The sequence below is a fragment of the Elephas maximus genome, chromosome 7, assembly GCF_024166365.1.
Source record: "Elephas maximus indicus isolate mEleMax1 chromosome 7, mEleMax1 primary haplotype, whole genome shotgun sequence".
NCBI classification, from domain to species: domain Eukaryota; kingdom Metazoa; phylum Chordata; class Mammalia; order Proboscidea; family Elephantidae; genus Elephas; species Elephas maximus.
In genome coordinates this window covers 136,256,978-136,388,296 of record NC_064825.1, presented here as the reverse complement: position 1 = coordinate 136,388,296, position 131,319 = coordinate 136,256,978, and the positions used below count along the sequence as shown (strand labels likewise).

At 48.0% G+C, this 131,319-nt stretch overlaps 2 protein-coding genes and 1 long non-coding RNA gene across 20 annotated transcripts; 1 reads left to right on the top strand and 2 right to left on the bottom strand.

Annotated features, from left to right (window-relative positions):
- Window positions 1-26,715: 26,715 nt before the first annotated feature.
- DUSP8 (dual specificity phosphatase 8) lies at window positions 26,716-48,275 on the bottom strand. Of its 3 annotated transcripts, none has more exons than XM_049892876.1 (7): window positions 48,244-48,275; window positions 41,049-41,382; window positions 39,095-39,233; window positions 31,695-31,861; window positions 30,957-31,116; window positions 30,556-30,679; window positions 26,716-30,260 (listed from the first exon to the last, which is right to left on the bottom strand). In XM_049892876.1, exons 2-7 carry the CDS (start codon window positions 41,277-41,279, stop codon window positions 29,219-29,221), a joined length of 1,863 nt encoding a protein of 620 aa, XP_049748833.1. In that variant the 5' UTR covers window positions 41,280-41,382; window positions 48,244-48,275; the 3' UTR covers window positions 26,716-29,218. The 3 variants fall into 3 exon arrangements, with proteins under 3 accessions (XP_049748833.1, XP_049748831.1, XP_049748832.1); XM_049892874.1 differs by lacking the exon at window positions 48,244-48,275 and adding an exon at window positions 47,425-47,576; XM_049892875.1 differs by lacking the exon at window positions 48,244-48,275 and having other exon boundaries at window positions 41,049-46,726.
- LOC126081205 (mucin-22-like) lies at window positions 31,990-39,084 on the bottom strand. 15 transcript variants are annotated; one of them, XM_049892892.1, is made up of 4 exons: window positions 36,831-39,084; window positions 36,741-36,776; window positions 36,615-36,650; window positions 31,990-36,524 (listed from the first exon to the last, which is right to left on the bottom strand). In XM_049892892.1, the coding sequence occupies exons 1-4, from the start codon at window positions 37,152-37,154 to the stop codon at window positions 35,961-35,963; spliced, it is 960 nt and encodes a 319-aa protein (XP_049748849.1). In that variant the 5' UTR covers window positions 37,155-39,084; the 3' UTR covers window positions 31,990-35,960. The 15 variants fall into 15 exon arrangements, with proteins under 15 accessions (XP_049748849.1, XP_049748859.1, XP_049748844.1 ...); XM_049892902.1 differs by having other exon boundaries at window positions 36,615-36,776; XM_049892887.1 differs by having other exon boundaries at window positions 31,990-36,506; window positions 36,615-36,776.
- Window positions 48,276-49,465: 1,190 nt separating the features above from the next.
- LOC126081211 (uncharacterized) lies at window positions 49,466-120,428 on the top strand. Of its 2 annotated transcripts, none has more exons than XR_007518319.1 (3): window positions 49,466-49,526; window positions 119,774-119,933; window positions 120,016-120,428. It is a non-coding gene; the product is annotated as an uncharacterized LOC126081211 (long non-coding RNA). The 2 variants fall into 2 exon arrangements; XR_007518318.1 differs by having other exon boundaries at window positions 49,479-49,586.
- The last annotated feature ends 10,891 nt before the right edge of the window (window positions 120,429-131,319 follow it).

The window sequence follows — 131,319 nt, the reverse complement described above, 5'->3', positions numbered from 1 at the left end:
CCTAGTGCCCGGTCTACACTAAGCTCCAGGGTCTCTGTTCGCACCCTCGGCCTCTCCTAGCCCTCCCCCATCTCTCCCCTCGAGTCTTCGGTCTCCTCTGCACCCCGGGGTCTCCCTTCGCACCCCTGGTTTTCCCTAGAGCCTCGGTTTTCTCCTCACACACACACCCCCGTCTCCCTAGCACCCTGGCTGTCCTCACGCCCTCTGGTCTCCCCTTGCCTCTCCCACCCCCCTCTCCCCCCCACCCAATTCCTTGGTTTCTCCTAGCACCCTGGCTGTCTCCTGGCGCCCTCCCCCCCCCCCCGTCTCCCCTTGCTCCGCCTGGTTTCCCCTAGTGCCCTGTCTCCCCTGCGCTGGGGGATCTACCCTTGCGCCCGGATCTCCCCTCCCCCCGGGTCTCTGCTGGTGCCCCTGGGCCTCCCCTTGTGTCCTCCCTGCGACTTCCGACCCTGTGCGCTGTCTGTCCTGCTGCCACTCTATCTCACAGCCTGGCCCACGGCGGGCACTCACTGGCTACCTGTGAAACAACTGCACTCAGTTCCCCTACCTTAGAAGACGCTGCAAGGAAGGTAGACCTAGAGCGGAGGAGGCTGCACTGCCTGAGCCGCGGAGGCCGTCATCGGTCCCCAGGGTGGGTTGCCTGCCTCGCAGGAGGGTCCCAGCCCGTAGCACACCACCCAGGCGCCTCAGGTTCCTCCTTCAGGAGTGAAGGGCCAGGGGTCCTGCCCAGCCCTGCCCCACCCCAGAGGATGAAGACAGGTACCCAGCTGCCTGGCTCTTACCGGCTTTGTTGCTCTCCTTTCCTGCACTCATCAAAACCGAACTGAGGTGTGTTTGTGTAACTGCCTCTCCCTCTGGACTGTAAGCTCCCTGACACCAGGCCCCTGTCTGTCATCCACACCATTGTCTGCATGCAGAGACTGAGAAATGTGGGCCACCGTTGTCACCAGCTGTCCGTAGACCCAGGCTTCAGGAAAGCAGCAGTGCATACCACTCCCTCCTGTCCAGAGAAATGAACAAGTCCTCCTGTCTTCCCCAGAGAAGGCACATCCTGAGACAGGGCCACCCACCCTCCACCCAGTGTGAGCTCCAGCAGACTGCGAGGGGCGCTATACAGAGGCAAACGGGCCTGGCAGCTGTCAGGGCTGAAAGGAGCCTCAGAGCACAGACAGTTAGGAGACTCTCCCTGGATCCTATAGTATACTGGCCCTGGGTCCAGCTCCTTCACCTCCATTGCTTCCTCCATAACAGGACAGCTCTGCGGCCTGGGGAGGAGAATCCCCTACAGTGCAACGTCACAGGCAGGACATCAGACAGATGACCTCCTCAGGCCGGCTAGACTGCACCAGGGCCAGCTCAGCTCATCCTCAGACAGGGGGAAGCAGCCACTCCTCACACATCCAGGGGAGCCCCCCTGGCCTCATGTGAACTTGTCCCAACCTCCTCCAGGTCCCCTCCTGCCCACCCTGCCTTCTCTGTAGGCCCAGGAGGTTTAAGTACCAGGCAGGGCTCAATGTCGCCACCAACAGAGAGGTTTAAAGTGAAGGAATATATTAATGAGTGTTGGGCAGCCTGCAAATTCCAGGAGAACCAGGCTTCTGAGATCTGCATCCAGTCACGATGCTCTCTGTTCTGAGCCCTCTCCTGTACCTTCCTGCAGTGTGATAGATCACTTTCATGTGGCCTTTCTCACCCTGTACTTGTAACCATGCAAATAAGGTGCTTGTGTCCCGCCAAGAGGATCGAACAGCTTGCTAGTAATGCAAATGAGGTGCATGGTACCCTTGTAGGGATGAGACCACGCAAATAAGGTCTGTGGAACCCTAATGAGATTGGCCACTTTTGCCACCTTGCTAGGCTTAAAATGAGCCACCCCAGAGGCGGACAGGCAGATCTGACTGTCACCAAGAAGAAGAGATGCCAGCGGAGCACATCCTTCGGACTCAGGGTCCGTACCCTGAGAACCTCCCAGACCCAGGAGACAGAGAGAGAGCTGTGACGCTGAAGACGGCAAGAAGCAGCAGCAGAGAAGCAGCAGCAGAGAAGCAGCAGCAGCAGAATCAGGAGACCAGCGAGAGATGGCATAGTGTACTTGCCAGCCCACAGAGTGAGAAATTGAGCGCATTTGGGCAGGAGGTTTGCTGGAGGAGCAGGGTGCCTGTGGGCACATTATCGGTGGAATTAAAGGACTTTGTGACACTTGCCCGAGTAGGGTAGATGCCGAGCTGGCCCGAGAGGCCCGAGGGGCTGATGTCTGAGAGGCCGAGGGCCAGAGAGAGGCCTGCCTGCAGGCATGGCTGACAAGAGGCTGTCCAGATCAAAGAACTGTGTCCTGAACTATAGCTTGTTACTTCCCTAATAAACCTTATAAGTATGGTTTATGAGTTTGTGGCCATTGCAATGAATTATTGAACTCAGCAGAGAAGTAGAGAAAGCTGTGGGAGGGACAGCTGGTGTCAGAATTGATGAAGAGGCTGGTGGGTGGATGTATGTCTGACTTGCACCTCACAGGAATCAGCTTTGGGCTGACGCTGATGGTGATTCTCTTTCCTCCTCGTTAAGTTGGGCGAGGGGCTCAGATGATGCCACCACATCATTTTAGACTTCCTCTGCGGGAGAGGCTGGCATGGGACATGTCCCAACCCCAGCCTCCCTTTGTAGGCACCAGGCCTGCGGCACAGGAGCCATCTTGGGGCCACAATGGCGGAAGTCACTGGCTAAAAACAAGGAGGGAAAAGGCAGGAGGTGTTTGGAATAAGGATAACTGTGCCAGTCCAGGGCTGCCTTCCTCCTGAGTTCTTGAAGCAGGGGGGGATGCAAACCCCTATAGGAATTTCTGCTCCTTACAACTAAAGGCCTTCTTACCCAATACAGGCACTACAGAGCTGGGATGGTGAAGACTCTGCTGTCACTGGGTAGCAGTGCTAACCCTGGACATGCTGCTGCTGGCAAAGGGACGGTTACTACTGCTGCTTCCTGCTGTCACTGGGTACCGGAAGCCAGTACTCTCGAGTGCTACCCCTTGGGATGCTGCCCCTGGAAAAGGGAGGCAGCTGCTGCTGGAATGGATCCTGTGCCATCCTCCCTCCAGCTCAGTCTTGGGTGGGGACTGCTAACCCGGAAGCCTAGGTCACTGCCCACATCCTGGCTGCCTGAAGGGCTGGCAACTTCCAGAGTGACAGGCAGGTCTGGCCTCATATGAAGGAATTCACAGGAAGGAAGTTTAGATGCTGAAAGAGAGGGAAGAATAGAAACTGCCCACTGCAATCCACCATTTTGCAGCTTTACACTAACAAATACCATTCTATGCTTTGTATACAAATGAACCATTCTATATTAACAAACACTCTACCTATACTCAAAAAAAAAAAAAAAAAATTGAGGGACATCTATGTAAACTGACATAACATAGTGCATAAAAACAGTGTTCAACATCCTACTCTGGTGAGTAGAATCTGGGATCTTAAAAGCTTGTGAGCAGCCATCTAAGATACAACTGATTGTCTCTTCCCTTCTGGAGTAAAGGAGCGTGAACAAAACCAAATACTCAAGGGACCAATTAATCCAAAGGGCTAACAGACTATATGCACCACAGCCTACACAACCCCGAGACCAGAAGAACTAGATGGTACCTGGCTACTGCTACTGCCTGCTCTGACTGGGATCATGATAGAGGGGCCCAGACAGAGCGGGAGAAAAATGTAGAACAAAAAATCAAATTAATAAAAAAAAAAAAAGACCAGACTTATGGGCTGATAGAGGCTGGAGGAACTATGGCCCTAAGACATGACTCTGACTTGGAACTGCAGCCATTCCCGGAAACCACCTTCCAACCAAACAATAGACAGGCCTATAAAATAAACAATAACACCCGAAAAGAACATGCTTTATAGAAAGGACAATGACACGAGACCAAAAAGGCAACATTTGCCCAAAAGTACAGATGAGAAGGCAGGAAGCATTAGGAAAATCGGATGAAAGGAAACAGGGACCCCAGGGAGGAACTGCGGAGGGTGTTGACACAGTGTGGGGATTGTAACCTATGTCATGGAATACTTCATATACAATTTCTTCAGTGGGAAACTAATTTGTAAACTTTCACCTAAAACACAATAAAAATATTTAAGAAAAAACAGACAGAACCAAAAAGAAAAATGGTGCTGCCCACCATAACACAACTGCCCCTTCTATACTGGAAACCATGCTCACCTCTCACTAAAAGGGGCCAGCCCCTATACACTAGGTAATAGTATTGTATTGATGTTAATTTCCTGATTTTGATTATTGTGATGTGTTTATGAAGGAGAATATTTTTGTAGTTAGGAAATACACACTGAAGTAGCTAGGGACAAGAGGCCAATCATGTCTGCAACTTATTAAAATGAGGGGTGGGGGGCAGGGAGAGGGGGCAATAAAGAAAATGTGATAAATTTGGGGGGAAAAAAAGGGGGGGGGGCCAGCCCAAGTCTCATCAGCTACTGCCAGTGCTGGGAGATGCCCCTTCCTCCTTTATCGCTGTCGTACTGGTAGTCCTCCCATTCATGAGTCCTGGTGGTGCAGTGGTTAAAACTCAGCTGCTAATCAAAAGGTTGGCTATTTGATCGTCGAACCCCATATAAGACTGATCCAAAAAGAAAATCACCAAGACATATTATCATCAAACTTGCCAAAACCAAAGATAAAGAGAAAGTTTTAAAAGCAGCCAGGGATAAAAGAAAGGTCTCCTGCAAAGGAGAATCGACAAGGATAAGTTCAGACTACTCAGCAGAAACCATGCAGTCAAGAAGGCAATGGGATGACATATACAGAGCACTGAAGGAGAAAGACTGCCAGCCAAGGATCATATATCCAGCAAAACTCTCTCTCAAATATGAAGGTGAAATTAAAACATTTACAGATAAACACAAGCTTAGACAATTTGCAAAAACCAAACCAAAGCTACAAGAAATACTAAAGGAAATTGTTTGGTCAGAAAATCAGTAATATCAGATACCAACACAATACAAGGTCACAGAACAGAACATCCTGATATCAACTCAAATAGGGAAATCACAAAGACAAATTAAGATTAATTTTAAAAAGAAAAAAAATGCTCAAAACAGGGAATTCTTGAAGTCATTATGTAAAAGATCACAATAATCAAAAAGAGGGACTAAATACAGGAGGCATAGAACTGCCTATGGAGAGGAAAACAAGGTGATATAGGACGATACAAGTTAGGTTTTTACCTAGAAAAATAGGGGTAAATATTAAGGTAACCACAAAGAGGTCTAACAATTCCATAACTCAAAATAAAAACCAAGAAAAACATAACAACTCAGCAAACATAAATTCGACTACTATGAAAATGAGGCACACACAATTTACAAAGAAAAACGTCTCAGCACAAAAAAGTAAGGCACAAAGAGGCCGCACAAGAAGGCATCAAAATGACAGCACTAAACACATACTTATCTATAATTACGCTGAATGTAAATGGACTAAATGCATCAATAAAGAGACAGAGAGTCACGGACTGGATAAAGAAACACGATCCGTCTATATGCTGCCTACAAGAGACACACCTTAGACTTAGAGACACAAACTAAAACTCAAAGGATGGAAAAAAATACATCAAGCAAACAACAATCAAAAAAGAGTAGGAGTAGCAATATTAATTTCTGACAAAATAGACTTTAAAGTTAAATCCACCACAAAGGATAAAGAAGGACACCACATAATGATTAAAGGGACAACTGACCAGGAAGATATAACCATATTAAATATTTATGCACCCAATGACAGGGCTGCAAGATACATAAAACAAACTTTAACAGAACTGAAAAGTGAGATAGACACCTCCACAATTATAGTAGGAGACTTCAACACACCACTTTCGGAGGAGGATAGGACTTTCAGTAAGAAGCTCAATAGAAACACGGAACACCTAATTGCTACAATCAACCAACTTGACCTCATAGACTTATACAGAACACTCCACCCAACAGCTGCAAAGTATACTTTTTGTTCTAGTGCACATGGAACATTCTCTAGAATAGATCACATATTAGGTCATAAAACAAACCTTTGCAGAATCCAAAACATCGAAATATTACAAAGCATCTTCTCAGACCACAAGGCCTAAAAGTGGAAATCAATAACAGAAAAATTAGGAAAAAGAAATCAAATACTTGGAAACCAAACAATACCCTGCTCAAAAAAGACTGGGTTATAGAAGACATTAAGGAGGCAATAAAGAAATTCATAGAATGCAATGAGAATGAAAACACTTCCTATCAAAACCTCTGGGACACAACAAAAGCAATGCTCAGAGGTCAATTTATATTGATAGATGCACACACACAAAAAGAAGAAAGAGCCAAAAGCAGAGAACTGTCCCTACAACTTGAACAAATAGAAAGTGAGCAACAAAAGAATCCATCAGGCACCAGAAGAAAACAAATAATAAAAATTAGAGCCAAACTAAACGAATTAGAGAACAGAAAAAGAATTGAAAGAATTAACAAACCCAAAAGCTGGTTCTTTGAAAAAATTAACAAAATTGATAAACCATTGGCCAGACTGACTAAGGAAATACAGGAAAGGAAACAAATAACCCGAATAAGAAACGAGATGGGCCATATCACAACAGACCCAACTGAAATTAAAAGAATCGTATCAGATTATTACGAAAAATTGTACTCTAACAAATTTGCAAACCTGGAAGAAATGGATGAATTCCTAGAAAAACACTACCTACCTAAACTAACACAATCAGAAGTAGAACAAGTAAATAGACCCATAACAAAAGAAGAGATTGAAAAGGTAATCAAAAAACTCCCAACAAAAAAAAACCCTGGCCCAGATGGCTTCACTGCAGAGTTCTACCAAATTTTCAGAGAAGAGTTAACACCACTACTACTAAAGGTATTTCAAAGCATAGAAAATGATGGAATACTACATAACTCATTCTATGAAGCCACCATATTCCTGATACCAAAACCAGGTAAAGACACCACAAAAAAAGAAAATTACAGACCTATATCCCTCATGAACGTAGATGCAAAAATCCTCAACAAAAGTCTAGCCAACAGAATTCAACAACATATCAAAAAAATAATCCACCACGGCCAAGTGGGATTTATACCAGGTATGCAAAAAAGGCTGGTTTAATATTAGGAAAACCATTAATGTAATCTACCATATAAATAAAACAAAAGACAAAAACCACATGATCTTATCAATCGATGCGGAAAAGGCATTTAACAAAGTCCAACACCCATTCATGATAAAAACTCTTACCAAAATAGGAATTGAAGGAAAATTCCTCAGCATAATAAAGGGCATCTATGCAAAGCCAACAGCCAACATCACTCTAGATGGAGAGAGCCTGAAAGCATTTCCCTTGAGAACGGGAACCAGACATGGATGCCCTTTATCATCGCTCTTATTCAACATTGTGCTAGAGGTCCTAGCCAGAGCAATTAGGCTAGACAAGGAAATAAAGGGCATCCGGATTGGCAAGGAGGAAGTAAAATTATCTCTGTTTGCAGATGACATGATCTTATACACAGAAAACCCTAAGGAATCCTCCAGAAAACTACTGAAACTAATAGAAGAGTTCAGCAGAGTATTGGGATACAAGATAAACATACAAAAATCACTTGGATTCCTCTACACCAACAAAAAGAACATCGAAGAGGAAATCACCAAATCAATACCATTCACAGTAGCCACCAAGAAGATAAAATACTTAGAAATAAGTCTTACCAAAGATGTAAAAGACTTATACAAAGAAAACTACGAAGTACTAGTGCAAGAAACTAAAAGGGACCTACGTAAGTGGAAAAACATACCTTGCTCGTGGATAGGAAGACTTAACGTAGTAAAAATGTCTATTCTACCAAAAGCCATCTATACATATAACGCACTTCTGATCCAAATTCCAATGTCATTTTTTAATGTGATGGATAAACAAATCACCAACTTCACATGGAAGGGAAAGAAGCCTTGGATAAGTAAAGCATTACTGAAAAAGAAGAACAAAGTGGGAGGCCTCACTCTACCTGATTTCAGAACCTATTATACAGCCACAGTAGTCAAAACAGCCTGGTACTGGTACAACAACAGGCACATAGACCAATGGAACGGAATTGAGAACCCAGATAAAAATCCATCCACATACGAGCAGCTGACATTTGACAAAGGACCAGTGTCAGTTAATTGGGGAAAAGATAGTCTTTTTAACAAATGGTGCTGGCATAACTGGATATCCGTTTGCAAAAAAATGAAACAGGACCCATACCTCACACTATGCACAAAAACTAACTCCAAGTGGATCAAAGACCTAAACATAAAGACTAAAACGATAAAGATCATGGAAGAAAAAATAGGGACAACCCTAGGAGCCCTAATACAAGGCATAAACAGAATACAAAACTTTACTAAAAATGACGAAGAGAAACCAGGAAACTGGGAGCTCCTAAAAATCAAACACCTATGCTCATCTAAAGACTTCACCAAAAGAGTAAAAAGACCACCTACAGACTGGGAAAGAATTTTCAGCTATGACATCTCCGACCAGCGCCTGATCTCTAAAATCTATACGATTCTGTTAAAACTCAACCACAAAAAGACAAATAACCCAATCAAAAAGTGGGCAAAGGATATGAACACACACACTTCACTAAAGAAGATATTCAGGCAGCTAACAGATACATGAGAAAATGCTCTCGATCATAAGCCATTACAGAAATGCAAATTAAAACTACGATGAGATTCCATCTCACTCCAACAAGGCTGGCATTAATCCAAAAAACACAAAATAATAAATGTTGGAGAGGCTGCGGAGAGATTGGAACTCTTATACACTGCTGGTGGGAATGTAAAATGGTACAACCACTTTGGAAATCTATCTGGCATTTTCTTAAAAAGTTAGAAATAGAACTACCATGCAACCCAGAAATCTCACTCCTCGGAATATACCCTAGAGAAATAAGAGCCTTTACACCAACAGATATATGCATACCCATGTTTATTGCAGCACTGTTTACAATAGCAAAAAGCTGGAAGCAACCAAGGTGTCCATCAATGGATAAATGGTTAAATAAATTATGGTATATTCACACAATGGAATACTATGCATCGATAAAGAACAGTGAGGAATCTGTGAAACATTTCATAACATGGAGGAACCTGGAAGGCATTATGCTGAGTGAAATTAGTCAGATGCAAAAGGACAAATATTGTATAAGACCACTAGTATAAGATCTTGAGAAATAGTATAAACTGAGAAGAACACATTCTTTTGTGGTTACGGGGGGGGGGGGGGGAGGGAGGGTGGGACAGGGTTATTTACTGATTAGTTAGTAGATAAGAACTGCTTTAGGTGAAGGGAAGGACAATACTTAATACAGGGAAGGTCAGCTCAACTGGACTGGACCAAAAGCAAAGAAGTTTCTGGGATAAACTGAATGCTTCGAAGGTCAGCAGAGCAAGGGCTGGGGTTTGGGGACTATGGCTTAAGGGGACTTCTAAGTCAATTGGCAAAATAAATTCTATTATGAAAACATTCTGCATCCCACTTTGAAGTGTGGCGCCTGGGGTCTTAAATGCTAACAAGCAGCCATCTAAGATGCATCAATTGGTCTCAACCCACCTGGATCAGAGGAGAATGAAAAACACCAAGGTCACATGATAACTATGAACCCAAGAGACAGAAAGGGCCACATGAACCCGAGACTTACATCATTCTGAGACCAGAAGAACTAGATGGTGCCCGGCCACAACTGATGACTGCCCTGACAGGGAGCACAACAGAGAACCCCTGAGGGAGCAGGAGATCAGTGGGATGCAGAGCCCAAATTCTCATAAAAAGCCCAGACTTAATGGTCTGACTGAGACTAGAGGAATCCCGGCGGTCATGGTCCCCAAACCTTCTGTTGGCCCAGGACAGGAACCATTCCCGAAGACAACTCATCAGACATGGAAGGGACTGGACAATGGGTAGGAGAGAGATGCTGATGAAGAGTGAGCTACTTGTATCAGGTGGACACTTGAGACTGTGTTGGCATCTCCTGTCTGGAGGGGAGATAGGAGGGTAGAGAGGGTTAGAAACTGGCAAAAATCGTCATGAAAGGAGAGACTGGAAGGAGGGAGCGGGCTGACTCGTGAGGGGGAGAGTAAGTGGGAGTATGTAGTAAGGTGTATATAAGCTTATATGTGACAGACTGACTTGATTTGTAAACTTTCACTTAAAGCACAATAAAAATTATTATTTTTTTTTTAAAAAAAGGTTGGCTATTTGAATCCACCAGCTCTTCCTGTGACACCCATAGGGCAGCTCTAGCCTGTTTTATGAGGTTGCTATGAGTCTACTCGAGAGCAATGGGTTTGTTGGTTCAGTCTGCTTTGGACCAACCATACTTACGACCGTCCCTTTTTTTGTACATCTTAGCAATATGGCTACATACAATGTTGCTACAGATATCAACGTTCTCAGATGTCATGTCTCCAACCCCCAAAGACAAATAAAGATCAGATTTATAAACATACTGATAATAAAAGGCAAAAATAATGAAAACTAAAAAAAAAAAAAAAAGTATGAGGTATTTGCCTTGCATCGGAGCTGACTTACGAAGGAGTAGCCTTTGGAACGGAACACTTCTGAAAGTCAGGCACTACTAACTGTAAAGCTTGTGGGGAAAAATTGTGACCACCTGAGATAGTCAACAAAGAATAGCAAAACTCATTTTATACACAGTGTCTCAGGAGGGAAGACCCTGGTGGCAGAGTGGTTATGAGCTATGGCTGCTAACAAAGAGGTCAGCAGTTCAAATCCGCCAGGTGCTCCTTGAAAACCCTATGGGGCAGTTCTGCTCTGTCCTATAGGGTCTCTATGAGTCTAAATTGACTCGACAGCAAGGGATTGGGTTTTTTTTTCTTTGTTTTGTTTTTTAAATCTCAGGAGTCCCTGGGTAGTGCAAATGCTTAACACGCTTGGCTGTTACCAAAAGGTTGGTGCTTCAAGTCCATCTGGAGATGCCTGGGAAGAAAGGCTTGGGGATCTACTCCCAAAAAATCATCGGTTGAAAACCCTATGGAGGCAGGTCTACCCTGATAACATGGGGTCGCATCATTCGAAACGGACTCAACAGCAGCTGGTTTAGGTTTTTGTTTTAAACTCAGGAGGGAGGAAAAATACAAATATATGCTAGGGTCTTCATTTCTACCACTGGCTATGTGGCCATGGTCCTTGTTTATGACTTTCCTTCTCATTCCATGTTTCATGTTGCCTTTAGCCAGCACCTCACTCAGCAGGTCGCATTTCCGCATCTAGTAAGGTGACCCAACGCATTGATCCTGAGGAGTCTGAGCCCTTGGTAATCCTGCCTGCATTGGGATGCAGCCCCCAGTTTCTATCTATACTCCATCCCGCCCTCAGTTGTTGTTGTTGGTACACGCTGTATTGGATGCAAGCCACATCGCCAAGGAAATTCCACGACAACTGACTGGCTACTCAGAAGATCCCATCATGGAAGGGATTACTTTAGATCAGATCTCTTCATGGAGGTGATCACATCATTACACAAGTGCCAAACTACGTCGCAACTGCCAAACCACTGAGGATCATAGCCCAGCCAAGGTGACACACAGCCTTAACGATCACACCACCCGATATCCATTTTATCTATTTTCTCATTCTTTAGTAATGAAACCCTGGACAATAGGATCATGTAAAACTTTATTACTAGCCTTCCATGTTGGCAGGGTGGGCAATGCGATGGAAGTGGAAGTTGTTGACTAGGGCTGCCAAGAAAGCTTTTTTTGGCCTCCCTCCCCACCACCAACCCTTGCCCGGTCTCCTGCTTCCTGCCTAGAACAGGAAAATAATGGCAGGAGCTCTTGAAGCCATCTTGGACCACAAGGCAACTTTGAGGATACTTCTGATGGCAGAGCAGAGAGACAGGATTCCGGTTCCTGCTGAAACCCTGAGGCCGCTACAGCAGTCTTAAATGTCTTACCCTTGGACTTCTTTTAATTGAGAGAATTTTTTATTAAGTCAGCATTGTTTCCAGTTTCTGTTGTTGTTAGCTGCCAAGTCAGTCCCCAGCTCATGGTGACCCCATGCAGGACAGGAATGAAACACTATCCCGTCCTGCGCCGTCAGGGTGACCAGTAGCAGATCAGCCTGCTCGAATCCATAGAATTTTCATTGGCTGATTTTTGGAAGTAAATCACCAGGCCTTTGTTTCTAATCCGTCTTAGTCTGGAAGCCCTGCTGAAACCTGTTCAGCATCAGAGAAACACACAAGCCTCCCCTGACAGCTAAGTGGTCGTTGTTGAGGTGCATTGCCTGGGAATCGAACCCAGGTGTCCTAAATGGAAGGCGATAATTCTACTCCTGAACCACCACTGCCCACCTCCCAATTTCTGTTGTTGTTGTTGTTGGATGCTAGCAAGTCAATTTCTACTCATAGAGACCCCATGTGACAGAGTAGAACTGCCCCATAGGGTTTTCTTGGCTTTAATCTTATGGAAGCAGATAGCCAGGTCTCTCTCCTGTGGAGTAGCTGGGTGGGTTCAAACCATCAACCTTTTGTTTAGCAACCAAGTGCTTAATTGTTTGCACCACCAGGGCTCCTTCAATTTCTGTTACTTTAAACTAAAAACATTTCCTAATTGATACACCTGTCAAAATGTACATCTTCCTAACGGTAAGGGGCTCCAGGTGTAACAACTTGTTTTTCATTCTGGAGGAGGCGATCTAATGTTCCCTGGCCACCAGACCCCCAAAACTTCACCTGGGTAGCAAGTTCCTAAAATTTTATGGGATATACCCCTTCAGCAACTGTAGGTCTTATTTTGGTGTCTGGAGATTCCCTACTTGCTGGGCTCCGGTGTTTATCAGCATGACATCATCCATACAAGGGAATGGCTTAAGGCCTTGAGGCATGCTGAAACAATCAAATTCTGTGTGGACTAGCTTGCGAGGAGACCAGAAGAGTTGCTATAACCCTAAGGCAAGGTGGTGAAGATCTACTACTAATCCTGCCAACGATGGCACACTGCTTCTGGTGTTCTGTGGGGATGTTTAATCGTCTGTGTCAACTTGGATGGGCCATGAGGCCTAATGGTTTGGTCAAACACTAGTCTAGATGCTGCTGTGAAGGTGTTTTGTAGATGTGATTAGCATCTACAATCAACTGATTCTAAGTAAAGGAGATTACCCCCAATCATGTGGGTGGGCCTCATCCAATCAGTTGAAAGCTTTAGCTTCACCAAAACCAAAAATCCATTGGTTGAGTCGATTCTGACTCATAGCAACCCAGGAGGACAGAGTAGAACTGCTTCATAGGGTTTCCAAGCCTGTAAAACTTTGCAGAAGCAGGCCACCACATCCTTCTCCCATGGAGTGGCTGGTAGGTTCAAACTGCCCACCTTCAGTCAGCAGCCGGTGCTTAACCAATGCGCCACAGGGGCTCTTTTAGTTTTCCAAGGGAGAAGGAATTCGGCCTCAAGGCTGTAACATAGACAGCCTGCCTGAGTGTTCAGCCTGCTGCCTGGCCGACGAATTTTGGACTGGCCAGCCAACACAATTGCGCAAGCCAACTCCTGAAAATCACTCGTCTCTCTCTCTGGAGGAAAGGAGGATGGGAACGGGAGACAGAAAGAGAGACAGAGAACCATGACTACTCCATCTGTTTATTGGGACAGAAGGACAAACTGGTGACCTGATCAGTAGCTGACTTACCACTAAGGGTACCACGTCTGGAAGACGAGCTGCAGTTGGAGTCACCAAGTCTTCACACTTAGAAGAACCCACTGTCATTCACCACACTCCTACGTCTTCTGCACAAACATAGGAGTAAAATTGGAATGCTCCAGGGATCGTCAGCTCAGCATACTGCAGGTCTTTGATGGAGGCATTAATCTCTGTGATACCTTTGGAGAAGGAGTTTTGCTCTGGGTTTGCTATTTGGGCAGGGAGGTCGAACTCCTCCATCCACTTGGCCGATAGGTGTTGAGGGCCCGCCATGAACCAGGTACCTACAAGGTGCTTGGAACAGTACTAAAACAGACAAAAATCAGCCCTCAATGTGGCTTGCAAACTAATGGGAGTAGACAGACAATGAAAAAGAAAACGTATCGTATGTTAGGCAGTCACAAGTACTATGGAGAAAAATAAAGCCACTAAGAGGGATAATGGAGTGAGTTTCCATTTTAAACAATGAAGAAGAAGTAAAATTGTTTTTATTTGCAGACAACATGATCTTCTGCCTAGAAAACCTCAAAGGATCTACAGAAAACCTACCAGAGCCAGTGAGTTTAGCAAGATCATAGGACACAGATCAGTGCACAAAACTCAATTGTTTTTCTTCTCTATACCACCAGTGCATTTCTGCTATATGCTTTCAATTGGAAAGGGAAATTGAAAAGAACACTACTTACAATAGCATCACAAAACATGAAGTATTTAGGGATAAATGTAACAAAATATGTGTAAGGTTAGTATGCTGAGAACTACAAAATATTGAGGAGAGAAATTAAAGAATCTTCACCTTCCAGGTAGAACTGGGCTCGATACCCAGCCAGTACACCTCAAATACAGTCATCACCCATCTGTCTGTGAAACCTTGCGTGTTGCTACGATGCTGAACAGGTTTCAACAAAGCTTCCAGACTAAGACAGACTAGGAAAAAAGGCCTGTTGATCGACTTCCAAAAATCGGCCCCCGAAAACATTACAGATCACACAGGATTGATCCACAACCTATCGTGGGAACGGCACAGGACTGGGCAGTGTTTCACTCCATCATGCAGAAGGTCACAACAGCAACAAGCTTCCCGTGCCCCCAGATCACGTCTGTTGGGGGCAGGAGGGCAGAGAGGTGGGTTTGGAAGCATCTGAGGGGAAGGGGCTTGTGTGTCCCGTCTGCAGAGATGATCTGCCAGTTATAGCGGCCTGGCCCAGGGCCAGTGTCACAGGTCTTCCAATTTTTCAAAACAAGATGAAAGCTCAAGCGTGTATGTATAAGCTCTGACTTGCCCCAGCAGCTGATTGGCCAGGTCTGGCTGCAGCCTTCTCTCAGTACCAGCAATCCCTGGCACAAAGGAGTCCCGGTGGTGCGATGGTTAAGCACTCAGTTGCTAATGGAAAGATCAGTGGTTGGAGCTCACCCAGTGACTCCACAGGAGAAAGACCTGGAAATCTACTCCTTTAAAGATTCCAAAAGCCAAAGCGTTGCCACTGAGGCAATTCTGATTCACAGCGACCCTCTAGAACAGAGTAGAACTGCCCCATAGGGTTTCTGAGACTGTTATCTCTACAGAAGCAGATTGCCACATCTTTCCCCCAAGGAGCAGCTGGTGGATTAGAACTGCTGACCTTTTGGTTAGCAGCCAAGTGTTTAACCACTGGGCCCTCAAGGATTCTTCCCCTAATGATTGTTTTTGTTGTTGTTGTATTCTCTTTGTTAAAGCCATCCACTTGTGGTATTTCTGTTATAGCAGCACTAGATGACTAAAGCGGAATTTGGTACCGGGAGTGGGGTGCTGCTCTAACAGATACCTAAAATATGGAAGTGGTTTTGAAACTGTGAATGGATAGAGAAGTGGCAGAGGAAGAGAACCAGAACGAGCAGCAGCAGAGAACCTGCAGTGGCAGAGAAGCTGCAGCGGCAGAGAACTGGGAGCAGCAGAACCAGGAGACTGGTGCTAGAGCTGACCCACAGAGTGATACAGCTGAGTTCCTGTTCACAGGAGGCTTCCTGGTGGAGTGGATTTCCTCCAGACACTCATTGGTGGAGCTACAGAGCTTTGAAACACATGTCCCAGCAGGGCAGATGTGGGCATGAGGTCTGAGGAACCAAGAGGCCAAGAACCAGGAAGCAGAAGCTGAAGAGACAAGAAACACAAGAAGCTGAGCTGTCTCAGTCTCAGAAAGGTATGGCCAGAGCCTCTGGGGTTTCAAAGGGTGGAATCATGGCCTCTAGCGTCTTTAAGTGTGGAGTTACCACTCAGATGGACTAGGAGAATGGCGCCTAAAGCCGAGGGAAAAGAGTCGCTGTCCCAGTGGGCCTGGAAGGCAGAGCCGAAGCCCAGGGCCAAGGGGCCTCCTCTCAGAATTCAGGGAGTGTGGCCAATACATAGAGTTTGGAGGGCAAGGCCATTGTGTAAATTGGCTCAGAGAACAGAGGATTATTTGCAAAGCCTTGAGGGCTAATGTAATATGTTCTGCTAACTTGCTTGGTGCCTGTTATGCCTTCTTTCCCTCCAATGTCTCCTGTTTGTAATGGAAATGTCTACCTTGTGGCTGTTGCACCATTGTGCTTTGGAAGCAGATAACTTGTATTCTAGATTTCACAGATGAAGAGGAAGTTTTGGATTTTGGACTTGAAGTTGATTTAAGACTTTTGCTGTGATATGATGGGGTGAATATTTTTTACATGTGGCAAGGATATGAATTGGGGGGGCCAAAGGGTGGAACATCATGGGTTGAATTGTGTCCCCCCAAAATATCTGTCAACTAGGCTAGGTCATGATTCCCAGTGTTTTATGATTGTCTGCCATTTCGTCATCTGGTGTAATTTCCCTAGGTGTTGTAAATCCTATCACTACGATGTAATAAAATGGATTAAAACCCGGTACCCAGTGCCGTCGAGTCATTAGCGGCAGTTATATTGATCTACAGGATTCGATAGTGTCTTAAGCCAATCTCTTTTGAGATATAAAAGAGAAAATCGAGCAGTGACACGGGGACCTCATACCACCAGGAAAGCAGTGCCAGTGCTGGGAGGAGAGCATGTCCTTTGGACCTGAAGCTCCTGCACTGAGATTCTCCGAGACCCAGGGAAGACTGATGACAAGGACCTTCCTTCAGAGCCGACAGAGAGAGAAAGTCTTCCTCTGGAGCTGGTGCCCTGAATTTGGACTTGTAGCCTAGCCTTCTGTAAGAGAATAAACCTATCATTGTTCAAGACATCCACTTGTGGTATTTCTGTTACAGCAGCACTAGATGACTAAGACAGCGTCGTCAAGTTGTTTCTGGCTCATAGCGACCCTATATACGACAGAATGAAACACTGCCCAGTCCTGTGCTAGCCTCATGATCATTGCTATGTTTCAACCCATTGTTGCAGCCGCTGTGTCAATTCATCTCAACTGAAGGTCTTCCTCTTTTCTGCTGACCTTCTACTTTACCAAGCATGATGTCCTTCTCTAGCGACTGGTCCCTCCTAATAACATATTCAAAATACATGAGACGAAGTCTTATCATCCTCGATTCCAAAGGAGCGCACTGGCACTCCACTGTATATTCAATATTCTTCGCCAACGCCATAATTCGAAGGTGTCAGGTCTTCTTCAGTCTTCCTTATTCTTTGTCCTTGCCTTGGGTCAGGTGCACCTTAGTCCTCAAAGTGACATCTTTGCTTTCCAACACTTTAAAGAGGTCTTTTGCAGAGGATTTGCCCATTACAAGACATTGTTTGCCCATTCCAAAGAAAGGCGACCCAAAAGAATGTGGAAATTATTGAATAATATCATTAATCTCACCCACAAGTAAAATTTTGCTGAGATAATTCAAAAATGGTGGCAGCAGTATATCAACAGGCAGCTGCCAGAAATTCAAGCCGGATTCAGAACAGGAGGTGAAAGAAGAGACATCATTGCTGATGTCAGATGGATCCTGGCTGAAAGCGGAGACTACCAGGAGGTTTACCAGTGATTTATTTACTATGCAAAGGTATTCAGCTGTGTGGCTCATAACAACTTATGCATAACATTGCAAAGAATGGAAATTCCAGAGCACCTCATTGTGCTCGCGAGGAACCTTTACACAGATCAAGAGGCAGTCGCTGGAACAGAACAAGGGGATACTGAGTGCTTTAAAGTCAGGAAAGGTGTGCGTCAGGGTTGTATTCTTTCACCATACCTATTTAATCTGTATGCTGAGCAAAGAATCCGAGAAGCTGGACTGTATGAAGAAGAGCGGGGCATCAGCATTGGAGAAAGACTCATTAACAACCTGCGTTATGCAGATGACACAACCTTGCTTGCTGAAAGTGAAGAGGACTTGAAGCACTTATTGATGAAGATCAAAGGCTATAGCTGTAAATATTAAAGCCTAGGAAACCCTGTGGGGCAGTCACTTGGGGTCTCTTTGAGTCAAAATCGACTCCATGGTACCTAACAACAACTGCAGAGAGCAGTTTCCTGACCTATGATTCCATGGAGAAGACCGACAGGGAGCTCAATCATGGGCTGGAGGTCACTGAATGGTGTTTTTGAGCCGGAGTTAGTCGCAGCAGGGCGCAAACCCACAGAAGCGCTCGCTGTCCGGGTCGTGGTGGTGCCCGAAGCTCCTCTCTGGCCTCATCCTAGCCCTCCCCCTGGTCTCTGGACACCCATTCCAAACCAGTCAGGCAGGGTGAGCACCGGAAAGGCGGCGGCTGCGCCCCTGATGTCGGCGCCCTCCCCGCAGCCCTAGGCCCCAGGCCTGGCTCCGCACTCCCTGCACCTTCCTGACTTGCGTTCCCGGGCGTTTCCATTCTCCTCCCCCTAGAAGGCAAGAGCCAGTCTTGTTCTGGTCTCCATGAGGGTCCTGCCCACTGCGGTGGAGAGGAGAGAGGGAGAGTGATGGGGAAAGGACCCTCCCTCCCTCATCGTCCTTCACTCGTGGGAGGGGCATCCAGGCAAGGTGTGCTCTGCCCCTACCCCCCAGGTTCCTGCGGTGAAGTGGAGAAGCTGGGCCCCAGGGGACAACCAGCAGCTCTGGAACGTGAGGCAAGTGATGCGGGCTTCCCCAAGTATTACCAGAACCCCGGCGAGCCCTGGTGGCAGTTAAGAGCTATGGCTGCTAACCAAAAGGTCGGCAATTTGAATCCTCCCCTACCCCCTTGGAAACCCTAAGGGGTAGTTCTACCCTGTCCCCTAGGGCCACTATGAGTCAGAATCAACTGGACTGCGACGGGTTTGGTTTTGGTGAGCCCAGGTGCCAACTCCTGGAGAAGCTGTCGAGCTCCACTGTCCACCCCTATGCACACGTATCTCTCATGAATCCTCAGAACAGCCTTGCAAGGTGGGCGCTATCTGCAAACTCAGGCTAGGGTGGTGGGCCACCTGCCAGGGGTGGGACAGGTGAGTGCAGGAGGGCAGAGTCTCTGCCCCCTGAGGGAGAGTTCAGGGCAGGCAGTGGCTCAACCACCTAGACCTTCAGAGAGTGCCCCCTGAGGACAGACCCCACAGGATCACCTGCAGGCCAGACCCTAGACGAAAGAGGTCACTGACACTCTGGGTTTGGAATTGCCCTCTTGGTCCACACCCACCACCCCTCTACAGTGGAGAAACCACCCCTAACGGCCCTTTCTAAGGCACTGACCTGACCCAACCACTCCCATCGCCCCGAGGACAGAGTCCTAGCTGCCCAGATGGTGACCAGCCCTCCTCCTCCCCAGCCTCTGCCCTCCTCTGGGTCCTACTCTGGCCTAGGGTGGATGCCTGGCCAGCCGTTGACTCTGTGTGGCCTTTGCACGTGCCGCTTCTGCTGTCTGGGATGCCTTTCCTCCTGGGCAACTCCTACTCATCCCTCAAGGTCTCTCTCAAATGCCCCTTCCTCCAGGCAGCCTTCCTGCTTGTCCCTTCCTCTGGGCAGCGTGCCCCCTGCACAGGAACCACTGAGCTCACAGTGATGGCAGGCCTCGTGGCTTGTGGTTTATTTTCCACTGCGCTGCAGGCTCCTGGGGGACTGCCTTGTGTGAACCTCCAGTGCCATGAATCTGGCTGGGGGCTAGGTGGGAGCCAAGGGATCCGCATTTTCGGACACTCCTTTGGTGGTCCCGAGCATTCCTGGGCCAGATGGTCCCTAAGAGAATTTCCTAACCCAGCTCACACCTGCTCTGGGCTGTGGAGGCCCTGAAAAGGTCGTCTGGGAGGCCCTCTGCAGAACCCCCCCTCCAGCCTGGGTTCCCAGGGCTGGATACGTGAGTGAGGTGGGGGGAGAGCTCCCTAGTGAACCGGCTGGTGGTCCCAGAGCTCGCGGCCTCCCACCCTCCGCTGGTGCCCTAGCACGGACTCGCAGCGCCTGGCCCTGGCTTGGCAGTTGGGGCCAGAGACAGACCCCCAAAAGGACAGGACAACTGCGCACGACGGTGCAGAAATGCAGGGCCGGGCGGGGGAGGGGGGTCTGAGGTCGGCCCTGCACCGGGGGCGGGCGAGGCCGCTGAGGAGCTGCCGGGCCCAGACAGACAGGGGAGGGCCGCCTTGCAGGAGCGGAAGGGGCCTGAAGGTCGGAGGGGGGCACTTTGCGGGCGATCAGCGCAGGTGGGTGGGGGCAGCGGTGGACTGAGGCTCCGGGCTGGGAAACCGGAAGTTGGTGTCACCTGCCAGCAGGGAGATGCGGTGTGATTTTTGGACGGTATGGTTGGGGTTGAGTCCAGAACGATGGCCAGGATTATAGCTACCGGAGAAGCGGGCGTGGGGTGGGGGGGCAAGGGGCGGTCAAGGAGTCGGGGTGTTGGAACAGGGATCAGCCAACTTCTGTAGGTGGCACCCGGCAGCCGTGGCGTTTCCGGGTCCGAAGGTCGAGGAAGAAATCCGGCTGGAAGAAGAGCTGGGGCAGCTGACAGCACAGAAGTGACCCTGAGGCCTCTCCGTGTGCGGGGAGGTGCAGAGCAGGTGACGGTCGGTCACAGGCAGGACGATGCGAGTGAGACCGGGGCTGGGAGTGGGCCGCCGGGAGGGGCTCGGAAGGAGGCTGGGCGGGCGCCGCGGGCCTGGACTGCAGGGGACCCGACCCCAGGCCTCGCCTCCTCCCGCCTGCAGGCCCGGCGGTGGGCAGTGCGCGCGGCGGGGACACCGGCTCCGGCTGCAGGTGGCGCTGCCGGCCGCTCTCTGCCCTCGGGCCCGGTGCGCGGGGCGGGCGGCCGGCGAGCCCGGGTCCGAGCCGGATGGGAGGGCTCGGGCACGCAGCCCCCGGGCAGGCTGGCGGATCTGGGGCGGCGCAGTCCGGGGCGCCCGCACCCCGTGCCCGGCCAGGTGTTTGCCCACCTGGGCCAGGCCGTGGGAGGTGGCCGTGCCCGGGGCGCGGAGCAGGTTCTCCCCCGCCCGGCCCCGGAGCCCGCTCGCGACTCTCGGAGGCGGCAGGCGCAGAGGGGCGCCGGCTGCGGGCTGGGCGTCCGGGGCGTGGGCGCCGACTTCCCGGGTGAGGTCCTAGCCGGCGGCGCCCCCGCGCCCGGCCCTGCGGCCTCGGGGCCCGGAGCTATCCCTGGCCGGCCACGCAGGTTGTGCGTCTGCGCGGGGACCGGCTCGGCGGATCTAGGCTACTCGGGAGCCGTGACCCCTAGGGCCGGGGTGTGATGCGGACTCCTCGCGTCCCTTCACTGATGACCACCCTCCCCCGGCCACACACGGGGACTGACGTCATCGCCCAGCCCGGGCGGCCCCTCCCCTTCTGAGTCCTGGGCCTCGGGGAGGTGCGGGGCAGCCACCTACCTGCCGGGAGAGGTGAAGGCCCCATCCGTCTCCTCCCCCATCCGCCCTACTGCCCTAGATCCCGCCCCTCCCGGGATTTCCGGCTGGCGTGACTCACGGGAAGGGCCTCATCAGCCTGGGCCCGCGCCATCCACTTGTTTTTCACTAGCCCTAACGCCAGCCTCCCAGCCACCAGCCTGCCGGCTCTCCTCCCTACTGGTTGCCCACCAGTGAGATGCAGAGATGGGCTGGCAGCCTGGCACCTGGGTGGGAGACCTCAGAGAGGGTTGGCCTCTGGGGCAGCCCGAGCTGAAGTCGCTGCCTGGCTGGGGGTCTCAGGAAGGAGACACTGGGTCCTCCCTTTGATTCTGGTTCCCAGTGCTTGGGGTTCCCCACCCCATGGGAGCTCTCAGTGCCACTCCCTGTGGTCGTCTGGGCTGGGCGTAGGTCCAACCCCCCCCCCCCGCCCCGCGAAAAGACAACAGCTGGGGAGAGGAAGTGGGGGCTCCCTGCCTTGTAGGCTGGATCTGGGTGTCACTTCCTCATTTCCACAGTGAGCCCTGGCAGGTGGGTAGCCTCTCTGATCTTGGCTTCTGCATCTGACCTGGAGGAGGTTCAGGTGAGATGCTGCAAGTAAGCCCAAGAGCAGGGAGGCTGACTGGCCTGGTTTCCTGTGACCCTGCGTCCCTGTGGGTGTGTGTGAGCGATGTTGAATGGGTCTCCTTGGGCCAGGGGCTTGGCTGGGGATGGGGGGGAAGGAAGGGGAGGAGAGGAGTGAGAATCTTCTTTCTGCAAATCCTGGGAGGGGTCAGGAGGAGGGTTGCAGACTCAGGAGCCAAGGCAGAGAGAGCTATAGGGGCAGGTTGCCATTCCCCGACCCCCGCCCCACAGCCCAGCTGGATGGCTGAGTTCCTGCACCCTGCCTCCTCACATGTTTCTGGGTGGATACACCCAACTGAACTGGGGTGGGTGGGGTGGAGTGGTGCCCTAGAATGGGTCTTTGTTTTGCTGCTCTGGCGTCATCTGCTGGCTCAGGCCAAATCTCCTCAGGACCTGCTCTGGGTTTCGACCCCTCTGTCCCCCCTTTTACCCTTACCCCCAGTTCTATTTCAAGCTCTCTTTGGCTATTTATAGCTATGACTGCCAATTGCGTCAGGCCTAGTCTGGTTTCAGCTAGCCCTGGTGCCAATGGTGCCACTGCCCCTGTTCCAAACAGTCATCTTCTCCCCCTCCTGGGTGGTGGCTCCAGGTGTGGATTCTAAGGGAGCGCCCCACTGGCGTGCTCAGCTGGAGGCGTCCTGGCCAGGGGCCTGGGTGCCAGAGAGGAATTGAAGGAGCCGAGGTGCTTGGTGGGGGCGGATGGGCAGTGTTGGGGCAGCCCCACTTTCTGCTCCTAGAACTTCCCCTAGCTGTCCTCCCTGCAGAAAGGCCTTAGCTGCTCTAGTTCCGGCCTGAGGGAGATCTGCTGGCGGACAGACAGACGCCGCTGGGCTTTGCAGTGGCTGCAGGACAGCCTGGCAGGACCTCTTCATTGCTCAGCCCAGAATGGAGACCTCACTCTGGCCTCATCCTCCCCGCCCTTTCCTGAGTGCCTTCCCCTCCCCAGCCTTCTCACCCAACTCCAGTTCAGCTCCTTCCCTCCCTAAGACCATCCCCGTCACCCCCAGCCTCTGCCCCCAGCCCTCCTCTGAGGACCCCCAGGATGGGACATTTGAAGGCTCCCAATGCAGCAGAAAAGCCCTTGCCCAGGCTTCAAAGAGCTGGAGGGAGCTTGCCTGGCCACCACCTAGTGTTTGGCAAAGGCCTGTGCCTGGCATAACCCCACTCTGTGGGGTCTGTGTGTGGGGGCCCATCTCAGCCTCCTTCCCACCGGGAGCCTGCAGGGAGGGCAATAGAGACCAGCCCTGGGTCTCTTCTTGCCCCTGAGCCCCTCCTCCCTTCATGAAGCCATCACCCATCGTCAGAGCCTGGTGGCCACTCCTGCATACACGACCCCACATATCTAGAGCTCCCCCCCAACACTGGGGCCAGGAGTTGGCACTGGGACCCAGGTCTGGTTTCCTTGTCTACAGCCTAAAATGGATGAGTCATCTCAGAAGGTTGGCTCCCGTGAGCCCGTGCTGACCTAGAAGGATACCTGCATTTTCCCAGGTGTTCTGGCCGGCTACTTCAGCCCCCGACTGTGGAGCTCTGTGGGGAAACAGCCCCATTCACCTGCCCATCTGTCCAGGGCTCAGCCCCAGCCCCTTTCTGGGAGAATGGGATACCAGCTGCCTGTGTCCATCCTTCAGGCTCTTCAACAGCTCCGAGCCTTCTTGATGCCTGAGGGCCCCTCCCCTGCAGAACAGACAGAACTCCCCCACCCACCTGCCTTTCAGAGCCATCCAGAACTGCTCCACTGTTCCCACTGCACCTCACCTTGCATGTCCTGGCCAGCCGAGGAGGTCAGCGTCCACACTGCCCCTCCGCCATGTTCACTCCTGCCCCTGCCCTTGCTTTCACTCTGTGGCCCCTTCCTGCACTCCCCTAGGCCTCTCCAAAGACAACCGAGCCTTAAAATGCCAATGGAAGTTCTCCCTCCTTACAGAAGCCTTTCCTCTTTGCTCTGCCCTGAGCTCCTTCAGTTCTGAGCCTCAAAAGTGCCTTCACAAATCCATCCACAGAAGTATGGTCTGAGCTGGAAGACGTGTGAGGGGCCGGTGTCCCAGGACACCTCCAGGGGCTACTCAGTAGAGCAGGAGTAGAGCCTGGGAGACTGGAGGGCCTGATTTCAGCCCCAACTCTGCCCCTGAATCTCTGGGGGATGCTGGACAAATCGGCTCCTCTCCCTAGACTTTGGAGAGGATTGAACTGGGTCTCCATGGTGGTTTTGAGCTCTGAGAGATTACCACATAGTGGTTTACTCGTTGGACACTCACTGAGCACCTTTTATATGCAAGGACCAACTACAAGTCTACAGTCCAGTGGGAGAGCTGAGGTCAGCGCACAGTTTTAATATAAGACTGACTCATAGAAGTACCCACCCGCATATCCACCCACTCATGCATCCATCTAACTACCCATCTACCCACCCACCCCCATCCACCCATCCATCCCCCATCCGTTCTCTCACCCATTCACACATCAATGCATTCATGCATCTACCTACCCATCTAACCAGCCATCCATCCATCTACGTGCCTACCCCTCATCTACCCACTCATCCATCCACCCACCCACCCACCCTCCATCCATTCATCCATCCACCCACCCATCCACGCACTAATCCATCAATCCATTTACTTACCCTTCCATCTATCTACCCACCCACTCTCCCACCTACTCACCCATTCTTCCGCCCACTCACTCATTTATCTACCCACCCACTCTCCTACCCACTCATCCAAGACCCACTGAAGCCAAAAGCTCTTGTGCCAGGAGCTGGGAGATGCAGAGGAGGAAGCAGGGTACCCAGCCTTTAAGAGGACCCTGGGTTGGAGGTATCTGCTGTAGTAGAGTGTAGTAGTCAAGAGCAGTCGGAGAAATGCCCAACAGTGTTGAGCTCTTGCTCCAGTACTCACTGCGCAATACTTGGGCAAGTTAGCCTGGCTGAATTGGTAAATGGCATCACGCCACCCCCATCAGTCTTACGCTGCTCCCGGGGTCCTGAGACCTATGCACCCTCACCCTCACTGATCATCCTGAAAGCGGCCAGGCCACACACTCCTACAGCTGTATGCACCCCCACAGTGCTGCGTGAGACAACAGTCAGCTTTTTTCCAGTCCTGGGTTTTATTGACTCCCAGGGGCTGCCAGAGTTATAAATAGATGTTCTTGAGCTAAAAATAGCCTTGCCAGAGCCAGAGACCATAGTTCCAGCTTTGGGCTTCACTGAAGATTCTTAAGGATGCAGGATTCAAGGACCCCGCCTCCTTCCGCAGCCCCCCAAAGAGAGGACTCTTTCCTCATGCTGCCTCTTTCTCCTCTACCCATACACAACATACACGTTCACATGCACACACGCACACAACTGTGCACGTGTTCACACACGCACATCCCAGTGCATGGGTGCAAATACATACACAGGTGTGTGTGTACACATACACACCCACACACATGTGCACACATTCACACTCGCGGGTCTGGCCTTGGGAAGGGGCACGGTGTTCTTAGGATAAGTAGGCCAAACCTCCCAGAGGGGCCAGACCCCCTGCTTCAGCCGAGGGCTTTGGGGCTCAGAACACAGACCTGTGTGTGAACTGCAATTCCACCTGGAGCTGTGGGGATAAGGGTCCCTGGAAAATCCCTAGCCGGTGCCTGGGCTTGGCACACAGTGAGCACTCAGTACAGATGTGCCACTGTTACAGCAGTGACCAGGCAAACTGTGCAGGGACCTAGAAAAGTTGTGTCTGAAAACCCATCCTGAGAGTGGTCCCACTTCACAGGCACAGGCTCACTGTGCAGCAGGCTGGGATCCCAAACCAGAGGGAACCTCCGTGCCAGCGGGCAGGCTGGGTTAGGACGCGAGCTGTGAGCGGCGTTCACACCTCAGGTCCCATGAGCCTTTTAGACACCCTGGCAGAGAGGGAGGGCTGGAGACCAGGACCCCTCTAGGGAGAAGAACTGGTGGCTGCGGACAGGTAAGAGAGACGTTCCCGACCGTGCTTTCCACCAGATAACCTCCTGTACCTTGGATCTTTGCACTGTGTGTGACCGCCTTAAATACACACTTTAAATAAAAGCTGGTTTAAATAAAAGCGGACGCTCTCTACGGCCAGTGCCACTTCTGTTGAAAAGGAAACACTGTTGTACTGTGATAGTACGTGTGTGTAAGCACACACAGACACAAGGTCTGGAGGGAAGCTGGGACTCCGAACAGTGGTCACTGGTGGGGAGTGGGATTGTGGGAGGGGGGAGGGGCAAAGCGGAGCATTTATTTTACACGGTTCTAAATCATTTAAACTTTTGCTAGTATGTAACAACCAAAACAGGCACTTTTCCCTAGGAGTGTGGCTGAGGGCCTGCGGCACACTCTGTCCAGTCCCCAGCCAGCAGAGGCCCACCAGGGGCAATTCCCATACCCCTCCCCGCCCAGCACCCCACCCTGCCCTCCCCACCCTCCTCAGAGTTCCGAGCTTGGCCCCAGGCAGTAGGTCTGCATAAGCTACCCAGACCCAACACACCAGGCCCCTGCTCCAGCGGGCCTCCAGGGCTTCCCCTGAACCCCCAAACTCCTTACCCCTTAAACTCCCCACTAGCCGGAAGAAGAGTCCACTGGAGTCAGGGGGAAAAACATCCATGTAGGATTTATTACAACACATTGTTCCCAAATACAAAAGGAAGGACCGGATGCGGAGCGGAAGGTGTGGCCTCATTGGGGAGGGGTAGGAGGCAGGAGTGGGCAGGGAGCAGCCAGCCCCAGAGAGACTGGGAGCCTGGGACCCGGGGGACCTGCATCCTCTCTCCAGCTGGACTTCCCAGCAAACCACATGGGGGGAAGGTCCTTTCTGGGGTGAGCCTCCATGCCGGCAGGCCAGGACAGGTGGGCCACACAGGGGGGCTGGGGAGGGGCGTGCGGAGGCTTGGGGAGGACTCCATGGTCCAGCCCTCCTGCTTTGGACAGTGGGTGGACCAAAACCAGGAGGGAGGGCCTTGGCCCCCTCACCCAGCGTATGGGAGGTCAGCGGTGGAGACAGAACCATCTTCCCCATTTCGGCTGCTCCCTTGGGGTGATCTGTGCCTCAAGGGCAAGAGCCAGAACACACTGGGGCCCGAGAGGCCCCCGCGCCTCAGGGTGAGCCACAGCGATGCTGGCGGCCATGAAGAAAAGGAAGGGAAGGGAAGGGAGGAAGTGGGGCCAGCAGTGGGACCTGCCTCCTGGGTTTCGGGGCCCAACCAGCAGCCCCGCACCACTGTCTCCTGGACAGCATGGGGGGGAGGTGAGGAGGGGCCCAGTGCATCCTCCACACCCAGGGTCACCTCAGAAACCCAACGAGACAGACGGGGGCACATTTACATAATTAATAATAATAATTAACCAATAATAATAAATACTTAAACCCCTAATCCATAGATTGCAAATACAACAATGATAGCTTATTTTCTTGGGGAAAGGGTGGGGATGGGGAACAGGAACAAGACTTTTGCTCTGAAGAGGACAAGGACACTGGGCTGGAGTGAAAACAAGAACAAAGAGCGAGGAAACAGCAGGGGGTAGGGGCAGCTTGGTGGGCATCCCCCCTCCCCGCTCCAGGACTCAGTCCTGCCTGGGCTGCCCCCACTGCAGCGTCCCTGGTCCCCAGGCGGCTAGCCCTTACTCCCAAACTCTAGGACATCTGAACCGGTGGGGAGAAGCCACTCTGGTCCCCAAAGCCTTGGGTCCCATTGGCCCAGGGGGGTGTGGGGCAGGGGTAGTGAGCTTTTCTCCTGCCCTCACCCTCTAGCTGGCCCACGTGGGGCGGGGGCTGGCACGTTACCTTGCAGATACTGGGGAGAGTCCAGAGGGCAGCAGCTTTGGAAAAGGGGGTGTGCAGAGGGCTTTCTCTCCTGAGAGGCCCCCATGGGGTTGGGGCAGACATGGCAGACATGGCTGCATCCACATGTCAGGGGTCTTTACGTGCCTTGAGGTGGTTCTCCCAAAGCTAAGACCCCACCCCCTGGAAGCATAAGGGTCTAACAGGGGCTAACTTCCCATTCCTGACAAAAAACAAGAACGCCTCACGAAGGCCCCTTCAACCACAGGTAAACATACCTGAATTCCAAATACTTCCTGGAGGCATGAAGCTGGGGGAGGCCCAGAACATGACCCTGAAGTCATTCCCTTCCCATAGCTGGGGCTGGGCCAGCCCTCATTCACTCAGCTCCTCTTGCCTTGAGATCTGCTCCCCCTCCAGTGGCTACCCCATACTGCTCCATTTCCCCACCTGCCCACCTGGCAGGGGACTCTACAGGGCACCAGCAAGGGACGGGAGAGGGAGGCAGCCTCCACTGGAGCCCAGGCTTAGGCAGGAAAGTGGGGGCGGGACACCCTCATCCCGTCCCTGTCCTTGGGACCCATGTCACATGACACAAGAACCCCCTCTGCCTAGCCCAGCCCCTACCCTGTTCCATTCTCCAACCCCACTGAAACCCTGGCTCCATCCAGCCAACACTCCGTTAAGACCCACAGGGACCAGGTCTGAGGCCGGTAGGCGGCAGGGGTGGCACTGTGCCACCAAGGCCGGGCTCCAGCTGGTGGGCAGGGACCGACAGGGCCTCCTCTGTCCCACCCCGGGTCCTGGGGCCAGCCCGCCACCTATGGCTTTGGTGCAGAGATGGAGAGCGGAGCAGAGAAGGAGAGGAGGGGAGGAGACAGGGAAGGGGGGGGGTTCTGCGGCTCAGTTTGTGGCAAAGGTTTTTTTTTGTTTGTTTTGTTTTCCCCTTTTTCTTACGTAAAAAGTGCACGAAAGCTCTGCAGCCTCCCCGCAATGGTCAGCAGTGTTTCCTGTGGGGTGGAAGGTGGGGAGGGGACCCCAAGCCTGGCACCCAGCTTGCGGCAGAAGGTGGCCTCATATTGCTTAGAAACATGTTTCATTTTAAATACCAGACAGTAAAAACAGAGGACCGCCTGAATCGTTGCCCAATCATTGCCAGAATGAACAGCTTAAATAAATAAAAAATCGAAATATTTACTTCTGGATAAAAATCGCGGTAAAATCGTTTACCTTTCTTTGTACTATATATAATCTGTATCTACAGCGGCGGCTGCAGAAGGCCCAGCGCAGGCCCAGGTCAGCGGTCCCGGCCCGCCGTCAGGACACCTCTATGACCTCCACGCTGCCGGAGAAGCTGGCTTGCTTGCCCAGGGCGGCCAGCTCCTCTCCGCGCGCGCGCCCTTCCACCATGCCTTCCTCGAACTCCATCTGGCAGCTGCGGCGCTTGAACTGCGTCTCCGGGGCCGGCTCCTCGGGCCAACCGGTCCGCGCGTCCCGGGGCTCGGCCCGCGCCGCCTCACGCCGCCGCAAGTCACAGCTGCCGCCGCCCGCGTTAGGCCCGGTCGGAAGGCCGAAGGGCACGAAGCGCGCGCCGCCCACGCCGCCCGCGCCCTCGGGGCTGAAGCACCAGGGCGCGTCCGGCGACGGCGTGCCCGGGGAGTCCAGTGGCGGTGCCCAGCCCCCGGGGCCGGTCGGCTGGCCCGGGCCAGGCAGCCCGGGCACTGACAGGGCCGAAAGGCCGTGTCGCGGAGTCTGCCGGGCCGCGTCCCCGAAGTTCAGGGCCAGGCCGTGCGCGGGGGAGCGCGCCGGGGAGCTGGCCGAGGGCCGTGCGCGCCGCCGGGGCCGCGGGCGCGCCTCAGTCGCCAAGTCCGGGCTGTCAGCGCCAGGCGAGGGCAGGCCCAGCGCGCCCCCGGGGCTGTCCAGCTTGCAGAGCTTGGGGGCCTCGCCGGGGTCGGGGGGCCCGGGGCCCTCAGGGCGCCGGCTCGGCGCGTAGGCCGACTTGATGTCCAGGGAGAACGAGCGCTTGAGGCGGTTGGTGTCCTGCAGGCGGTCCGAGGAGAGGTGCAGGCCGCGCAGGCCTCGCTGCAGCGCGCTGGTGGCCGGGGCGGCGGCAGGCGTTGGGGGCTCCCCGCCCGCGCCCAGCGCGCCCTCCCTGGCTGCGGTGGTGGCGCTCTCTGAGGTAGGTGGTGGCAGCGGCGGCGGGGGGGCTGTGGGGTCCGGGAGGGGCTCTGGGGTCCCTGGCGGCGGTGCCCCGTCGTCCTGTAGGGTTGCCAGCAGCTTCAGGCTGCGCTCGTACTCCAACAGCTGACCCAGGAAATTGAAGTTGGGCGAGATGGACGGGCGCCGGTCCTTCACGAACCTGGGCCAAGGTTCCAGTCAGGGCCAGGCCAGGGCCAGGCACCCATCTGGCTCCACCTCCTGACTCCCCCTGCACCCAGCCATGGGCGCACAGCTGATGCGCAGACCCATAGGGTCTGGTCCGTGCGGGTGGGGGCGGGGCTCAGGTTCCCTCCCCTGCCCAGGCACCAAGTCAGGGGACTTGAAACTCTGGGTGGCAGCCTCATCCCAGCCCTTCTGTTGCTGGTGGGAAAGGAGATGTGGAGCCACAGGCTGGAGAGTTCCAGATGGGGGCTCAGGACAGAAGGAGGGGCTACCTGTAAGCATCATCAGAGGACATGCCCATGGTCTTCATGATGTAAGCGATGGCGATGGTGGCAGAGCGGGAGATGCCGGCCAGACAGTGGACGATGACTTGGCAGCTGGACAGCTTGGCTTTATCTGGGAGCAGGTGGGCAATGGGATGGGGGAGGTCCGGGGTTCCACAGCCCCTTCCTACCTAAGCGATAACCTCAGGGGACCCCGCTCTCCTTCCCGCCAACAATCCCAGCCAGTTCTCAGGGACCTGCACTCTTGCAATGTTTGTGTGTGTGCCGTGTAGCTCACATGCCGGCTACACATGCACATGCCTGTGCACACACAGGGTGACTGCACCCCGCGAGCACATACACACACCAGGCGCTGCCTCTCCCCCTGCGCGTGCAGGCCCCGCCCTCACCAATGAACTCGATGGACTTGTCCAGCCAGGGCAGCAGCTTCTCACAGTAGTTGTCATTGACAGGGATACGCATGAAATGGCTCTCGCAGATGAAGTCTGGCTTGGGGCACGAGTTGCTGGCATTGAGGACGTAGCTTATTCCGTTTTGGGTCATCAGGTCCTGGAGGGTCAGAAGGACAGGTTGGGAGGAGGTGGTGGGGGGGAGGGGGTGGAAGGAGGGTGACTTCTTCCTCCCTGCACCCAGGCAGGATCTTGGAATCTTGGGGTGCTGGCACCCCAGAAGCACATCAGGTGAGCCTGCCTCTTGGAGCCCCAGTGACTTTCATCTTGGCCTTGACATGTCTGGGCCAGGAGCCCACAGGACCTGCTCTGGGGTGGGGAGAACCATGGTTCTCTGCAGCCCCACCCACAGCCTGCGGGAGGCTCAGAGGAATTTATGGCTGCCTGGGCGGTGCCTGTACCCTGTTCCCTCTTTACCATTTTTAAAACACGGGATCCTTTCAGGGCTGGCCAGGGGCCCAGTGACATCAGCAGTGAGGCAGCTGGCTCCACTGAGGGCTGGGGAGCCTGCTGCTTGGCCCAGCCCCCACGGGCCTTCCCCCAAGCCCTGTTTGGTCCTGCCCTGACCCTGTGGGCTCCCCTCTGGCTCTGTTCACCCTTCTCTCTCCCCCACCCCCACCCCCAATCCCACCCCCCCATCTCCCTTTCTCCCAGCAGAGCCCCTGGTAGAGCACACACCTTGTTCAGGACATCTTTCTGAGAGCCCAGGTAGAGGTGAGGCAGGATGCGGGTCAGGCCCACGCTGGGCACGGGCAGGCAGGGCTGGGAGAGGCTCATGGGCAGCAGGGCGGCTGGCTTGCCCTCACAGAGGCCAGGGAAGCAGGAGGAGAAGGTGGCAAAGCCCCCTGCAGGGGAGAGTGTGGTCAGTAGGCGGCCACCGGGGCAGGTGAGCTGGCCATACCCAGCCCGTACCCCAGAGCCGAGGCCTAGCCGCTGAGTGTCTGGCCAGAGCACCTGGTTTGTGTCTGCTCACCCGGTATGTCCTGAATGTGGAGGGCAGCTGTGACCACGGCGGGCGCGTGCCGCTGCCCACCCACAGGCTACTCCACTGGCTAATTAGGGGCTGGCCTTGCTGAGGACGCTGTTGACAACGCCCATAAACATAGCCATAGTGGCTGGCCAGTGAGGCTTGGGGCCCAGGCAGGGAGCAGCTCCCAGGCCATGGAAGTCTCTGACGGGAATGTGGTTCACAGCCCCGAGAGGAAGGGCCCTCCCCAGCTCCTGACACCATGGCTTGCGGCCAGGCCGGGCCTTCCTGCCCCCCTGTGCTGATGCAATCCCTGCCTCCAGTTGGCTGGGAGCCCCGGGCTAGGCCTGGGTGCCAGGACCAGGAGGCAAGGGTTTCTGAGGGCCCTTCCCCCAGGCATGACATCACCCCTGGAATTGGCACAGCCCGCAGTGGCATCTGTGCTGCCATTCTGGCTCCAGCCCACCCTGTGGGAGAGGACAGGGGCACAGAGGCCAGCAGAGGGCAGGGGACCCTGTGGACAGGGAGCATACAGCCAGAGAGGGCAGAGTGCCACACATGGCTGCCTCCCACACGTGTCTGTGTCCGGGACTGCAGATGTGGCAGAAGGAGCCCCTCTGCCGGCTGGACAGACCTGAGTTTGAGTCCCTGGCATGTCACGGACCCTGTGCGTGACCACGAAGAGGGAACACATCACTCCTCAGACCTCAGGGGCCTTGTCCTGCCTGCTGCTTGGACAAGACACCAGCCAGGAAGACTCACAGTGAGGACAGGTCTTGGCCTGGCTGGACTGGCCTGTGGCTCAGATCAGCTGCTTGGCAGCACCCAGTGCCCCCCTCCACAGCTCTTGGGAGGGCGGGTAAGAACTGCCTGGGGTCCTTCAGAGCTGACCACACTGCTGGGCACGGGTAGACTCTACAGAGCATGGCATGTCCCTCTCCACAAGCATGGTAGGCTCCTGCTTCTGGCTGTGACTGCCCACCAGCCACACAGAAACAAGTGGGCTGAGGCCTGAGATCCTACCCACCAGAGGGGGCAGGCCGTGAAGGCAGTGCTGGGACCCCTAGTGCTCTTTCCTACCCTCTTCCTCAGAGGTCATTGACTGGGGCCTCAATGACCCCTGAGAACAGAGAAGCCTGGGGCCTCAGCCTTCTCCCTGGCCAACTCCAGGGGCTGTTTGTGGGTACCTCCCATCAGAATGCCTGCTGAGGGGGCTCTCTGAACCTCCAAAGGAGGCTTGACCTGGGGCCTGGAGCTGGGGAGTAAAGGCAGCAGCCTGGGGGGCGGGAAGTGTCCCTCCTGGAACCTGCTGGTCCCGTGGGAGGAGGCTGAGTGTGAGCTCCGGGTGCCTGGGTGCTCCTGCACACTGTCCAGGGCCAGTAGGCATGGGGGGCAGACTCTGCCCAGTCTCTGCAGACCCTTCTCTACACACAGTCCCCTGGGTTCCCCCTTGCTTCTTCTCTACTCTACCAACTGCTTGGCCAGAGTGGGTGAATTCCACCAGGGCTCCATCCTCCCCAAAGATGGAGGTAGAAGAGTGTGGGCAGGTACACAGACCTGACAGCCTTGGAAGCAAATCCTCACGCCCCAGGCGCTCCCTGCCCCTGCACACCCCCACAGATGACAGCACAGGTAGGCACTGAGGCTCCATCCTGTGGAGGTGCCAGGTGGCTCTGAGAAGTGGGTGAGAAGGGAGGGGGCTGGGAGCTGAGAGAGGGGCGTGTGCCCCACCTCAAGGTATCGCCAAGGGCAACCCTGCTTGCTGTGCTCGGGATGTCAGGGCAGGTGAAGGCAGCTCACCCGCTTCGTCACAAAGAAACCTCAGACATGCACAAAAGCAAGCGTGTGCGCCCAGGCCCTGGGCCCATCCATGGCTCTCAGGACATGCAGCCACTGCCAGAGACCTACTCCTGCCTCAGTGGCCCTGCTGGGAGTGCGGGGTCCACACTGCACAGGGGCTGTGCCCACTGCCGATGGTCCGAGGCCAGACTGGGGCGGACAGGGCGCACCTTGGGGTCGCCTCAGCTGGTTGCCACAGGTGGCACCTGGGCGCTCTGTGGGTGCAGCCCCACTTAAAGGGCGAGGCTCCCTTCCCATCCCAACCCCTTCCCCCCAAGTCACAGACTGTGCAGCTGGAGGGGGAGGGAGTCACAACAGCCATCCTCAGCCCCAGAGAGGCCTGTCCCAGGGCTCTCCTCCACTCCCTGCAGATCCCCATCAGGTGGGATCCCATCCCTCCCCGCACCAGCCTCTCAGCTCCAGGAAGGATGGGGTCCTTGCATTCCAGCCTCTGCTGCCGCAGCGACACTGCTGTCTCCAGCAGATGACTGAGCAGCCCTCCTGTGCTGAGTCCTAGAACCACCCCTCTCCCCATTCAACCTGTCCTCCCTGTCTTTTCATGCCTGTGCCCACCTTGCAGGGGCTGTAGGCAAAGCCAGTAGACTCCCCCCGAAACCCTGGCTCCTGATTCTGTGTCACTAGGACTCACTCCCTAGTCACCTGGGCCCAGGACTCCATCCCGATGGCCCTGGAGGAATGGGAACAAATAGCCCAACCTCCCAGGTAGGGATGGCATTGTATGGAGGAAGGGCAAGTGGCAGCTCAGGGCCTGAGAGAGCTGGGAGGGGCACAGCCAAGTCTCAGGTAAGCCCAGCTTGACGCAGGTCAGGGGCTCTGGGCCCCTTCTTCCTCCTTCCCAGACCCTTCTGCCTTGTGTGGGTGGGGGAGGGGATACTGCCCCTTCCCATCCTGAGGGATGAAAATGGAGGGGGGCTGGTACCCAGGGGGCAGCTGCCCAGCCTAGAATCACCTCCCTCCCACATGTGCACCCAGCCTCTCATTATTGGACACATGCCATGAGCACCTACTAAGTGCCAGGTACAGAGGCTGCATCTGCCAGCATGACAGCATCTTCATCTGCCCTCTGGCTCAGAGCCCAGTGGGGTAGATTAACCCTAGCACAGTAATGTGACTCCGGGTGGAGCCCCAAAGGAGCCCAGGGCCACGCATCTAATCCAGACAGGCTCCCTGGAAGAGGGGGTATTTGTACTGATCTTGAAAGGACAAGTGAGAATGTGCCCAGCGGAGGGCCAAGGACCAGCAGGCATAGAGCCCACCTGAAAGGGAGTGTGACACAGGGGGGCTTGTCACAGGGGGCTGGGTCTCTCCCCAAGGACAGTGGTGTGGAAGGAGAAAGTACAGACTGCGCGATGGTTTGACGGGAGTGAGGGGCAGGGAGGTGGCTGCAGGTTCTGGCTTGAAAGTGCCTTCAGGGTCTGGGAATCCCAGGGTTGGGAACATGGTGAAGTGGGGGACAAGGGATTTCAGAAACTGAGGTACGAGAGGGAGATCTGGATGGAGAACCGTCACTGGTGCAGCGGGAGAGGGCCCAGGACAGATCGGCCAGGGTGGTTGGGAGCAGAGCCAGGACTGGGCAGCCAAGAGTCACTGTGGGGGGGTTAGGGGAGCAGGGGGAGGGAGGGAGACCAGGAGGGGAGAGGAGAGCAGTGAGGAGGTTCCTCAAGGCTCCTGAGCATCCTCCCCTCTCTCCTCCAGTGACCAAGTGACTGGCCACCATGGCTTGGGGCCCTGTCTGGAGGAAAGGAAGGGAGGGAGGGAGGGAGGGCGGTGGGTCGGCACCTTGGTTGCCGGTGTGCACGCTGCCCTCTGTGCTGGGTGTCTGAGTCCAGTGCTCGGCACGTCTGGTCTGAGTGGGCACAAGGTAGAGACCCTGGGCACAGCTCTGGGAGTCTGGTAGTCACGTGTCCGTGTGCCTCCCCCACCTGTGTGTGTCTGTAGTGGTCCTGTGCATGTCTTGGTGAGGCATGTATCTGTGTGTGTTGTGTATGTGAACTCTGGGAACTGGAGAGCCGTAGAACTGCAGATTGTTGGATGCAGCCATCACCCGGGGTTAAATCTGAGGGCTGAGAAGGTGGGGAGGAGAGGGGAAGGGAGAGAGAACAGCGGTTCTGGGCTTTTCACAGCTGTCCTGGGAGTACAAGGCACCCTTGCCAGGCCCAGCTCGCTGCCCTAGCCAGCAACCTGGCCACGGGGTCCTCTGGGAGTCTGAGGGGGGGGTCCCAGGGGAGCTCGCTCCTTGCCCCTGCCCTCCCCAGCAACCCTGTCTCCCAAGCTTTCCTCCTCATCAGTGCCCCCACCCCCACCTCCCCAGGGGCTGAGGGTCTGGGGCAGGGCCAGGGGCAGGGCCAGAGGTGGGCTGGGGATGCTTGCTGCCTCAAGGACAATGGTGGGGAGAGGGATGAGGAGTCCATGCAGAGGACCCGGGATGTGCACCGGGTGAGTGTTGTGGTGGCTGTGGCTACTGTGGCGGCTCGGTGGCCGTGGTGGCTGTGGTTACTGTGGTGGTTGCGGTTACCGAGGTGGCCGTGGTTACCGAGGTGGCCGTGGTTACCGTGGTGGCCGTGGTTACCGTGGTGGCCGTGGTTACCGAGGTGGCCGTGGTTACCGTGGTGGCCGTGGTTACCGAGGTGGCCGTGGTTACCGTGGTGGCCGTGGTTACCGAGGTGGCCGTGGTTACCCTGGTGGCCGTGGTTACCGTGGTGGCCGTGGTTACCCTGGTGGCCGTGGTTACCGAGGTGGCCGTGGTTACAGTGGTGGCCGTGGTTACCGAGGTGGCCGTGGTTACCCTGGTGGCCGTGGTTACCGAGGTGGCCGTGGTTACCCTGGTGGCCGTGGTTACTGCGATGGCCGTGGTTACCCTGGTGGCCGTGGTTACCGAGGTGGCCGTGGTTACCGAGGTGGCCGTGGTTACCGTGGTGGCCGTGGTTACCGAGGTGGCCGTGGTTACCCTGGTGGCCGTGGTTACCCTGGTGGCCATGGTTACCGAGGTGGCCGTGGTTACCGTGGTGGCCGTGGTTACCGAGGTGGCTGTGGTTACCCTGGTGGCTGTGGTTACCGAGGTGGCTGTGGTTACCGAGGTGGCTGTGGTTACCGAGGTGGCTGTGGTTACCGTGGTGGCTGTGGTTACCGAGGTGGCTGTGGTTACCTTGGTGGCTGTGGTTACCGTGGTGACTGTGGTTACCGTGGTGGCTGTGGTTACCCTGGTGGCTGTGGTTACTGTGGTGGCTGTGGTTACCCTGGTGGCTGCGGTTACCAAGGTGGCTGTGGTTTCCATGGTGGCTGTGGTTACCCTGGTGGCTGTGGCTGGGCATGGGGACTTTTAGGAAGGAGCCCCAGTACCTGCAGTCCTCAGCTGGGGGTGTGACACATAGTGCTGGAAGGAGAGGTTCATGGCCCCATTTGAACAACCCCCACGACCTGTGTGGCCATGGAAAAGGCCTGACATTGGCTTTGGTTCTGGTGCCCAGGGCAGAGGATCAGCTCTGTCCCTGCCTCTGTCTCACCAGGAACCTTGGGTGAGTCCCTTTCCCAGTCTGAGCCTCAGTTTCCCCATCTACAAAACCGAGGTGGGGGGACCCATACGCAGTTTCAGACCGTGAGTGCTGCCCTGGCAGAGCATGGGGCAGTGGGCGTACAGCCTCAGACATAATGAGTGTCATGGGGTGAATGGCATCCCCAAAAGATATATCCAAGTCCTAACCCCTAGTATCTGTGAAGGTGATCTTGTTTGGAAGTGGTGTCTTTGCACATATAACTAGTTAAGTTCATATGAGGTCATACTGGAGCAGGTGCGGCCTAGTCCTATGTGACTGATAATCCTGTGTGTCCTGATTAAATAGAAGAGACACAGAGACACACAGGGAAGACAGAGGCAGAGAGTGGAGTGATGCAGCCACAAGCCAAGGAAAGCGTGGGCCACCAGAGGCTGAAGGGACAAGAAAGAATTCTCCCCTCAAGTCTTCAGAGGGAGCACAGTCCTGCCAACACCCTGAGTTCAGACTCCTGGCCCCTGCACCGACAGAGAATAAACTTCTGCTGCTTTCAGCCGCTTAGTTTGTGGTGCTTTGTTACCGTGGCCTCAGGAAATGCAGCTGGGGACAGGTGGCCAGTGTAGGCAAAACCCAACCCTCTGGTCATCTTTGCTGATCTTCCCAGCCCTGTCTCTCACCTGCCCGCCTGTCCTCGCTCTGCCCCCGGCACTGCCTACCTGCAGTCCTGCACCCACTCCAGGCTCACCCCTGCCTCAGAGCCTTCCCCCTGCACCCCTCTCCTGACACGCTGGCACCACTTGGACACCCTTGGGTTTGGGCTCACGTGGCAGCTCCCCGGAGGGTCCACCTTGAGCAGCCTGGCTTAAGTGACCAACAGACCCCCAGCCCCCTGCAGCCTGACACGGGGTCCTCAGGGGCCTGTCACTGTGGGTACTCAGGACACGGCGGGGGAATGGACAGGTGGAGAGGAACATTCCATTGCTGTGTAAGGAAGGGCTGTGATGGCATCTCCATCCTCTGTGCCTGCCCTGCACCTGCCACAGCCCCTGGCATGTAGAGACCAGGTGGCAGGTGTGTCTTCAGAGGCCCAGACCCCAGCTGGTAGGACACACATCCCAGAAGAGACCAGCTCCATCCAGCTCTGGGTCCTGCCCTTCGGCTCTTCCAGGGGAGGATTTTACAGCGTGGCCTATACCAGGATGGAACCATGGAGCCTCTGTGTGTGTGTGTGTGTGTGTGTGTGTGTGTGCGTGCAGAGGGCTTCTCAGCCTCAAGCTGGTCCTGTCTGGGAACTGGCTGGCCAGGCTGCCTTTGGAGAATGGGTCACCTGGGGGGGCCTCTGCTCATCCCCTGGGGGGCAGCTGTGATTGGCTAGGCTGTTGCTAGGCAACCTGCACTGAGCCCAGCTTTCCAGGGGATTTCCCTGGTGTGGGACCGGCTCCATGTCAGACTTCCAGATGGCGGCCACCACCAAGGGAGAACTCTGGGAGGGGGCTCCTAAGGTGGGGCCACCCGTTTGCCCAGGTCCCATCTTCCTCTCACCTCCAGCAGCACTTGAGGTTTCCTTCTGCCCGCCCCCACCTGCTAGTAGTGGTAGTGGGCTGTGTGGAGGGGGTCCAGAGGAGGCATGGTAGAGTCCTGGGTACTGTGAGGTACTGAGTGAGGCCCCTGCCCGCCCCGCCCCAGCAAAGGATGGATCTGGCCCCACCAAGCTGACGTGGGATGTGGGGAGAGGCCAGGGAGGGTGTGGGTGAACTTACCCGTGAGGATGGCGACGCTGTCGAAGCAGCCATCCAGCTTGCTGAGCAGGAGGGAGAGGAAGCTGTCAGCAGCCAGCACGCTGGCGTCCCGCGTGCTCTGGTCATAGACCACCACGTCCTGCGGCTCCGCGGCCTCCACCTGGGGGCCGTGAGGGCAGAGGTCAAGGTAGCCCCTGCTGCCTCCCACCGCCCACTGCCACCGGCCGAGGGAGGAGCTGCTGTCACCTTGCTGCATATGGGGAAGACCTGAGGAGGCACTGGCCACACACCTGACATGCTCCCCCACACCTGGACAGATGGCAATGCCCAGAGCCCCATTGCCAGCACCACCCTCTCCTCACACAGGCAGGCCATCAGGGGAAGGGAAGCTCATGGTGAAGGGAATGATGATGGGCTGTGCCAAGGAGACGGAGGTGAGGGAAACAGGGTCTGCCTGGAGGCACGTACAGGTGCACGTGGAGGGAGGCACAGGCGGGGCTGGCTCCCTGGGTGCCCAATGCCAGGGAAACCTGCCCAGAGGGTCCCTGGGAGGCCTATTTCGGGGTTTCTAAAGTGGGGTCCCTTTGAGTTGGGGGTCTCAGTAGAGCTTCCCACTGAGCCAGCACGCCACTCCTCCCCTCCCCTCCTCACCAGCGATGGGGAAATGGGGTGCTGCGCTGGGGACCCCCTCTACTTAGGAGGCAGCGCAGGAAGCTGGGCTCTTCCTCTCCCTCCCCCAGTGCAGGGGGGCGGCCCCAGGGGTCTGGAAGCTGAGCAGCTTTTGCTGTAGATGGTGATCCGCCCCCCCCCCCCCCGCCAGCACACGCTGCCCAGTCAGCTGAGCTGCCAGCAGCTGATGATGTCACTGGCAGCCAATAGGATCGAGCTCTGGCCGCATCCTCAGGAGGTGATTAATCAATGGATGGATTCCCCACATGGGACCTTGGGGAGTCGGTCTGGCCGGGGTGGGGGACTCCCGACAAGGCTGCCCCACCTGGGTCATCTCTCATCTCAACACTGTGCTGGGTGTGCCACCCCACAGCTTTGCAGGCATGTCATCGCTCCCCAGGCCACAGGGGTGGGGGGGTCCTGAGCCCCAGGAGGCAGCGGTGGAGGAGGGGCTGCTGCCCTCCCAGCCCACTGGCCCACACGACCCTCCCCAGGAACAGGACTTGGGGTTCCTGGGCAGGATCGAGGCATCCCTCCCAGTGGAGGGGATAGAGACATGTGAGTCCAGTGCAGGTGACCCCGACTTTCCTGGGGGCCGCAGAAAGGATTCCAGGCCACTGAAGACTCCAGACAGGAAAAGGGACCCCTCAGGGTGGGCAGGTGTGAGAATTGGGGGGCTGGGGACATGGCTGCTCTATTTGAGCCACTTGACTACCCCACCTTGTCCCCTCTGCGTTGTCCAGACCCAGCAGTCCCATCCCCTGTGTGCACCCGAGCTGTCCAGGGACCCCCACTGCAGCCTGCACCCTGTGTGTATACCCACACACCTCACACACCCATTCACCCTGTGCCCAGTGCTGGGCCCCGGAATGGGGGACACAAACATGCAAGCCCAGGGCCCCTCAGGAGCTGAGTGGGAACCCTGACATGGCCAAGGCTCTGGGTCAGAAGGAAGGTGACAAGTACAGGGAGATGGTGTTGTCCTCGGGGGGGTGTCATCTGTGCAATTCTGAGAGGTCAGCACTAGGCAGGGATGGGAGGGACAACTGTGGCCCCTCGGAGTGTGCTAACCACAGGAGCTCAGTTCAGGTATGAGGGGCAGGGGGGCAGGGCTGGCTGATCCAAGGGCTCAGGCACCTGGCTGGAGAGCCCCTGGAGGCAGTGGTGAGCCCCTGCAGGTGGTTGGGAGCCCATAGAGGCAGTGGAGAGCCCCTGGAGGCAGTGGGGAGCCCCTGCAGGTGGTAGGGAGCCCTGGAGGAGGTGGGAGCCCTGGGGTGGGAGAGGCCTGCCTGGGCATGGCTGGTACCTGGCTTCGAGAGGCCGGCTGGACAAGCTCGGCGATGGTGACCTTGCCCTGTTGCAGCCTGCGCTTCACCAGCTTGGAGCAGCAGATGTTGACAGAGCTGAGCACATGCCAGCTGTTGTACTCCACGAAGGAGCGGCTGTCAATGACCAGCGGCCCCCCAGGCCCTCCCCGCAGCAGGCTGGCCAGCTTCTTGGCATCCATCACCTTCCGCGGGAGCCGATCCCCAGCCATGGTGGGCAGTGGACTTTAGGGAGGGACCCCTGAAGCGAAGAGGGGCTGTCTGATGGCCTGGGGTCTGGCCTAGAGTTTGGAGTGACTGGGCATGGCGCCTGACCTGTGGGGAGAGATGGTGGTCAGCAGGGCTGATCCCTAGGCAAGGGCACTGGCCAGCACCCCCCTCCCAGGGCTAGCCTCAGTGGGGCCAGTGGTGGGCCCGGAGCCTGTCCCCATGGGGCTGTCCCCGCTGGCTGGAAGATCAAACCCCACTAGCCTCCCAGGTGAGTGTTAGAGTCTACCACCCACGAAACTGGAAGAGTCCTTAGGGCAGAGCTTGTCCAGCCCTGGCCTGTGCAGGCCACTGTGCCGGCCTCCTAAACAGGAAGTGGCACAGAGGGGCTGGGGACCAGAGTGGGGTGGGTCTCAGGGCTCTGAGAGTTCCCATCCTGTTCCAACTGGGCCAGGCAGGACCAGGCTCAAGTCCTTCCTCTGGGCCCTTACACACCCGAGAACACGCCACCCCCCACAGCTTGTGTACAATCTCCCCCATTCTCGGGGTGCAGACCCCATTCCTCTGGCCTCGTCTTCTAGCTCCCAGGACCCCAGCCAAGCCAGCGGTCCAGAACACTCTCCCCTGTTCTCTTCTCAGCTCTGAGCTGTTGGAGACCCCCACCCTTCCCTAGCACCCCCCAGCCTCGCACAGCCCAGTCCTCAGCAGCTCTCTGATCCCCTAATCCTGGACTCCGGTGGATGGTGGGGGCCAGCTGCCTCAACGAGCTAGGGGGCTCCCGAGACTGACCTCCGGATCTTGGGCTGAGGGGTGTGTGGAGGGAGGAGGAGGACAGGGGCTAGGGGATCTGTGAACTCCAGATCTGCAGGGTAGAAGTCCCCTTCTGTGTACTTGGTGGACAGCCTCTGCCTTCCCCCACCCCATCAGTCCCCTGCCACCTGCCAGGATTGGCCCTTCTCTAGCCCCACCCAAGTCTCACAGCCCCCCAGGAGGCAAGCACCATCAGGATGATGAGTTTGCTTTAAGTACGGGGAAACTGAGGCTCAGGGAGGGGTGGGACCAGTGCAAGGTCACACATAAAGAGGCTGCAGGGAACCAGGCCCCCTAGCCCCTCTGGAGGCACCCTTCGCAGAGGGCCCTTCATGGTTGCCTTCCAATCAGAGTCTTCCCTCCACCCCCCAGCTCAGGGTTGGGAGAGGCTAGGAGACAGATAGACCCCCAGGGCCCACAGAAAGGGGACCACAGTGGGCAAAGGCCCCCAACTCTCAGCTACAGAGGATGCTGGGTGGCTTCCTGAAGACACTTGTCACATCACGGTACAATGACTCTGGAGACAATGGTGGCAGCTGCCACCATTTCTGGACCACCCCCTCGGGTGACTGCCAGGCTGGACACTTCACACGCATCACCCCCTCCACATAGGAATTCTCGGGGTCCTGAGTCACAGCAGAGGAGGTAGGGGCCAGGGAGGCTGTAGAACAGCAGGTGCCAGGCAGGTAAGGGTCGTACACTCACCTGGCCAAGCCCGTGGATAGTGGGCCAGCCCCAGAGTCTCACCCCCCACACTCCACACACTCCTGTCTTCAGCCCCTTGGGGCTCAGCCCCCACCTGGCTCTCCCCGCCATGGGCATGGCTGTGTGCCCCTCCAACCACCCCTCCTGTGGCCCTGGGGCTCCTCTGGATGGGCAGACTGGAGGCTGTGCCATGGCTGACACCATGGAGGTGCCCCAGGGTCTGAATGGTCACGGGCCTGGTCAGCGGCAAGGGCATGGGACTCAGTGCACAGACCCCTCCCCTTAGGCCTCCTCAGGGTCTCCTCCACCGTGGGGACCAGGCCAGGGAATGGCTGGGCCACACCAAGCAATTCAACAGCAAAGGGTCTGCCTGCCGAGAGAGGTCCCTGTCTGACAAAGGGGGTCCCCACCTGTCAAGGGGGAATCACTATTCCATTCCTGTCTGAGCTGCTTTGGGAAGCATATCCTGGGTTCTGACATGAATCTTCCCCACGGTGGTGACAGGCCGGACCAAGGTGAGGAGCAGAGACCCCTGCCCTGGGACCATGGGACCTAGATTCTGGCTGGGAGACCCAGGACCTGCCCAAACTCTGTGACTCCAGAGGGCATGGCTAGCGGGACACAGGCATCAGAGGGTCCCTGCTGGAGCTGGGGTCACCAGGGCCACCATGGCTTCTTCATGTAAATGGGTGGCTGGTCTCTCACCTGAAGACCAGAAGCCAACAGAAGCTCCAGTACAGGGGCGAGGGGATGCCAGGAGGGTCTGGGGGTCCATGGAGGCGTGGTACCCAGGAAATCAAGGCGGGGGGGGTGGGGAAAATGTGCCCAGAGGGTGGGAGGGCAGGGACCTGGGAGGGCAGGGACCTGGGAGGGGCAGGGCCAGCCGGGCTGCAGGCAGTGGGCAGGGGCTGGAGGGTGAGCAGGTGGGCCCTCCCACCTGGTACCTGTCCAGGCCCCTGTCTTCTTAGGAATCCTCCCAGCTCAGCCCCATTAACCACCGTACTATTGTTATTTGCAGCCGAGGGGGACTCATTAGCAAGTTAGCACCTCTGCCGTCACCATGGCAACAGCAGAGGTGCCAGGCAACCGCTTCTCCTGCCACAGCAGCCACTGAGCAGGCTCGGTGTGCAGATCCACGGAGGTCCCGCCCCTCGCTCCTCTGGTCCACCCTCAAGCAGGTGCCCGGAGCTGGTACCTTCTGGACCCCCGCCAGGGCCCGGTGGGCAGGAAGCCTGGCAGGGTGCCAGCACCCACCCTGCTCAAGTTCATGTGTCCCCTCCTGCTGTGGCCCCCGCCCCCCTTCCTCCCGCAGGAAGCCTTTCCAGGGAACCCTCTTCACCGCTGCGTCTCCTTGGACAGAGAGCTCCCAGGGGAGGATCCCTCACCTGCCACCTTCTCACATGCTATGGGGCAGGACCCAGAATGGGGCCAGGGCAGCCGGGACACTGAGGCCAGCCTCTCGCACGCCGGCAGTGAGGCTCCAGGGGGCCAGGTGGGAGCAGGGAAAGATGCATCCGGATAGAGCTTGAGCCTGCGTTCTCAGAGACCTTGTGCCCAGACCACCCCAAACCAGGCTCCCCCCTTCCCTGGAACAGAGTGGGGAGTGTCTGGGTGTGGGTAGAGGAGACAGGGCGGGGCTCCCCAGGATAGCTTTATCTGCCCTTATCAAAGGACTTTGAGCCCAGGGGTCAGCAACTCCAAAGGCAGGAGGAGGCCCCTCCCAGCTGAGGTGGGGCCTTGCCCCTCCCCCTTGGCTGGGTGGGTGCTGCCTGGAGGCCACAGGGGCCTCACCAGGGAGGTCCAGTCGGCAGAACCTGGCCAGTGCCTGCTTGGAGCAGGAACACTGCCCTGGTATGCGCTGACTACACGCAGGGTGCCTGGAGAGCACCTCCTTCCCACACTCTGGCCCCCAGGTGCAACTAAAAAAAACCCAATTTTTTCAGTTGCAACTAGTCACAAGAAAATGTGTGCACATAGGTGTGGTCACGGGCCACACACCTGAACGTGCACACACACACACTCGCCTGCACAGTCACGCATCCACGACCTCCGACTACAAGTACCAGCTCCACACCTCAGCTCCATGCACTGGGGCACCCACAAGGTGCATTCACGGCCCTGAGCATGCACACAACCAGTCACGGCCTGAGTCCCAGGGCGCACCCCAAACTCCAAGGACGGCATCCTGGCAATGCAACCTCCTGCTTGGCACCCTGTGGGGTGCCTGGCACACAGGGGTAAAACAACCAAACCAGTTGCCATTGATTGGATCCCAACTCCTGGCGACCCCACGTGTATCACAATAGAAGTGGGCCCCATAGCGTTTACGATGGCTGATCTTAACTGTAGCAGATCACCAAGCCCTTCTTCCCAGGCAACTCCGGTGGACTCGAACTCCCCACCTTCTGGTGAGCAGTCAATCTGTTAAGTGTTTGCACACGCACCCCCCCCCCCCCGGTAAAGGGCCAGCATGGAGGAAGCTGAGGTCCTGACAAGTCTGTTCACCGTGCCCGGGGTGTCTCTGGAGGCAGAAACAGGGCACTGAGGGGGCCAGGGTGAGGGGTGCCGAACTGCGGAGGCGAGGCCAGTGCTCACGTCAGTCACCTTCCCCTCATCCACTCTCTCCATGTCTCTCAAATGCCCTCGTCCCTGCACCCGTCTCAGCCCCCTGGGGTAAGTGGGGGCAGGACCCAGGCTGGCCTCCACTCTGCCCCAGGCTTGGCCAGTGAGAAGCCAAGCAGAGTCAGCCTGCACCAGACACCGTGGGATAGGGGCTTGCTGCCCTCAGTTCTTGGCAGTGGGGCGCAGGCTGGAGCAGGTGGGACCCTGAAAGCGCAGGACCCGCCAATGTCCACTTTCCACAGTTCCCTCCCTGGCTTGTCTCACCCCACTGATTTGCAGGCCTTCTACCGGTTACTGTCCTCGTCATATGTGCAGGAGCAGCCCAGGGCTGCTGCAGGTTACTGTGCTCCCATTTAGACACTCAGGGACAGCCTAGGGCTCCTACTGGTCACTGTCCTCCCTATTACATGGTACAGCCCAGGGCTTCTACTGGACGGTGTCCCCCATTACATAACTGGGACAGCCCAGGCCTTCTATGGGTCACTGTTCCCTTGTTACACATGTGGGGTCAGCTCAAGCCTTCTACTTCTCATTGCCCTCCCCCCCCCGCCATTATACACCTGGGACAGCCCAGGGCTTCTCCTCAGCCCTCACAGTCCTCATGGTCACAGTCTGGCCCACCTCCTTCCTGCTCTGGTTTGGCCCCCTCCTCTGCTTTCCCTGTGGGCCGCACATCTAGAAGATGTGGCCAGAACTCCCTCTGGCTTTCCTGGACCCAGCTCATGTCCCCTGGGGCCCTGTGTCCTGCTGAACCTTCTGGGTCCCTACGTCTGCCTTCACCTGAGCAGATAGGTGAAGCTGGGAAGGGTGTCTGGAGCAGGGGCCTGACTTTCAGCATCGCCCCAGCCTCCATTCACAGAACTCCCTGTTCCCTGAGGGGTCTCCCCAAGGGCTGAGGCAGGAGGGGAATAGAACCTGCCCAGCCACTCTCCCACCTGCCCTAGGCTGGCTGCAGCAGCAGGTATTTCAGTCAGACTCCAGGGTGAACTCCCAGCTCCTCATCACGTGATCTGCTACAGACAGTCCTGGGCAACCCAGGGAGCAAGAGTGTTCCGTGGAGGAGAGACAGGAGGCCCTGGGAACTCCACGCAGACCCTGGGAGGCTGGGCCCCAGGCCGGAAGCCCACTGCCCCCCTGGCCTGCAGCTCCCTTCCCCATGCCTGCACAACAGGGACCACTGCAGCCCCCACTGGGCTACCCCTCTCCTCCATCCCACAGAGCCCCCACCTCGCTGCAGCACCTGCCCCACCTCCCCTGCAGAAGCCAGTCCATCTCTGTTGCTGGGAGCTCTAATAAAGGCTAATTCTCCCAGCGATCTGGTGGGGGCTGAACCCATTATTATCCCCTCCCCCCCACCCGGCCATAGGCACCCCCACCTGGGCCTGCCTCCCCCAAGGTGGGCAGATAAGCAGAGGGAGGCCCGGGCCCTCAGCCTGGCAGTGCCAGCCCCTCCCCCCACACCGCGCTGCTTCTGCAGCAGCCGCGGTCTTTATTCCGCAGAGGCCAGCTGAGCACCCCGGGGTGGGAATGCGCCTGCGGCCCGGCCAGAGGGGGGAGGGCCTGTTGCCCTCCCCATCCTACCCCAGCCTCCCACAGGTCAAAGGCCCTTCTGCAGCCAGCTCTCCCGGTATCTCCCGATGGCCAGGGGCACGGATGACCTCCAGTTCTAAGGGGGATGTAGGTGGGCGTCTGGGCGAGATCCAGGCTGGATTCCAAATGGCCCCCTTGGGTCCCTGATTTACTTCGCCACCCCTTCCCCCAAAAGAAGGACTTGCCAGGAGAAAGGCGAGGGTGGCCAGGTGTGGGCAGCGGCGGGTGTCGCTGCGGGCTGCAGGAAGGAGAGAAAGGGCTCCCGCCCGGGGCGTCCCTGCAAGCGGGGTCAGGCTGCCGCCTTGCGCCCCTGGCCCCGCCGAGCCGCAGGCACCCACGGGCGCAGCCGCCGCCGACACCCTGGGAGCTGCGCCCCGGGCCCCCCAGGCCTGCCGGTTAACCCCTTCCCCGCCGGCCGCTCACCTCTCGCCGCGCTCGCCGCTCCGGGGCGCCCCTGGGTGCAGCACCGCTCTCAGGCCGCCCGCTCGGCCGCGCCGCCCATGGGTCCGGCGGGGGCTCGCGCAGCCGGGGCAGGGGCCGGGGGGGCGCGCAGGCCGCGTCGCCGTCGCCGCCGTCGTCGCGGCCGCCGCGGGGAGCGCTCGCTCGAGCCGGGGCGCGCGCACTGCGGGCGGGCACGCGCGCTCGCGGCGCGCATCCCAGCCCGGGCTCGGCGTGCGCGGCCGGTCCGGTCCGGCTTGGGGTCCGGGGCGCGGGCTGGGCTCGGGCCGCCGCGCTCGGACGCGAGTGACAGGCCCGGGGCGGAGGGCGGGCGCCGGCCGGGATGAGGTCATGCCGAGCGAAAAGGGCCCTGACGTCACCTGTAGCCAATCAGCGCGCGCGGCTCGGGGGCAGGTGACGTCAGTGGAGCCCAGCTTCGGGTGCCGATTAGAGGCCGCGGCCGGGGGCCGTGGGTGCCTGGGGGGGGGGCGGGGGCGGGTCCTGCCACGGTCGCCCTCCGCCATCCGCTCTCACCCCGCGGCGGCTCTTAAAGGGCCCGCGCGGGGCGTCCACGGTCAGTGGCGGCCCTGCCCGGGGACCCCGCCTCCAGGAAGCCTTCCGGCCGGGGCTAGACCCCACCGGGACCCACGATCTTGGCTCACACAAAGCCACAGGGAGTCCGGCAGAGCGGGTGCTGGGTGCCAGGGTCGTTGGCTCCCCCCAAGAGCGCCCACATTTGTTCCAGCGCCCCCTCCCCCCGGCGCCCCCCTACCTCCCGCAGACTGTGAGCGCTCGCCGCCTTACCTGCGGCTTCTAGGTTTACCCTCTCCGCAATCCCTGGAGATGGAAACCAGGACCCACCTCCCACCCCATCTACTTGGGAGGAAACTGGAAGCGCAGACCTCATGAATTCTGTGGCGTGGGAGTCCCCAAAACCCACGTGCTCCCCAGTGCTGCTTTGCGCCCCAAGCCCCACTGACTGACACTCAGCCCTTGACCTTCGGGTGAAAGCTGCCCCTAAACAGCCCTCACGTGCCCCCCCCCACGGGCTGTCGAGTGTCGCCCACCTGGACCACCGTGGAACAAAAGCAAGCGGGCCCTGCTTGAAGCTGGGCAACTGGAGCGGGAACAAAAACACATGTAATTACACCTGGGGCGAGTGCTCCCCCGGGAAGCAAACAGGGGTCAGAGACACACTGGACTTGGCGTGGGGGTAGTCCAGGGCCACCCCCAGGAGGGGAGGTGCCAGCAGAGATGGAGGACTCCCTAAGGTGGGAGGGGACAGAAGCCTCCGTCGGGAGTGAACTGGCTGTTTTTGGACCAGGAGGAGACCTAGAGGCCAGCTGGGCAGAGCCAGGAGTACATGCTAGTCCCTCACTGGTGGTTTCTCCAAATATTTATTGTCTTCTGGGGCCTGGGCACTGGGGATCCAGTCCCGAGGAAGCGGACAGAGACCTCCAGCCAAGGAGCCCTGTGAGCCTTGAAGGCAATTATTTTTGAGGTGTAGGTGTATACAATGGGGCTTCTCTATGGGGAATGGGGTGGGCTCTCTCCCTGGGAGGGGGAGGGAGCTGGGAGGCAGCTCTCAGTCTCTGCTGGCTGAAAGAGGGGACCAAAAATGGATCAGGTAGGCCTGGCCCGCCCCCTCCAGGGTGGGGTGCTGGGGAGCTTTAGGTGGGAATGAGGATGGCTGGTGCTGGGCAGGGCTCTGGAGGTGCCCCCCCATCCCCTGCCCAGTTCTCCCCACCAGGCGGTACCTGCCTGAAAGCTTTGGACACAGTAGGTATTCAGTAAAGGCTTGTACTTCCCCGACCCGAGTCTTGCTAGCCTGAGGGGACCCAGGTATTCTGTGTAGGAGGGAGGGTGTTCCTGGCTCAGAGCCAGGATAAACAGCTCTAGGATAAACAAATAAGCTGGGGGTGGGTGGGGGTGGGGCGGTGGCTAGCTGTCCCGGAAGGAAGCGCTGGGAGCACAGGGGTTATTTGGGGCTGGGGCTTGGTGAGGCCCTTCCTCTTTCACTGTCCCAGGCTGGGCCTCAGAGAGAGTAACCTGGAAGGGAACCACAGCCCTGGGAGATAGAGAGCCAGGTGAGCAATGGAGCAGGGATGAGGGTCCTGCTGGGCCTGAACTCACTCAATGTCTCTAAGGTAGGAGCCTGGGTCAGGGGACTCAGTCCAGGAGGGAGCCAGAAGGCTGAGGGGGCCTGGGAGAGTTGGCCATACAGAGCTTGGCTCCTGGCGGGGGCCGGGAGGGCAGCAACACACCCTGCAGCGCCTGGGACCCTTGGAGGTGGGAGGTTGTCAGTTGCTAGACAGAAAAACTCCCTGGGGCAGGTGGGATGCCAGGCTTGCCCCTCTCCAGGCTCAGGTCGAGCCCAGGGTAGAGGAGGGAGGGAGGGTGGCCAGGTGTGCTCTGTGCTCATGTCCCTCCTCTTCCCAGCCCCGGGGGGTGGGGGGTGAGAGTGGGGGTGGGGGTCACCGCCTGCATCTGGCAGGTGAACTGGGAGTGCCCAGGGCCTGAAGAAGAGAACTTTAGCTCCTACGTTCTGGGTGGCCCCTGGCCAGGCCAAAGCTGGTATCAGTACAGACAGCCTGGTGTGGTGTCCTCGTGCCCCCTTCTGGGAGCTTCTAGTGGGTGGATGGGTGGGCCATGATTATTTTATAACCCTAACGGTCGTTTTTCTTTGCAATGTGATCACTTAAAACCGTGGGTTCTGCCAACCACCGGGTGGGGGGTCCCCACCCTAGAGGCAGCCACTGCCTCTTCAGCCTAGGTTCTCTGCAACCTGTATCTGAGGTTCTAACCCCCCTCCCCACTTTGGGGATCTCCCTTGGGAACTCCCAGCAAGGGCCGTCAGTCCCACACCTGGGTCAGCTCAGATGCGGTGCCTCCTGGGGCGACCAGGAGGGCTCAGGTGCTGATGGATGGGGGCGGCAGCGGCGCGGGGAGGCGGCAGCTGCGGGACCCAGCGCCAGGCTGGGCGCGTTGACGGTCACATGGGCAGGGGTGACGGCTCCACGGGGCTGGGCGCCGGCGGTGGCTGAGTGCCAGGCGGGGACTGAGGTGCAAGCTCAGGGTTCCCGCTGGGCACCGTCCCCGCCCCCGCAGCTGCGCTGTCTCGGGGTCCCGGGGCTGACAGGGACCTCAGAGCGGCGCCAAGGCCGCCGGTCCGGGACTGGGGGCCTGGCTGGACTGGCGCAGCGGTCGGAAGTCCGAGGGGGCGGGCTCCAAGGTCCGCGCGTGCCCTCTGCTGCTCGCAGGCTGCAGTGCGGGTCCGACCGCTTGAAGGAGGCTGGCATTTTTAATTCATCCTTCAGGTGCGAAAAGAAGGTAGGACGTGTAGGAAACATCTGTTCATGCCATTACAGCTCCCACAGCCTGACCTTTTGAAAAATAAATTAGACATAGTTAACTCACAATGAAATTCACTCTTCAGGTGTTCAGGCAGGCAAGCGTGGACCACGGCGTCCACTCGTGTGATAGCCGCCCCTAAGGAGACCCTGACACACACGTTAGTCTGTCGACTCCACCGCAACTGGCGATGGCAGGTGCAGCTCCAGGGAGGCAGGAGTGAGGGAAAACGCATCGTGAGTCAGGAAAGAAGGGAAGAAAAGCAAGCATTCTCTTCCCCAGCTCCCTAGACTCTCAAACAATTGCGGCTGGTGGCTTGTCTCCACCAGCAGCCCCAGGGAACCCTCGTGAAGGCAGGGCATCTCAGAGCAGTCTGGAAGGAGGAAGAAGGGCAGACAGTCTATTTGCGGCTCCACTCTGTCTTCCACTCTCTTTGGTCAGAGTTGGCCTCATGGGGCATTAACTTGCCTGCACTTTTGTGTTGGTTACCTGGCCCCTCTGGGCAGCCGTTGGAGCGGGATGCAGGAGGTTGTTGCTGGAGGTGTGAAGCCTGGCCCTCCCTGGAAAGGAGGCAAGGCGCCGAGGGCGGGAGTGGGTGGCCAGGCAGATGAGGGATCCTGTACAACAGACATTGTTCTTTTAGCGATGTCTGACTTTAAAGCAACTAGTCTAGAATTTCCCAACCTGGACTAGTTGCTCTCCAGGCTTGGCTGCAAAGCTGCCATCCAGGAATCTCCCTGGACCACAGCCTGGGGGTTCACTTAAGCATCTGCATCTCAAAGAACCATACAAGTTTGCAGTTTCCGTTCTCCCCTGGCCCTGTCCTACCCTTGCCAGGGTTTAAGACCTCCATGCTGCCTAGGATGGAAAGACCTTGACCCCACACTGACCCTCCTTTTCCTTGAAGGTCGTCCAGTCAGGATGTTGTTGTTAGGTGCCATCAAGTTTGCTCTGACTCATAGCAACCCTATGAACAACAGAATGAAACACTGCCTGATCCTATGCTGTCTTCACGATTGTTGGTATGTTTGAACCCATTGTTATAGCCACTGTGTCAATCCGTCTTGTTGAGGGTCTTCCTCTCTTGCGCTGACCCGCTGTTTTACGAAGCATGATGTCCTTCTCCAGGGATTGGTCCCTCCTGATGAGATGTCCAAAGTAAGTGAGATGAAGTCTCACTGTTCTCGCTTCTAAGGAGCCTTCTGGCTGTACTTCTTCCAAACCAGGTTTGTTTGTTCTTCTGGCAGTCCGTGGGGTATTCAATACTCTTCGTCAGCACTGTAATTCAAACGCATCAATTCTTCTTCCGTCTTCTTTTCCCGTCCAGCTTTTGCATGAATATGAGGCGATTGAAAATACCATAGGTTGGGTCAGGTACGCCTTAGCTATCAAGTTACATTTTTGTTTTTTTAACACTTTAAAGAGACCTTGCAGCCGATTTGCCAAATGCAATACATCATTTGACTTCTTGGCTGCTGCGCTATGGCTGTTGGTTGTTGATACGAGAAGAATGAAATCCTTGGCAACTTCAGTCTCTTTCCGGTTTATCATGGTGCCGTGTAGGTGCAGGGCAGGTGGTGGCGCCTGGGGAGGGATTCATTCCAGGGCAGCCACCTGTTCTCAGCTCCTCCAGTAGAGGGCGCTTGACCTGCATGAGGCCACTGGCTCAGTAGTGGCCCTCTTGGTTTCAAGGGTGACCCTGTGCCCACTTGGAGTCTCCCAGTGCTCCATCTGTGGTCCCTAGCTCCTCAGTGCCCTCTGTATTCGTCTCATCTTTAGAAACTTCCTTTTCACAGCCAGATTCACAGGGAATTATGGTTGGGTTGCTTTGGAGAGGGTGTCTTGCTCCTTTCCTGGGGTTGGGCTCAGGCTGCAGAGACTGGTCTCATGTGGGGGGCCTTTGGGTCTCAGGTCATCATGGGTGTTCCAGCCAGAAGGTTGGAGGAACCTTCCTCATCACAGGTCAGCAGGCAGTCTCTGGGCAAGGGGCTCACCCCCGGGCTGAGGTCATTCGTGATCCAACCAGGTGGAGCAGCCCCAGCCCTCCGGCTCCGAATAGCTCCCCCAATGCATCCATGGGGTTTGGTCAGCCTCAGGGACATCTCCCCAGGCTGACATAACGTGGTCATTGAAATAATTCAAAGGGGCAAACCTGCATGGCAGCCTGAAGGGCAGTCAAGCATGAGATGGCCTGGCTGTGGCCACCACCGCCGGGAGCTTGACCTCTCTTCCCTCTCAGGACACAGGCCACCGCCAGCTCTGGGTGCTCCGCAGGGTCTGTGGACCCAGACAGTGGCGTCACTAGGGTTGGTGTCACCCTGTACTCATGGTGTCACGCCCCATGGACCTCATCCCCTACTGGATCGTACAGAATCCTCAGTCATGTTTTTTGTACTAAGGTCAATCCTACATGGTAATTCCTGTACATCACTCCTTCTTTTCCTCTAATTACTACTTTGTTCTCAAAAAAAGTTATTGTTACAGGTTCACAAATACTAATTACTACTTTATTGTAGTTAAAACAGCAGAAAATTTTACAAAATCAGAGACTATAAGAACATGGGCAATGAAAACAACGACCCGCGCTTTTGGCGCACGCAGATGAAACTGCCTGATTCGAAGCGTCACTGTAATTGGCTGATAGTGGCAGCTCTGACCGGAGCGCATTAGAAGGTTCAAAAAGTAAATTAGCATAGAGTTTTAGCCTTGTAGACATATTGATACACGTAAGCTGGGCTTATAAAAGATGTTTTTGTTGTTAAAACTAACTGCAGGGATATTTTTTATAAAATATAACAAATTTCTGCTGAAACTCTGTAGAAAAATGTTATAGACAGTTATTTTGTGTCACCCGGTGTGGTCCACACCCCCTCTACCCCTTTAGTGATGCCACGGACCCCTTCTGTCCTCCCACTACTGGCCTGAGTCTCTGTTCTTGTACAAGGACACGTTGCCCTCAGGGATGGTCTTGGCTGCGATTTTCAGAAAAGGACGAAGTTCACTTTCCTCCCCAAACCTGTTGATGTTCAGTTGAGTCCTCCTCATGGCAAACCTTGTATGTGCAGAGTAGAACTGTGCTCCACGGGGTTTTCAAAGTTGGACACTTCGGAAGCAGATTGCACTTCTGGGTGGGTTTGAACTGCCAACCTTCTGGCTACTAGTTGAGTGCTTAACCATTTGTGCTGCCCAGGGACTCCAGGGGGCCCTTATCCCTGTCCTCCACCCCGTGGGAGAGGTGGCAACAACCATTTGGATGGCTTGTTTCAGTCTTCCTCTTGCTGCTCAGCTTCTAACATGGACTCGACTCACATTCATTAACAGGCAGGACAGCGGGGGACCAGTTATTTCCTCCTCCGCTTCCCACCTTACCCCCACTAGGGTGAGAACATTCACTACCAGCTTCCAGGGAATTTCCTCACATCCCTGAACTCAGCCTGAGGGGCACCCTTTTTCTCTCCCCAAAGGCCATTGTCCATCTCAGCCCCTTGCTTGCTGGACCACTGACATAGAAGCTGCAAGCAGACAAGGAGACTCAGCGGATCAGAGCAAGGCAGTTTATTGCTCACAGCACAGCGAACAGCAGGCGGCAGCATGTCGGTTTCCACAGGGAGATGCCGTCACCCACATGTGGCTGCAGGGACAGGAGTGCTGTATCTGAGGGGCTGGCCCCTCAAGCTCTTGGCCCCCCTCCCCTCTCCTCTCGCAGCCCTCCCCTCCCACCCTCCCCAACCTTCTCTCCATCTGTTTCCGAAAACTAGCCAATGACAATCTTATGGAGCACAACAAAATATTGTTCAATATAGTGCTGGGAGATGAGTCCCCAAGGTTGGAAGGCACTCAAAATACACAGTGGCCGCAACAATGGACTCAAGCATATCAATGATCATGAAGATGGCACACGAACGGGCAGTAGTTCCTTCTGTTGTACATGGGGTCATCTGAGTCAGATTTGACTTGACAGCAGCTAACAGCAGCAGCAACAACCACAGGTATTTACGAGACGTGGCCAAATAGTCCTCCAAAGTGGTCATCCCCATCGACGCTTCCAGCCAGGTCCTGTTTCTCCACATCTTCACTCAAACTTAGAATTGTCAGACTCAACACTTGCCAGGCTGATGAAACAGGGTGTTATTGTGGTTGACTCTTGTGTTTCCCTGGTTACTTGTGATGCTTTCCATTTACTGACTTGTCATTAGTCTCTTTTGTTAACTACCCTCTTCATATCCTTTGCCCACTAAGCTAAATCAGGTTGCTATTTTTATTGATTCCTGAAGCTCTTTGCCCCCACACGTCTGTCAGTTTGTAGTACTGTGGGGGGTTGCGTGTTGCTGTGATGCTGGAAGCTATGCCACCAGTATTCAGATACCTGCAGGGTCACCCATGAAGGACAGGTTTCAGCGGAGCTTCCAGACTAAGACAGAATAGGAAAGAGGACCTGGAAGTCTACTTCTGAAAAGCATTAGCCAGTGAAAACCTTATGAATAGCAGCGGAACACTGTCTGATATAGTGCTGGAAGATGAGCCCCCCCGGTTGGAAGGCACTCGGAAGATGACTGGGGAAGAGCTGCCTCCTCAAAGTAGAGTCAACCTTGATGATGTGGATGGAGTCAAGCTTTCGGGACCTTCATTTGCTGATGTGGCACGACTCAAAATGAGAAGAAACAGCTGCAAACATCCATTAATAATCGGAACCTGGAATGTATGAAGTATGAATCTAGGAAAATTGGAAATCGTCAAAAATTAAATGGAACACATAAAGATCAATATCCTAGGCATTAGTGAGCTGAAGTGGACTGGTATTGGTCATTTTGAATCAGACAATCATATGGTCTACCACAGCAGAAAGACAACTTGAAGAGGAATGGTGTTGCATTCATTGTCAAAAAGGACATTTCAAGATCGATCCTAAAGTACGATGCTGTTAGTGATAGGATAATATCCATATGCCTACAAGTAAGATCAGTTAATACGACTATTATATAAATTTATGCACCAACTACTAAATTGAAGATTTTTACCAACTTCTGCAGTGTGAAATTCATCGAACAAGCAATCAGGATGCATTGATAATTACTGATGATTGGAATGTGATACCAAGGAGAAGGAGGATCGGTAGTTGGAAAATATGGCCTTGGTGATAGAAATCATGCCAGAGATTGCATGATTGAATATTGCAAGACCAATAACTTCTTCATTGCAAATGCCTTTTTCACCAACATAAATGGTGACTGTACACATGGACCTCACCAGATGGAATACACAGGAATCAAATCGACTGTATCTGTGGAAAGAGACAATGGAAAAGCTCAATATTATCAGTCAGAACAAGGCCAGGTGCCGACTGTGGATCAGACAATCAATTACTCATATGCAAGTTGAGGTTGAAACTGAAGAAAATCAGAACAAGTTCACAAGAGCGGAAGTATGAACATGAATATATCCAACCTGAATTTAGAGACCATCTCCAGGAAAGATTTGATGTGTTGAACACTAATGACTGAAGACCAGAGAAGGTGTGGAATGACATCAAGGACATCATACATGAAGAAAGCAAGAGGTCGTTAAAAAGACAGGAAAGAAAGAAAAGACCAAAATGGGTGTCAGAAGAGACTCTGAAACTTGCTCTTGAACTCCAAGTAGCTAAAGCAAAAGGGAAAAATGATGAAGTAAAAGAGCTGAACAGAAGATTTCAATGGGCGGCTCGAGAAGACAAAGTATTATAATGACACATGCAAAGGCCTGGAGATAGAAAACCAAAAGAGAAGAACACGCTCAGCATTTCTCAAGCTGAAATAACTGAAGTAAAAATACAAGCCTCGAGTTGCAGTACTGAAGGATTCTATGGGGAAAATATTAAATGACAAAGGAAGCATCAAAAGAAGATAGAAGGAACACACAGAGTCACTATACTAAAAAGAACCGGTGGACGTTCAACCATTTCAGGAGGTAACATATGGTCAGGAACCGACGGTACTAAAGGAAGAGGTCCAAGGTGCACTGAAGGGATTGGCGAAAAACAAGGCTCTTGGAATTGATGGAATACCAACTGAGATGTTTCAACAAATGCATGCAGCACTGGAAGTGCTCACTCATCTATGCCAAGAAGTTTGGAAGACAGCCACCTAGTGAACTGACAGGAAGAGATCCAGATTTATGCCCATTCCCAAGAAAGGTGATGCAACTGAATGCTGAAATCATTGAACGATATCATTAATATCACACACAAGCAAAGTTTTGCTGAAGACCATTCAAAAGTGGCTGCAGCAGTGTATTGACAGGGAACTGCCAGAAATTCAAGCAGGATTTAGAAGAGGACGTGGAACCAGGGATATCATTGCTGATATCAGATGGATCCTGGCTGAAAGCAGAGAATACCAGAAAAATGTTTACCTGTGTTTCATTGACGATGCTAAGGCTTTCGACCGTGTGGATCATAACAAATTATGGAAAACATTGCAGAGAATGGGAATTCCGGAGCTCTTAATTGTGCTTGTGAGAAATCTGTACATGGATGAAGAGGCAGTCATTCGAACAGAACAAGGGGATACTGTGTGGTTTAAGTCAGGAAAGGTGTGCGTCAGGGTAGTATTCTTTCACCTTGCCTATTCAGTCTGTATGCTCAGCAAATAATCCAAGAAGCTGGACTACATGAAGAAGAACAGGCATTAGGATTGGAGGAAGACTCATTAAGAACTTGCAATATTGAAATGACACAACCTTGCTTGCTGAAAGTGAAGAGGACTCGAAGCACTTACTGATGAAGATCAAAGACCACAGCCTTCAGTATAGATTACACATGAACATAAAGAAAACAAAAATCCTCACAACTGGACCAACTAGCAACATCATGATAAATGGAGAAAAGATTGAGGTTGTCCAGGATTTCATTTTCCTTGGATCCACAATCAACACCCATGGAAGCAGCAGTCAGGAAATCAGACGACTCATTGCATTGGGCAAATTGGCTGCAAGAGATCCCTTTAAAGTGTTAAATATCAAAGATGTCACCTTGAGGACAAAGGTGCACCTGACCCAAGCCATGGCGTTTTTGATCACCTCATATGCATCCAAAAGCTGGACAATGAATAAGGAAGATTGAAGAAGAATTGGCGCCTTTGAATTGTGGTGCTGGCGAAGAATATTGAATATACCACGGACTGCCAAAAGAACGGACAAATCTGTCTTGGAAGAAGTGCGGCCAGAATGCTCCTTGGAAGCAAGGATAAGAGACTGCATCTCACGTATTTTGGACATGTTGTCAGGAGGGCCCAGTCCCTGGAGAAGGCCATCATGCTTGGTAAAGTAGAGGGGTCAGGGAAGAAGAGGAACACCCTCAATGAGATGAATTGACGCAGTGGCTGCAACAGTGGGCTCAGATACAACGACTGTGAGGACGGCGCAGGACCCGGCAGTGTTTTCCTTCTGCTCTGCGTGGGGTCGCTATGAGTGGGAGCTGACTCAAAGGCACGTAACAACAATCACAATGAAGTTCTTTGAATTTTCTAGATTCGATTCTAATCACCAAGGTGCACTGGAGCTGTCTTTTTCCAGACCATGGTTTTTTGTTTTGCTTTTTCTTCACTTTTTTTCCTAGTGACTCTTGGTGTGCCAAGTTTTAAAATGTAAATGTGGTGAGAGGTAGTACTTTTTGTTCTTCAGAGTTTGTTTTTGTGCCTTATTTAGAACACTCTCCTCTTCTCCGATCGGGAATTTGATACTCTCCTATATGTTTTCCTAAATGTTTGAAAGTTTGGGTTTAAAAAAACTCGACTTAGAATGGAACTTGTGTTTTTCGAAGTTGGGTTTCCACTTATTTGTTTCAATATGCGTAACCAGTCTCGTCAGCGCCGTTTACCTTTCGTTGTCACCTGCGACGCCACCTCTGTCTCATCTGTTGTCCTCACACATGTGGGGCTGTCGGGCTGCTGGCCCTTTGGTTTGCTCCCTCGCCCCTGGCCAGCCGTGTGCTGACATTCTACTGCCTTAACCGGCAAGCTTTGTCATAACCCGTTAGCCATCGAGCCAGCGCTGACCCTTGGTGCTTCTATTTAAATTTTAGAATCAGCTTGTCAAGTTTCACGAAGAATCTTTGTCAGGATTTTTATTTACTTGCACTGAATTTATAGTTTAATTTGGAGGTGAATTGACATTTTTATGATTTTGAATATTCTTTTTTTAAAAAAACAGTTTATTGTGGCGGGCTTCACATAACAAAATTAGCATAAAGTGAAATTTAGTGCATTCTCCACGTCACGCAACGTCTGCCTGTGTGTAATTCCAAAACATTTCCATTGCTCCAAGGTAAAACCCTTGTCCATTAAGCAGCTTCTCCCCGCCCTTCAGTCCTGGCAACCACTGGTCTGTGTTCTGTCTCTATGGGTTTATTCATCCTGGATATTTCATATAAACGGAATCATAACACTTTAAGTATTCTTAAGCATGGACATGACATTTTTCTTCATTATTTAGAACATTTTCCATACTTAAAAAAATTTTTCTATTATGCTTTAAGTGAAAGTTTACACACCAAGTCAATGTTTCATATAAAAACTTATACACACCTTACTATATACTCCTAGTTGCTCCCCCTCTAATGAGACAGCACACTCCTTCCCTCCACTCTCTATTTTTGTGTCCATTCGGCCAGCTTCTGACCCCCTCTGCCTTTTCATCTCCCCTCCAGACAGAAGCTGCCCACATAGTCTCATGTGTCTACTTGATCCAAGAAGCTCACTCCTCGCCAGTATCATTTTCTATCCCACAGTCCAGTCCAATCCCTGTCTGAAGAGTTGGCTTTGGGAATGGTTTCTGTCTTGGGCTAACAGAAGGCCTGGGAACGATGGTCTCCGGGGTCCTTCTAGTCTCAGTCAGACTATTAAGTCTGGTCTTTTTATGAGAATTTGAGGTCTGCATCCCACTGCTCTCCTGCTCCCTCAGGGGTTCTCTGTTGTGTTCCCTGTCAGGGCAGTCATCGGTTGTAGCCGGGCACCATCTAGTTCTTCTGGTCTCTGGATGATGTAGTCTCTGAGTTATGTGGCCCTTTCTGTCTCTTGGGCTCATAATTACCTTTTATCCTTGGTGTTCTTCATTCTCCTTTGCTCCAGGTGGGTTGAGACCAATTGATGCATCTCAGAAGGCCACTTGCTAGCACTTAAGACCACAAATGCTACTCACCAAAGTGGGATGAAGAATGTTTTCTTAATAGATTTTATTATGCCAGTTGACCTAGATGTCCTCTGAAACCATGCTCCCCAAACCCCCACCCCTGCTATGCTGGCCTTTGAAGCATTCAGTTTATTCAGGAAACATCCTTGCTTTTGGTTTAGTCCAGTTGTGCTGACCTCTCCTGTATTGTGTGTTGTCTTTTCCTTCACCTAAAATAGTTCTTATCTACTATCTAATTAGTGAAAACCTCTCTCCCTCCCTTCCTCCCTCCCCGCCTCATAACCATCAAAGAATACTTTCTTTTGTGTTTAAACTATTTCTCCAGTTCTCATAATAGTGGTCTTATACAGTATTTATTCTTTTGCAACTGACTAATTTCATTCAGTATAATGCCTTCTAGATTCCTCCATGTTATGAAATATTTCACAGATTCATCACTGTTCTTTATTGACAATTAGTATTCCATTGTGTGAATATACCATAATTTATCTGTTCATCCGTTGATGGGCACCTTGGTTGCTTCCATCTTTTTGCTATTGTAAACAGTGCTGCAATAAACATGGGTGTGCATATAGCTGTTCGTGTAAAGGCTCTTGCTTCTCTAGGATATATTCCAAGGAGCAGGATTGCTGGATCATATGGTAGTTCTATTTCTAGCTTTTTAAGGAAGCGCCAAATCAATTTCCCAAGTGGTTGTACCATTTTGCATTCCCACCAGTGGTGTATAAGTGTTCCAATCTCTGCACAACCTCTCCAACATTTATTATTTTGTGTTTTTTGGATTAATGGCAGCCTTGTTGGAGTGAGATGGAATCTCATTGTAGTTTTGATGTGCATTTCTCTAATGGCTAATGATCGAGAGCATTTCCTCATGTATCTGCTAGCTACCTGAACGTCTTCTTTAGTGAAGTGCCTGTTCATATTCTTTGCCCATTTTTTCATTGGGTTATTTGTCTTTTTGTAGTTGAGTTTTTGCAGTATCATGTAGATTTTAGAGATCAGTAGTCTCTTGTTTTTAATAACTGCTAAATTTATAGCTGCATGCCATTTTTCATTCCTACTTCAGTTTTTACAGTGAAACCTGTGAGAGATGGAATGTGACAGGACTACCTTGTTTTGCCAGGTCTCACAAATTTTCTGCCTTTGACAGGGTGCAGTCTTACCATTTTTTTTTATCACTCTGTACTAAGAATCCTACCTCGTAAACACCTAGAAAGTAGTTCTTTTCAATTTTATAAGACTGTAAAAGAAACTAAGCCATTTTTTATGATTTGCGTGTTTATTGAAATTATGTACAGATATGTGCATATACTTTTCAAACAAATATATGGGTAAACTTCATTTTTACTTAAACTTCTTGGAACATACACTGTGAGAACTGGAACTCTATGGGATGGCCTTGTTTTTCGGGTCTTGTGAGTTCTCTGCCTCTGACATGGTGCAGTCTTACAACTTTTCTGTCTCTTCTTTTAGTGGAAACTATTTGAGCTTTCCTTCTCTGACAAGTTTCCACCTTACGTAGGTTCCAGCTTTCACAGATTTTGCTGTACTTGCTCTTTCTCTCTTTGTCCTGACACATTTTGCTGGATTTTGCAGATTTTCTTAGCGTTTTCAGAGACCAGGTTCTGGTTCTATCAATCTTTTCTATTGTTTGTTTTAGTTTTCTCTCCTCTTCATGTCCCTCTACTTTACCATTAATTTTTCTGTTGTATCTTTTCTACTTTCTTAATATGGATGCTCTGCTCATTAATTTCCAGTCTTTCTTTTTTCTGGCGGAGCATCTAGGGTTAAGTTTATTTGAAAGGTTTTAGCTATAGACCCAAGTTTGATATATAGTATTTTCATTACTATTCAATTCTATTTTCTAATTTCCAGTTTGATTTAATTTTGACCTGTGAGTTATTTAGAAATGGTTGAAACTTTCCAAATGATTAGGGTTTTGTGGATATTCCTTATTTATTGATTCCTATCTGAAATGCGTGGCGGTCAGAGTGAACCGTCTGCCTGGTGCTGACTTTTTAATATCTGTTGGGATTTGCTCTAGTTGCTGGCATGTGTGGGCATTTTGTAAATGACCAGTATGTGTTTATGAACCCGTGGGTGTTCTCTAATCTCAACCGATCCTCTACTTTGTGGTGTTGTGGGAACATTCTGTGTCCTAAGTTTTTGTCTGCTTAATCTATCAGCTGCCAAAAGAAGTGCGTTTTAAACTCTCCTACTGTGATTCTGGAGTTTTAAATTTCTTCTTGTAATTCTTCCAGTTTTTTTTTTTTTTTTAATAGATTTTGAGGCTCTGTTGAAAGGTGCATACAAACAGGGAATTGTCTATTCCCCTGGCAGATCCACCTTTAGCATCATAGTTGCCTCTTTCCCTCTAGTCATGCTTTTTAACCTGAGTTGTGCTCTGCCTGGTATTAACATAGCTAGCTAGCTTTTGGTTATCCCTGGCTGTGTATCTTGTTCCCTCCCGTTTCTTTCAACCTGTGTCCTTATGTTTTTTTGTTTGTCTCCTGTGACCAGTGTAAAGCTGATGTAACCCCTACATAATGTGTTCTGTTCTATAACTGATGAGCTGATCCCACCCAGATCCATATTAAAAAACAGAAACCAAACCCATTGCCGTCGAGCCAATCCTGACTCATAGCGACTCTATAGGACAGAGTAGAACTGCTCCTTAGGGTTTCCAAGGAGAGGCTGGTGGATTTGAACCTCTGACCTTTTGGTTAGCACCTGAGCTCTTAACCACTGTACCACTAGGGCTCCAGATCCATATTATTCCCAATATATTTTGATTTCGTCCTACCGTGCTTTGTATTTGTCTTAGGCTGGGTTCTCTGGAGAAGCAAAATCTGTAAAGTGTACAAATATATACAGAGAAGTTTATATTAAGGATACAGCTCATGCAGTTGTAGGGGTTGGAACGTCCCAAATCCTGGGATCAAGATAGAGGCCTTTCCCAATTCATGGAGCCACAGAAGCTGGAGAACCCAAGAAGAGCAGGTTGGAGAGCAGGGCCCCCGCTCACAGCCTGGAAAGCCCCCAAGGTCGGCAGGAAAGACCGCAAAGTTTCTCCTGAGTCATGTAGCTGCAGGGGCTGGTAAACCCAAGATAGGTAGGTCGGGGAGCAGGACTGTTGCTCAGAGGCCTTGAAGATTGGTGAATTCCAAGACGGACAGGTAAGGTGCTAGCTCAAGCCCCAAGAACCAGAGGTTGGACAAGAGACAGCTGCTGCATCCAGAGCAAGCCAACCAACTTTGCAAGGTGAGCAGGAAGGAAGTAGGTGGCAGAAGTTGGGGAGATGAAGGCTGAGGGGATGGTGAGCCACCACAGGTCTCACCCCTGCTGGCACCACTCAGCAGATTCCATCCTGGGGGGGTGATCACATATCAAAGTTCAACAGGGAAGTGATCACGACATTATACAACTGCCAAAACACTGAGAACCATGGCCCAGCCAAGCTGACACACAATGTTAACCATCATAGTATTTAACTGTCATAATTTATTTTTATGCTTCACCCCCTTCTTTTAGATGGAGTTTTTAAGTTTCTTTTTTCCCTCTTGACTGGTTTAGATACTGTCTTAATCTCTCAGTGCTGCTGTAACAGAAATACCACAAGTGGGTGGCTTTAAAGAACAGGTATTTATTTTCTCACAGTTTTGGAGGCTACAACTCCAAATTCAGGGTGCTGACTCTAGGGCAGGTCCTTCTCGATTTATTTCAGATTCTAACCTGTCGCCATTGAGTTGATTCTGACTCACAGTGACCCCGTAGGACACAGTAGAACTGCCCTATCAAATTTCCTAGACTGTAAATCTTTACAGAAGCAGACTGCCACATCTTGCTCCCATGGAGCAGCTGGTGGATTTAAACAGCCAACCTTTCAGTTAGCAGCCAAGTGCTTAAATCACTGCACCACCAAGGCTCCTTCATTTCAGCTTCACGTAGCCCGCAATCCTTGGAGTCCCTGGGCTTTTAGGTTCATCTGCTTCCACTGTCATCAGGTAAAGCCTGTCTTCCCCATTTGTGCTCTCTTGTCTCTGTGTGGAAACCCTGGTGGCATAGTGGCTAAGTGCTATGGCTTCTAACCAAAAAGTTGGCAGTTCGAATCTACCAGGTGCTTCTTGGAAACTCACGGGGCAGTTCTACTCTGTCCTATAGGGTCACTATGAGTTAGAATTGACTTTTAATTTTTTGAGTCTTGTCTGTGCATATGCTGCTCCTGATTGAGTTTAGGACCCACCCTACATTGATGCGGCCTCATTAACATAATAAAGAAAATCCCATTTCCAGACAGACTCACATCCACATGTATAGGGGTTAGGACTGCACTGGGGGACACAATTCAACCCATAACAGATATTATATCCTATATTCCTATTTTTAGTGGCAGCCTCATACATTTCATATGTATTTCTAATAAAACACTGCCTCAGTGTAATTAGCATCTCTACCTGTCCCTCCTAAGAACAGAGCAAGGAACTTAGCATGCCTTAACCCTGAGCCTCCCCTTCCGTGTCAGGTGTGGGTGTTTGTTCCAGTATCTCAGCTCCATCTTGTTTTTCTACTCCCCACATTACTCATTATTACTTATTTATACAGCCAATGTTTACCCACATGCTTACCCAATAACTGTATTCATCATTGTTTCTATACCTTGGTCCTTTAATGCTCTATTTCCTTCAGGAGATCCTTTACTGAGCATCTGCTAGTAGACAACTCACAGTTTTGCCTGAAAATGACTTTATTTTGTCCTCACTTTAAAATAATATTTTGGTTGGGTACAACATTCTAGGTCAACAATTATTTTAATATTATCCTATTGCTTTTTGCTTCTCTTGTTGCTGAGGAGAAGTCTGCTGTCAACTTATTTGCTCCTTCTCTGAAGGTCATGTCTTTGCTTTAAAAGTTTTCTGTGTGTTTGATAATTTAGTCTGACTGATACACAGTGTCCTTCATGAACATGAGAGTCTTATTTTCACTACCTTTGGGAGTTTCTCTTTGAGTCCTACTCTCCCCAGTCTCTCTAATCTCTAACTGGACAAATGCCAAAACTACTTTTCTGTCCACATATATCTTTTGTTTTTAAACTGTTTTATTGAGGCAAAATTCACATATCATACACCTCACTTGTTTAAATTTTACAATTCAGTGGTTTTTAATGTATTCCCAGAACTATGAATACATTCTACTCTCATTACTATCCATTTTAGAACATTTTCATCACTCGCCATTCCCCCCCCCACCCCAGCCCTAGAAAACCACTAATCCACTTCCTTTCTCTAAGCATTTATTTGGTATTCTTGATATTTCATATCAATGGGATCATGCAATATGTGACCTCGTGTGACTGGCTTCTTTCATTCAGCATAGTGTTTTTAAGGTTGCAGCAAGTGTCAATACTCCACTCCTTTTTATTGCCAGATGCTATTCCATGGTATGAATATACCGCATTTTAACCAATGTTTCCTTTCAAAGTCAAGAAATAAACAATACCTGTGTTCGCCGTAGAAGGGGACCTTTGGCATACTTTTATTTCCTCCTCTCCCCTCCTAAGTGTAGTTGAAATAATAATCTGAAATTTAGTTTCTAGATTATTTTATTTTTTCCCTTAGGTTGTTTCTCTTTTATCTCACAAATTCTTTCTTCAAAGTTATGTTACATTGTATTTCTCCACCACATTATCAACAGTTATTTAGGTTTTGCTGTGAGTTTCTGTAAAACTCCTTGCTCACCAGTGTTTCTTGTATGTTGTATTTTTATCCATCTTTTCATTCCATGCTTATTGGGCTGGGGAACTGCCTCAAATAATTTTGTCTCCTTCTATCCAGAAACAGGAGCCCTGGTGGCTCAACGGTTAAGCGTTCGATTGCTAACCAGAAGGTTGGCAGTTTGAATCCATCAGCCGCTCCTTGGAAACCCTATGGCGGCAGTTCTGCTCTGTCCTGTAGGATCCTTATGAGTTGGAATCCACTTCACAGCAACAGGTTCGGTTTTAATTTTGGACCCAGAGACAACGTTGTTGCTAAAACCTTGTGTACGTATCCAGCTCAGAGACTAGCCTCAACCTGGTGGTGTGTTAACTTGAAACAATTTCTCTTTCCTAAAATTTTCCACTGAGTCGAGGAGGTGGAACTTTCCTTACTGGCTGGGAGGCATCCTTTTATGACCCTGTGGCAATTCTAGAACTTTCTGGTTACTTACAGTTATTAAAAGCTGTTGGTCTTACTGAATTGTATACAAGAAAAATGTTGAATTGGCAAATTTTGTGTTCTCTATATATTCACAATAATTAAAAAATTGGAAGCAAGTGAGGACGTTTTTGCGTAATCCGAAGCTTAGAGAATAAGCTCTCAGTATCTCCACACAACAAGACACGTCAAAGGACATTTTCCAGGCTGAAAGGAAATGCTACAAAATGGGAATCTGGCTTGAAAGAAAGGAAGGAAAAGGACTGTGATGGTCAACGTGTGGATAAGTATAAACGTCCGCCTTTCTCTCCTTAAGTTCTTTAGAAGTCAACTGACTAAAGCAAAAAATAATAAAACCATGTTTTTGTGTTAAAAAGACCCTGCTGTGTTTAAAATTCTAATTTTGTACTTGAGTCCTAGCTGGACTTGTGGCTCAATGAGGAGGGAGGTGGGTTTTTACTCCTTCTCTCCCTGGTCTTTGGCCTGCTCTTCTTCCCAAGGATCAGAGCTTCTGTGCTGGGATCTGAGGGAAGAACGGAGGAGGGAAGCTTAATGTCTCTTACTCAACTGAGCACATACACCAAGTCCCTGCGTGGGGGCTGTCAGGGCTTCTCTGGCTAACATCATCTGTCCCTCTGTGTCTTCTGCAGCGGGCACTGAATGCCAGCTTCTCCTGCTCAGAGCCCCTAAACCTGCGAGCAGAAAGAGGGAAGATATTTGGACCATAAAACCCAAAAAACCAAACCCATTGCTGTCAAGTCGATTCCGACTCATAGTGACCCTATAGGACAGAGTAGAACTGCCCCATAGAATTTCCAAGGATTGGCTGGTGGACTTGAACTGCCAACCTTCTGGTTAGCACCTGTAGCTCTTAACCACTACACCACCAGGGTTTCCATAGGAGTGGTTGAAGTTGTATTTTTTTCTACAGACTTCCGGGAGTTAAAAAGTCTCTTTTAAAGAGTTAAAGAGTTTTGGAGGCTTCCGCCTCGGGCCCTCTTGTTTGAAATTCCTATCTCCTTTTGACCTAATTAGTTCCTGTGACATTTCTGCTTGCACATTCCCTTGCTGGCTTAGAAGTTTTAGCTCAGACATTAGACAGACCCTTTTGAACACATATGTTTGAAAGTTTAGGCATTCTGTTAGCCCTGTTCTTTATTTTTCTAAATATTTTATTGTGTTTTCGGTGAGAGTTTACACAGTAAATTAGCTTTCCATTTGACAATTTCTATACAAATTGCTCAGTGACATTAGTTATAGTTCTCACGCTGTGTCAACACTCTTTTTAATGGCATTCTGGTTGTTCCATTTCCAGTACTCTAGTTTCCCTGCCCCCTTATCTTCTTATCTTTGCTTTAGAGTAATTGTTGACCTTTTGTTCTCATATAGATACTTTTTAGTAAAGCATCGCGCTGACGGGTAATATCCTTGATTTTGTGTGCCACTTTGTTATTCCACTGAAGGCTGACCTCGGGATAGTTTTGGTTTGAGGTTTAAAGAGTATCTTGGAGTGATAGCCTTGGGAGTCCACTAGTCTCAATTGGTCCAGTGAGTCTGGACTTTTTAAGATTTTAATTCTCTTTTGCATTTTTCTTCCATTCTGTCAGGGTCCATCTATTATGGCCCTGATCAGAACAGTTGGTAGTGGTAGCCAGGCACCACCTAGTTCTTCTTGTCTCAGGGTAGATGAGGCCGTGGCTCCTGTAGGGTATTAGCTCTGAAGACGAATTTCTTCTCTGAGACTTTGTTTTCCTTCTTTCTCTTTTGCTCCTGAGGAGTTGTAGTGTGATGGATCACTTTGTGTGGCTTTCTAGCCGAGGTCTTGTAACTCCCACCGAAGTGGTTTGGCTACACTGTGTGATAGGGTAATTGGTCAGATTTGCCATGGTGGTGGGCTTGAAATGAACCACTTCAGAGGCAGGGAAAATGCAGGACCCACCATCACCAAGGAAGGAGAGAACCGCAAGAGAGAGTGCTGTGGGCTTCCCGGACCACGGAGCAAGAAAGCTGAGTGCCTTTGTGCAGAGCCTGAGGGCCAGGGAGAGGTGTGACTGTGAGTATGGCTGGGAAGAGGCTGTCCTGATGGAAGAACTGTATCCTTGAGTGTTCCTAAGCCTGAATTGTAACCGGTTACTTTCTGAATAAACCCTGTAATCGTGGTTACGTGGTCTATGAGTTCTGTGTGGCCACTGTTATGAATTATCAAACCCGGCAGAGAAGTAGAGAGAGCATGGGGAGGGATGCTTGGTATCAGAATTGGTACAGACAGTGGAGAGACGAGGCATGTCTGACCTCCACCTCATAGGAATCAGCCTTGGGCAGTTGATCTTGATTCTCCTTCCCCCTTGTGAAGTTAGAGGAGATCAGACATCACACCACGCCATTTTTACAGGAGTAGAGACCAATAATTTTACCTTACACGACTACTTTCGAGCTTTTAAGACCCTAGATGCTACTCACCTCACCAGGATGCAGAGCCTGAACTCTGTGAACTATATTCTGCCAATTAACTGAATTGTCCCATGAGACTAAGGTCCTAAGCCTTCAAACCCAGAAAACCGATCTCCCGAGGTGTTTGGTTATGTTTGAGAAGTGTCTATAATTGTGTCCTCTATGAATATATACACCTTCACACACATACCTGTACCTACACATACTAATAGATGTGTCTATCTGCACACACATATGTACACACCTGTACCTACCTGTACGCATATATGCCTATACACATACATATGTGACCATACATTTTTTTGGTTATTGCTGGTGTTGTTGTCAAATTATATATGTCAAATTCTTTAGTACAAACATCCTTTTCTCTTGAGTGCTTCTTAATGGCATTGTTTACTTCGTTCAAGCTATGCTCACTACACCCCCATCTGATGTTACTTGTCCCAAGAATAACATGTACTAAAAAAAAAAAAAAATTTTTTTTTTTTTACTCAATCTAGATTGTGGTTCCACCACCCCCACCCCAGTAACCACCGATGAACGTTGGTCTCTGTATATATATATCTATTCTCTTCTTCTTAAAAAAGCGGGTTCATTCAATATTTGTCCTTATGTGATTGACTTATTTCACTTAACATTATGTCCTCCAGAACCATTCAGGTTATAATACGTTTTGCAGATTCATCATTGTTCTTTATATTTGTGTAGTATTCCTTTGTATGTTTGTACCACAATTTGCTTATCCATTCATCTGTTGATGGACATTTAGGTTGTTTCCATTTTTTTTTTTTTTTTGCTATCATGAATAATGCTGCAATGAGCAGAGGTGTGCTTATGTTTGTCTGTGTCTCTTTTATTAGATATCTAGGGTATATACCTTTGGAACCCTGGCGGTGAAGTGATTAAGAGCTTGGCTGCTAATCAAAAGGTCGGCAGTTCAAATCCACCAGCCCCTCCTTGGAAACCGTATGGGACAGTTCTGCTCTGTCCTATACAGTCATTATGAGTCAGAATCAACTTGATGGTGATGGATAACGGATACCTAGGAGGGGGATTGCTGGATCATAAAGTATTTCTATTTCTAGTTTTTTGAGAAAGTGCCATACCATTTTCCATAGTGGTTGTATCATTTTACAGTCCCACCAGCAATGAATAAGGCTCCAGTCTCCTCACATCCTTGCCAACATTTATTAACGGCTTCTTCTTTTTTTTTTTTTTATCAGTGCCGTGTTAGCAGGGGTGAGATCTTATCTCATTGTAGTTTGCTTTGCATCTCGGAGTCTACTCGTTGGCAGTGGGTTTGGTTTTTGATGAATGGTTAGTGAAGATGAGTATCTTTTCATGTGTTTGTTTGCTGCCCGAGTGTCCTCTTCGGTGAAGTGTCTGTTCATGTCCTTCGCCCATTTTATAATTGGGCTGTTTGTATTTTTGTTGTTGAATTGCTGAAGTTTTCTATATGTTTTAGAGATTAGACCCTTATTGGATATGTCATTTCTGAAGATTTTTTCCCATTTGGTAAGTTGTGTTTTTACTCTTTTGATAAAACAACCTGTTCTTATAAGACCTTAAAATATATGAAAGATGCTTGAAACTATTGCCCTGAGGTAATCTTTAAACCCTAAACTAAAAATATTCCCTGAAGTCTTCTTTAAACCAGGGCCTTAAAGTGGGCTTGTTCTGGTTCAAACTCTTGCTGAGAATTTGCATTTCTAACAAGTTTCCTGCTGAGAATTTGCATTTCCACTCCAGATATACTGAATCAGAATTTACATTTTAACAAAACCCCAGGTTTATTCTTATGTATGACTTCCCAGGAACTTGTTTGAAATGCAGATTCTCAGCAGGGGTTCGAACCTGAATGAACCAGCTCGAAGCTCTGCTTTCTGGTCCTAACCCCAGCTTTAAACCAAAAGTAGTTTAGCTTAATTAGTAAAGAATGTCTGCCTTGAGCATTGTACTCTTTTAAGAACTATCCATATGGGATGAAGTTGACAACAACAGCTCAAACGGTCAGATGGGAAGCTCAGGGGGCAGTGAGTGCATGTCAATGGGCAGGGGGTGGAGGGGGGAACAATGCAGAAAGGGAGGATGAGACTGGCTGCAGAACTCCAAGAATGTAATCAACGTCTCGGAATTGCACATGTGGAAACTTGTATTAGTGTATGTTTTGCTGTGTATATTCTCAACAACAACCGAAGAAATAAGACAAATTAATAAAAAGTATGTATGAAAATTGTTTTGTTCTCTGTCTTGTATCTCTTGTAAAAACTCTCAGCTTGCTTTTGTTCAGGGAAGTTCCTGAACTTCCTTTTGCTGGGAGATGTACTTCTATCCATGGGTCTTTTGAAACTAAATAAACGATGAAATAAACCTCGTCAGAACGTATATGTATTTTTGAGAGAGTAAACTACATGATCCTTGGCGAATATACCAGGCAACCTGGAATGGACTTCCCAGCATACCTGACAGACCACCAACTCACATTTATGGGGAAGGTGCTAACAAGTCACCAACCACACAGGAAAGAAATTGAAAAGAAAGAATTGCACCAAGCTTAGGGTGGGTTTGCAGAGAGAGGGAAAGCTTTATTAAAAGGAAATTCAATTTTTTAAAAACACATCAGGAAGGAAGCAAACCTCTTGTAGGGGGCATGGGTTGTAGGGTAATCAGAAGTGGTCTGCTCCAGTACAGGGTCCCAAGAGTTAAGAAGCCAAGTTGGAACAGTCCTCGGCCAGTCAGTCAGCAGCGTGGGCCTGGCCTTTCTGGGTCAGACCTTGCACCTCGGTCAGCCCAGGAAGAGGCAGAGACCTACCCACCCAAAAGCCAGAGGGCCCACTGTGGTGATTGGATGGGAGGCTGCTTTTCAGTGGGGCACCTCCGAAGTCTAGGAAATACCCTTCTCTGGATGCAAGGAGGTAAAGACAGGCCGGGGACAGGGGGAGCTGAGCCACAGAGGGAGATGTGTACATGCATAAAAAGTGGAAAAAGGTTCGCAGTTACCTCAGGAGGTTGTGTGAAAAGGAGCTGACTCAGGAAAACCACAAGAACACGGGTTTCACCAAACCTTGAGGAAGCTCGGTGTCTGGGTGCACAACCTCAGATCTTGCGCTGGCAGCAAATGGGGACACAGCCTGAAGAGCAGCATCTGGGCTTACAGCAGCTGGACTGGCAACAGCTAGGCTTACAGCAGCTGGACTGGCAACAGCTAGGCTTACAGCAGCTGGACTGGCAACAGCTGGGCTTACAGCAGCTGGACTGGCAGCAGGATTGCCCACAGCCTGAGGAGCAGCAGTAAGGTTTCCAGCAGCTGGACTGACAGCAGCCACAGGAGCCACAGCCCCCCTTGCTGCCCCCACAGGAGCCACAGCCCCCTTTGCTGCCCCCACAGGAGCCATAGCCCCCCTTGCAGCCACCACAGGAGCCACAGCCCCCCTTGCTGCCCCCGCAGGAGCCACAGCCCCCCTTGCTGCACCCACAGGAGCCACAGCTGGAACAGGGACAGACTGGCACACAGCAGCACACAGGTTTGCAGCAGCAAATGGGCACATAGCAGCTGGAGCCCCAGCCCCCAGAGCCCCTACAGCTGGAGCCGCAGCCCCCACAGCCTCCGGAATAGCCACAGCAGCTCATGATTTTGCTGTGCTGAGGATGGGTTTGGTCAGAAGAGCAGGTAGAGAGGAAGACGTTCAGGTGTGGAGCCTCCTGTGCCAGGAGCCTTTATATACCTGCCATCGGTCATGCTGGGCACCTGATCCCTTCCTTGTGACTGGCAGTAATATTTTTTCAGAGCCATATATATTTTTTCCTCCTTGCTAGTGACCTCCTGCTGGCTCAATTGAGCATCCACTTCCTTTGTTTCCTGAATGTGTCCTCTCCCTCTTTTGCTTTGGCTCCTATAATTAGACCCGCAGCTCCAGGCTGCCTGGTGTTCCCCCAGGAATCTTGGGTGCTAGTCACCTGGTCTTGTTGCTGACCACATGTGACCTCCACATGTGACTTATGGATAACAGCATCCTTCCTCCCCAACCCCACTCCCCCAGCCCTTACATCTACTGTGTTGAGACTTCCCTGATAATATTGACCTTACATTCTTAGATTTTAAAAGTAAAGTATGACCTTTGCTTGGAACAATAAAAAAAACTAAAGAAAACAACTTATCCCAACCCTGTCACCTAGTATCATGGATTGAATTGTGTCCTCCAAAAATATGTGTCGACTTGGTTAGGCCACGATTTCCAGTATTGTGTGGTTGTCCTCCATTTTGTGATTGTAATTTTATGTTAAAAAGGATTAGGGTGGGATGTAACACCGCCCTTACCCAGGTCACAACCCTGATCCAAAGTAAAGGGAGTTTCCCTGGGGTGTGGCCTGCACCACCTTTTATCTCTCAAGAGATAAAAAGAAAAGGGAAGCTAGCAGAGAGGGGGAACCTCATACCTCCAAGAAAGCAGTGCCAGGAGCACAGTGTGTCCTGTGGACCCAGGGTCCCTGCACAGAGAAGCTCCTAGCCTGTGACAAGATTGATGAGAAGGCTGAACAGAGGAAGAAAGCCTCCCCTGGAGCCAAAACAAACAAACAAAGCCAGTGCCGTTGAGTCGATTCCGTCTCATAGCTGACGCCCTGAATTTGGACTTTTAGCTTACTTTACTATGAGGAAATAAATTTCTTTTTGTTAAAGCCAGGCACATGTGGTATTTCTGTTATAGCAGCACTAGATGACTAAGACATTTAGAGATGACATTTGGGTAGGTTTCTGTAAGCACGGATAAATATATCTACACCAATGAAGTTGTCAGTGATTTCATTCTGCTTGGATCAACAATCAACACTCATGGAGACTGCAGTCAGGAAATCAAATGACATATTGCATTGGACAAATCTGCTGCAAAATACCACTTTAAAGTTTGAAAAAGCAAAGAGGTCACTTTGATGATATCTGACCCAAGCCACAGTCTTTTTAATAGCCTCATTTGCATGTAAAAGTTGGACAGTGAAAAAGGAAGACATAAGAAGAATTGATGCATTCAAATGGTGGTATAGGAAAACAATATTGAATATACTGTGGACTGCCCAAAGAACAAACAAGTCAGTCAGTCTTAGAAGAAATACAACCAGAATGCTCCTTAGAAGCGAGGATGATGAGACTTTGACTCACTTACTCTGGACACGTCATAGGGAAAGACCATTCCCTGGAAAAGGACATTACGTTTGGTAAAATAGAGGACCAATGAAAACCAGGGAAACTCTCAATGAAACGTATTGGTACAATAGCGGCAACAATGGACTCAAACACACCAGTGATCATGAAGAGGACACAGGGCTGGGCAATGTTTTGTTCTGTTATACGTAAGGTCACCATGAGATGGAGCTGACTTGATGACAACTAACAACAACAAAAACACATCTGCGTTGTCTGGTTACCCATGTTTTCGTCTGCTTTCTGGGGGATACCCTTTACTTTACTATCCAAATAAAAATAATCTGATCCCCATCCTGGTGTTTGCAAGAGAATCCATTCCTTTTCCAGTGTGTCTCTGAAAATTCCCACAAGTCTCTCTGGTTACTGAAGCTGGACTATGTGAGGAAGAATGGGGCATCAGAATTGGAGGAAGACTCGTTAACAACCTGTGTTATGCAGATGACACAACCTTGCTTGCTGAAAGTGAAGAGGACTTGAAGCACTTACTGATGAAGATCAGAGACCACAGCCTTCAGTATGGATTACACCTCAACATAAAGAAAACAAAAATCCTCACAACTGGATCAATGAGCAACATCATGATAAACAGAGAGGAGATTGAGGTTGTCAAGGATTTCATTTTACTTGGATCCGCAATCAACACCCCATGGAAGCAGCAGTCAAGAAATCAAAAGATACATTGCAGTGATCAAATTGGCTGCAAAAGATCTCTTTAAAGTGTTGAAAAGTAAGGATATCACCTTGAGAACTAAGGTGCGCCTGACTCAAGCCATGGTGTTTTCAAGCATCTCATATCATGGGAAAGCTGGACAATGAATAAGGAAGACTGAAGAAGAATTGATGCCTTTGAATTGTGGTGCTGGAGAAGAACATTGAACATACCATGGGCTGCCAGAAGAAGGAACAAATCTGTCTTGGAAGAAGTACAGCCAGAATGCTCCTTAGAAACAAGGATGGCAGAAGTACGTCTTACATACTTTGCCCATGTTATCAGGAGAGATCAGTCCCTGGAGAAGGACATCATGCTTGGTAAAGTACGGGATCGACTAAAAAGAGGAAGACCCTCAGCCAGATGGATTGACACAGTGGCTGCAACAATGGCCTCAAGCATAACAACAATTGTGAGGATGGCGCAGGACTGGGCAGAGTTTTGTTCTGTTGTGCGTGGTATCGCTATGAGTCGGAACTGACTCAATGGCACCTAACAACAACAATATACTCTTTAGTCAGTTGCCCTAAGCCGCAGGCAACTACTAATCTACTTTCTTTCTTATCTATAGATTTCCCTACTTTGGACTTTTATATGAGTAGAATCATATAATATGTGATCTTTTGTGTCTGACTTCTTTCACTCAGTATTATGTTTTCAAGGTTCATTTATGTTGTAGGACATATCAGAACTTCATTTTTCTTCATTGCTGAATAATATACCATTGTACATATATATCATATTTTGTTTATCCATAAATCAGTTGGTGGAATTTGGGTTGTTTCTACATTTTTGCTATTAAAAATAATGCTGCTATGAGCATTTGTGTTCAAGTTTTTTGTGAACATGTTTTCATACCTAGGGGTAAAACTGCAGTATTATATGGTAGCTCTATCTTTACTTTTTGAGGAACTGTCTGACCATTTCCCAAAGCTGCTTCACTATTTGACATTCCTACCAGCAGTGTATGAATTTTCCAATATCTCTACATCCTCACTGTTATGGATTGAATCCTGTCCCCCCAAAATATGTGTTGTAAATTCTAACCTCTATGCCTGTGGTTATAATCCCATTTAAGAATATGTTGTCTTTGTTTTGTTAATGAGGCAGGATTAGCGTATGGTGTATCTTGAGTCAATCTTTTTTGAGATATAAAAGAGATTAAGCAAGCTGACAAGAGAAATGGGGGACAAGAGATGTCAAACCATATGAAGATCGCCTAGGACTGGAAGCTAAGAGACAAGGACCTTCTTCCAGAACTGACAGAGAGAGAAAGTCTTCCCCTAGAGTTGTCACCCTTAATTTGGATTTCCAGCTTCCTAAACTGTGAGAAAATAAATTTCTGTTTGTTAAAGCCACCCACGTTATAGAAGCACTAGATAACTAAGACACTCACCAACACATGTTATTATCTGACTTTTTGATTATAGTTATCCTATGATTTTTTTTATCATTATTGTTACATGCCATTGAGTTGGTTCTGACTCATAGTGACCCTATGTATAAACAAGACACAATGCTGCCCAATCCTGTGCCATCCCCACAATCATTACTATGTTTTAGCCCATTGTTGCATCTACTGTGTCAGTCCATCTTATTGAGGGCCTTCCTCTTTGTTGCTGACCCTGTAGTTTACCAAGCATGATAACCTTCTTCAGGGACTGGTCCCTCCTGATAACATGTCCAAAGTACGTGAGATGAAGTCTCACCATCCCCACTTGTAAGGAGCATTCTGGTTGTACTTCTTCCAAAACAGATCTGTTCATTCTTTTGGAAGTCCACAGTATATTCAATACTTTGCCAACACCATAATTCAAAGACATCAGTTCTTCTTTGGTCTTCCTTATTCATTGTCCAGCTTTCACAAGCGTATGAGATGATTGAAAATACCATGGCTTGGGTCAGGAGCACCTCAGTCCTCAGTGATATCTTTGCTTTTTAACACTTTAAAGAGGTTTTTTGCAGCAGATTTGCCCAATGCAATATATTGTTTGATTTCTTGACTGCTGCTTCCATGGGTGTTGATTGTGGATTCAGGTATATGGAATCCTCAACAACTTCAATCTTTTCTCCATTTATCATGGTTTTGCTTATTGGTTCAGTTGTGAGGATTTTCGTTTTCTTTATGTTGAGGTGTAATCCATACTGAGGGTTGTAGTCTTTGATCTTCATCAAGAAGTGCTTCAAGTCCTCTTTGCTTTCAGCAAACAAGGTGGTGTCATCTGCATATCAAATGTTGTTAAAGAGTCTTTCTTCAGTCCTGATGCCACGTTCTTCTTCATATAGTCCAGTTCCTCAAATTATTTGCTCAGCGTACGGATTGAATAAGTGTGGTCAAAGGATAAAACCCTGACGCACACCTTTTCTGATTTTAAAACACGCAGTATCCCCTTGTTCTGTTCAAACAACTGCCTCTTGGCTTATGTACAGGTTCTGCATGAGCACAATTAAGTGTTCTGGAATTCCCATTCTTTGCAATATTTTCCATAATTTTTTATCATCCATACAGTCGAATGCCTTTGCATAGTCAATAAAACACAGGTAAACATCTTTCTGGTATTCTTTGCTTTCAGCCATAATCCATCAGACATTAATAGTGACTTCCTTTGTTTCATGTCCCCTTCTGCATCTAGCTTGAACTTGGCAGTTCCCTGTTGATGTACTGCTGTAACCATTTTTGAATTATCTTCAGCAAAATTTTACTTGTGTGTGATATTAATGATAATGTTTGATCATATCAGCATTCTGTTGGATCACTTTTCTTTGGAATGGGCACCACCCTGGTGGGTGTAATTACTTCTCCATTTATCATGAAGTTTTTTATCAGTCTGATTGTGAGGCATTTTTTTTTTCATGTTTCAGTGTTATCCACTATGAAGGCAATACTCTTTGACCTCCATCAATAAGTACTTCAAGTCACCTTCAAGAAAAAAATGAAATTGTCAATGATTTTGTTCTACTTGGATCAGCAACCAACATCCACGGAGCCAGTCAAGAAATCAAATGATGTATTGCACTGACAAGTTGTGATTGTTAAGGTTATGGATCAACTTGGTAGGTCCATGATTCTCAGTTCTTTAGCAGTTATGTAATGATGTAATTTGGCAGACATTGGGCTGATTGTTCCTCCATAAAGCAGTCACATCCGTGATGAGATCTGATGTAATGTAACCACCTCAGTGATGAGATCTGCACTGTGCAGCCATTCAGCTGTAAGAGGAGTTTCCTTGGGAGTGTGGCCTTACCGATATATATGGACATCCTGGCAAACTCACTGGCTTTTGCTTGCTCTAGATCCTGCGTCTGTGTCACTTTTATCAGGCTTCTGGTTCTTGGGACATGAGCTAGCAGCTTACCTGCTGATATTGGGATTTGTCATCCCCTGCAGTTATGTGATGGAAACCTTGGTGGTGTAGTGGTTAAGAGCTACAGCTGCTAACCAAGAGGTCAGCAGTTCGAATCTTCCAGGTGCTCCTTGGAAACTCTATGGGACAGTTCTACTCTGTCCTATAGGGTTGCTATGTGTCAGAATCAACTCGGTGGCAGTGGAGTGGGGCAGTTATGTGAGTCAGGAGAAGCCTCCAGTCTGATGCCTGACCCTCGGACTTGGGACTTGCTAGCCTCTACAACTGTTAGCCTTTTCCTTGTGATAAATCTCTTTCTATCTCTCTCTCTCTATATACACACACACACGCTTCACTGGTTTTGCTTCTCTAGAGAACCCAGCCTAAGATGCAAGTCTACTGCAAAAGGCCTCTTTAAAGTTTGAAAAATCAGTGATAAAAAACTTACATTTGACCCAAGCCATGGTCTTTTCAATCACCTCATATGTATGAAAAGACTGGACATTGAAAAAAGGAAGATAGATGAAGAACTGATGCATTCAAACTGCGAGGTTGGTGAAGAATATTGAATAGTCTATGGACTGCCAAAAAAAGAAACAAGTCAGTTTTAGAAGAAAGACATCCGGAATGTTCCTTAGAAGTGAGGATGGTGAGACTTCGACTGGCTTACTATGGACACGTCATTGGGAAAAACTGATCTCTAATAAAGGACATCATATTTGGCAAAGTAGAGGAACAATAAAAGTGAGGGAAACTCTTCATAAGATGAATTGACGCAATAGTGGCGACAGTGAACTCAAACATACCAATGAGCATGAAGATGGTGCAGGACTGGGCAATGTTTGTTCTGTTGTACATGAAGTCCATGAGTTAGAGTCAACTCCACGGCAGCTAACAAGAATAACACTTAAAAAGATGAGATTAAAGCCATACCAGTTGACCTGGAGAAATTTCCCCTAGGCTCTGGATAGTGAGAAATGTTAGATGGAGAGAAACGAGCACAATATGATCCCATTTTGGTGACAAAAAATACAAAATAGCTCTTACACATATTTTGGGTATGTATAAGCCTTTGGCTTCTAACTAAAAGGCCGGCAGTTTGAAGCCACCAGTTGCTCCATGGAAACCCTATGGGGCAATTCCACCACCATCACCACCCATTGCCATCGAGTTGATTATGACTCATAGCAACCCTATAGAACAGAGTAGAACTGTCCCATAGAGTTTCCAAGGAGCACCTGGTGGATCTGAACTGCCGACCTTTAGGGGCAAGTCTACTCTGTCTTATAGGGTGGCTATGAGTTGGAATTGACTCAACGGTAACGGGTTTACCTGAAGGTGCGGTAGGACAGTGGTGACGTGGCGTGGGGGAGGGCGTAGGTTGTTTCGTTGCTAGTTGCTGTCGAGTTGATTCTGATTCATGGTGACCCAATATGTGCAGAGTAGAACTGCTCCACAGGGTATTCAAAGCTGTGACCTTTAGGAAGCAGATCGAGTAGCCTATGGGCCCATTTGAACTACTAGCCAAGTGTTTAACTGTTCGTACCACTCAGGGACAGGCCAAAAAGAAAATGTTTTGTTAGGTTCCATTGAGTCGGTTCTGACTCATAGTGACCCTACATACAACAGAACAAAACATCGCCTGGTCCTGTACCATCCTCATAATGTTTGAGCCACTGTGTTGCAGCCACTGTGTCAATCCATTTTATTGAGGGTCTTCCTCTTTTTTGCTGACCCTCTACTTTACCAAACATGATAATCTTCTCCAAGACTGATCCCTCCTGATAACATGTCCAAAGTACGTGAGATGAAGTCTCACTATCCTCACTTGTAAGGAGCATTCTGGCTGTACTTCTTCCAAAGCAGATTTGTTTGTTCTTTTGAAAGTCCGTGGTGTGTTCAATGTTTTTGACCAACACCGTAATTCAAAGGCATCAATTCTCCAGCTTTCACATGCATATTTGGTGAACGAAAATACCATGGATTGGGTCAGGAGCACCTTAGTCCTAAAAGCAACACCTTTGGTTTTTAACACTCTAAAGAGGTCTTCTGCAGCAGATTTTCCAAATGCAATACATCGTTTGATTTCTTGACTGCTGGGTCCATAAGCATTGATTGTGGATCCAAGTAAAATGAAATCTTTGACAACTTCAATATTTTCTCCATTTATCATGATATTGCTTATTGGCCCAGTTGTGAGGATTTTTGTTTTCTTTATGTTGAGGTATAATCCATACTGAAGGCTGCAGTCTTTGATCTTCATCAGCAAGTGCTTCAAGTCCTCTTCACTTTCAGCAAGCAAGATTGTGTCATCTGCATAATGCAGGTTGTTAATGAGTCTTCCTCCAATCCTGATGCCGTGTTCCCCTTCATATAGTCAAGTTTCACAGATTATTTGCTCAACATACAGGCTGAATGAATATGGTGAAAGGATATAACCCTGATGCACAACTTTTCTGTTTTTAAACCACTCCTTACCCGTTGCTATCGAGTCAATGCTGGCTCATAGCGAACCTATAGGACAGAATAGAACTGCCTCATAGAGTTTCCAAGGAGCGCCTGGTGGATTTGAACTGCCAACCTTTTGGTTAGCAGCTGTTGCACTTAACCACTACGCCACCAGGGTTTCCTTAAGCCACCCAGTATCGTCTTTTCTGTTGGAATGACTGCCTCTTGGTCTATGTATAGGTTCCACATGAGCACAAATAAGTGTTCTGGAATTCCCATTCTTAACAATGTTATCCATAATTTTTCACAGTCCACACAGTGGAATACTTTTGTGTAGTCAGTAAAACACAGGTAAACATCTTTCTCACATTATTCGCTCAGCATACAGATTGAATAGGTATGGTGAAAGGGTACAACTCTGACACACACCTTTCCTGACTTTCAACCACTCAGTATCCCCTTATTCTGCCTGAACAGCTGCCTCTTGATCCATGTACAGGCTCCTCTTGAGCAAAATTAAGTGTTCTGGAATTCCCATTCTTCGCAATATTGTCCTTAATTTGTTGTGATCCACACAGTCAAATGCCTTTGCATAATCAATAAAACACAGGTAAACATCCTTCTGGTATTCTCTGCTTTCAGCCAGGATCCATCTGACATCAGCAATGATATCCCTGGTTTCACATTTTCTTCTGAAACCGGCCTGAATTTCTAGCAGTTCCCTGTCGATATACTGCTGCAGCCATTTTTGAATGATCTTCAGCAAAATTTTGCTTGCATGTGATATTAATGATATTGTTTTATGATTTCCGTATTTGGTTGGATCACCTTTCTTGGGAATAGGCATGAATATGGATCTCTTCCAGTCAGTTGGCCAGGAAGCTGTCTTCCATATTTCTTGGCATAGACAAGTGATCACTTCCAGCACTGCATCCATTTGTTAAAACATCTCAATTGATAGTCCATCAATTCCTGGAGCCTTGTTTTCTGCCAGTGTCTTTAATGCAGCTTGGACTTCTTCCTTCAGTATCATCGGTTTCTGATCATATGCTACCTCCTGACATGGTTGAATGTCGACTAATTCTTTTTGATATAATGACTGTGTATTCCTTCCATCTTCTTTTGATGCTTCCTGTGTCCTTTAATATTTTCCCCACGGAATCCTTCACTATTGCAACTTGAGGGTTGAATTTTTTCTTCAGTTCTTTCAGCTTGAGAAACGTTGAGCATGTTCTTCTTTTTTGGTGTTCCAACTCTTTGCATGTTTCATTATAAGGCTTTACTTCATTCTTCAGCTGCCTTTTGAAATCTTCTGTTCAGCTCTTTTACTTCATTATTTCTTCCATTCGCCCTAGCTACTCTATGTTTGAGAGCAAGTTTCAGAGTCTCTTCTGACATCCATTTTGGTCTTTTGTTCTTTCCTGTCTTTTCAATGACCTTCTGCTTTCTTCAAGTATGATGTCCTTGATGTCACCCCATAACTTGTCTGCCGTTTGGCCATCAACGTTCAAATCTATTCTTGAGATGGCCTCTAAATTAAGGTGGGATACACTCAGATTGTACTTTGGCTCTTGTGGACTTGTTTTACTTTTTTCTTCAGCTTCAACTTGAACTTACATGTGAGCAACTGATGGTCTGTTCTGCAGTTGACTTCTGGCCCTGTTCTCCCTGCTGATGTTGATCTTTGTTGGTTAAGTGTATTGCAGATATTGTCTACTCTGTGGCTTGCCTTTTTTTTTTTTTTTTTAATTTATTGTTTTTTAAGTGAAAGTTTACAATTCAAGTCAGTGTCTCATATAAAAACTTAAACACACCTTGCTATGTACGCCTAGCTGCTCTCCTGCTAATGTGACAGCACACTCCTCCTCTCAATGGGGTATTCCCGGTGTCCGTTCACCCAGCTCCTGTCCCCCTCTGCCTTCTCGTCTCACCTCCAGGCAGGAGCTGCCCACACAGTCTCATGCATCTACTTGAGCCAAGAAGCTCAGCTCACTCCTCACCAGTATCATTTTCTGAGTTATAGTTCAGTCCAATCCCTGTCTGAAGAGTTGGCTTCGGGAATGGTTCCAGTCTTGAGCCAACGGAGGGTCCAGGGTCTGTGACCTCTTGGGTACCTCCAGACTCAGTCAGACCATTAAGTCTGGTCTTTTTACGAGCATTTGAGATCTACATCTCACTGTTCTCCTGCTCCATCAGGGATTCTCTGTTGTGTTCCCTGTCAGGGCAGTTGTCGGTAGTAGCTGGGTACCATCTAGTTCTTCCGGTCTCAGGCTGATGGAGTCTCTGGTTTATGTGGCCCTTTATGTCTCTTGGGCTCATAATTACCTTGTGTCTTTGGTGTTCTTCATTCTCCTTTGTTCCAGGTGGGTTGAGACCAATTGATGCATCTTAGATGGACACTTGCTAGTGTCCAAAGTGCTACTCTCCAAAGTGGGATGCAGAATGTTTCCTTTTTTTTTAAATTGTGCTTTAAGTGAAAGTTTACAAATCAAGACAGTATCTCATACAAAAGTTTATATACTCCTTGCTATGTACTCCTAATTTCTCTCTCCTTAATGAGACACTCCTTCCCTCCACTCTCTCTTTTCATGTCCATTCGGTCAGCTTCTGACCCCCCTGCCCTCTCATCACATCATCTCATGTACCTACTTGATCTAAGAAGCTCATTCTTCACCAGTATCATTTTCTATCCCACTGTCTGGTCCAATCCCTGTCTGAAGGCACCATCTAGTTCTTCTGGTCTCAGGCTGATGTAGTCTCTGGTTTATGTGGCCCTTTATGTCTCTTGGGCTCATAATTACCTTGTGTCTTTGGTGTTCTTCATTCTCCTTTGATCCAGGTGGGTTGAGGCCAATTGATGCATCTTAGATGGACGCTTGCTACCGTTTAAGACCCCAGATGCAACTCTCCAAAGTGGGATGCAGAATGTTTTCTTAATAGATTTTATTATGCCAATTGACTTAGATGTCTCCTGAAACCATGGTCCCCAAACCCCCGCCCCTGCTACACTGGCCTTTGAAGCATTCAGTTTATTCAGGGAACTTGTTTTATGTATCTTGCAGCCCTGTCATTGGGTGCATAAATATTTAATATGGTTATATCTTCTTAGTGTATTGTCCCTTTAATCATTATATAGTGTCCTTCCTTATCCTTTCTGATGGATTTAACTTTAAAGTCTATTTTGTCAGAAATCAATATTGCCACTCCTGCTCTTTTTTGATTGTTGTTTGCTTGATATACTTTTTTCCATCCTTTGAGTTTTAGTTCGTTGTGTCTCTAAGTCGAAGGTGTGTCTCTTGTAGGCAGCATATAGACGGATCTTGTTTTTTAATCCATTCTGCCACTCTCTGTCTCTTTATTGGTGCATTTAGTCCCTTTACATTCAGGGTAATTATGGATAGGTATGAGTTTAGCACTATCATTTTGATGTCTTTTTTTGTGCGTTGTTGACAGTTTCTTTTTCCCACTTAATTTTGTGTGCTGAGTTGTTTACCTTTACATATTGTCTTTTCCTCTTACTCTTTCTTGTTAATTCTGTTTCTGCCGAGTTTCTACTTTCCTCTTGCATTTTATTTTAATGTGCAGGATAGTTAGTCTCCTTGTGGTGACCTCAATATTTACCCCTATTTTTCTAAGTTTAAAGCTGACTTTTATTTTTTCATACCACTTTGTCTTCCTCTCCTTATGAAAGATCTATTACTGCATTTCTTAGTCCCTCTTTATTGTTTTAGTGTTGTCTTCTTTTACGTAATAGCATCACTTTTTCCTTGTTTTGAGTGTTTTTTTTTTAATCCTGATTTGTTTTTGTGATTTCTCTGCCTGGGTTGACATCTGATTGCTCTGTCCAGTGTTCTAGTCTTTGGATGACACCTGATATTATTGATTTTCTAACCAAAGAACTCCCTTAAAGTATTTCTTGTAGTTTTGATTTGGTTTTTACAAATTCCCTAAACTTCTGTTTATCTAGAAATGTCCTAATTTCACCTTTATATTTAAGAGACAGTTTTGCTGGATGTATGATTCTTGGCTGGCAATTTTTTTCCCTCAGTGCTTTATATAAGTCATCCCATTACCTTCTTGCCTGCATGGTTTCTGCCAAGTAGTCCAAGCTTATTCTTATTGGCTCTCCTTTGTAGGTGACTTTTCATTTATCCCTAACTGCTCTTAAAATTATCTCTTTATCTTTGGTTTTGGCAAGTATAATTATAATATGTCTTGGTGACTTTTAACATCTACCTTATGTGGAGTTCGATGAGCACCTTGGGTAGATATCTTCTCATCTTTCACGATATCAGGGAAGTTTCCTGCCAACAAGTCTTCAACAATTCCTTCTGTATTTTCTGTTATCCCTCCCTGTTCTGGTACTCCAGGTTATTTCTCTTGATAGAGTCCCACATGATTCTTAAGTTTTCTTCATTTAAAAAAATTCTTTTATCTGATTTTTTCTTCAAATATGTTAGTGCCAAGTGATTTATCTTCAAGGTCACTAATTCTGCCTTCCACTTGCTTTATTCTGCTCCTCTGACTTTCTCTTGTGTTGTCTAATTCTGTAATTTTATTGTTAATCTTCTGAATTTCTGATTGTTGTCTCTGGATTCTTGCAGCTTATTAAATTTTTCATTATGTTCTTGACTAACCTTTTTAATTTCTCCAACTGTTTTATCTATGTGTTCCTTGGCTTGTTCTGCATATTGCCTGATCTCTTTCCTGATGTCTTGAAGAGTTCAGTATATTAATCTTTTGTATTCTGTATCCAGTAATTCCAGGAAGGCACTTTCATCTAGAAGATCGCTTGTTTCTTTGTTTTGAGAGCTTGTTGGAGTGATCATGGTCTGTTTCTTTATGTGATTTGATATTGACTGTTGTCTCCAAGCCACCTGTAAGTTATTATATTAGTTTATTTTATGTTTGCTTACTGTATCCTAGTTTCTTGCTTTGTTTTGTTTTGGTATGTCCAAATAGGCTGCTTGAGTGAGGCAGCTTGATTATTTTCACCTTTGAAGCTCTGATGTCCTGTCACCAGATGGATAGAGCTGTTATCAGGTATATCAGCCCAAAAGTCCATTCACTTTTCTTGTATGTATTCAGCTCAGGTAGCTGGGCATCAAATGCGTGGTACAGGCTCTGTCCTACAGTCTTAGAGGGTCAGAGGAATTGGCGTAGGTACCAGTATCTGGTTGCAGCAGCAGGTCACGCTCTGAACAAGGCAGGGGATTGACAACCATCCCTCCAGTGTCTGTGAGGAAAGCCCGCCCCTGTTCCCTAGAGCACACAGGTGGGTGGGTTCTACAGATGGACCATGGTCACCCAATGCTTTTGGTTATAAGGACTGGGAGGTACCAGTTATCCCTGGACCTCTGTTGTGGGTAGCTGGGTGACCTGAGTGGAGGCACTAGTCCTTAGGCCCCTGATGTGGGTAGGTGAGGACCCTGTTTAATAGGCAAAGCTGTGTCAGATATCAAACACCCACCTCTCCACTGCCCAGCTGAAACAGTTGCTGTCTGCCATCAAGGGCCTATTCTCCTGAAATAGGCTCACACAGGTACATGCAGGGGGAAAGATATTCAAAGTCCACAGACCATTTATGCCTGAACAGGAGCCGCTTCTGTCCGGAGCTCTCTGGGTTAGTGAAGCTGGCAAATCATCTTTTCCCTCAATTGTGAATTTATGCCTTCTCCAAGGGCATGAGTATGGTTCCCGGAGCTCAACGGTGCCTATCTCAGGCCCAGGGAAATCAACAGCCTCTGAAGCCAGCCTGGGGCTGGGGGTGTGGTAAAATACATGCAAGCACTTAGCTTTTGGAAGAGTCCCATTCTTCTTTGGTTCTGGAGGTGTGAGTAGGCTGCGCGGCTGGCTGCTTCTCCCTGAGGGAACTGCAGCGGAATGCTACTACCAGCCCGCAGCAGCCACTCCCAGGAATGGTGCCTGAGGGATCCTGGTAATTCAGGTCCAGCAACTCTTCTCCACCTGTGAACTGTGTCTTCCTCCCCCTGCCGCTCAGTCTGTTTTCTAACTTGGCCTTCGATGTTCAGGGCTCCTAGCTTGTCGTAAGTATAAGTGTTTCACTTGTTTTTTCGGGTCTTTGTTGTAAGAGGAATCACTGGAAGCATCTGTCTACTCCTCCAGCTTGGCCCCACCACTGAAAGATTGTTTTCTGAAGTTTTTTTCAACAATATTTTGTGATTAGTGTACAAGTCTTGTACTTCTTTGATTAAATTTATTCCTAAATATTTTTTCTTTTTGATGCTATTTTAAATGGAGTTGTTTTCTTAATTTTATTTTCTGATTGTTTATTGCTGGCTTTGGTAAATACAATTGAATTTAGTGATTCTGTATGCACAAACTTGCTGATCTCATTTATTAGTTCAAAGAGTCTCTTAGTGAATTCTTTATATGTTCTATATTCAAGATTGTATTATCTCTGAAGATCGTTTTACTTCTTCCTTTCCATCTGGATGCCTTTTATTTCCTTTTCTTGAGTAATTTCTTGGCTAGAAATTCCATTACAGTGTTTAATGGAAGTGGTGAAAGTGGACATCTTGTCTTTTTCCTGATCTTAGATAGAAAGCTTTCAGTCTTTCACCGTAAATATAATGTTAGCTGAGGGTTTTTCATAAATGTCTTTATCACGTATGAAGTTACCTCGTATTCTTAGTTTACTTAGTGTTTTTTTTAAATGGTCATGAAAGATGTTAGATTTTGTCAAGTGAATTTTCTTCATCAATTGATATGATCTTTTTTTTTTCTAATAATATGTGTGTCATACTGATTGATATTGTACTTGGATATAGTGTACAATCCTTTGAACATACCACTGGATTTGGTTTGCTAGTATTTAGTTGATTATTTGTGTATATATGTTCATAAAGAATATTGATTTGTAGGTTTCCTTTCCCTGTGATATATTTGTCTTGCCTTGGAATTGGGATAATGGTGGCCTTATAGAATTAGTTGGGAAGTATCCTACCTCTTCTTTTTTTTGGGAGGAGTTTGAGATGGCTTGCTTTAATTACTCTTTAAGCATTTGGTAGAATTCACCAATAAAGCCATCTGGTCTTTGACTTTTCTTTGCTGGGTTTCTTGATGACTGATTTAATCTTTTTACTTGTTATAGATTTATTCGGCTTTTCTATTTCTTCTTGAGTAAGTTTAGGTAATTTGTGTGTTTCTAGGAATTTTCTATTTCAGTTAGGCAATCTAACTTGTTGGCATAGAATTGTTCAGAAAATTCTGTCATACTCCCCTTTATTTCCACAGTACTGTCTCCACTTTAATTTTTCATTTGATAATTTGAGTCTTCTTTGTTATTTCTTAGCTACAGTTTTGTCAATTTGGTTGATATTTTCAATGAACCCATTTTGGTTTTCTTTGCTGTGTTTCTATCCTGTGTTTAATTTATTGCTGCTCTAATCTTTATTATTTTCATTATTCTTGTTTTGGGTTTATTTAGCTTTTCCTTTTGTAATTTTTTTATGGTGGAAGCACATGTTATTTATTTGAGATCTTTTTTTTTTTTTAATAGGTGAGTTTACAGCTATAATATTCCCTTTTAGCTCAGCGCTCACTGCATCCCATGAGTTTCGGTTTGTTGTGTTTTCAAAGCATTTTTTAAGATTCCCCTTGTGATTTTTTCTTTGATATATTGGTTACTTAGGAGGGTAAATTTCTAAATTTCCTAAATTTCTTTCTGTTGTTGAATGTATTTTCATTTGACCCCATGGGCACCAGTATGGTAAATGGTATGGAGTCTGGATATATATATATATTCCTGTTCTTCAAATTGCATAATCTCTATTCATCTGTCTTCAAGTTCATTGTTTCTTTCTTCTGTGAGATCAAGTCTACTGCTTAGCTCTCTGTTGAAGTTTTCATTTGTTATTGTACTTTTCACCTCCAGAATTTCTTTTTATTTCTATTTATAATACTAATTTATTTAGTTAAATATTCCTATTTAAAATAACAAATTATGTGAAATTATTTATTTTTAAAGAAATACTGTTCTTTTGCCCAACAATGTTTCTCTTCTAAGGGTTCAGAAGTCCTGATACTCAGAATGCCTTTCTTGAAGAATTATTTAGAAGACTGTTAATTTTAAGTTAAACTTTCTGGATCATTTTGTTATTGTAAGATCTTTTAAAATCAACATAATAAACACATAGTTTGAAAAGTCAAATGTATCGAAAGGCATATAATAAAATATTTTTATTATTGTGTTATAATAATTTTATTATATATGTACACACAAACACACACATACGTGCATATGTATGTAAAAAACATATAAAATAAAAATCGGTCATTGCCGCCATTCCCTTCTTACCTCCCAGTTACTCTCTGCAGAGATAGCCACTTCAGTGTTGTACCATTTTCTTCTCTATACCACCCTTTCTTGGTTTATCAATTCTTTTTGCATTAAATATTGATGTTTTACAGTAGATAAAGGCTTACATGTATTATGAACTGTCATGGGTTGAATCGTGTCCCCCCAAAAATGTGTGTATCAACTTGGTTAGGCCATGTGTGGTTGTCCTCCATTTTGGGATTTTAGTTTTATATTAAGAAGATTAGGGTGGGATTGTAACACCACCCTTACTCAGGTCACAAGGTAAAGGGAGTTTCCCTGGGGTGTGACCCGCCCACCTTTTATCTCTCAAGAGATAAAAGGAAAGGGAAGTAAGCAGAGAGCTGGGGACCTCATACCACCAAGAAAGCAGCACCAGGAGCAGAGTGTGTCCTTTGGACATGGGGTCCCTGCACCCGAGAATTTCCTCGACCAGGGGAAGATTGAGGACAAGGACTTTCCTCCAGAGCTGTCAGAGAGAGAAAGCCTTTCCTAGGAGCTGATGCCCTGAATTTGGACTTGTAACCTTCTAGACTGTGAGGAAATAAATTTCTCTTTGTTAAAGCCATCCGCTTGTGGTATTTATGCTATGGCAGCACTAGATGACTAAGGCATGTTTTCCATGTTGGAAAACAAAATTTCTTGGCAAGTGAAAAAAGGACAAGTAGAAAGCAAAAAAAAAAAAAAAAGGTATGATCACAATAGGAATTTCATCCTATGTGTGTAAGAAAGGACAGGGGCCCATGGAAAAGGGAGATGGACATTAAGAAACACAGCTGTACCTGCCGCAAAGGAGCAGGGAATGTAAACATCGGAGGGATGTGGCAGTAATTAGAGAAGCAACAACTGCCACAGACGGAAATGTTACTCAGGGTCTGGTCACGCCTAAGCCAAGAAAGACTGTGCTTTGACACTGTCCCTGCTAATATCATAAATCTATGTACTATAATGACCCTAGGGGTGTTTGTTCTCACTGCTTAGGGTCCACCCTGTGGATGTCACAATTGCCAAGGTTTTAGGTAAAGCTCCCAAATTATTCCTGTTACAAATAGTGATGTGATAAACAGACTTCTCCACAATTTTGGGGGGTCAATATCCAAGATTCATTCCTCAGGAGAATTTCTGAGAAGGTGTGTATGTTGTAAGAGGCTATAGAAGTTAACATTTATCAATATTGTGAAACTTCAGCTTCCAAGAGGGATTGGAAGTTTTTCCATCTACAACAGGTAGTAAGAAAAAAATAACAGGGAGAACAAGGCTTGTGGTTGGAGAATGTGTTTATTTAGAGTTTTTCCAGGGTCTGGAGTAGACCTTGGGGACAGAGTCAGAGTGAGCAGGTGTTAGGGAGGAAGACTTGGGGAAAAGGAAGAACGGTTTGGGGGATCTGGATAGCCCCAGGGGTCAGAGGTGTCGGCCACCTCCTGGGCATCTGTAGGCCTGACACCAGTTGCAGCTCAGGCAATACAGGTGTTATGGTTGAAGGAGGAGAGAGGAGGGAGGTGTCAGAGACGGAGTATGGCGGGTTTTTGGTGGTAAAGGGGCTATCTTAGTGCATAGAGTTCACTGGGGAAGGTATGAGTGTCTTCAGGCTCAGACTCCTGATGAGGCTGCAGATGAGAATCTTCTGGAAAGTGATTGTGTACATGATTCCAAGGCAGGTCAAAGCACATGAGGTGACCCCTTAGTCTTTATCAGGGTCTGGAGAGCTGTGACTCTGAGTCCCAAGTATCAGGAGATACCTTTTCCGGGGAAGATCAACAATGGTCTGTGCTTCAGGGATCTGGGGTGAGCCACTGGTCGTGACCGAGGGGACCCACAAGGGCTGGAGCCAGTGGCATCTGTGGCCAGAGTTTTAGATTTTGCGCTGGCAACAAATGGGGACACAACAGCTGGACTGGTAGCAGCTGGGCGTGTAGCAGCTGGACTGGCAGCAGGATTGCCCATAGCCTGGAGAGCAACAGCAAGGTTTGCAGCAGCTGGACTGGCAGCAGCTGGGCTTACAGCAGCTGGACTGGCAGCAGGACTGTCCACAGTCTGAAGAGCAGCAGTTGGGTTTGCAGCAGCTGGACTGACAGCAACTATAAGAACCACAGCCCCCCTTGCTGCCCCCACAGGTGCCACAGCCCCCCTTGCAGACCCCACAGGTGCCACAGCCCCCCTTGTAGCCCCCACAGGAGCCACAGCCCCCCTTGCAGCCCCCACAGGAGCCACAGCCCCCCTTGCTGCCCCCACAGGAGCCACAGCCCCCCTTACAGCCCCCACAGGAGCCACAGCCCCCCTTGCTGCCCCCACATGAGCCACAGCTGGTGCAGGGACAGGCTGGCACACAGCAGCACACGGGCTTGCAGCAGCACAAGGGCACATGGTAGCTGGAGCCCCCACAACTGGAGCTGCAGCCCCCATAGCCTCTGGAACAGCCACAGCAGGCCATGATTCTGGTAGGTTGAGGATGGGTTTGGTTAGAGGAGCAGGTAGAGAGGAAGGTTCAGGTGTGGAGCCTCCTGTGTCAGGAGCCTTTATATCCCTGCCCAGGGATCTGAGTTGTTTCATATTGACTTCCTTCTTCCTGCTTAAGCCATTTTTCCTGAGTCATCTTGTGTGTGTGTGTGGTGTGTGGTGTGTGGTGTGTTCTCCTGCTCCACAGCCTCCCATTAGCTCTAACATCCTCTTTCTCAGGTGTCTAAATTTGGCCTCTTCCCAAATATTTGGTTCATATTAATAGGATTGTATCCTTTCACCATACCTATTCAATCTGTATGCTGAGCAAATAATCCAAGAATCTGGACTATATGAAGAAGAATGCGGCATCAGGATTGGAGGAAGACTCATTAACAACCTAACTGTTATGCAGATGACACAACCTTGCTTACTGAAAGCAAAGAGGACTTGAAGCACTTACTGATGAAGATCAAAGGCGACAGCCTTCAGTATGGATTATACCTCAACATAAAACAAAACTCACAACTGGACCAATAAGCAACATCTTGATAAATGGGGAATAGATTGAAGTTGTCAAGGATTTCATTTTCCTTGGATCCATAATCAACACCTATGGAAGCAACAGTCAAGAAATCAAAAGACACATTGCATTGGACAAATCTGCTGCAAAAGACCTCTTTAAAGTGTTGAAAAGCAAAGATGTCACCTTGAAGGTTAAGACGTGCCTGGCCCAAGCCATGGTGTTTCTTTTTTTTTTTTCCAATCGCATCATATACATTCGAAATCCGGACAATGAACAAGGAAGATCGAAGAATTGACACATTTGAACTGTGGTGTTGGTGAAGAATGTTGAATATACCATGGACTGCCAAAAGAATGAACAAATCTGTCTTGGAAGAAGCACAACCAGAATGCTCCTTAGAAGCAAGAATGGTGAGACTAAGTCTCACATACATTGAACAGTTGTCAGGAGGGATCAGTCCCCGTAAAAGGACATCATGCTTGGGAAAGTAGAGGACCAGTGAAAAAGAGGAAGACTCTCAACAAGATGGATTGACACAGTGGCTGCAACAATGGGCTCAAGCATAACGATTGTGAGGATGGCGCAAGATGGGGCAGTGTTTTGTTCTGTGGCACATAGGGTCACTATGAGTTGGAACCAAAGAGATGGCATCTAACAATAACAACCTAACAACATGTCATGGATTGTGTTATGTCCCCCCAAAATGTGGGTGTCAATTTGGCTGGGCCATGATTCCCGGTATTGTGTGATTTTTCTACATGTTGTAAATCCTGCCTCTACGATGCCAACGAAGGAGGTTGGGTGGCAGTTGTGTTAGTGAGGCAGGACTCAATCTACAAGATTGGGTTGTGTCTTGAGGCAATCTCTTGATATATAAAAGACAGAAGAGAGCAGAGAGACGGGAACCTCATACTACCAGGAAAGCAGTGCTGAAGCAGGGTGCATCCGTTCAACCCAGGGTCCCTGCACAGAGAAGCTCCTAGTCCGGGGAAGATTGATGAGAAGGTTGACAGAGACACGCAGCCTTCCCCTGGAGCCGATGCTCCGGATTTGGACTTCCAGCCTACTTTACTTTGTTAGAGCCATCAGCTTGTGGTATTTCTGATACAGCAGCACTAGACAACTAACACACAAGATCCAAGCTTTTCTTGGATTTTCTAGGGGTGTTGCGACACTTGTCAGTTCTTAGCTGTGTGTTATTCCCTCTTCCTCACTTCAAACAAAGCTCAGGCCCTCCCTTACATTCAAGTTCCTTTGGCCCAGGTGCCCATTCTCCCCAGGAGGGTCAAATAGCAGGAAGCCTGATGTAAAAGGGGAGGTGACGGGGTGGATTATCCAACAGGCAAGGTAAGCACGGTGCTTACCTTGCTTACCAAATCATCTGTAGTGAACAATTTCACAGTTTTTCACCACATCAGAGATTCTGCTTCTAGGTATGGCTGGCATCTATCTCTGTCCCAGCCCCACAGCACCCTCCTAGAGAATCAAAGCCTCTTTTCAAATTTACAATCCCTAAAAAAAAAACGACGGACTATCCAGTAATCACGGTAAGCATGGGTGTACTTGTGGTAATTTACTAATCTGTGGTGACCAAAGTCAAGCCTGTACTTACCTTGTTTACTGGGTAATTTGCCCTTAGAGGCGACCCGTGTTCACTCCTAATGCCCAGAATCCCCACCTTTACAGGTTATCTAATCTTCTAGTCTTAATTTCAAAATAATCTTTCAGGGTCACTTTACTATTAATTTGTTACTTAAACTAATTTTTATTTCTTATGAACCTAATAAACACGTAATTTTAAAAGGCAAATAGTACCAGAAATCAAATAATAAAAATCAGCTGTTGCAACCCCTGTCCTTTAGTACCTTCTAGCCTCTTTCTGTAGAGGGAGCCACTTCAGCATTGTAGCATTTTCTTCTGGTGTTTACCTTCATATTTTAAAGCAGTATATCATCATGCCAATTGAAGAGGAATGGCATTGTGTTCATTGTCATAAAGAACATTTCAAGATCTATCCTGAAGTACGATACTGTCAGTGACAAGATAATACCCATGTGTCTACAAGGAAGACCAGCTAATAAGACTATTATTCAAATTTACACACCAACCACTGAGGCCAATGATGAAGAAATTGAAGATTTTTACCAATTTCTGCAGTCTGGAATCGATCAAACACACAATCAAGATACGTTGATAATTACTGGCAATTAGAATTTGAAAGTTGGAAACAAAGAAGGATTGGTAGTTGGAAAATATGGCCTTGGTGATAGAAACAATGCTGGAGATCTCATGATAGATTACTGAAAGATCAGTGAGGTCCTCATTGCAAATGCCTTTTTTTCAACAACATAAACGACGACCATACACATGGACTTTGCTGGATAGAATGCACAGGAATCAAATTGACTTCATCTGTGGAAACAGACAATGGAAAAGCTCAACATCATCAGTCAGAACAAGGCCAGGAGTCAACTGTAGGACAGACCATCAATTGCTCATGCAAGTTCAGAATGAAACTGAAGAAAATTGGAACAAATCCAAGAGAAACCAAAGCATGACTTTGAGTATATCCCACCTGAATTTAGAGACCATCTCAAGAATAGAATCGACACATTGAACACGAATGACTGAAGATCAGATGAGTTGTAGAATGACATCAAGGACATCATATATGAAGAAAGCAAGAGGTCATTAAAAAGAGAGGAAAGAAAGAAAAGACCAAGATGGATGTCAGAAGAGACTCTGAAACTTGCTCTTGAACATGAAGTAGCTAAAGCGAACTGAAGAAATGTTGAAGTAAAAGAATGAAACAAAGGATTTCAAAGGGCCGTTCAAGAAGACAAAGTATTATAATGACATGTGCAAAGACCTGGAGATAGAAAACCAAAAGGAAAGAACACGCTCGGCATTTCTCGAGCTGAAAGAACTGAAGAAAAAATTCAAGCCTCATAGTTGCGATATTGAAGGATTTTACTGGGAAAATATTAAATGAAGCAAGAAGCATCAAAAGATGATGGAAGGAATACACAAAAGAATCGGTTGACGTTCAACCATTTCAAGAGGTAGTATAGGAGAGGAACCGATGGTACTGAAGGAAGAGGTCCAAGCTGCACTGAACTCATTGGCAAAAAACAAGGTTCCAGGAATTGACGGAATACCAATTGAGATGTTTCAAGAAATGGATGCAGCCCTGGAAGTGTTCACTTTTCTATGCCAAGAAGTTTGGAAAACAGCTACCTGGCCAACCAACTGGAATTGATCCATATTTGTGCCCATTCCAAAAAAAAGGTGATCCAACAGAATGCAGAAATTAGTGAACAATATCATTAATACCACATGCAAGTAAAATTTTGTTGAAGGTCATTCAAAATCGACTTCGACAGTGCATTGACAGCAAAATGCCAGATGTTCAAGCCAGATACAGAAGAGGATGTGGAACCAGGGACATAACTGCTAGTGTCAGATGGGTCCTGGCTGAAAGTAGAGAATACCAGAAAGATGTTTACATGTGTTTTATTGACTCCGCAAAGGAGTTCGACTATGTGGTTCATAACAAATTATGGATAACACTGTGAAGAACTGGAATTCTAGAACACTTAATTGTGCTCATGTGGAACCTGTACATAGACCAAGAGGCAGTCGTTCAAACAGAACATGGGGATGCTACATGGTTTAAAGTCAGGAAAGGTATGCATCAGGGTTGTATCCTTTCATCATACTTATTTAATCCACCGGGTTGCTATTAGTTGGAATGGACTTGAAGGCAACAGTTTTGTTTTTTTTTTTTAAATTCAATCTGTATGCTGAGCAAGTAATCTGAGAAGCTGAACTATATGAAGGATTGGAGGAAGACTTATTAACAACCTATGTTATGCAGGTGACACAGCCTTGCTTGCTGAAAGTGAAGAGGACTTGCAGCACTTACTGATGAAAATCAAAGACTACAACCTTCAGTATGGATTACACTTCAACATAAAGAAAACAGAAATCCTCACAACTGGACCAATAAACAACATCATGATAAACAGAAAAAATATTGAAGATGTCAAGTATTTTATTTTACTTGGGTCCACAATAAATGCCCACGGAAGCAGCAGTCAAGAAATCAAACGACACATTGCGTTGGGCAAATCTGCTACAAAAGACCTCTTTAAAGTGTTTAAAAAAAAGAAAAGCAAAGATGTCACTTTGAGGACTAAGGTGTACCTGACTTGAGCCATGGTATTTTCAATCACATCATATGCATGTGAAAGCTGGACAATGCATAAGGAAGACCCAAGAAGAACTGATGCCTTTGAATTATGGTGTTGACAAAGAATATTGAATATACCATGGACTACCAAAAGAGTGAACAAATCTGTCTTGGAAAAAGTGCGGCCAGAATGCTCCTTAGAAGCAAGGATGGTGAGACTGCATCTTGCCTACTTTGGACATGTTATCAGGAGGGACCAATCCCTGGAGAAGGACATCATGCTTGGTAGAGGGTCAACAAAAAGAGGAAGACCCTCAAAGAGATAGACTGACACAGTGGCCGCAATGACAGACAGTGTTTTATTCTGTTGTACAATAGGGTCACTAAGAGTTGGAACAGGCTCGACTGTACTTAACAAAAACAACAATGTAGGCCCAACAAGGAGCCCAGGTGGTGCAACAATTAAGTGCTTGGCTGTTATCTTTGTCATCTAGTGCTGCTGTAACAGAAATACCACAAGTGGATGGTTTTAACCAAAAAATTCTTTCTCTCACTGCGTAGTAGGCTAGAAGTCCAAATTCAGGGCATCAGCTCCAGGGGCAAGCTTTCTCTCTGTGTTAGCTCTAGCAGAAGGTCCTTCTCATCAATCTTCTCCTGGACTAGGAGCTTCTGTGAGCAGGAACCCTGGGTCCAAAGATATGCTGTGCTCCCGGCACTGTTTTCTTGGTGGTGTAAATTCTCCACCCTCTGCTTGATTCCCTCTCCTTTTATCTCTTGTAAGATAAAAGGTGGTGTAGCCAGGGAAACTTCCCTTACATTGGATCAGGAATACGACCTGAGCTAGGGTGTTATATCACACCCTAATCCTCCTTAATATAATCTAAACTTGCCTCATTAATCACAGGCAGAAACTAGAGTTTACAACACATAGGAAAATTATATCAGATGACAAAATGGTGGACAATCACACAATGCTGGAATTATGGCCTAGCCAAATTAATACGTATATTTTTTGGGGACACAAATCAGTCCATGACAGCTGTTAAGATTGGCGGTTTGAGTCCCCCAGCAGCTTCTTGGGAGGAGGGCCTGTCATTTTACTCCCATAAAGATTACAGTCAAGAAAACTCAATGGGAAAGTTCTACTCTGAAACACAGGGTTACTATGAGTTTAAATCGACTCTACAGTACCCAACAACATAGGTCCAACAATACAATTTTATAGATATTGTTTTATGCAGTAGATTTTTAAATCACTTATTTTACTAGAATAAAGAAAAAGAAACACATAATTATACTGTCCTTTGTCATTACCTCTATAACTACTTTGGCCAGAGCTCTTTGTTTTGTGTGTGTGTGTGTGTGTGTGTGTGTGTGTGTGTTTGGATTTGAATTACTTTCTGGTGGTGATTAAGAGCTTGGCTGCTAACCAAAAAGTTGGCTGTTTGAGTCCACCAGCCACCCCTTGGAAACCCTATGGGGCGGTCCTATTCTGTCCTTTAGGGTCACTAGGAGTCAGAATCGACCTGACAGCAACAAGTATCACTTACTTTCAGCCTGAAAAACTTCTTTCAGTATTTCTTGTAAGGCAGCTCTGCTAACAGTGAATTCTCTCAGTTTTGCCTTCTTTGTTGATATTCTCTATTTGATGAGTCATTGGTGTTATATTTTCCTTTAATTCCTTCAACATGTTTTCCTTCAGTTCTTTGAACATATTTGTAATAACTACTTTGAAATCTTTATTTTCTAAGTCCAAATTTTGGACTCCCTCTAAGGCAGTTTCCATTGTCTTATTCCGCACCCTCCCCCACCCTGGTACATGAATCACATTTTTCTGTGTTTTTTTTTTTTTTGCATGTCTCATTAAAAAAAAACAAAAACAAACCTAATATTTTAGGTGATATATTGTGGCCTGGATTCTGATTATTTGCTGTCAGAAATTGTTGTTGTTTGTTTGTCTGTTTCCTTAGTGACTTATCTGGACCAATTTCATAAAGTCTTTTCCTGACAATGTGAAGCCTCTGATGTCACTGTTGAGATTTCTTTCCTTGTTTTTCTCTTTTGCCTGGTTTCCTAGGGGTTGCCTCTGTGTTTATGTAAACCACTTAATGATCAAATGTTGCACTTAAGCTATCCTAGCCCATTACATTTTCATCTTTTGCCGCTAGATGTGTGTGTGGTTTGGAGAGTGTTTTCACAGCTCAGGGAGTTTACAATTTTGTTCCACACTCAGTAGAGACGAATAGCTCAGAGGTTCTCCCCAGTCACTGCTCAGGGGACACAGTCTAGAGTATATGCACAGACTTACAGGCCCCCAGGGATGAGTCAGGTTTTATTTTTAAGCCCGGCTCTCTAGGAATTGGCCTTGGATCACAGTAGCTCTGTTGGAAGTCCCTAAGGGTAACTCCACGTTTGGTGATTCTCTAGAAGGACTCAGCATATAGTTGTACTCATGGCTAATATTTATTACAGAGAAAGAATGCAAAGCAAAATCAGCAAAGGGAAAAGGTGCATGGAGTGAAGTCCAGAGGAAACCAGGCACAAGCTTCCAAGAGTCCTCTCACACAGGGCACATTTTTTTTTTCTCTTTATCGATGAATTGTGACAACATATGTGAAATGTTTACTACAAGAAAGGCTCATTAGAGACTCATGTTTTAGATTTTTATTGGGAGCTGGTCACATAGGCACCCTTTGCCTAGCACATACCAAAACTTCCATAACTCAGAAACAAAACAATTGTTCAGCAGTCAGTTTACAGGCAGTATGTACAGTTCACAGTTTAGGCACAGTGAGCCACTCTTATCAATCAGAGAAACTTTGGCATGTGTTGTCCTTCTTTCTTACTTGGGTAGAGTTTGTGTGAGATTAGTTTTATTTATTCCTTAAATTCTTAGTGGGGTTTGCAACTGAAGTAATTTTAAATATTCCGTTACTTAAAATGTTCCAACATACATTGTGTCAACTTTAGTAAATGGTGTTTTTCTAAGAATATTTCTTAGTTACATGAACTTTAAAACTTATTGTCATACTGTTGTTCAAATATCCTCTTGCGGTCTTTTAAAAATACTTATTCAGTCTGTTGTGATAGTCCTTCTTTCCTTTCTCCATTGGTAATTTGTGCCTCCTCCCTTTTTTCTTCATTTATCTTGGCAGAGATTCATCAATTTTAGTAGTGTTTTCAAAGAAATAACTTTTGGCTTTGTTGATCATCTCTAGTCTACCCTTTTTATCTCATGAATTATATATATATATATATTAATTTCTCTTTTCCTTAGATTTACTTTGACTCTTTTTTTTCTAAGTGCATAGGGTATGGATTCTACGTCAATAATATTTTTCTTTCAAATATATGCATTTTAGGGCCATAAATTTTACCTTAAACACTGTTTTCATTCCATTACCTCCCATAAATTTTTATATGTAACATTTGCATAATAACTAAGTTCAAATATATATTCTTTGAAATATATATTCAATGTGGGCTCCTCCTTCCCAAAGGCTGCATCTCCCAGAAGTTTCTCTCTCTCATGCTTGTCCACAGTGGGCCTCCAGCAATTTGTTAAAATCACCGTTTGAGTGATTTAAGCAGGTTTGGGCTGTGACTCTCTGAATTTGCCTGTCTCTCCAGATATTAGGGTGGCAGTTTACTCTGAAAACTCAGTTGTCTGATGGCTCCAAGCAAAATCACTTACTTTCCATTTGTTCAGCTTTGTCTTTGTTGTCAGGATGGGAGTGACGACTCCCAAACTCTTTACATGTCAGAGGTGAAACCAGAAGTCCCAAATGCTCTGCTGAATTTTTACACTTGTATAATCAACACCCATTTCAGAGTAAAGAATACTCATAGTGCCCGACATCTGCAAATTTTTAGCAATGCTGCCTATCAATCTCTCAGGTTGCGATCAGATACTATATAATATTTTGTGTCCTGGATTTTTCCCATAGCACAATAACAAAACCACGTTTCTTGGTTATAAAGAACACATTGGCATTTGTGCTGGCCACCTAGAGTCCCATCCATGGGTGTATCCTTCTTTGCATAAACTAGTATCAGTCACTGAACTTTTAGGTAGTTCTTAATTTCTTCCTTTTATAAATAATGTGTTGATTAACCTTGTCCACAATCTTTATGAACACCCAGAGTTCTTTCCTTTGGACAAATACTGAGAAGGCCAAGTGCTGATTTAAAGGTCTGCATGTACTCAGTTCTGGCAAATATTGCTAACACATACGGGTTTCCACCACCACTAATGGTGAACAAGTTTTTAGAATGTTTCTTGTGAGGAAGTTGGTAAGAAAAAAATCACAATGAGAACAAGGCTTGTCATTGGCGAATTTATTTATTCATAGGCTTCCAAGGATCTGGAGTAGCTCTTAATGGACCAAACACCAGAGTGAGCTGGTGTTAGGGGAGATACGCAGGGAAAGAGGGGGCTGGAGTGCCTGAGCAGCCCCCAGGGTCCAGTGGATGTCAGTGGCAACCTTGAGGTTATATGGGAATGAGGGTTAGGAGGGAGAGGTGACAGAGGAGGAATGGTGAGATGGACGAGAACTGGTGGTGGGGTTAGTAGCATGGTCTCAGTCGTGTTCCATGGGGAGGGGAGGGTTTTCTGGGAACCAACCTCCCTAGGAGGCTGCTGATGGGCAAGGCTTACCAGGCAGGGAGGAATGCTCTTCTGAAAGGTGAATGGGGTGGTAGGCCCCTGGATGGGTCAAAGGGCCCCTTCCTCCATCAGAAACTGGAGAGCAGGATTCCTGGTCCTGAAGACACAGCCTGCCTTGTTCCTGAGGAGGATGGACACGGAACTGTGCACTGCAGATGCAGATGTGTCACTGGTTGCCACCAGGGATCAGGATCTGCCGGACCCACGTGAGGTTGGTGGCCAGAGCCTCAGATCTTGCACTGGCAGCAAATGGGGACACAACAGCTGGACTGGCAGCAGGATGACCCACAGCCTGAAGAGCAGCAGCTGGGTTTGCAGCAGCTGGACTGGCAATAGCTGGGCTTACAGCAGCTGGATTGGCAGCAGGGTTGTCCACAGCCTGAAGAGCAGAAGCTGGGCTTGCAGCAGCTGGACTGGCAGCAGCCACAAGAAACACAATCCCCCTTGCAGCCCCCACAGGAGCCACAGCCCCCCTTGCGGCCCCCACAGGAGCCACAACCCCCCTTGATGCCCCCACAGGAGCCATAGCCCCCCTTGCTGCCCCCACAGGAGCCACAGCCCCCCTTGTTGCCCCCACAGGAGCCACAGCTAGTGCAGGAACGGGCTGGCACACAGCAGCACACAGGCTTGCAGCAGCACATGGGCACACAGCTGGAGCCACAGCCCCCACAACCCCCACAGCTGGGGCCGCAGCCCCCACAACGTCCACACCTGGAGCTGTAGCCCCCACAACCTCCGGAACAGCCACAGTAGCCCATGATTTTGCTGAGCTGAGGAAGAGTTTGGTCAGAAGAGCTGGTAGAGAGGAAGATGTTCAGGTGTGGAACCTCCTCTGCCAGGAGCCTTTATATACCTGCCATCGGTCATGCTGGGCACCTGATCCCTTCCTTGTGACTGGCAGGATTATTTTTTCAGAGCCATGTTTTTTTTTCCTTCTTGTTAGTGACCTCCTACTGGCTCAGTTGAGCATCCACTTTCTTTGTTTCCTAAATGTGTCCTCTCCCTGTTTTGCTTTGGCTCCTATAATTAGACCTGCAGCTCCAGGCTGCCTGGTGTTCCCCCAGGAATCTTGGGTGCTGGTCACCTGGTCTTGTTGCTGACCACATGTGACCTCCACATGTGACTTATGGATAACAGCATCCTTCCTCCCCAACCCCACTCCCCCAGGCCTTACATCTACTGTGTTGAGACTTCCCTGATAATATTGACCTTACATTTTTAGATTTTAAAAGTAAAGTATGACCTTTACTGGAAACAATAAAAAGAAGGAAAGAAAACAAATTATCCCAATCCTGTCACCTAGAGATGATATTTTGGTAGATTTCTGTAAGCATGAATAAGTATATCTACATCAATGAAGTTGTCAAAGATATCATTCTGCTTGGATCAACAGTCAACATTCATGAAGACAGCAGTCAAGAAATCAAATGATGTATTTTATTGGACAGGTCTGCTGCAAATACCTCTTTAAAGTTTGAAAAAGCAAAGATGTCACTTTGATGACATCTGACCCAAGCTATGGTCTTTTCAATCACTTGCATGTAAAAGTTGGACAATGAAAAAGGAAGACATGAGAATTGATGAATTTGAACTGTGGTATTGGCAAAGAATATCGAATATACTGTGGACTGTCAAAAGAACAAACAAGCCAGTCAGTCTTAGAAGAAATACAACTGGAATGCTCCTTAGAAGCGAGGATGATGAGACTTTGACTCACTTACTCTGGACACGTCGTAGGGAAAGACCAATCTCTAGAAAAGGACATTATGTTTGGTAAAATAGAGGACCAATGAAAATCAAGGAAGCTCTCAATGAAATGGATTAACACAATAGCGGCAACAATGGACCCAAGCACACCAACAATCATGAAGATGACACAGGACTGGGCAATGTTTTGTTCTGTTATACGTAAGGTCATCATGAGATGGAGCCGACTTGATGACAACTAACAACAACAACACATCTATGTTGTCTGGGTTTACCCATGCTTTTGCCAACTTTCTGGGGGATACCCTTTACTTTATTATCCAAATAAAAATAATCTGATCCCCATCCTGGTGTTTGCAAGGGAATCCATTCCTTTCCCAGTGTATCTCTGAAAATTCCCACAAATCTCCCTGGTTACTGGAGCTGGACTATGTGAAGAAGAATGGGGCATCAGAATTGGAGGAAGGCTCATTAACAACCTGTGTTATGTAGATGACACAACTTTGCTTTTTAAAGTGAAGTGGCTTGAAGCACTTACTGATGAAGATCAAAGACCACAGCCTTCAGAACAGATTATACCTCAACATAAAGAAAACAAAAATCCTCACTACTGGGCCAATTATCAACATCGTGATAAACAGAGAGGAGATTGAGGTTGTCAAGGGTTTCATTTTACTTGTACCCACAGTCAACACCCAGGGAAGTAGCAGCCAAGATATCAAAAGATACATTGCATTGGGCAAATTGGCTGCAAAAGATCTCTTTAAAGTGTTGAAAAGCAAGGATAACACCTTGAGGACTAAGGTGCAGCTGACCCAAGCCATGGTGTTTTCAATCACCTCATATGGATATGAAAACTGGACAGTGAATAAGGAAGACTGAAAAAGAATTGATGCCTTTGAATTGTGGTGCTGGAGAAGAATATTGAACATACCATGGGCCACCAAAAGAAGGAACAAATCTGTCTTGGAAGAAGTACAACCAGAATGCTCCTTAGAAGCAAAAATGGCAGAAGTACATCTCACGTACTTTGCCCATGTATCAGGAGAGATCAGTCCCTGGAGAAGGACATCATGCTTGGTAAAGTAGAGGGTCAGCGAAAGAGAGGAAGACCCTTAATGAGATTGGTTGACACAGTGGCTGCCACAATGGGTTTGATCATGGCAACAATTGTGAGGACGGCATGGACCGGGCAATGTTTCGTTTTGTTGTGCATAGTGTCACTACGAGTCAGAACCGACTCGATGGCACCTAACAACAACAAACAGTGAATAATTGGAAATTAACAAAGACGGATAACAGGCCTAAACATAAGAGCTAAAATCACAAAATTTCTAGAAGAAAACAGAGGAAGGAGTCTTTATAACCTTAGAGTAGGCAAACATTTTTATAGATGGACACAAAAAGAATGAACCGTAAGGAAAATATCGACAGATTGGATTTATCAAATTTAAAACCTTCTGCTCTTTGAAAGGCATATTAAGAATATAAAAAGGGATGACCACAGACTGGGGAGGAAAGATTCATAATACATTATTTTTGACAAATGGCTTGTATCCAGAACATACCAAGAACTCTTACAACTTAACAGTAAGACAAAGAAACCCATAAACATGGGCAAAATATTTTAATGAACATTTCAGAAAAGAAGGTATACAAATGGAAAATAAGCACATAAAGAGATGTTCAATGTTAGCCATTAGAAAAATGCAAATTAAAACCCACAATGAGATACCACATACCCATTATTGTGGTTAAAATTAATGAATGATATTGCCATGTCTTGGGATTTAGAGTAACTGGAGCTCTCATATACGGCTGGTGGGGGTATAAAAAGGTACAACCACTCTGGGAAACAGTTTGGAAGGTTCTTATAAAGTTAAATATTCACTTAGCATATGATGCAGAAATTCTTTCTTAGGAAATTATCTAAGAGAAATACAAGGCGGTATTGACACAAAGACCTGTACACAAACACTGGGGAGTGTTTCCTCCTTTATTTTCCTGAGTTTGTGTATCATTTGGATTATCTCTTCTATAAATATTTAATAGAATTAATCATCGAAGCCACCTGAACCTGTGTTTTCTCTGTGGGAAGGTTTTAAATTATGAATTAGTTAAAAAAAGTTTGCGAGTATTTACATATCTATTGCTTCTTGAGTCAGAATTGATAATTTGTGTCTCTTAAGTAATTTACCTGTTTTATCTAAGTTGTTGAATTTATTGGCTTACAGTTTATAACATTTTTTAAATTATCTTTTTAATATCTACAGGATCTGTTGTGATGTCACCTCTCTCATTCCTGATACTGGTAATTTGTGTCTTATCTTTTTTTATCTAGATTTGTCTGCCTAGAAATTTATTAATTTTTTTAAAAACCTAATTTTAGTTTCATCGATTTTTTTCCTATTATTTGTTCAGCCATTTGTGAGGGGTGCTTTCTTGCAGTTTACCCTTACTCTCAGGGTTTATACTTTTGGGGGTCCCAGCTGAATGCCAGTATATTTATCAGGGTCCTCACTGTTTGCTACACTCTAAAGTGAAGTGTGCTGTTGGTAATCGTTTCACCCCCAGGTCAAACTCTGCTTACTTCTGGTTCGGTGTTCCTCTCCTGGTTATGGGCCATGGAAATATTTACTTCCTTATTTAAGGAATCACACCTACATCTAATAATAATAATAATAATAATAATAATAATAATAATAATAATAATAATAATAATAATAATAATAATAATAATAATAATAATAATAATAATAATAATAATAATAATGTTGTCATTGTTGGGTGCCATCCAGTCAGTTCTGACTCATAGCGACCCCGTGTACAACAGAATGAAACGCTGCTCAGTCCTGTACCATCCTCGCAATCATTGTTATGCTTGGGCCCATTTTTGCAGCCACTGGGTCAATTCATCTCATTGAGAGTCTTCCTCTCTCTCACAGACCCTCTCCTTTACCAAGCATGATGTTCCTCTCCAGGGATTGGTCCCTCCCAGTAACAGGTTCAAAGCACATGAGACGAAGTCTCGTCATCCTCACTCCTAAGGAGCATTCTGGTCATACTTCTTCCAGAACAGATTTGTTCGTTCTTCTGGCAGTCCATGGTATATTCAATATTCTTCACCAACACCATAATTCAAAGGCAGCAATTCTTCTTTGGTCTTCCTTATTCGTTGTCCAGCTTTCACATGTATATGTTAATACCTATTAAAGTCAATTATTGTTGCATTTTTAGTGAAGAGGGCAAATCAAGCTCAAACCCGTATTGACTGGAGTCTGCTATAGCAATTTTGATAACTGGTTAGGTTAGTCACTACTAATCTTTTTCAGAATTATTTGGTTCCTCTTGGACATCAGTTCTTCTATGCACATTGTAAACTCACTTTATAGAGTTCCCTAGCATATCTCACTGGAATCATCATAAAAAAAAATAGGAACATATTAATTTTGCTTTGATTTACATACAAACTTAAAGAATTTAATGATTTCCATCCAGAAACAATATAAGTGGTTCCATTTATTTGAGTGTTGCATACTTCACCAATGGCATTTTAAGGTATTGTTTGTACAGGTTCTGTACCATTTCTGTTTAATTCCCGTATGTTTTATAGTTTTTCTCACTATTGTGAGAGAAATATTTAAATTTTTTTATTCCCAACCGGCTATTACTGGTATAAATAAAAACTGTGGATTTCTGTATATTTATTTTACATCTAGCCACTTTACAACATACTCCTAGTAATTTCGGTAGCTTTTAAAAATTATGTTTGTGGTAGGTGGAATAATGGTTCCCTGTTATGGATTAAATTGTGTCCCCCAAAATATGTGTCAACTTTGCTAGGCCATGATTACCAGTATTGTGTGGTTGTTCACCATTTTGTCATTTATCTGATTATCGCATGTGCTGTGAATCTTAACCTCTATGATTTTAATGAGGCAGGATTAGGGGCAGCTATGTTAATGAGGCAGGATTAGGTTGCATCTTGAGTCAATCCCTTCTGAGATATAAAAGAGAGAATTGAGCAGAGAGGAGAGGGACCACATACCACCAACAAAGATGCACCAGGAGCTGAGTGCGTCCTTTAGACCCAGGTCCCTGCACTGAGAATCTCCTAGATCAGGGAAGGTTGACGACAAGGACCCTTCCCCAGAGTCGACAAAGAGAAAGACTTCCCCTGGAGCTGGCTGCCTGAATTTGGACGTCCAGCCTTCTAAACTATGAGAGAATAAATTCCTGTTTATTAAAGCCATTCACTTGTGGTATTTCTGTTACAGCAGTACTATATAACTATGACACCCTCCAAATGTCTATGTCCAGTTACCAGAAGCTATAATATATCATGTTACATGGCAAAGGGGAGTTAAGTTGGCAGATGGAATTAAAGTTGCTAATCAGGTGACCCTGAGACGAGGAGATTATCCTGAATTATCTGGCTCGCCTGATGTCATCACCAAAATAAAAATAAAAAACTGAAACCCATTGCTGTTGAGTTGATTCCAACTCATAGCAACGCTGTAGGGAAGAGTAGAACTGTGTAATCAGTCACAAGGGTCCTTAAATGTGGAAGACGGAGATGGAGGAGTCAGTGTCACAGTGATGTCAGGAAGACTTGACTGACTACTGCAGCCTTTGAATATGGAAGGAGGCCATGGGCCGAGAAATAGGGGACAGCCTCTAGAAGATGGAAAAGGAAAGAAATTGGATTTTCTTCTAGAGCCTCCAGAAGAAATTCAGCCTTGCCAACACCTTGATTTTAGTCCAGTGAGACCCATTTCAGGCTTCTGACCTCAAGAACTGTGGGGTAAGAAATATATGCTGTTCTTAGCCACCAAATTTATGACAAGTTGTTACAGCAGCAAGGGGACACAAATATAAGATTCCATGGACATTATAGGTACAAAATAAAGTTATTAAAAAGAAGAAAATTTGTCTCTTCTTCTTCTTCTTCAATATTTAAACCAATTATTTAAACCGTATGATTGTATTATCTAGACTATATGAAAATATGACTAATATTGGCAGGCACGGTACTTCTGCAAGATCACAGCCATTGAAAACCATGTGGAGCACAGTCATACTCTGATACACAGGAGGTTGCAAAGAGTTGGAAGTGACTTGATAGCAACTTTTTTTTTTTAATTATCTAGACTACATAAAAATATAACTAATACTGGCAGGCATTGTTGTCTTATTCCTGATTTTAGTGGGTGTGACTTTAAGCATTTTGTAATTTTTAGCAATGAAATAGCTTATTCATCAGTATGTGGTGAAGAGGCTGAATGGAAGAAGCACACAATGAATGAGATTGTTTTGTAGTGACAGAAGTTTTTAATGAAAAGAAATTTTATTGCATTTTAACATATAAATATGGAACCTTATCACTCCACTGGGCTGGGTTACGTGGTGGTAGGAAGAAGTGGCTTGGATGAGGTCAGAGATGGTGCTTTTTCTTATTGAGAAGACAGGTGGTAGATGTTTTGAGGGGCCTCTGGTAGACCCCTAACATGAGGGCCATTTCCTGGGAGTGGAAGGTAATGGACCTCAGAGGGGTCATAAAGGCCACCTGTGGCCTCTTGCTTCTTAGAGGGCTGTTGGTGAGCACTTGACTGTGCCCTTGCCTGGAGTGAGATTCTCTCCCAGGATGGTCACTCAGGCGAATGGTGTTTGATGTGGTGGATACAGGCAAATGCAGAAGACAGGTCTGCAGGATGCCAGGGGTCTCACCAGCGGTAGCAGATGGGAGAGATCAACTGAGGGCTGGCTATTACATCAGATCTTGCGTTGGCAACAAATAGGGACACAACAGCTGGACTGGCAGCAGCTGGGTTTGCAGCAGCCGGACTGGGAGCAGGATTGTCCACAGCCTGAGGAGCAGAAACAAGGTTTACAGCAGCTGGACTGGCAACAGCCACATGAGCCACAGCCCCCCTTACAGCCCCCACATGAGCCACAGCCCCCCTTACAGCTCCCACATGAGCCACAGCCCCCCTTGCTGCCCCCATATGAGCCACAGCCCCCCTTGCTGCCCCCAAGTGAGCCACAGCTGGAGCAGGAACAGGCTGGCACACAGCAGGACACTGGCTTGCAGCAGCAAACAGGCATACAGCAGCTGGAGCCGCAGCCCCCACAGCCTCCAGAACAGCCGCAGCAGCTCATGATTCTTGTGTGTTGAGGATGGGTTTGGTCAGAGGAGCAGGTAGACATGGAGGTGGTGGAATGTGGAGTGTCCTGTTCCAGGTGCCCTTATATACCTGCCCACAGCATATGGTGGGCACCTGGTGACTTCCTTGTGACTTTAGGCTATTTCCCCTGGGACATCTTTTTGCTTGTTGTCTCCTTTTCCCTGAGTTCCTATTGGCTGGGGCCACTGGCCACTTTCTTAGGTTTCTAAATTTGTCCTCTTCCTCATCTGTGTGAGGCTTCAGCTCCAGCCTGCCTGAGATCCCCAGGATTCCTGGAAGTTTATCACCTGACTTTTGTGCTGACTTCATGTGATCCATTTATGACACCATTGTGACCAGGCTGCCTTACGCTTGTCCTATTGAGACTTTTACTCCTGGCTACACTTATTATTATTATTTACATGTTGTAGTAGGCTAATTAATGACCTCCAAAGGTATCAGGTCCTAATCCCTGGGACCTGTGAATGGTCTCTCATTTGGAAAAAGTGTCTTTGCAGATGTGATTAGGTTAAGGATTTGGGGATGGGGAGATTATACTCAACAAATGTCGTCATAGTACCCTTACAAGGGGAGGCAGAAGGAGATTTGACCACACACAGAGGAGAAGGCAATAGGAAGACAGAGCAGAGAGAGATTTGTAGATGTTGGCCTTGAAGACTGGAGTGATGGGGCCACAAGCCAAGAAGTGCTGGCAGTCATAAGAGGCTGGAAGAGGCAAGGAATGATTTTCCCCTAGAGTTTTCAGAGGGATCACAGCCCTGTGACGTCTTGATTTCAGCCGTATCTGATGTGTCTTAAACCTACTCACTTTTGAGATATAAAAAGAAGAGATTAGGTACAGAGAAGAAATTACAAATGGGAGAAAGATAGAGGCCAAGCAGAGATCTTCAAGGAACACGGAGAATAATGCTAGAGAAGCCAAGACAAAGGTTTTCCCCCAGAGAGGACAGAGAGAGCTTTCCCTTAGAGCCATCACCTTGAAATCAGTCTTCTAGCTTCCTAATCTTTGAGAAAATAAATTTATGTTTGTTAAAACCACCCACTTGTGGTATTTCTATTATACCAGCACTAAGAAACTAAAAGAGACAGAGCAAGAATGATATGAAAGGATGCTATCGGACTCCCAAAAGTCTACAGGTAGGAAACAGGTTGATAATGGTACTCATCTGCAAATACGTGGTGCTTTTCAAGAAGAAGAAAGAATGAGTTCAAGGGCAAAGCAAGGGAGCTGAGGGTGCAGAGAGTGGAGGCTTGACCAACATAGAATTACTTCCAGGCCTTGAAACCTAATGAAGTTTTCTCAGCTGGATTTAAAAATTGTTTGGGACTGGTGACCCCTTTCTTCCTTCTATTTTCCCCCCTTTGGTTTGGGAATGTCTATAACTCTTAACCTAAGCCTGCCCCAACACCATATTTTGGGAACAGATAACATGTTCTCTAGTTTCACAGGTCCACAAATGGAGAGGAATTTTGCTCCAAAGTCTCACCCACACCTGATGATGAAATTTGGGACTTTTCAGTTAGTACTATTTAGATGATATTTTGAACTTGAGTTAATGTGTAATGGGTTGATACTTTTGGGGGTCCTGGGATGGGGTGAATATATTCTGTATATGGGACGTGTCTCAGTTACCTAGTGCTGCTATAACAGAAATACAAGCGGATGGCTTTCACAAACAGAACTTTATTCTTTCATCATCTAGGAGGCTAGAAGTCTGAATTCAGGCATCAGCTCCACAGGAAGGCTTTCTCTCTCTGTCGACTCTGGAGGAAGGTCCTTGTCATCAGTCTTCCCTTGGACTAGGAGCTTCTCAGTGCAGGGACTCTGGGTCCAAAGGATGTGCTGTGCTCCCAGTGTTGATTTCTTGGTGGTATGAGGTCCACCAAGGTCTGAGGTATGAGGTCTCTCTGCATGCTTCTCTCTTTTCTAGCTCAGAAGGGATTGGTTTAAGAAACAGCCTAATCTTGTAGATTGAGTCCTGCCTCATTAACATAACTGCCTCCAATTCTGCCTTATTAACGTCATAGAGGTAGGATTTATAACACATAGGAAAATCACGTCAGATGACAAAGTGTTGGTCAATCATACAATACTGGGAATCATGGCCTAGCCAAAATGATACGCATTTTTGGGAGATACAATTCAATCTATAACAGGACAGATGTGAATTTTTGGAGGCCAGAGAGTGGACTGTCATAGACTGATAAATGGCCACCAAAGATATCATGCCTAATCCCTGGAACCTGTGAATTTTACCTTATTTAGAAAAAGGGTTTTTACAGATGTGATTACATTAAGGATATTGAGATGGGGAGATTATCTTGGTGGGCCCTAAATGCAATTACGTGTATTCGTATAAGAAGGAGGCAGAGAAAGATTTGACCACACATAGAGCGGAAGGCAATGTGAAGACAGAGCAAAGAGAGAGAGAGATTTGAAGATGCTGGCCTTGAAGGTTGTAATGATGTGGTCACAAACCGAGAATGTCAGCAGCCACCAGAAGCTGGAATAGGCAAGAAATAGATTCTCACCTAGAGAGTCCAGAGGAAGCATGGCCCTGCCCACGCCTTGATTTCAGTCCAGTGAAATTGATGTGAAACTTCTGGCCTCCAGAAATGTGGGAGACTATATTTATTTTTAAATTGTTCTTTAGATGAAGGTTTACAGAGCAAATTAGTTTCTCGTTAAACAATGAATACACATATTGTTTTGTGACATTGGTTGCCAACCCCTCAACCTGTCAACACTCTCCCCTTCTTGACCTTGGGTTCCACATCTCCATTCACCAAGCTTTCCTGTCCTCTCCTGCCTTCCTGTCCTTGCCGCTGGACTGGTGAGCCCATTTAATCTCATACACATGGCTGAGCTACATGTGTTGTTTGTTTCACAGGCCTGTCTAATCTTTGGTTGAATGATGAACCGCAGAAGTGACTCCAGCACTGAGTTAAAAGGGTGTTCGGGGGCATAGTCTCAGGGCTTGGGAGACTATATTTCTGTTGGTTTAGGCCACCAAGTTGTGAGATTTGTTACAGCAGCCACAGAAAGCCAAAGCACATGTAATCCATGTTCTTTGAAAAGCAACAACCTGGTCTTTGCAGAAAAATAATAATTGAAAATTAAGGGAGGAAACAAATTACTCATAATCCTTTCACTTAGAGTTAATTCTTGTTAATATTTGGGTTATTTTTATTGTTGTAATTTTCCCCAAACATCTATGTATTTGCATCTGTGAAACCAAGTGTTTCCGTATTTCAGCAGTTCTGTTTTGTTTTCTATCTGTTGGGATGTAGAGATTTGTTTATACAACCTTTTTCTTCTCCCCTGAGTTCAAAGCCGATGCCCTCAGGCAGATACAGCTCAACACCGCCCCTCCATTGCAGTGAAGCTGTATGGAGGCAAGGACATTAGGATGGCCAGCCGAGTGGCTCTCTGATATTTTATTTCAGATTAGACTGGCTTTGTCCATTTCAGACTAAGCAGCACAACCGCAAAGCATTTGGGGCCTGCATTCTGAAAGTGTAGCACGTGGAGGAACAAAGAGAGTGGCTTACTATCACCAGGCCTACTGGGAAGAAAGAAGAGGAGAGAGTAAACATGTGTGTTCCCAGTGATCAGCCTTGCCCAGGAGCAGGGAGGAACATGGGGTCAAGCATATCAGGACTGGGCAGGCTGAGGCTCCTGCTATAGAGCAAAGTGAGGAGTGGGGTATCCATGTTACCCCCTGCCCCCCAGACCTTTTGCTGTTCATTACCCTGACCCACTGATTTTGACCAGGGACCTTCTGGTATACTGGATGCAGGCTGTGCCCAAGGGAGAAGGTCAGCAGTGTGTTGGGGACACCATCTCTTTTTTCCATTGGCTGCTCCCCTAAACGACCCTGTTCCTTCTTGATGCTCCTGGGCTTGATGCAGCGGGGTGGTGGAGGTTTTGCCCACAAATCTCTGAAATGAGTCAGAACAGACCGTTCATTACCTTCCCTCTAAAAACACTCTGTTCCCTGGGCTGAAAATTCACTCTCTACTGGTGTCCTCCAACAAATTTTGCCTATCGCCATTATCAGTAAATCCCACCAGGAGATCTCTGTGAGATCCATTGATCATAAGATGGAGGTGCTTCGATTTCAAGATAAACCTGGTCCAAGGTCAAGGAATGGGCAGCCTCTACAAGCTGGAAAAAGACAAGGGAACAGACTCTCTCCTCCGGAGCCTCCAGAAGAAACAGTCCTTCAAACCCCTTGATTTTAGTCCAGTGAGACCCATTTCAGACTTTTGACCTCTAGAACCGTGAGACTGGAAATGTGTATTGTTTTAAGCCACTAAATTTGTGAGGACTTGTTACAGCTGAGAGAGGAAGCCAATGCAAATTTCCTTGGGTATTATTTTGATTATGGGTATAACGGTGCCATTGGGGTCCACGTGGTTAACACATTTGGCTGCTAATTGAAAGGCTGAAGGTTTGAGTCCATCCAGAGGCAAAGGCCTGAAAATCTACTTCTGAAAACTCAGTCATTGAAAACCGTATGGAGCACAGTTCTACTCTGACACACGTAGGGTCACCATGAGTTGGAATCGACCCGACAGAAACTGATATTGCTATTAAAAAGAGGAAAATGTGGGCTTCTGTCCAACATGGCATCATAGACAGAAGCACCACGTCATCCCTCCACAGCAAAGACCTGAAAAACTAAGTAAAACAGAGACAAACGTCATTCCTGGAAGCTGAAGTGCCAAATGAAGAGACAGAGAACTCAGTCAAGCACTGAATGGAATAAGAAACGGACAGAGGACGGAGAGCGAGGAGAGATACATGTGGAGGGCCCCATCAGCTAATGCAGCATGGATCCGCTATCTTGGACTCCAGTCAGGGATCAGCAGACAGGGAGCACAGGAAAGCAGCTTCGTGGAACTCCCAGCAGGAGGCAGAGCACCTGGTAACCATCAACACACAGCTTCCCACCCCCCTTTCTCTCCCCGCTGCTCTACCTCCGAGCTTGCTGGCTCACTGCAGTGGCTCAGCTGGCCAGGAAGTGCAGCGTCCATGCCGCTTGGGTTCACCCCTACCCCCACATTGGAGATTAGTGGTTAGGGAGTACAGGAAAGCAGCTTCATGAGGTTCCCAGCAGGAGACAGAGCACCTGGTAACAAGAGATATACGCTTTCCTAGTCCCCGCCTTCTTCCCCCCACCCACCTTTGGCCTCCTCTGCTTCCCACCAGCCACAGTCTTGGCCAGGAGGCAACTGCTGCGGCAATTGCTTGGATTTGCCCTGCCCACACTGACTGAGCCCCTGAGCTGGTGTTGGTTCTTTCCGTCTCTTTTGGTTTCTTCTGTGCCTCCTACCACCACCCTCTCCTTTCTCTGCAAAACATGGCTCCATGTTCCATCTTTGCTTCTTCTTGAAAGGTTGTGAAGCCACGCTCTACAGGGGAATCGCTCCTCTGGCCCATGACACCAAGCTGGTGGGATCCCTGGGACTTTTTTTTCTTCTTTCTTGTTTTGCTTCTTTCTGTTTTGTTTGTTTTCTTTTTCTTTTCAATGCTTGGGAGCCCCTTCTAGCCAGGCTGTACTGCATGGCTTAGGAGCCACTCCCCCAATCTGGGTAGCTGCATAGGTGGGATCCTTGCTGGCATCTTTTTTTTTTTTCTTTCTTTCTTTTCTCTCTCTCTTTCCCTTTCTGTCTGTCTTAATTTCTCAGTTCTCATCTCTCTACACTTATCTTCTTTTCCTGTCTCCTGAATACCTGGTGCTGTGTGACATCTATACTGCCTCTATCCAGGCTATACTGCACAGCTGGGGAGCCACTTCCCTGGTCTTAGCATACCCACTAGTGGGGCTCTGGGACTTCTCTTTTTTCCCCCCAAAATTGTAACTAGTTATTTATTTTTTCTTCTTCCCTTTTTGCTTATCTCCATTTCTCAGTCTCTCATCTCTCCACTCCAATGGCAAGCTCCCTTAGCACTCTTTTTTTTTCCTTTCTCTTTCTTTGCTTCTTTGTTTTTGGCTCCTCTTTTTCTCTCCTCTTTCCCATACCCCTATTTGCTTCACACATCACAACCTCCCCCTCCTTTCCTGCCTACCTGCCCTGTGCACTGAACATCATACCCTGAGCAGCACAGGCACATCCTACAGGAACCTGCCCAACACTGATTCCTGGCCCACCCTGTCAGCCCTAGTACATGCCACAAACAACCCATCCCAGCCCCTCCCCTTCAGCTGGACCTGCCCTGCTGCACCATAGCTCAGTGACTGGCCCTGCCTATTGGACAAGGAGGTGAAAAGTATCATGACTACAGACGAGCAAAGAGTGCACAGCCCACCTGCTCAGATATAACCAAATAAAACAAAAAAGCAGGATGAAACAAACAAATCTACAGTTAAGAAGCAAAGAAAATAACTACTGAATGTCCCAAAGACAGCAGACAATATCAAAACATAAAAAACAGGACAGGATGGATCCAGTAAGCATCCAAAATCAAACACCAGATGACTTTCCAGTAGAAGACAAGGCACTAGAACTAACTGACAGGGAATTCAAAGCTCTAATATTCAGAGCAACCCAAGAGTTGAAGCAAAAAGCAGACAAAAATGAGGAAAAAATAGACACAATTTTGGAAAAGGCAGACATATTCATGGAAAATACAGGCAAAAAAAAAAAAAAAAGGAACAATTCAGGAAAGTAATACAAGAACAAAATGCCAAAATAAATTCACAACTAGAAATCATACAAAAACAACAATTAGAAATCCAAAAGATAAACAATAAGATTTCAGGAATGGACAGTGTCATGGAAGGGCTGAGGAGCAGATTTGAAATGATTGAAGACAGAATCAGTGAAATAAAAGACAAACAGTTGGATACAACTCTATTTGAGGAAAAATCAGGAAAAAGAACAAAGAAAAATAAAGAAACCCTGAGAATTATGTGGGATACAATCAAAAGCAAAAATTTGCGAGTGATCGGAGTTCCAGAACAGGGAGAGAAAATGGAAAACACAGAGAGGATCATTGAAGAATTGCTGACAGAAAACTTTCCTAATATCATGAATGATGAAAAGCTGACCATTCAAGAAGCTCAATGAACCCCATACAGGATAGACCCCAAAAGAAAAACACCAAGGTATATCATAATCACACTTGCTAAAACCAAAGACAAAGAAAAAATCCTGCAAGCAGCTCAAGAAAAACAAAAAGTCACATACAGAGGAGAAACAATAAGACTAAGCTCTGATTATTCAGCAGAAACCATGCAGGCAAGAAGGCAATGGGATGACATATATAAAACCTTGGAAGAAAAAAATTGTCAACCAAGAATAATATATCCTGCAAAACTTTCATTCAAATATGATGGTGAAATTAGGTCATTCCCAGATAAACAGAAATGAATGGGATATGTAAAAACCAAACCAAACCTACAAGAATTATTAAAGGGAATCCTTCAGTCTGAGAATAAACAACAGCAGACCACAGCCTGAATCTAGGACGCAAGATTGTACCAGCCAGATGCCAACCTAGGAAATGAACTCTCAAGGACTATCCAAAACCAAAACACTTGCAACAGGGAACCAGAGAGGTTAATCTGTAAATGACAACACAACAGAACAATAAAAGAGGGAAGAAACAGTGTAGGTATAGAACTTTCTAATGGAGAGGAAGGCAAGACGATAACAAGTAGTAATAGACTGGATCAAACCTAGGAAGATAAGGGTAAATTTCAAAGTAACCACAAAGAAAGTTAACAAACCTACTCACCAAAATAAAGAAGAAAACATAAAGTCTCAATAAAAACAAAATCTACAAAAACAAAAGAAATGAAAAAGAAACCCACAAACAAAAGGAATTCAGCACAGGAGAGTAAGAGGAACAAAGAAAACGTTAGATGAGTCTGTGAAGCACCTCATAACATGGAAGCATCTGGAAGACATTATGCCGAGTGAAATAAGTCAATACAAAACGACAAACATTGTATGAGACCACTACTGTAAAAAGTCATGAAAACTTTACATATAAAAAGAAACAATATTTGATGGTTACGAGGGAGGGGAGGGGTGGGGATGGAAAAACACCTAATAGACAAAAGATAAGTGGAAACTTTGGTGAAGGGTAAGACAGTACGCAGTACTGGGAAGCCAGCACAACCTGTACAAGGCAAGGCCATGGTAACTCCATAGATGCCTCCAAACTCCCTGAGGGACTGAATTGCTCGGCTGAGGGCTGTGGGAACCATGGTCTCAGGGAACATCTAGCTTAATTGGCATAACTGAGTTTATAAAGAAAATGTTCTACATTCTACTTTGGTGAGTAGCATCTTGTTGTTGTTGTTGTTGTTAGGTGCCGTCGAGTCAGTTCTAACTCATAGCGACCCTATGCACAACAGAATGAAACAGTGCCCGGTCCTGCACCATACTTAGAATTGTTGTTATGCTTGAGCTCATTGTTGCAGCCACTGTGTCAATCCACCTCGTTGAGGGCCTTCCTCTTTTCTGCTGACCCTGTACTTTGCCATGCATGATGTCCTTCTCCAGGGACTGGTCCTTCCTGACAACATGTTCGAAGTATGTGTAAGACACAGTCTTGCCATCTTTGCTTCCAAGGAGCATTCTGGCTGTATTTCTTCCAAGACAGATTTGTTCGTTCTTTTGGCAGTCCATGGTATATTCAATATTCTTCGCCAACGCCACAATTCAAAGGCGTCGACTCTTCTTCGGTCTTCCTCATTCATTGTCCAGCTTTCACATGCATATGATGTGACTGAAAATACCATGGCTTGGGTCAGGCACACCTTAGTCTTCAAGGTGACATCTTTGCTTTTCAACACTTTAAAGAGGTCCTTTGCAGCAGATTTACCCAATGCAATGTGTTTTTTGATTTCTTGACTGCTGCTTCCATGGCTGTTGATTGTGGATCCAAGCAAAATGAAATCCTTGACAACTTCAATCTTTTCTCCATTTATCATGATGTTGCTCATTGGTCCAGTTGTGAGGATTTTTGTTTTCTTTGAGTAAAGTCTGGGGTCTTAAAAACCTGTGAGCAGCCATCTAGGATACTCCACTAGTCTAACCCCTTCGGGAGCAAGGAAAAATGAAGAAAACTAAAGACAAAAGGGAAAGATTAGTCCAAAGGACTAATGGACCACATCTACCATGGCCTCCACCAGCCTGAGTCCAGTTCAACTAAATGGTGCCCAGCTACCACCACTGACTACTCTGACAGGGATCACAATAGAGGGTCCCAGACAGAGGTGGAAGAAAATGTAGAACAAAATTCTAACTCAAAAAGAAAGACCAGACTTGCTGGCCTGACAGAGACTGGACAAGCCATGAGAGTATGGCCCCTGGACACTCTTTCAGCTCAGTAATGAGGCCACTCCTGAGGTTCACCCTTCAGCCAAAGATTGAACAGGCCCAGGGAACAAAACAAGACTAAAGGGGTGCACCAGCCCTGGGGCAGGGACTGGAAGGCAAGAGGCAACAGGAAAACTGGTAATAGGGAACCTAGGGTTGAGAAGGGAGAGTGTTGACATGTCGTGGGGTTGTTAACCAATGTCATACAACAATGTGTGTACTAACTGTTTAATGAGAAGCTAGTTTGTTCTGTAAAGCTTCACCTAAAGTTCAATTAAAAAAAAAAAAGAGGAAAATGTGTCTCTTCTTTTACAACATTCAAAGTAATTATTTAAATTGTATGATTGTATTATCAAGATGGAATCCCTGTGTGATGCACATGGTTAAGCACTCAGTTACTAACTGAAAGGTCGGCTCTTCCAACCCAGAGGTGTCCCGAAAGAAAGCCTTGGTGACCTACTTCTGCAGGATCACCACCCCTGGGAACGGTGTGGGGCACAGTTCTACTCTGACACACATGGGGCTGCAATGAGCTGGAATTGACTAGACAGCAACTTTTTTTTTTAATTATCTAGACTATACAAAAATATGACTAATACTGGCTGGTGTTATTGTCTTACTTCCGATTTTAGTGGGTGTGACTTTAAGCATTTTGTAATTTTTAGCAATGAAATCTCTTATTCATGAGTGTATGGTGAAGAGGCCGAATGGAAGAAGCACACAATGAACAAGATTGTTTTGTAGTGACAGAAATTTTTATTGAAAGGAGATTTTATTGCATTTTAACGTACAAATATGGAACTCTATTGGAAAGAAGGGAGCCTCTTGCTCCACTGGGCCGGGTTACGTGGTGGTAGGAAGAAGTGGCGTGGATGAGGTCGGGGTGTTGCTTTTGATGAGCCTCTGGTAGACCCCTAACATGAGCGCCAGTTCCTGGAAGTGGAAGATAATGGCCACTTGCTTTTTAGAGGGCTGTTGGTGAGCACTAGACCGTGCCCTTGCCTGAAATGAGACTCTCATCACTCAGGTGAATGGTGTTTGATGTGGTGGATACAGGCAAATGCAGAAGGCGGGTCTGCAGGATGCCAGGGGCCTCACCAGAGGTAGCAGATGGGGGAGATCAACTGAGGGCTGGCTATTACATCAGATCTTGCGTTGGCAACAAATAGGGACACAGCAGCTAGACTGGCAGCAGCTGGACTTACAGCAGCTGGACTGGCAGCAGCTGGGCTTGCAGCAAGACTGTCCGCAGCCTGAAGGGCAGAAGCTGGACTGGGAGCAGCCACAGGAGCCATAGCCCCCTTTGTAGCCCCCACAGGAGCCACAGCCCCCCTTGCAGCCCCCACAGGAACCACAGCCCCCTTTGTAGCCCCCACAGGAGCCACAGCCCCCCTTAGAGCTCCCAAAGATGCCACAGCCCCCCTTAGAGCCCTCACAGGAGCCATAGCCTCCCTTGTAGCCCCCACACGAGCCACAGCTGGAGCAGGAACAGGCTGGCACACAGCAGCGTACAGGCTTGCAGGAGCACACAGGCACACAGCAGCTGGAGTCACAGCCCCCACAGCTGGAGCCACAGCCCCCACAGCCTCCAGAACAGCCACAGCAGCCCATGATTCTGGTGAGTTGAGGATGGGTTTGGAGAGGAGCAGGTAGAGAGGAAGGTATTCAGGTGTGGAGCCTCCTGTGCCAGGAGCCATTATATCCTTGCCCAGGTGTCAGGTGTGATATGGGCACATGATTCCTTCCTGGTTCCTGTTTGTGCTGATTGCCTTTGGCCCTGTTATGGCTTGTTTTCCTTTTAGCGGCAGCTCCTAGGGCGTGGTCCCACACCGGCCCTCTCAGGTTTCTAAAATTGGACCTCTTCCCACACGTGTCAATGCTTGTGATTAGAGGCTCAGCTTCAGGATCTCGCAGGTCCCAGGTGTCCCAGGATTTGGTCCTGTGCCTTCCTATCCCATGGTTGCCAGTCTGAGAACTCCCCCAGTGCCGTCGTTTTACTTCTTTAGATTAAGATGTTAGTGCATAACTTTTGTTAAAGGAAAAACTGAAAAATATGTAACAGGAATATTGTCTTATAATCCAGCCATTTAGAGATGACCAGATCCTTGTTGCTGTTGCTTGATGATTGTATGTGTACACATGCAAAGGCTGGGCAAGGAAAAAGAAGACAGAATTGATGCATTTGAATTATGGTGTTGGCGAAGAATATCGAGTGTACCGTGAATTGTCAGCAGAACAAACAGGTCAGTCTTAGAAACAATACAACTGGGTTCCTCCTTAGAAGTAAAGGATGATAAGACTTTGTCTTGCTTACTTTGGGCACAGCATCAGGAAACAACAATCCCTGGAGAAGGACACCATGCTTGGTAAAGTAAAGGGTCGATGAAAAAGATGGAAACCCCCCATGAGATGGACTGACGCTACAACAGTGGGCTCAAACATACCAGTGATCATGAAGGTGGCGCAGGACCCGGCAACGTTTGTCCTGTTCTACACAAGGCCGCCGTGAGTCGGAACTGACAACAGCAACAGCAAGTAATAATTTTATTTCTTTAATATATCCCCAGTTATACACTTTAGGTCTGGACCTAAAATTTTTCCTTTTCTAAATAGTTAACAATTAATTTTCACTCTCACTTTGAAACCGAGGTTTGAGGGATTTTCTAGTTTCTAATTAGTGGAACTGTTTGGTCGTCTTCTTCTTGCTCATTCCTTGTTTGTAAGATGATGATTAGCTAATGGCCCTTGTAAAATTTTTGCTCTGTGAAATTTATTGTGTTTCTTTGTAGTCAAGTAAGTTCTTTGTGAAAAGAATGTATATTCTCTTTTTCTAAGGTAGAAATTACTCTGTATGTCAATTAAATCAAGTTCATCGGTATTGTATTATTCAAGTCTTTTATAACATTACCTGCATTTAATACAGGTTATTTGTCCAATTTTGAAGGAGATGTATTAACAGTTAACACTATATTTTTTCTTTCCAAAATAGTCACTCGTTTTGAGTTCTATTTTGTATATTTGGTCGCTTTGTTGATTTGTGCATTGAAGTTTATAACTGGTATTTTTTTATCATGTCTTTTGTCCTTATGTCATGTCCATTTTCTGTTCTATAATGCTTCATAGCCTGATTCTATTTGTTGAGGTATTAAGTCGGTGAGCCATGAGATAAACTTTTCAGGGAATGCGGGAGAAGGGTCAGGAACAAGAGCCACCACGGATACAGACAGTACCTGGGTAGCGAATGCATTTTGTTCTTACGTCTGTCTTTGCCTTAGTCATCTGGTGCTGCTAAACAGAAATACCACAAGTGGATGGCTTTAACAAAGAGAAATTTATTCTCTCACAGTCTAGTAGGTTACAAGTCCAAATTCAGGGCATCAGCTCCAGGGGAAGGCTTTCTCTGTTGGCTCTGGAGAAAGGTCCTTGTCATCCATCTTTCCTTGGTCTGGGAGCACCTCAGCGCAGGAACCTCAGGCTCAAAGGATGCGCTCTGCTCCTGGTGCTGCCTTCTTGGTGGTATGAGGTCCCCAACTCTCTGCTTGCTTCCCTTTCCTTTTATCTCTTGAGAGATAAAAGGTGGTGCAGCCCAGACCCCAGGGAAACTCCCTTTACCTTGGATCAGGGAGGTGACCTGGGTAAGGGTGTCATAGCCCACTCTAATCCTCTTTAACCACAGGCAGAGATCGTGCTTTACAACACATAGGAAAATCACAAAATGGGGGACAACCACACAGGGCCTAGCCAAGCTGACACATTTTTTGGAGGACACAATTCAATCCATTACAGTCTTTAAGTTGAACTTGTATGTAAGTTGAAACAGGTACGGTTCGTATCTAACTTGAGTTTGTCAAATGCCTGTCTTAGCGTGTAGCATATAGCGTGCCTTTCTATGGATAAAAAACATTATACGCTAGCAGATCACTACAACACCTTTGACGTAATAATACAGCAATAATAATAAAAATGTTTTGATGAGTGTTGCAACGTAGCACCTGTTTGTTATTACAAACCATTGTACGTACCTTGAAATAATAGGCTTTACGGGGGTTGGTTTGTATGTAAGTCAGTCGTTCATTCGCCAGGGACTGCCTGTAATGAAAAATGTATTGGTGGAGAGGAGGGTCATGAGCCAGATGCCGAAATTTCCAGCAAATGGGAGAGTGTAACTGAGGGCTCGGTAGAGAACAGCAAAGGCTGTAAAAGAAATGGTCTGGAAGCCACAAAGAGAAGTGTGAGCACACCTGTGTCCACCTTCAGTCCCTCAGGTTTATCTGAGAGTGTGATAGGCAAGGAGAAAAAAATAGCCTCCCCCTGAGAGGACTTTAGGGGAAATAGGTCCTGCTAGGACGGCCAGGTCTGAGAAGGTAAAGGGACCTCCAGAGAAGAGGCTGAAATACAGGTGTTTTGCAGATGGCAGACTAGAAATTCCTGGAATCCACTGGATGTTTGCTGTTTGTGGATTGAGTCAGAGTAGAGAATATGTAGGACCATGTGTGGGAAAATAGAGGTGTGAGGAACAATGGGATCGACCCTGGTGAAGTATTGGGAGATACAGGTAGTAGCCCTACTGAAAGTAAGCATAGGGCTCAGAGGCCATGTGCGGGTAAGCCAGGTGAGTGCTGGCCTGGACTTTAGGGCATCCCTGAGGGCCCATGTGAGGGATGATCATGCCCTGTGCTTGGTGGAAGTGCAGAGAAGGCAGGTCCCCACTTTCATTCATTCAAAATGTTATGGTTTTGCCACATCAGAGGAGGAAGGGGGGAGGGGCAGGAGGAATAAAGGTGTTTATAGAAAAGTGATCATGCTGCTGGAAACGAAGAGATGAAGGGACCTGTGGGCCAGAGGAACGGCCTCAGTTTTAGCACTGCCATCCAGCACTAGAGAGGCGCTGCTAGGGCCCAGTCTACACGTTAAGTGCTCTCTGTACCTCATTCTTGACCCTCAAAGACATCCTGTTTTATCCACATGTTTTGATGAGGAACTGAGACAGGAGATAAAATTAGATATCACACAGAGAAAGAGGCAGATCTGGAGTTCAAAAGGGAAACATCAGAAGGGTATATTAGTTTTCTTATCACTGTATAACAAATTCCCACAAATGTAGGAGCTGAAAACAACCCCCACGTATTAGCTCACAGTTCAGTTATTCAGGTGTCCAGCACAGCTGGGTTCTCTGCTCAGGGTCTCACGAGGCTGAAATCAAGGGGCTGGCCAGGTTGAATTCTCATCTGGATCTTGGGTTCTTCTTGCAGGTTCGTGTGGTTGGGCAGGACTCAGTTCCTTGAGGTTGTGGGACTTGGGGCCCCACTTCCTTGATGCCTATCGATGTAGGATCATTTTTAGTTTCTAGAGACCATCAGCATTCCTTGCCACGTGAGCCCTGGTCTTCACAGCCAGCAGCTGAAAATCTTCCTCATGTTGAACCTCTTTCGTGCTTTGAATCTCTTTCACCGGAGATAGCCTGGTCCCTTCTGAGGGCTCACCTGATCAGATAAGACCCACTGAGGATAATCTCCCCATCTTAAAGCCAACTGATTAGGAACCTTAATTACAAAATCCCTTCATGGAAGCACCTAGATAAATGTTTGATTGACTAACTGGGAGAAGGTGGGAGGGGGATCTTGGGGGACATCTCAGAATTCTGCTTAAGTGAAAGGGACAGAGTGGTGGTGCCACAATGACTTCCTGCAACAGTCACGAGAACTTGGAGACACGTGGAGCAAGCATGGTATGTGGGGCTTGGCAATGCTGGGTACCAGTTCCTGCCCCGGTAGGCTCGTCTGTACTGATGCAGCCCTGTGCCCCTTGCACCTTGTCCCAGGCAGTACAGGAGAGGATTCCTGGAGATGCAAGGACTCTGACCTCGCTGTGACCACTCCCTTATTGTGGACTCGGGGAAACTAAAGCCAGCGAGAGAACATAGTCGCCTAAGTTTCCCGTGCTGGACAGTGGTGACTAGGGCTCAAATCCTGGTGCCCTGAATCCAAACCCGCTGCACTCTACGCTGGCTCACGCTGCCCCCAAATGTTCCCTTGCCCAGTCTCCAGGGCCGTGGAAGGATATTTGGAAGCCTTTGGGATGGACGGGTGTAAAGTGAATGGTGTACGGGTTATGTATGTACCTGATGTTTGGACATAGGGTTCCTGGAAATGAATTTGACATGAAGCTTATCGTAAGGTGGAGGAATAAAGCTGAAATAAAGAATCACACCATGAGTAGAATTATTATCAGTGAAAGAAATATATTTTATCAAATTGAAATTCAGTTTGATTTAACAGAAAAAGATGGAGCCCATCAGGAAGGATGCCCCCTGCTGGACAGAGCTGAGTTTTGGCAAAGTCGGAGGAAATGGGCTCCATGGGGACTGGGGTCCTGGCTCCTTTTGAGAAGCCAGGTTGCGGATGTTCTGGGTCAGTCACTGGAGACCCAGGACCTGGACAAAGTTCAGGAAGGTGATGTAAACTGCCAGAGTCAGAGACAGCTGACAGCAGAAAGCAGGCATCTCTGAGGTTTAGAATGCGTATTCCCTCAAGGTGAAAGCAGGGACCACCTGTCAGTGGCTCATTGTGCTTGGTACAAGGGGAATGTAGAAGAGAGGGCTGCAGGGGCAAGGGCTGGGTCAAAGGGATGAAGACACCAGGGACCTCATCGCTTGTTGTCTTTGATGGGAATCCCGACATCTGTGGCTGTCACATCAGATCTCGCACTGGCAGCAAACGGGAACACGGCAGCTGGACTGGCAGCAAACGGGAACACGGCAGCTGGACTGGCAGCAAACGGGAACACGGCAGCTGGACTGGCATGGCAGCAGCCACAAGATCTGCAACCCCCACAGGAGCCACAGCCCCCCTTGCAGCCCCCACAGGAGACACAGCTGAGGCAGGAACAGGCTGGCACACAGCAGCACACCAGCTTGCAGCAGCACATGGGCACACAGCAGCTGGAGCCGCAGCCCCCACAGCTGGATCCGTGGCCCCACAGCCTCCACAGCTGCAGCTGCAACCCCCACAGCCCCCGCAGCCCCCGCAGCCCCCGCAGCCCCCGCAGCCCCCGCAGCCCCCTGAGCCCCCACAGCCCCCACAGCCCCCTGAGCCCCCACAGCCCCCACAGCCCCCACAGCCCCCTGAGCCCCCACAGCCCCCACAGCCCCCGCAGCCCCCGCAGCCCCCTGAGCCCCCGCAGCCCCCGCAGCCCCCTGAGCCCCCGCAGCCCCCACAGCCCCCACAGCCCCCACAGCCCCCACAGCCCCCACAGCCCCCTGAGCCCCCACAGCCCCCACAGCCCCCACAGCCCCCACAGCCCCCTGAGCCCCCACAGCCCCCACAGCCCCCACAGCCCCCTGAGCCCCCACAGCCCCCACAGCCCCCTGAGCCCCCACAGCCCCCACAGCCCCCACAGCCCCCTGAGCCCCCACAGCCCCCACAGCCCCCACAGCCCCCGCAGCCTCCAGAACAGCCACAGCAGCCCATGATTCTAGTGGGCTGAGGATGGATTTGGTCAGAGCAGCAGGTAGAGAAGGGAGGTGAAGGAATGTGGAGGCCACCGTTCCAGGGCCCTTATGTCCCCTCTAGGGCCACAGCCTGGGCAGCTGGTCACCTCCCTGTTGTTGTTTATGTCCCTACTCGTGTGTTTATTTTTGTTTGTTTGTGTGTTTAACTCCTTCCCGTCAGCTGCTCCGCTTCCTACCTTCCATACGTGTTGTTTTAGTCATTCACTCTGGTCTTGGGAAGAGATTTGTTATTTGTGTGAATAATGACTTGGATTTTTTAAAAAACTTTAATACATTTTTTTTTAGAGAAGTTTTCAGTTTTCAGGAAAACTACACTGGAAGTACAGAAAGTTCCCACACACCCCGTGTCCCCCTGCGGTCCCCCCTGTTGTCAACGTCTTGCGTCAGTGTGATGCACTTGTTACAACTGGTGAATGAATATTGATCCATTATTATCATCCAAAGGAGCTCTGGTGGCACAGCGGTTAAAGTGCTCAGCTGCTAACCAGAATGTCGGCGGTTTGAACCCACCAGCCACTCTGCAGGAGAAGGACGTGGTAGTCAGCTCGTGCACAGATTACAGCCTTGAAAAACCTATGGGCTGTTCTGCTCTGTCCTGCCTGTGGGGTTGCTGTAAGTCCCCCCAACTCAACGGCGATGGATGTCTCATGAGCTTGCCGAAACTCAGCTCCGTCCAGCAGGGGCCTGCCTTCCTGCTGGGCCCGCTCTTTTTCTGTTAAAACCAAACAGAATTTCACTTCAATGAAATGTATTTCTTTCCCCGAAAGTAATTCTATTCATGTTGTGATGCTGTATTTCAGCCTCATTCCTTCGTTTTACGCCATATTTCATGTCAAATTCACTCCCAGGAACCCCACGTCCAGTCAACAGGTACATACGTAACCCACACACCGTCCACTTTACATCCATCTGTCCCAAAGGCTCCCAAATGTCTTCTATGGCCCTGAAGTCTGGCCGAGGGGACATTTTGGAGTATCAGGAGCCAGGGCAGGGGGCACTGGGTTGGGATTCAGGGCACTGGAGTTTGTGTCCTGGTCACTGCTGTCCAGCAGGGGGATCTTAGGCCACTAGGTTCTCTCACTGGCTTCAGTTTCCCCAAGTCGACAAGAAGGGAGTGGTCATGATGACGTCAGGGTCCTGTTTCTCCAGAAATATGGGGAAGGATTGGCATCTTGATGATACTAAGTCTTGCTATCCATGAAAATGGAATATGTCTCCATTTATTTAGATCTTTTTTTGATTTCTTCCATCAGAGGCTTGTATAGTTTCCCTCATATATGTATTGTATATATCTTGCTAGATTTATACGTATTTCATTATTTTTGGTGCTAATGTAAATGGTGTTGTGGTTTTAAGTTAAAATCCCAGTTGTTCACCGATGATCTATGGGAGAGCAATTAACGTATTAACATCGTATCCTGCAGCCTTGCTATAACTACTCACTAGATTCAGGAGTTTTAGTTGTTGTTGTTGATTATTTGGGATTTTCAACATAGACAATTGTGTCATCTGTGAACAAAGACAGTTTTATTTCTTTCTTCCCAAACCGTACATTTTATTCCCTTTTCCTCTCCAATTGCATAAGCCAGGACGTCCGGTACAATGTTGAATGAGAGTGGTGAGAGGGGACGTTCTAGCTTTGCGCCCATTTTAGGGGAAAAGCATCTAGTTTTTCACTATTAAGAAGGAGGTTAACTGTAGGCTTTTGTAGATGTTCTTTATGAAGTTAAGGAAGTTTCCCTCTATTCTTAGCTTGCTGAGAGTTTTTACTATGAATGGGTGATAGATTTTGGCAAAAGCTTTTTCTTCATGTATTGATATCATACGGTTCTCCTCTTTAGCCTGTCGATGTGATGAATTGTATTAATTGATCCCCAAATGCTGAGCCAGCCTTACTGCCCTGGAATAACTCCCGTGTGGTCATGGTGCACAATTCTTTTTACACATCGTTGAATTTGATTTGCTAATATTTTGTTGGGGATATATGCACCTGTATCCTTTCACCATATTTATTCAATCTGTGTACTGAGCAAATAGTCCAAGAAGTTGGACTATAAGAAGAAATGGACATCAGAATTGGGGGAAGACTCATCAACAACCTGCAATATGCAGAGGACACAACCTTGCCTGCTGAAAGCAAAGAGGACTTGAAGTACTTAGTGATGAGGATCAAAGACTGCAGCCTTCAATATGGACTACAGCTCAATGTAAAGAAAACACAAATCCTTACAACTGGACAAATAAGCAATAACATGATAAACAGAGAAAAGATTGACATTGTCAAGGATTTCATTTTAATTGGATCCACAATTAACAGCCATGGAAGCAGCAGTCAAGAAATCAAACAGCACATTGCATTGGGCAAATCTGCTGCAAAAGACTTCTTTGAAGTGTTAAAAAGTAAAGATGTCACTTTGAGGACTAAGGTGCACTTGATCCAAGTCATGGTATTTTCAATCTCCTCATATGCGTGCAAAAGCTGGACGATGAATAAGGAAGACCTGAGAAGAATTGATGCCTTTGAATTATGGTGTTGGTGAAGACTATCGAATATGCCGTGGGCTGCCAGAAGAGTGAACAAGTCTGTCTTGGAAGAAGTACAGCCAGAGTGCTCCTTGGAAACAAGAATGGCAAGACTTTGTCTCATGTACTCTGGACATGTTATCAGGCGGAACCAGTCCCTGGAGAAGGACATCGTGTTTGGTAAACGAGAGAGTCAGCAAAAGAGAGGAAGACCCTCAACGAGATGGATCGATACAGTGTTTGCAACAATGGGATCAAACACAGCAATGACTGTGAGGATGATGCAGGACTGGGCAGCGTTTCACTCTGTTGTATATAGGGTCGCATTGAGTTGGAACCAACTAGGTGGCACCTAACTACATATTCCTGAGAGAGGTTGGTATATAGTTTTTCTTCCTAGTAATATCTTTGTCTGGTTTTTAAGGTGATGCTGGCCTCATACAATGACTTAGGAAGTATTCCCTCTGCTTATATATTCCCACAAAACAGGTAGAGGATTGTTATTTATTTTTTAAACATCTGATAGAATTCATCAGTGAAACCACCTGGGCCTGGTGCTTTCTCTTTTGGAAAGTTATTAATTGTTCCTTCAATTTCTTAAATAGATATAGGTCTATTCAAATTATCTATTTCTTCTTGTCTGAGTTTTGGTAGATTCTGTCTTTCAAGGAATTGGTCCGTCACAACTAAATTATCCAATTTGTGGGCCTAGAGTTGTTCATAATAATCCTTTAGTATTCTTTTAATGTCCATGCAATCAGTTGTGATGGCCCTTCTTTTATTTCTGATATCAATATTTGTATCTTCTCTCTTTTTTTCTTGTTTAGCGTTGCTAGAAGTTTATCAATTTTATTTAACTTCCCAAGGAATCAGCTTTTAATTTCATTGGTTTTCTTTAGGAATTTCCTGTTTTCAATTTCACTGATTTCTGTTTTGCTTTTAGTATTTGTTCTTTTCTGCTTATTTTGGATTTAATTTGCTCACTTTTTTGAGCTTCCTAAGGTGGAAACTTAGCTGGGATTGATTTTAGATCTCTCTTCTTTTCTAATATATGCATTCAATGCTATAAATTTTCTTCTAAGAATTGCCTTTGCTGTGTCTCACAAATTCTGATAAATTGTATTTTCATTTTCATTTAGTTCAAAATATTTTTTAACTTCTCTTGATTGAGACTTTATCCTTCACCTGTTCATTGTTTAGGAGTATGTTTTAAATTTTCCAAATATTTTTTGATTTTCTAGGTATCCTCCTGTTATTTATTTCTAGTCTAATTCCATTGTTAAGGTGTGTTTTATGGCCTAAGATGTGGTTTATCGTGGTAAATGTTGAAAGAAAAAACCTACCAATCTTGAATTCTATATCCAGCAAAATTATCCTTCAAAAAATAAAGGAGAAACAAAGACTTTCTCAGACAAACAAAACTTGAGATAATTCGATGCTATTAGACTTGCCTTGCTGGAAATGCTGACCTAAGTTCTTCAGAGAGAAGGACAATTTTACAGCTCAGAAACTCAGGTCTACATAAAGCAAGGGAGAGTCGTGAAGGAAAAAGTGGAGGTGATATAAAACCTCTCATTTTTCTTATTCTTAATGGATATGACATAAATGCTTGTTCAAAACAACAATAGCAACAATATATTGGATGATTATAGCTTATGAATAAGTAAAATGTATGATAGCAATGTTACGTTGTTTTGTTGTTAGGTGCCATTGAGTCAGTTCCGACTCATAGCGACCCGATGCACTACAGAACAAAACACTGCCCGGTCCTGCGCGATGCTTACAATCGTTAGGCTTGAGCCCACTGTTGCACCCACTGTGTCAATCCATCTCTTTGAGGGTCTTCCTCTTTTTCCCTGACCCTATACTTTACCAAGCATAACGCCCTTCTTCAAGGACTCATCCCTCCTGATAACATGTCCAAAGTATGTAAGATGTAGTCTCGCCATGCTTGTTTCTATGGAGCACTCTGGTTGTACTTCTTCCAAGACAGATTTGTTCATTCTTATGGCAGTCCATGGTACATTCAATATTCTTCACCAACACCACAATTCAAAGGTGTCAATTCCTCTTCGGTCTTCCTTATTCATCATCCAGGTTTCGCATGCGTATGGTGCTATTGATAACATGGCTTGGGTCAAGCTCACCTTAGTTTTCAAAGTGTCATCTTTGCTTCTCAACACTTTAAAGAGGTCTTTTGCAGCAGATTTACCCAACTCAATACGTCTTTTCATTTCTTGACTACTGCTTCCATGAGTGCTGATTATGGATCCAAGTAGAATGAAATCCTTGACAACTTCAGTCTTTTCTCTGTTTATCATGATGTTGCTTATTGGTCCATTGTGAGGATTTTTGTTTTCTTTATGTTGAGGTGTAATCCATACTGAAGGCTGCGGTCTTTGATCTTCATTAGTAAGTGCTTCAGGCCCTCTTCACTTTCAGCAAGCAAGGTTGTGTCATCTGCATAACGCAGGTTGTTAATGAGTCTTCCTCCAATCCTGATGCCACATTCTTCTTCTTATAGTCCAACTTCTTGGATTATTTGCTCAGCATACAGATGGAACAGGTATGGTGAAAGGATACAACTCTGACACACACTTTTCCTGATTTTAAACCACACAATACCCTAGTTCTGTTTGAACAACTGCCTCTTGATCTATGTAAATGTTTCTCATGAGTACAATTAAGTGTTCTGGAATTCCCATTCTCCACAATGTTATCCGTAATTTGTTATGATCCACACAGTCGAATGCCTTTGCATAGTCAATAAAACACAGGTAAACATCTTTCTGGTATTGTCTGCTTTCATCCAGGATCCATCTGACATCAGCAATGATATCCCTGGTTCCACGTCCTCTTCTGAAACCGGCCTGAATTTCTGGCAGTTCCCTGTTGATATACTGCTGCAGCCGTTTTTGAATGATCTTCAGTAAAATTTTACTTGTGTGTGATATTAATGGAAACCCTGGTGGTTTAGTGGTTAAGTGCTACAGCTGCTAACCAAGGGTTGGCAGTTCAAATCCACCAGGTGCTCCTTGGAAACTCTATGGGGCGGTTCTACTCTGTCCTATAGGGTTGCTATGAGTCAGAATTGACTCAATGGCACTGGGTTTGGTTTTTGGTTTTGTGATATTAATGATAATTTCCACATTCGGTTGGATCACCTTTCGTGGGAATAGGCATAAACAATGTTGTAAGGGATGGGAACATGGAATTGGAAAACACAGCACTATTTGTGCAGTGGTATAATGGTATTTGAAAGATGACTTAGATCTCTTGAAAATACATATGGAAAACTCTAGGACAGCCACTAAAACATTTTATGCAGAATTATAATTGATAGGCTAAGAAAGGAGAGAAAATGAAATCGTATAAAAAGTTCAATTAAAACCAGAAAAGGCAAAAAAGAATGGAAGACAAAATGAAAGAAAGAGAGAAGAAAAGAAAGAAAGAGGAAGCAAAGAAAGAGAAAAACATTGGCAATGAATAGAAAACAGTTACAAATATGGTAGATATTAAACCAACTATATCAATCATCTCTTTAAATGTGAACAGCCTAAACACACCAATGAAAACACAGAGACTATCAGGTATGT

Bases quoted from the DNA above. Each gene is read 5' to 3' on its own strand.
- DUSP8 (XM_049892876.1), bottom strand. From the start codon at position 41,279: ATGGCTGGGGATCGGCTCCCGCGGAAGGTGATGGATGCCAAGAAGCTG. The intron at 30,680-30,956 runs GTGAGGGCGGGG...ACCTGCTCCCAG, and splicing joins CAAGTCCATCGAGTTCATTG to ATAAAGCCAAGCTGTCCAGC. The intron at 30,261-30,555 runs GTAGCCCCTCCT...ACCTTGGCCCAG, and splicing joins TCCTCTGATGATGCTTACAG to GTTCGTGAAGGACCGGCGCC.
- LOC126081205 (XM_049892887.1), bottom strand. From the start codon at position 37,154: ATGCCCAGCCACAGCCACCAGGGTAACCACAGCCACCATGGAAACCAC. The intron at 36,777-36,830 runs CTCGGTAACCAT...AACCACGGCCAC, and splicing joins ACCACGGTAACCACGGCCAC to CTCGGTAACCACGGCCACCA. The intron at 36,507-36,614 runs CTCGGTAACCAC...AACCACGGCCAC, and splicing joins ACCAGGGTAACCACGGCCAC to CTCGGTAACCACGGCCACCA.